Genomic DNA, 121,896 nt, shown 5'->3' with positions numbered 1-121,896 from the left:
ACTTCCCCACCTTCTGCACACAAGTGCAGCAAACAAAGTGCTGCCCCATCCAGTCCCTCCTCTTCAGCAATGAACCAGACAACTTTAATTCACTTGCTGCCACCCACTGCAAACCGCCCTCTACACTTATATGTTGTGCTGATGATTAATAAAAATAACTCCATACGGGTGAATCACAGGGGTGGCTTCATTCATTCGTTCAGTTTGTGAATCTGCAATCAAAATAAAAGGTGTTCCCCAAAGGCTCATTCCCAGGCACTGTCTGCATCCTTCCTGCAGGAAACAGCTCACTGACAGGGGGGAATACACATCAGTATTCATGGAGTTCACTTTAATACAGTTAGTATTTGCCAAATTCTGCAAAACCAGTAAAACCCTCATTGCAGCTCTAAAGACAAAGTCCTGTGCACAAAGTTTGGGCTGAGGTTGGGTGGGGTCTGGTTTTCTTGGGTTTTATTTATTTATTTTAGAGTAAAACAAAAGAGTTGAGAAAAAAGTTACCAAAATTTTTAGCCTTTGTTTTATTGAGTTACAACAAATGAGCAACAAGTTAGAAAAGTTGGATTTATTCAAACTCCCTACATCCTGTTTGTGCAGCACACTGAAAGGTGGGCAAGTTCTCCAACCCCAGCTCCTCAGAGGAACTCACTGGGCAGCTCTTGCACCCAGGCTCCTGCTCCCCTCCGCTCCCTCCTCACACATGCACAGACAGACATCCCCACACAAATCCAAATTAGCAGTATTTGAAAAAAAGTGCACTCAGGAACCTAAGAGTGATCTAAAAATTTAGTGGCAAGGGTTAATAAGAAAGTTCTGTTGTGCGCTACAACGTCTAAAGCTGGAGGGCAGCTGCTGGTTATGGTGTCCATCACTGCACCAGCCAAAGAAACACAAATAAATTTGGATTATGAAGCATCTTCATTTCCTCATTCCAACCCCTCTGGGAGTTGGAATGCATGTTTAAACAAAAAGTGCTAAAAAAACCCCAAAACCAAACCAACGATCAAAAAAAGGCATTCTAGCCAAATCTTCAGAGACCCACAGCTGGGGCTGGCTGGTGAAAAGTGAAGTACAGGAGCTGGAGAAGACTTGCCTCGTAGGAGCATGGAAAAGCAGAGATTTAAATATTTCAATCAGTAGCAGGTGGCCATAGAACAAAACAAAAAAGTCAAAACAACAAGAGAAAAAACAAAAACAACAAACCCCATTGCTCCAGAACATGTTTAACTGGTCTGAAATGTAAACTGGAGTGGGGATCTGGGCTCAGGTGTTGATCTGCACCAAGACAACTCCAAAAGATTGCAACTCTTTCTTAAATCACTTCAGGAAAAAAAATCTCCCTCCTCCACAAAAGACACTTCCCTCCCCCCAACCAACCCAAAATTTCTCAATTGCATTATATGCAAGAATAACTTGCACCTATTAAAAAAATTAACAAAATTTTTATGTTGTACAAATCTGTTCCAGTAGAGGAAGAGGCTGGGCAGGAAAGTGGGTGGGAGAGAAACTAAGAGAAAACTATGTACAAGGAGCCTTTCCTCTTTCTTTCCTCTCTTTTGTAATGCAGTAGTAGGACTTTGGCACTATCAACAATTCCATGGTGATGCTCCATGAGAATATTTCTTCCCACTGTGCCTCCACAAGCGTGGTTTGAGACTCAGAGTCACAACACACTCTCTCACCCAGGCAGGAAAATAGAGTTGTCTTCTATTTTCAGAGAGCATTTCCCCTTCAACATCAGGACAGTGCAGCTGAGGAGTACCCCTGCAAAAATCACAACAGCAGCAGATTATTTTTTAAAGCACTATGAACTGTTTGAGCTGTTAACTATGATGAGACCTGGTTCACATCCTGGCATACGTGGTAACCCTGTTTTGTGTTAACTGCACCCAAGGCCTTATCACAGCCTCACCTGGTAGGGTGCTGCATTTTTGCTGCATGTAATATCCAGCTAACAATCCCCTAGAGACTTCCAACAGGGATATATGGTCCAGCCTTGGCTCAGGCAGATTCTCACACTGACTCAAATGATGCCTGCACATGTTTGGAGCAACCACTTTGCAACCACAGGACAGACAGTGAACCAAGAAGACTTCAGGTCTTTCTCCCCCAGTAAATCCCCTCATAACACTTCATGTTTTACATGATTTTAGAAAATTATACAAACTAAAAGACAATGGAAAAAGTTGGATGTGCCTGTGCTCTGCAGAGCAGCTTCCTGGTTCTGCTGTCACTCCTGTACCTACATAAAGGCTGCACAATTGGACCAGAGATTAAAAGATGACCCCTCAAAACCCAACCTTCAAACAGGCACCAATTCACACCTATCCCCAGTTCCTAGCAAAAAGCAAGGGCTCTCTGACAGGGATTATGCTCAGTTTTGCCACACTGAGGTGTGAACGTGCAAGAAGTGCAAACATCCTCTTCAGCCACCCTGCAGCAGTGCTCACTGAAACCTGAGCTGACTGGTTATCTCACACCTCTCAGGGATGTTGCTACCTGCTCTGTTATTTCCCACAAAAGCAGTGGGCTCTCTCTATCTGGCATCTGCAATGCAGACAAGCCCAGGGACAGCCACAGGCTTGCACCAACATCAAGGGGAAAAGTCCTTTCCCCACCCTTGAGACCTTCCCACACAGGCCCCTGTTCATCCTGACTCACTGGAAAATTTTAATTGCTGCACTGGGTTTTGCTTCTCCCTCTGAAATCCTTCATTATATTAGAGCTTGAGTCTCTAATGCATCTCACTCATTTCAGGGGAAAAACCATGTCCTCCCTACTTCGGCCTCATTCCCTCCAAGTTTTAGGGTGACCTGAATTTTGCAAAAAACACTGGTCAAGGTCAATCCCTTGCTGAGTTACTTCAGGATGCTGACTTGGAGCCCAGCACCAGTGGCAGACACTACTGTGAGCTTTCTAAATGAAACCCTAAACCCCAAGAAAAGTGAGAACTTGGGCAGGAAGTGAGAAACCCCAGTGATGTTCACTATTGGTGGTTTTGAACACTGAGGAACACACTGGGTCCCTGGCCAGCAGGTCATCTGAGCTCCTGCAGCAGGGCAGAGGGGGCTGGAGGTGCCAGGAGGACCCAGACCAGCTCTGATGCTCAGTCATTGATGATCATGCATTCAGCAGATGCAATGGATCACTGCCTTCAGACTTTTTTTTTTCCTACTGTGCAACCTTCACACATGGTTTGACTTTGGCAAATCTCCACAGAGCAGTGGTCACAGCCACCAAGATCTGGGGTGTTCAGCCACCTCATTGCCACCATGAGCTACAGGCTCTGGTGCCCACATCTTGCAGGGCTTATGCTTAAAAAAGGAGGTCATGAAATAACTCCAAAAAAAGTTTACTGTGGAAAGGTGGTGATGGGGAAAAAACCAGATCATTCTGAGAAAAAACAAAAGCTCTGATCTTGGGAAAACCCCACAGGGAGACAACACTAAAGAAAGCCAACAGAACTGGCCCTCTCTGGTCCTGCTCTGCTGTCTGAGCTGTAGTTTGCTGTGTTTAACTCAGAACAGTTTCTGTTTGTCAGTTTGTGCACAGCAGGAGGACAAGGGACCCAGTTCTGACCTGCGCTGTGGGAAGGGAAGGCAGGAACCTCTCTGCTGCTGGAAAGGGAGCTACAGCTCTCTCTTGACAGAGCAGCTGGGCCTCACTACAGGAGGGACACAAAGCTTCAAGACAGTCTCAGGACACTTTCAGAGATGGCTTTAGTGCACCCTACAGCAGCCCCTCAGCATCTGGGAGGCCTGGTACCCTATGGGCACAGGTCTCCCAGCCTCACTGTTCAAGAAAGCTGACCTGCTCCATGGAATAAATTCAATTCTGCCAAAAGCTTCAGATACAGACTTAGGAACAGATCCTCTCCTTAGTCCCGGGATGGCATTGCAGAGCCTGGCATGCATCTTTCTCTCACAAAGGCCCAGTCCCTTGTGAAATTCCCTCTAGCTGCAGCAGCAGCAGAATCTGTCAAACATGGATCAGTTTGGGAAAATCTCAGTTTTTTAAGGCATAAGGTCTGTGTAGGCTGTGACACAAATGCTCTCTAACAGTTCCAAAATCTCCTAAAGCTCCACGCTGGAAAAGAGTGACTGAGATGGTCTGGAAGAGCTGAGGTTTTACAAAAGCCACACATGAATTCAGTCAAGAAGGGTATGGAGGTCAATTGTCAAAAACCATTCATTTTAGACTACGTAGATCAAGCTGGCAAAGCAGCAACCCCAGGAGTATGCAAGGAGCAGCTCCTGCCTGGTGCATGGCTCAGCACTGAGAGACTCACCCAGCAAGTGTGGCTGAGTGAGAGACAAGAGCAACCCCCTGTCAGCTCCTCATTCCACCTCTTACACGTGGTACCTGAGGAGCCTGTTAGGAAAAATCAAGCTTTTATGACAACTGACAGAAACAAGCTCTCTGTCAGGTCAGACAAAAGTCTCTGCTTTTGAGTCATATCCTGGATGTCACTCGGGATAACACCTTGTTAATTTAACACCAAAATTTTAGCTGAAAATTATTAAGATTGACTGCCCAATGAAAGCTTAGAAAAAGTAGTTGAGATTATTCCCCGAGTCCCATCAGTGTGGGGTATAAAGATTCCAAATTTTGTGTCACAATGGCTGTGGCAATGCCTCCATGTGTGCACCACAGAGCAGCACTTGCACTCCTCAGCTGAGACTTACAGGCAGAATACAGGAAAATTAAAGACTTTTTTAAGTCCCCAGACCAGCACACTGAGAAAGTGGCATGAAGCAGAGGACAAAAGGGCCCTCTGACCATTACTGCACACTCTGCAGCAGAACTCCTGCTCCAGTGCACCTTTTCTCAGCAGGTGTATTGAACACACAACAACCTGAAAGCTCCTCATGAAAATGATCACTCAGCAACCATTTAACTGAGATCAAAGTTCTTATAAGAATTCCTCTCTGATAACACTTGAGCACTTCCAGAGCCCTGAAGTTTTATAGTCAACACCTGTACCAGGGCACAGAGGCAGGAGGGTCACTCCATCCCTGGCACTGCTCACAAGCACAAAACCCAGGCACCAAACCCAGGCTGCTGCAAGGAGCTGGTGCAGATCTTGGTTTCATAGTACAAGAGGTTTGTAAGGAACAGGGGTTTCAGGCAACTCCCCCTGCTCCTGCCTTCTTTTCCACTGCCCCTCTAAGACCCTGATCTGATCCCTCTCCTCAGAATCAAAATTTGTAGCTGGAAGGGGGGAAAGTTCTGGAATAACAACCCAGAGAAAAAGAATCCCACAATGCATTTATTCCTCACACATTTGACTTTAAAAGGCAGATCAGATCCTGGCTCTCCCCTCTTATGTGGCTGCACAACAGTGGCACCCCAGTGTGCCTCTGGCTGATGTTCCAACATTCTTCCTTTAATCCCTGCCTTTGACACACAGGTAACACCTGCTCCTCACATCCCTAATTACCAACTTTTCCAAGGATAATGCAGGACAGTGCCTTGCAATGCAGTCTGAATCTGTAAGATTTTGTTATAAAGGTGCTGTCATAACATTTCTCAAGATTAGCTAACAGAATTCACAGGTAAAAAAATACCAGGGTTGTTTTTTTTTCCTGAACTCAGAGAATGTCCAGGAGACTTTGGCACAATACTGCACAGGGAGAAAGTGGTGTGCTAGCCAGCAAGGCTCACTGCCAAAAACTGCACTTCTGCAACAGGTGCTTCAATCCAAGTACTGGTAGCTACAATAGCAGAAGTCTTAAAGACAAGTGTGCAGGCACTTCTATCAGTCCTGGCTTTTGTATTTATTTATTTATTTAAATTCTTATTTTTTAAAGAAATGCTAAAGTATATTTTACTCATTAGATGCCAGAAAATTAGCAATTTTCTCAAACAGGTTTCTCTCACTACAGTTTTTAATGCAGGATGCTGAGTTTTCTGTAGGATAAGCTCTAAAGTTGTGGTTTAAGGGAACTTCAGATTCAGGTATACTGAGCACAAAATGTTACAGGTTCCAGTGAACTCAATTCAATATGCAGGAATTACTGACAGTGCTTGTTCCAGATTTACACCTGTGCAGCTGTGATCAGAAACAGGTTCAGCTCTCCAAATGACAAGTCCTTTTGCATTGGGAAAGATCATATAACCCCCCCATCCCCCCCTTAAAGCCAGGCCTTGCAGCTTGCTTTTAAATTCAAGATCCTGTGAAGAAGAGCTGCTAAACACCCACACAGCTTAGTCTGGGGCATTTCCTAAGCCTCTAGTGAGAGCAAGCAGAACAAAGCTAGACTGAAGAGAGTTCTCACTTGCAAGAGGAAGAAAACACATTTGCATGAGCCACTTCAGTCCCACTTTTTTTTTTTTTTGCTCACTTTTGCATAAAGAGGCATCTGTGTCCTAGGCCCTTCCCCCAGTGACCTTTTGTTTTCAGCATGGCAGGATGCTGCAAAGGAAGGACCTGAGATGCAAAAACAGGCACAGCCTCTGGTCAGTGATCTCTCAGCAAGGGGGTATTAGCAGCTAGTGTTACCTACTATTTCTTCGTGTGGCTCAGTTAGCATGCTTATTATGTAAAGTACATATAGGTTGTTTAAAGACAAAGTTTTAAGTTTTAATCACTTATTGAAAAAAAAAAAAAGAATTTTGAAAACCTCCCTTATCCAGGACTTGACCCATAAGGAGACAAATAACAAGGCAAATGGCACTAACCCCTCCTCTATCATGCAGTTGGCTTTAATTTACAAGCAGAATGGGTCTCCCTTTTGTTCAGGCAAAAAAGCATCCGGCAGGGATGGGCTCCAGGGATTTACACTGAATGGGGGCTACAGAATGCTGGAAGCACACCCTGCCAAAGGCAGGCTCAGAGCACCAGGGCACCCTCAGCATTACCTGTCTATACGTGGGAATTGTCTCCAGATATACTTTCAGAGTCCAAGTCTGGCAGCTCTGTGTGGCCCTCTGTGGGGGCTGTTTGGCTCCAGCTGTCCGTACAGTCCGAGGCAGCGTCGTCCTCGCCCACCGTCACCTCCACCCAGTTCACCTCTGCGGGCTCCTCGTTCTCCTCGCTGCCGGGGCCCTCGTGGCTGTTGCTGCACTCCAGCCTCTCCACCCCCTCTGCCTGATTCCCCAGCAAGGAGTCCTTCAGTGGCTCACAGTCTCTTTTTGCTCTCACCACTGGTTTCCCCCCATTCTCTTCATTCAGCTTTTTATGCTCCTGGTAATGCTGCCGAGACACCTCATTACCATTCTTTGGACTCTCAATGTGTTTTGAGCTCTTTTTCTGGCTTTGCTTGTTGTGACCATCACCAGCACACTGCTGCTGATACTGGTCAATCCATTTAAGTGACCCTGTTCTCAGTGAAGACCGGTTTTCCTTGAACCAGCGAACGATTTCAGTTCTCGTGAGCCCAGTCTGAGATGCCAGCTGGTCATACTCCTGGGGTGATGGCCACTGGGTCCTTGCAAATGTGCTTTTCAACAGATGAATTTGCTCTTGTGTTTTCTTCAATGTGGTGGAAGACCCAGATAAAGCACCAGGGAGCTGAGAGCTGGTCAGAAGTTCTGCCTGACTTATTGCACCATTGGGAGTTCCCTGATCCTTAATTTTTCTGTATGATCCCATCGAGTCCAGGACAGCTTGCTCCATGCTGTCCCTTATCTTTCTCCTCTCAGAGAACCATGAATCTATCTCCCTCCTACTCAGCTTGGTCTCCACTCGAAGCCTGTCCAATTCTCCCTGGGTAGGAAAAGAGCATTTTAGGAAACTCTCCTCAAGGGCCCTAAGCTGCTCTTGAGTTTTCTCTTTGAATCTCTGGGGAGGAAGATCTGTGTAGGGGTGAAATGACCGGCCATGTCGACCAGCTGAAGGTGCTATTTGATCTTTCCCTAAAGCATCACCAGGAATTTGCACAATGCCCCTCTGACTTCTGTACCTGTGGTCACTGAACCACTTCTTGATCTCACTCCTGGAAAGCCCTGTTGCCTCTATAAGCCGGTAGACTTCTGCATCATCAGGAAACTGGCTTGCCATGAAACTGGCCTTCAGCTCTGCTATCTGCTCCTTGGTCTTTTTCCTCTCACTGGCTGGGGTCACTGGAACAGCAGTCACCTTGGCAGGAATCTCAGGCACCTGGACTACATGAGGACGCTTGGCCTCTGGGGCACTTGATAAGGTCTGTATTGTCCTCTTTTGGCCCTGGTTTGGGGCAACAGCAAGGGTAATTGGTGAACAGGAAACAGTTGAACCATTTGACACGGGAGTCAAAACCAGGCCAGTCTGGCCCAGTATCTGACAAGGCAAAGCTGTCTGGATGATGGGCTGTGGCATTTTTGCAGTTGCCAAAGGAGCTGGCAGGACGGTGATGGTCTGGGGAACTGCCTGGATAGTGCCATTGAACATCTTCTTCCTTGCTTCCTCCACTTCTTCAGGAGACCAACTTATACCGTGCTTCAAGCGCTGCGTAGCAAACCAGATTCGAATTTGTTCTTCAGGATGTTTGGATGCTGCCGTCAACCACGACAGCTCTGCTTGTGTTGGGTAAGGAAACTTATTAAAGGAGTTGATCATGGTTGCATTAGTGTCCAGTGCAGAGTTGTATTTGGTACTGTTCAGAGGGACCGGGACCTTGGGGACAAGGTTGATATTTGGTGGCAGCTGTACAGAGGGCATTACATGGGCTAACACATCATGGAGCAGGTCTCCATTTATACAGGCAATCGCTTCAGTGGCATCAGTGATGATGCGGGGCAGAGCGCCATCCACGTGGTTTTCTGTAACTCCCTCCTCTGGCTTTTTAGATCCCTTCTTGGCTTCCCCTTTAGGCTTTCCCAGCTTCATCACAGGTGGTTTATTTGCACTGACTCCCCCATGAAGTGAATCGTCACACTCTGGGTTCTCCAGCCCACTGCTGGTGACAGTGACATCGCTAGTGGCAGCCTCGATAGACTGCTCCAGGACAGTCTGATTATTGCGTTTAATTAACTTCAGTTTAAAGTTGGTCTCTCCCGGGTGGTACTTCGCGTTGTGGTCAGATAAAGAATCGTATTTTTTGGTTGTGAAGTTGCATTCAGCACAGACATACAGGGGGTTGAGAATGACATTTGGATGCTGGGTGTCAACGTGCTCTGTGAATTCATTCAGGTTTTGTGTCGAGTAAGGGCAGTACTTACACTCATAACCACCCTGGGGTTTCTTAGACTGATTTTCACCCGTGGGCTTCGCCTCCACCACCTCGCAGTCTTTGACTGAGTTTTCTGAAGGCCAGGTTTTTTTGGAGTCCTGCTGTGCTGCTCCGGTCCCTTTGTCTTTGGGAGCCTCTGCACCCTCGGCACCTTCCTGCTCCACGACCTCAGAGGTTCGCACCATACAGGGAGTTGTGGACTTTCTCTTGCTGGCCATGGCAGCTGCTGGCAGGGTGCTGCTGTCCCAGATGGTGGCTTCTTTTGACAGGGGGAGCAACCAACTCAGCAGATCTTGCAAACAGCTCCAAACTTCCCTGATTATTTGACTCTGTTTTGTTTAAAGACTTTCCATCCTGGCTGTGACCCTCAGCTTCGCCAGCAGACCCGTCAGCTGCATGACACCTGTGAAACAAAGCACATGTTGTTAGCCACTGATCAATAAAACACAGATTTAGCAGAAAGCCACAGCTCAAGGTGTGTGCATTTGCAAGGCATGTGCGTCAACATGCAACATTGAGTGCAACACTGTCAAACTCTTCTTCCTCCACGTCATCATTTTAAGAGTCAACAATCACCCCAAAAATGAGAAAAGTCATGGGTAATTTGCAATGAAGTGCACCACAGGAGGAAAATGACTGGAACAAATAAGATGAACAGACATAGAATTTTAATTTCCACTAGACTCAATGTGTTTAGTTAGGAAAAGAAGAAGATAGTCCTATAAATACTGCATCTTTTTATAGAAGCTGCAATTCTATTAATTACTATTTTGAAGCCTGCAGATTTGAAATTGAGTGTGATTTATATTAAACTTAATTACTTCCCACTGTCACTTACCTTGTAAATATGACTACTAAATGATTATGGTTACTAATGATGGGTGATTTCTAAATAAAGCTATAGGATCTGCCTTGGTTGTAAAAGTAGTGGCAGAAAGAAGAGTTAATGTAAATCAACACTTGCAAAGGTCTGTGTTTTGAGAAAAGGTAGGCTCAAAGAAACTGCAGCAGGAAACTACAACAGATTTGTGGAGGCCTATCAAGTCTTTTCCAGATGAGAAGTTCCCTTAAAACACCACTTCTCACTCAACATTGACAGAAACAGCTATCAAAGGCCACAGAAGCCCTCAGATTCCTTTTAAACAGGGTCCCTTTCTGTGACCCCAGATAATGTCCCAACTTGTGCATGTCACTCCCTACAGAATTAAAAAAAAACCAAACCAAAACATTTTAAAGCTTTTTTTTTTAATGCTGAAGCACTTCTGAAAGTTCCCAAATGCACAATTTCTGAAGGATAGGAGAGTCATCAGTCAGAACAAGCAAAAAAAAATTACACTAGCTTTTTTAGGATCTACACACACTCATCAGGACTGGATGAAGGGAAAAAGAACAATTTACTTGTCAAAAGAACTTAATTAATAAATTAAAAAAAAAAGATAAAAAAGGTCACTTCCCTATTTGACAAGATGCTTTTTAAAATTTATCACAAATTCAAATTTGTTATTCTTCCTGGTCAGATGGTCTCTGGTTTCATAATACGTCTACAGATGTAGAAAGTATTGATGGAAAACTCAGATTTAACAATCAAGAAGCTCTTGGAACACTGGTGTTCACAAACTGGAGGAGGATGGAAAGGGGAGATTTGCAGAGTGGGTCAGGCCTGCACTGAGTTCTGCAGAAGTGCTCTAAATGGATAATTTGAACTAGAGAGCCAATGTATCCCTATCCCTACTCCTTGCAGGGGGGACAGACTGGATGATCTTTAAAGATAATTTCCAAACCAAACCATGACCTCATGTCTAACCAAATGCACGTTTGCTTATTGTGAATATTGTAAATTATAAGCTGAATCCTGAAACAAAGACATGGAGATCTAACAGAATAAAATATCACTGCAGTCACATCTGGACACAGCCAACATCAGCAGAGACTTTATAACCAGCTGAGTGCTGTCCCTGTATCTGCTCCTCTCACTGGAGCCTTGGCTTCATGACAGAACCTGTGAAAGCAGCCACAGCTCCTTGCTTGTGTTTGCAGCTCAGGAACTCTGCAGCTCTCCAGAGCACAGTGCTGCTGCTCTGCCTGTCACAGAGCATCCCATTCCTGTACACATGGAAACTCTAACCATACCCTGCCAGGGGAAGCAGCCCCAGCTGGGGATAAGAGCAGGGATGGCAGTTCCCAGCTCTACAAACTCAAAATCCAGCAGGAAGCAATTCCCCGTACAGGGAATGCTCGGTGTCTGGATTCACCACGCAGCGCCTTTGGGTAAGGCTCTGGTGACACTCAGGCTGGGAGACAGCACACACACCCTGGAGAAGATCCCATGCATGTTTCCTACAGTGCAGGTGCCTCTGCATAGCTGCCCACTGCCTTGTGCTCACAGCCACCGCCCCCCTGCAGCTCCCAGCCCTGCCACGCCCAGGCACGCTCCCGCACACCTGGGGAAGCACCAGAGCACCTGGCTGACCTTCGAGGGTGCATCTGAGCTCCAGGAGCTTCCCTGGGAAACAGAGCACATCTGCTGAGCTCTGTGAAACAGGCATGGGGCTGCCCACAGGCTTGCTTATGGCTCTGCCTTGGTCAGGGTGACCCAGTGCCACTCTCCCTAACCTAGGACCACCAACATTGTCACCACCATTCCTCAAAGCATTTGCCTCTGAGCTAACATTTCCTTTTCTGCTTCCTTTTTTTTCCCTTTCTGCCTTTGAATGATAAACAAACAGAAGAACAGTGAAAGCAATGATGCCTGGTTTTCTGTACATTTGTGCCTATTTACCCTTGAACTGGATCACACTGATCATTCTCTATCATTTCCACATATTCCTTCAAAATTCCCCTTCTACTTTGCCTCACAACTGTCCTTCCACAGATATTCTGGCTGTGATCTGTGACTTGCTGTGTCCCACTGCAGGTGGGATCCCAAGCTAGAGACAAACACACGCCTGTCCAGTGCCCATCTTCCCGATCACTTATTTTCAACTGTGCTTGCAGAAAATTAATTTGCTTTGAGGCTTCTTCCCTTACACCAAATTTGGCTGAAACAGACCAAAAGATGAGAGAGACAGGGCCAGAATGGGCTCTGCAAGCCCAGCTGGTGCTGTGAACAGGGTGAAGGTGATCAGGTCATCTCACTCTCCTCTGTAGATCCCACATTTGTGATACTGACTTTCCGAGAGGAGGGAAGGGAGGTGCAAGGCAGTGTCCTGGCCAGGGTAATGAAGATGGAGCCTGGCTCCTGAGATGCTCCTCTGAGTCTTGCTCTGCCTCCCAGGCCACAGCTGCACCTAATGGTCTGCTCCTGATTTAATGCATGACCTCGTGCAAAATTCATGTGGCAACATCAGCAAAAGGAAGAAAATTCAAAGGACATCAAAGACAGAGCAAGGCTTATTTATATTTCACTGAACTCCCCCCACCTCCACAGGAAGAAAAAGCTAGGAACATAAAGGAATGTGATGGAAGACAAAGAGTGGAGAAGGAGAAACATCTAGGTTACAGCTTTGAATCAATCAAAGGTTTCTTAAAAGTCAGACTAAATGTTTTGAATTCCTCAGTCTCTGGAAGCTCAGCAAACTCTCTGCTGCACCAAGCTCTCAACTCTCATGAGGACAGGAGAACTGTCCTCAAACAAGGATGCTCTGATACAGAGGAAGGGCCAAGGTCCCTTCAAAACATATCTAAGTGCGTGGAAAGATGAAAAAATCAGTCTTCTACAGTTTTTCCAGAAAATTTCACAGATTATTTCTTCTCTTCCTTCTTCCTTTCCACAGAGTGGTTTTCTGCATGTCTAATTGCTGGCTTTCTAACCCTACACTTTGGGTAGGTTTTTCTGCCACATGAGAATCATGCTGCACCACAGAAATCAAGCACAAGTCAAATGCTTCTTTTGAGAGGTCAATAAAATAAACAAATGACTTTTAGTCTACAATGTGTAGTCTTGGGCACTCATAACTAGCTACAGTCTTTGTCCCTTTCACCCACACCCTGAATGATGGGGAGGAGGAGAAGATCAACAGGTCAGGTCTCCTTTCCTGAGCAAGGAGAGTTCATTGGCATCTCCAAGCAGTAGCTCCTGCAGGACCTCAGTAAGGATGTCATTTGGGATAAAGCAAGAGGAAGCTCCAAAAGAGGACTGGACCCCCACACCCAAAGCCACATCCTTAGGAGATGCATCATGTACATTTGCAGGCACTGCCACAGCACATCCCAGAATGTTAGAGAAAGCAGCAAGAGCATCTCACAGCTTTCAAACATGAGCCACTTGCCAGAAAATCAAAGGCCCAGCACACAGCTTTAAATATGCAGTGTGGCTCCTGACAAAACTGGTAAAGGATGCCACCTCAGCTCCTCCAATGCAAGGCTCAGCCACTGGCACAGCCTGGTGGCAACCTGAGCTGCAGCTCACTCCCTGAGCCCTGTCCTCAGGAATGCATCCTCCCAGGGCCAAACCCACATCTGATATTCATGGTGCAGGGCTGCACCATGGCCAGGTCAATCTCCATCCCTAAAGCTGGCCCTGTTCTCCTTATATTTTGTTATGGACAGGACTGTGGACAAGTAACCTGTATTTTTGGGCTGCTGCCACTGTGGAGAGCCCGCAGCAGTGAGGGGCAGGGCCATGTCAGCAGCTGCCTTGGGAGCTCACTGTGTCCTCAGGGGGCATGGGGAGGGAAGAGTCGTCATCCCTCCAGCTCACCTGCCACATCTCTTGTCTCCCCATACTGCAGGGTGTTGGAAGAAAAAAAAAAAATCTCATTTTTTGAATTTTCTTTTTAAATTAACAAATGCACAAAGCAGCAAAAGGCAACTAGGTGAAAAAACAAAAGTGCTTGGCTCCAAGTAGAATCTGTCATTGTGAATGAGGTTTAAACCAAACCACAGCGAACCTGTGTGCAGGAACAAAACCTTTCAATCTGCTCTGCTTCAGCAAAGCCATCCAGGACAGGAGCACACAAGTTCGAAGCAATGCCTTCTTTTAAACTTATCTCTCCACAAAGTGTGTCACAGCACTTATGACTGAGGGCCTAACCTGTCTTCTTTTAATTTCTGAAATTTGTTTAAATAATGAAATAATCCAGCCAGAGTCCTCTGATCAATGGAACTCCTGTTAAAACAGCTACAGAGCATTTGACAAGAGAATGAAGTGAGATCGTAATGGCAACTCTGTGCTTGACTGAGGAAATGCCAGATTTCCTATCCTGGCCCCAGACTGGGGAAACTGCAGAGAATCACACAGGAAAAACAAACAGGGTTTTTAGGCCTGGCTGGCACTGGAAAATGCTTGCCTCTGTAGCAAAGCCACCTTCCATCAGCATAAGGGAACTGTACAGTGCAAGCTAAGGGATGATAAAAACAAATCCAAAAGGTTTCTCTTGCTGAATATTGAAATGTTCTCACTTTCTCACATCTTTACCTGGTGCACATAGCTAAATTTTACACCCGACTTCCACCACAACAAAAGGCAAATATTTGGGTAGAAACTGAACTCCTTTATCTGCACTGCTGTTCCCACAGGCTCCTCCAAGGTGGTGGCAGAGCAGGAATTTTCCATGGCACCTGGACACAGCTCAGTTGTAGAAAGCATCATTTAAAACCCTGTGAGCTCGAGAAGTGGTAGGGCAGGGGGGAGATAGGCAGAGATGCTGCTTGTTTTCCCTTACACCACAAAACATGAATGAGTCTGGAAAAGGCTGTCTAAAGAGAACCAGATTTGAAAGTATGTCTAATTCAAAAGCATGAAAAACTTTAATTTTCGCAGAAAGGAAAAAGCACATCAGAATTATCACTGCTTTGTGCTGCACCTTGCTTTCAGCCAAGGGCTGGAGTAAAGAAAGAGGTTGAACCTCCCAGGCAGTGCAAATGGATCTTTACTTTTCACAGATAAACCTCACTTTTAAGAACAAACAAACAGAAAAAACCCAAACACTTTAGGGACACTTGTGTAATTTGCCAATAAAATCTTTCTTTGTTTTTTCATCTTGCTGCGTTGTTTGCTCTGCCCTGTGCTGGCAGAGAGTTCCCAGCACCTGGCCTCATTTGAAAATGAACAGTGGGAAAACCACCAGCATGAGGATAACTGCAAATAAGCACACAAATATATAGCAGAGCTCATTTGCAAGGGCTGGCTGATGTTTGAAGAGGGTGGAAACATTTTATTTTACTGCTCAGGAGCTCAGTCTCCACAATCAGCATCCTCTCTGCTACACAGGACAAGCAATAGCAAATTACACCCTTGTAATTTAACACCCACACCCCCCTTGTCTGAAGATGACATTTTATATCACAAAGGTAAAAACTCCTCCTTGGAGCTTTCCCACACCCCTTCCCCAGCTTGAGGACACAGCAGCAGTAGGAGAGGAGGAGCACAGAGCTCACCAGCCAGGACTTGTTGGGCACAAACTGTTCAGTCCCTGGCTTCTTGTGGAATACCACCCCACTTCATTTCACAGCAAGCGGATCTCAGCAAAGCTCAACAGAGATGCCAGGCTGTGGCCTGGGACAGCAGGCAGTGTCCACCTGCTGATCCCCACCTTGCAAACACTGCAGGCTGCTTTGAAGGCACAGACACCTTGCAAACACTGCAGGCTGCTTTGAAGGCACACACACCACCTGCACCATCCTTTTTCCTGAGCTGAAGGATTTGCCACCCCTTCCAGGACGTGTGACCAACCACACCATGAGGGACCCCAGTGACTCTGCTCCTTCCTGGATACCTTCAGCCATCTCCTCTCACAACTTTCCAAACCTGGGGGTCCTTGGATGCAAATGGTGTGTCCCTCTGTGTGCCTCAGACTTTAACACTGTGTGGCTGCCCAGAACTCATACTCAAGTTCAGAGCAGAACAGAAACTACCTGATATTACCTGACAGCACCATGAATCCCCCTTGACCACCTGCTCTTTGTCCAGGAAGGGGCTGCAGCAATGCAAACAGAGGCAGCACAGGACAGAGCTGCCATCCTGCTCCCCCCCGAGATGCTGAGCTCACGTTCATTAAATCTGTGGTAACGTTTTTCTCCTACAAGCACAAGAATGAGAGGGGAGATTCACATTTCACAGTGCAAAAAAAGAAACATGCCTAGGGTGATGTTCCTCCTTCCTTACAACTGCTTTCAGCATGCAGCTGCTACAGTAATATCAAAAAGCACATCAGCAAGCACAGCAAAAAACATGCTGTTGCTCTCCTCTGTGATAAAACACTTAAGAACATTGCTTAATTACATACAGAAGAATAAGTGGAAGCAAACCAGGGCAAATAATTCCTGCATGATTGTGACTGTAATGATTCACAAAAAAACCCAACAAACCCACACAGAAAGAAAGGCAGGGTTTGTGAATTAGGGTAGAGCTTTTAAAACAGCATTTAAGTCAGGCCAGATAGAGCTCCAACATCTCTACAGGTTTTTGTAAGCTGAATAAATCCCCATTAAAGGGGAGGTATGCAGACTGTTATAGTAATAATTTTTGCAGACATGAATAAATAAAATTGAAAGTTTGCATATGTTGGTGTAGACATCTCTAATTATAAAAAAAATCCCACATAGATATCTGTGGGATGCTGTGACCACGAATATTTTTCTACAGGAAAGCAGCAATGGATAATTTTTGTTTCTTTAAAGGATCAGAGACTCACACCTTCCAAAGGTGATCAGGAAACCAAAGTGCCTTTGGGATTCCTGACTTCCCCAGCAACAAGTTCTGTGAAACTGGATGTCAACACATGAATGGGAGCAGGAACAAACCCAGTGCACATCCCACCTCTGCCCTGCATCCCCCTACAGCACAGTCACTGAGAGACTCTGCGAAAACACAAAGATAAAACAAGAATAAAAAGTTTTGGTGGGCTGAGGGTAGAATGAAAGGGTTTTTGAAAGGCACCAACAGCTGTAGAAAATCCCAGAGAACTGCATGATGAAATTACTCACATAAAAGCTGCCTCTTAACATTAACAGCTCAGCTGTGACATGACCACTATGTAGAGATAGAAAAACTCACTCTGAAAAACACAGGTATTTTGGGGGGAAAAAACGTCTTTGTAGGCTTCACCAGAATAGGATGTGTGGCAGCACCATGAAATAGGCTTATTTCAGTGTACACTGCTAACAGGCTGTTCTTTTGAAATAAAATGTTCTCATTCAAGCTGCTGTTAAGCCGAAGATGTGGGGAAAATGGTGGTATGAACACAAGAGGCCAACCCGTCCCCAGAAAAGGGGAAGTTGAATATTGCATGCTTTGAATTTTCTATTATAAGTACCAATCTGCAATCACTGGCTTGTACTTTTTTTGCCTTTTTTTAAATGCAGGCTTAATTCAGTTGCTAAAAACTAGATTAGGTCTGACCAGCTTTTTTGCTTTCTGAAAAAAATCTACCCATGATTAGAAACTGCACTTTACAAACTGATTCATGCCCTGAAAAAATACTTATATTGTAGCAACAGTCACTTATTCCACCTAAAACACGGTCATAATCTCAGTGAAGGGCAGGAGATGGTCCTTCTCCAGGAGGGCACACACCAGAGCAGGAGGGAGAGCACTGGAGTGGGGACAAAATCCACATTTCCCTCCTTCCCAGCCACTGCTTTCTCCTCCAGAAAAGGGGCTGGCAACCCACAGCTTGCACACAAAAAGGGACATGTGGGTAACTGTGGTCACTGCAGCTCCCATTTCTTTGTGAGGTTGGTGCAGTCTGGGAAAAGCTTTTATTCCTTGCACTGTGAGCTCCTGCCAGAGGCACCCAGACCTGCTGGACCCCTGGCTTGGCTGCTGCCCTGCTCTGGAATCACAGATGCTCAGGGACACAAAAGGAGCCCAAATCCCAGCGGCACCTGGCTGTGCCCTCCACACCCAGAGGGTGATGGTGGAAGCCCTGCTGAGGCCTTGCTCTCTCCTTTGGGAAGGATGAAAACAAACTGAGCTGTTCCAAGCAAGATGATGAACAAACAACCCGTGCAAGATACAGCCAGACACATCAGCAAATGTTCTCAACACCCACAGAGGGGCTGATCCTCTGTCCAACACCCTCCACTGGCGGCTTCCAGGGGCAGAAAGCATCAAAATAGCAATCATGTACCTTGTCAAAATTATCTCCTTTGATCAGTGGCGTGTTCAGTGGTTACTCCTAGGGTGGGTACTTGCATGTTCAGAAGAGAGAAATAAAAACCAACAGACTTCTTACAAGAAAAACAGAAAAGCTATAAAAACATTCATTCTAATAAGTTTAATTACTTGTCTGTGCAACTCATTGAGTTCTCATCATTGGACTAAATTAAAGTCACTGGATATAAATAATTTTTCATACTGAGTTTTCATCCAGCATGATGTGCTAGGAGGACAAGAGACTCACAGACACAAAGTAAAAATTATCTGTTCTGCTTAGTGGGTTAATGTATCTGTCTTTTACTTTACGCAGAAAAAAATAGTTTATCCTGTTAGAATGTTCAGCTGAACTTATTTTCAGATACACTTTAAAGAGCAATATTTTTTCTAGGAAATGGTGGATATGTTAAAATAAGTATTCTTTGCTTAAAACAGTTTTTATTAATAATTTCTTATTTGTTTAGATCAAATATCTAAACAGCAACATCTGGTCCACTTTCTCCTTCATGTCATCTGTCATTCCATAACACTTACACCTAGACAAGGAACAGCTGTACACATTTCCAATTTAACTATATATTTTATATATTATCATATATTTTTTCTCCTCAGATTTTATTGTTACTATAGAGACACTCTAAGTTAAATTCTTCCAAAGCAGAAAGAACACGAGCTGTGACAGAATCAAGACATTCAGTTTTTTTACTTTGCTTACAAAACTTAAGCAACAGTGCAAAGTTTTCCTGCTTTAGTAGTTCTTACACTACTTGGCTCTCTTCTCAAATTTTTCTGCTCTGGGAACCACAGCACCCTGCCTTTAGTCAGATGAGTGTCAACTTCTTCCAAAATAAAATTATCAAGGCACTCAAACAGGTAAATTGCAATGGGGAAAACAAAATAAAAATCACATGCACATTCTAGATGTCCTTCTTGCAAGGCTGCAAGGTTGAAATGAGCTCTAAATTTCTCCAAAAACACCCCAAGAGCTCTCACTTCTCAAGAAGTAGCCCCTAGAGCCCTGCATGCCTTGGCTCTGACACATACATGGCACACACCACAGCAGAAAATGGGAAAAAGCCCCCAGAGGACCTGATGGAGGGGAAGGAGACAAGGCTGAGGCCACAAGACTGTTTTGGTGACCACTCCTAAGAAGAGTTTAGATTTGAAGGTAAAAGAGAAGAAACTTGTGCCCCCAGCATGTCATGTCTCAGCAAGACAAGCAGCACACGCACCTCTGGGAGGTTTGGGCCAACTCTTTTTGTCCAATATGGGAAGCAGCCTTTCCATCAGCCTCATGCACCGCAACTGCAGCACTGAAAGAGTCTATGGAACTCCCAGGAGACAAGAAGGAGCTCAGTAATTAACAGAAAACATTAGTAACCTGCGTGTCTATAGCTGCACAGCTCCCTGTTTGACTCACTCACCATGTATTAGAAAAGGCAGATGGTTTGTGATTTGTGCAGCTGATGAATCACTGCACCTCTTTCCTCCCTCCCAGTGGCTTCTCTCTGTATCTTCCCATTCCCCAGTGAGACCTACAGATTGGAGGATAACACACTACAAGCAGAGCAGCATAATGTCTCCTGCCACAGGATGGTTTTACCTGTGGCCCACAAGCACTGCTGCTCTCTCCTGTCCCATTTCCCTACCCACTCACCTACACACTGGTGAACTCAACAGCTATTGCTTCAAATTGTCTTCACTGACACTGCTTACACAGTCTGAACCTCTGCACTACTGGGAAAAGCTTTGGTACATGGTAATTTTGCCTTTTAAAACATCAAGTCTGGCTGATAAACTGTAACAACCAAAAATACCAATTTCCTGAATGGAAACTCTTGAGCTACAGTACCAGATGCTATTGAAGGAAGAAGCCCAAAAGCTGGGTTTGGGGTACAAAGATGTGTCTTGAAGCCCACCACACTGAGCACTTGCACAGCAATGAAAGGGAAATGTTCCACCTCAACACTTCCACAAGCAGGAGTTCAGACACACCTCTTTTAAAACAGGACCACTCCTGGAAACTGCCACACGCCTTTTCTCAGGACCTGAGCACCCAGTGACCTCCAAACTCAGCCAGGGGGTACCAAACAAATCTGATGTCCAAGGCACTTCAGGGCAGCTCCAATTTTAAGCACAGAGAGTCAGCTGCTGGCCTAACTCACACAATTCAGTGACCTGCTCTATTAGGAGACAGACACCGATGGTACAGATGAACCCCAATATTTCTAGGAAGACATTTCCTTTCTCAAACCTGACTCAATTTTGTCACTACTATAAACAGACCCCAAGCTCCTAGCCAAGACAGAGACAAAAATCAGCACATGGGAAAGTTGGCTGCTGCTGCTGCTGGTTAAGAGTGAGATGCTTGGGAGAATTCCATAGGCAGTGCTTCGTATCAGTCTGATCTCCTCAGCTTCCTGGTGATGAGCAGATTTGGTTCAACTGAAGGGCACTGCAAATATCTTGCTGTAAATAATTTTCACTCAGTCTCATCTTGCTGCATTTTACATCACCTTTTGTTGTGCTCTGCTTGCTTAAAGAAAAGGCTGTTTTAAAAGTGGCCTGGTGAAAAGCCTAAGTTCCACATTTAGAGGCTTTTCTTCTCTAAAAGCAGTGACATGACTTCTACCCACCATGTAAAACAAGTATTTTTTAGGTCCTATCCCCTCATGTAGGAGCCTGCCTTAGATAGTTAATGACCCATGGTGATCAGAGGATCCCACTGGTCCAATATTTGGAGGTTTTACAGCTGTTAAGATACCCATCCTCACAGCAGGATTGTGAGTTAAGGCACTGCTGTTATTCCCATTGCTCAAATGGGCAATTAAGGCATGAAGAGAACATGGCAGAGGCTTTGCTAAATGGCCAAGTCAATTTACAGCTTGCTGCCACCCAAACTGGGTATCAGAGTGCAAAAATCATGCCTTACCCAAGGTCTTCAGCAGGGCTGGAAAATGCATCGAGGTTTTTGGTTACTGCTCCAATCTCCAGTAAATTCAGGTTACTCTCCCAGCTCACAAGTGGAAAACATTTAACAGCTCCTGCAAAAGCAGCTGGTTCTCTTAGATTTGGTGCTTTTTTGCTGGGACCTAAGTCACAAAACCACCACAACTTTCATCAGGAGGCTCATGGGAGGAAGCAAAAGTCTAAAGATAAAAGGTCTGAACTTTTCTGTTTTCTCTCAGAAATCACTCATTGGGCCAGGTGCACATACACAAGAGAGAAGCTTCTCAGCCAAGGCTGCTAAACCTCCCCCTGTCCTTACACAAAAGAAAAGCTCCTTTCCTCTGCAGCTGCTGCAAAGCAGATCATTAGCAAACCACACCAACTCCTCCTGCTCTTCCTCTGCTTGAATCTTGAGTTCAAGAACTCTTCCCCTTTATACTTCTTCCCAAAATTCTGGAAAAAACAAGTATTTTAGGGAGGGTTCCCATGTGAAAGGGATCTTCTTGTGACAATCCCATCTCACACAGAGTCTGTGGGCACCATCAATACACTTGTTCCCTTCTCTCTGGAGGCCCTGCATGAGTTGACCCACACCATTTGCAGTCAAGAGCACACGTTTTTTTCTGCTTGTTGGTGATACAAGCTGACCATTCCTAGCATGAATCACATTATTCCATGGTCAGTTCCTCAGTCAGCTCTGAGGTCAAATGCTGAAAAAGTGACCATCTAAAAGATGCTTAGTTACATTGCTTTCTGTCATTTGAATCACATGCTGTGCTTGCGTTCGCTGAAGTTGTTTTACTACATCTGCTGTACTTCATCTCTTGCAATTCCCACTCAGACCACCCCTACATATAATGTCCCCCTCATTACCTTCAAGTTTTATCTCAGCACTTTGTTTTCAAAGTGTATTTCATTATTTCTCCTTCTCTTAGTAAGCACCCAGTCCTGATACGCATACAAAGCGCTTTGTTTTAGTGTAACCCTAGGGTAACTGTGTGACAGAGAACCTACCACATGTTCCACAGAAGAGGCTGAGAGACAATAAATAAGGAGTCCAGTAAGATCCTTTTGAAACACTTGCATGCTTTCTCTTCCCTGCAGATTACATAACACTTTCCTTACTGGGCATTTGAGGCATCTAAGACAAGACCAGGACACCAATTTCTGTCTGCCATCAGAAACCAGAAGCCAGCTGAAGCATCACTGATGTTCCAGATGTCTACACCCTATGAAATGTGAAATCAAAAGCTGTTTGAAGTTATTCACCAAGTGACACTTTCTAATTTCTCCACTCATCCAAACACTCTCCCAATCAAATGTTTAATTTCCTTAGGAAAATCGCTGATTATAAGTAAAACTTTTAATTTATCCCACCCCAAAAGCCAAACAAAACCCCCAGAGTTAGAAAGCCTTTCAAAACTGTGCTTACTTATGGGGAAAAGGCCTGTCTGGCCCCACAGGACGCTGAGGTTTCGGGTGGCTAGGAACATTTCAGTGTCCCTACAGGCAGGCAGGCACACAAACGCCATTTTCCCCGCAGGTCACGAGACCAAATGAGCTTCCTCTTCCTCCCTGCACACCCTGGCTGCTGCAGTTTGTCACAGGGCAGAGCCAGTGCCCTCTGTGCACAGTAACAGCTCTGCTGCCGGGAGGATTTGGCAGGGCCACAAAGGACCTTTGTCCGTGCCAGAAGTTGAGTGCACAATGCAATCCTTCCCCCTTGTCACACAGAGCTGGCCTTCCCTGCCTGGGCTGGAAACACTCCCCCAGTGACTGCACCCCACAAACCCAAACATGTCCCCTTCCCCAGCACGGGATCCTTCTGCCCCTACCCAGGGCTGCAGGCCAGTGGGGAGCAGCCACTGCTTTTGGGAGCCTTTAATTCTGGTGAATTCTACCCAGACCTGCTGCGAGGATGAGTCTGAGTGAGTGCCAGAGCTCTGCCCTCAGCCTCTCTATACAGCTTTTCCACCTAGATACTACAACACCACCTGAATATAAGGGTCTCCAATTTCCAGGTATATTCTTGTCTTCAAGAGGCCAGAAACTTGGCAGACTGATGTCATCTCATCTCACCTAACAGTATGTGATTCCTTTGTGCAACATTCCTCTGTTTGTGTTGGATCTCCCAGCCTGTGTGTGCATGTATATGTAACTTTTTTGTCAATGCAGCAGCTCTGAATTCAGCCTGTCCCACCTTTCCCTCAACTGGCCCTTGAAATGGGGATCCCTAGGCCAGGACAGGAGCTGCAGCACCTTGGAGCTCTGGGAAAGGATGCCAACATGGGATGTGGGGGACAGAGGATGAGCACACCCTTACACTATTCTGCTGGAAAAAAGTGGGATTTAGCAGGATGTAAATGTCTCTGCATTTTTGTTTCACTCCAGAAATACAAAGAGGAAATGATTGCTGAATCATTCACAAACTATTTAATATCCCAATTCAAAAGAACCAGGGATTCTTCTGTAAATATACAGTGAAAGAGGGTGAAAAGGATCTTTGGAAGACCTGATATGTATTAAAAAATATTAGGAATTGACACAGTTGTAAATACAGTGAGATTAGCACAATCCAAGCCTTTGGAGACCTTCCACAGTACATGATACAAAGGACATATTTTGTTTCTTCTACTTCTCATTTCAAGCATCAAGGGATACTGATCAAACCAGTTCCTACTTTCATAACTGAGCTTGATCTGGACCATCCATATCCTAGATGCTTTGGCACAAGATGCCCCTTATAATCCCAAACCCCAAAAGGAATCATGTTTCACATAGAGAAATTGAGGAATTCCGCCTATATTGAGGAATAAAATGCCAAGGAAAACAATGAGAGAAGAACTGGCTAAATCTCCCATTCATTTATTTCTAACCAGTGAAGGGTTTGCCATCAGAACACCTAAATGTGACCAAGTACTTGGCAGTTGCCTCCTCCCATCTCCTCCCACAGGTTTTAATCCCAGTGTGCTCACTGTTCCCAGCTCTGGCATCGCCTCTCTGTCTCCCTGGTGCTGGGATTTCCCTGAGGGCTACTTCATACTCCTCCAGATGAAGAAACTGTAACAATGATGCTTGAGCAATACTTGAGAAATGCAGCAGAGCAGGAGAACTGCTCCATAAAACAGTTTCTCACTGAAGCATATTTTTAAAATATTTTTTAAAGAATTTTTTAAAACTCTGTTTCTTCTCCTCCTGTTTCTGGGATGCCAGGACCAGGCCTGCAGCAGCATGCCCAGGGCTTATGCTCACCCCACAATCTGCAGCAAACCCTCCTCCTTCCTGCTCTCTCCCCAGAGCTGCAAAACAGGCTCCAACCATCCAGTCAGGCTCCAAAATCCAGTGTGACACTAATATTCAGTATTTGTTGGCCAAAACACGTGTGCTCCTTCCAAGGGAAGGAACAAAAATAAACAAAACCCCCCCTTAATGATATAATTTCAAAAGACATTGATTCTGTGACCAGCTTGTGTTAATTTAGATGGTCACCTGGTTTTATAATGTTTGTGAAAATTCTTCTGTCAAAAAGAAACAGCCACCTAACACTCCAGGATGAACTCTGTGCAACGTGGCAGCTCTTTCCATGGCAACCCACCAGCACCAAGCCTGCTTTTCTCCACAGACTTTGCTGCACAGAAAAGGAGGGCAGGGAAAGAGCTGCTGCAAAGCTCTGGCTGTTGCTGCCACCCTGGCAATCCTGCCACCCCCGGGAACCAAAACTTTGGGGAAAGGCAGCACTTCCACAGCCTCACTGCTGAAACGTGGCTTAGCCCCAGCTGCTGGGTCATTTGCAGGTTGCTTGGTTTGCTTGCTTTGTAAAGCCCAATCGATCTATTTTGTTTCCCAAACAGCATGAAATATTACCTTGGTAGTCCCCAAATCATTCTCCAAGCAGAAGGGAGTGGAATTAAGGCAACTAGGCCATGCTCTCAGATGGTCTCCACATGCAACAGCAGGATGCTTACTGAGGGCATCTCCTTCTGGAGAACAGATAGACAGACAGACCTGCCACTGCCCTGGGCAGCCTGGCCAGTGTGGAGGGCAGGCAGGACACCCATGAGCTCCCTGATGTTCTGCTGGGACCAACTGGAAAACAGCAAGGCTCCCAAGCTTGTCTCTGCCACTACACATTTCCCTTCTAAACACAGCCCCTGCCCAATTCAGCACCCTCACACACATGGGAGCTAAGATCTTGTCTTTGGCTAGTCTTGAAGGCAGCCATGCAGCCAAACCTCTTGTGTCACTACAGGCAACCCAAAACTGAGCCACAAGCTCCCCAGACTTCCCCCCCTCCTCCTCCTCTCCGAAGCACTCCCTCCCTCCCTGTCTCATCACCTGCAAGGACGCCTCAAGCACTGTGACAGCCCACACTGGAGTGGTCCTGGGTTATTTCTCCTGAAGCTTTATGAGAAGATTTAATTACACAGCAGTTTCTGAAGTTTAGGAAAAACCACATTCCACACCAAGAGCTGATGCTATTATTTGAAGTGACCTGACCCCAAAATCCAAATAAGAAGCAGGGAAGGGGACAAACAACAGTGCCATCAGTAAGGCTGGAGATGGCAGAGACTTGAAACCAGATCTCAGAGGAGCATTCATCAGCCATGACCTCTCATATCTACTGTGGATTTTAGACATCTTTCCCACAAAAGCATTGACAAAACAGACACTTATGTGGGAGCTCATTTCCAGCAGATCAGCTGCCTTCTGCCAGGGAAACATTCACCCATGAACATTTCCTGAAGCAATTCCTACCTCAACACTTCTGTGATATTCAGGGAACTAGGTCAAGACTTACTGCAGGCTTCTCACCTGAAAGAGGATCCTGAGGAAAAAAAAAATTACTGAATTACTTTTGTCTTTTTTCCCCAAAGTTCCTCTTCTCTTCATGATTTCTTTGCCTTGTGGAAGAGATCTACTCCTCCTCCAACACCTTTTGTCTTCTCCACCCCCATCAAATAATTCACAGAGTGAAGGAAGCTTAGGCAGAAGAAAGCAGACAAACTGTTCACACAGTTCCTGGCTTGTGTGGTCTCCTGAAATGCTCCAGAGAGGCAGTCCCTGCAGAGCAGGGCTGCTTTGGGCTTGCAGGGGAATTGGGCTGTATGTGATCCAGTTCATTCTGCTTCCCTGGTATGTCCTGTGGACTCACAACACTAAATTAAAGGATAAAATCAGAGGGGAGAAAAAGGGAACAAACAAGAAATCCTTAAAATCCCACCCTGCTCATGCAGACCATGGGCCTCTGCTGCCTTTTTGAAAAAATATAATTTCTAAAGCAAAGTTGTCCCATGCGTGGTACTGCAAGAGGAGGAAAGAGAGCCAGGAAGCAGGAAAAGACTGCAGAGCCTGCAATGGAAAATCCTCACTCTGTCACTGAGCAGTTCTCCTGTAACACTTATTTTAATAAAGTGAATATGATGAAACACAGCCCAGTTGTACACAAGACTGCTGAGAAATTGGATCCGGCTGCTGAAATCAGCTCTGGAACCCCTCCTCTCCCAACCCTGCCAGTTCACATCAGCTAATTCCATCCAAAGCACCCCCAGCCAAGAAGGGACAGGAGAAATGAGACAGGATGGGTCAACCCCACATTTGATTCATCTTCAGAGCAGGGTCAGCGTGTAAATCTTTACTGGTGTCTTTTGTCACTCGCCAAGGTTCAGATGTGGCATCTCTGGCTGTCCCCTAATGATGAAAGGTGACACTGACAGACTTCAAGGGCAATGTCCATGGAACTTGGCCTTAGCTCTTGCATGAGCAAGTGAGAAAATAGCCTTAATATTAGGTATAAGAAAGCAAATTTAAAAAGGGCCTCTTGTTTTTTTTGTCATAATTTGCTTTTAATTCTAGATTTTATTCTTTTAAAACTGAATTCAAACAAGAATAGACAGATTCTCCTCCTTTTGTGGAATAAATCAGCCCAGCTGCTGAGGTCAGTGTTTTCAGACCAACACATGAAAGCAGAAGATGTGTCTGAGGAAATTCAGTGCTGGCTGATTCATCCTTTAGAAAGGATGAAGAACAACCATCCTGGCACATCAGGTTTGTTCCTTTGAAGCTGAAACAATTCAGTGTTGGTATCAAGATGGCAGGAACTGGAGGGGAAAAAAAAAGGCAACCCTATCCAGACTGCCCTGAAATATCTTTTCAGGCTTTAGATGCTGAACAATAAAAGAGCCTCCATGGTCCATCAAGTTTGCACTGAACACAAGTGAGGTGAAGGGCATCCTTCCTCGTTCACTTCTTGCATGGTGGCTGAGCACTGCTGCCCTCCTCATGTCCCCTGCCACAGACATGCACACAGAGACAGGGCAGCAAAGGAAGAGAAACACAATTATATGACCCACTGAAATGTTTCCAGATGGAATCCACACCTCAGGATTTCACAGGAAACAAAGCATAGCCTGAAACTTGTGAAAACAAAACTGCACAGCAAAAATTCACCAAAAGCAGAGTAGGAGAGGAAGAGTGAAGACAAGTGCACTCAGATTTAATTCAGATTTGGAGAAATCAAGAGGGTGTTGGTGGAGAAAAAATAAAAAGTCTTTTTTCCTTGGACAGCCCCATTTCAAGATGCAGGTACACATTCACACAATGTGTATCTAGCTATATAAAACCAGCACATACCATCTCTGTTTCCTTAGAGTGTAAATAGCATCAGGAAAAAAAACACCTTTCAACCTGTCCCTCTGCTTGCTTTCAGTCCCAAGTGACTCGTAAGAAGGGCTGTCTGAAGATGCTCAGTAGCAGGTCAATCTTTCCCAGCAGGTAGGAAAGCTATAAATCAATTGCTTTAAAACTAAAAAAAAGACAAGAAAAAAAAAACCCAAACCAAAAAACCCCTGAGGCTTGCTGGGAAGAAGTAAAATTGGGGGGAAAAAGAGGTAAGATGAAAAGAACCTGTAATCCCTTTAATGCAGCACTGAACTTCTTCTGAAGAGAAAGCACAGTAATGATAAGAAAAGGAAAGAAAAGCAAAGAAGAAAGCAGCCCATTGACACTAGGTACAGATATTTTTTTTTAATGGGCATTAGGTCAGCAGGGCATTTTCCATCTGCCCTGCTTAAACCACAGCTTGATGATGTTACATGTGTGATTTTAATACATTTATCCTGGTGGGACTGTAAGTTTGTTCTGTGTGTGTGTGCACATGGGTATTTTGATGGGCTCTCCTGAGGGGAAGGGCAATTTGTAAGCAGATGATGAAAACAGCAGATTTTGGGTTGCACTTCTACTGATTCTGGGGTTGCTTGGAAGGGAGAGAGAAATAACTCATCAGCAACAAAGGACTATGAGGACTTGGAGAGGAAGGGAAGAGGAGAATGAAGAAGAAACAACTTTGCCCTCAGCCTCCCGCAGTCCTTCTGGGTTTAGCTCACATGGCAAAGGGCGGCCCTGCTGCTCTGGAATCCCACAGCCCTGCTGCTCTGGATTCCCCCTGGGCAGGGGCAGCTCCCCTTCACCAGCAGGGCCCTGCTCAGGACCCCAGGCTCTGCTCCCCTGCCAAATGCACAGGAGCTGCCCTGACCCTCACTCCTGCCCAGTTCTTAGCCCAACCTCCAGGCCTGCCCATCTCAGCTCAGAATCCTGGTCAAGGCAGCAATGATAAAATACATTTTTCCTATATTTTTGTTAGTCATCTGATGATTCACATGGATAAAGAGATCACAGTCTTCCTCCTTCACAAAGTCTACATTAAAAGGAAAGATCACAATCCACAATCTCCTTTTCTTTCAAATTCCACAGTGCTTTTCCAATTTAATTCAATGAGGACTATGCAAACTAACTGGAGCCTGCAAGAGTTCCCAGATAGCTGCTTGACTAACACAGTGCAAGTTAAGGAAGATTAGTTAGAAGCTGAAGTCAATGTTTAAAACACAGATTAGAGACAGGTTTGGAAGTTAACTCAGAAAACAATACCCTACAACCTCAGTAATCTCTTCAGTTTAATTACCACAGTTTTAGGATAGGTTGCCATAATTAGATCATACATTCTCTAAAGGTGTAAAAGATCCCTGGAGAACATCACCATCAGTGCCAGCACCAGATCCTTACACACTTAACTACATGCAATGCCTTCTAGTTGCACATATCCTAAATAAGCCCAAAACAAGCCTAGACTCTTTTTCTGCCCATTGATAGGCAGCAGTGGTACTACCATGAATGGTCACTGTTTCAGGAAACCTGAAGACTTGAAAAACATCTGTTAGACCTGAAGAACAAAGCAGAAAACATCCACATCTCTATATGGAACCTCAATCATGTGCACTACAAGTGTTGCTACCATGGATGGTGCAAGGATTCATTTTCTCCTTGGCATGTGAAGCTGGAGTAGGAAAAAGAGACCCAACAAGAAGTTTAATCTTCACAAGCTGCTGTAAGAACCACCAAGGAGTTAACAGTTTCCAGTGGTTTTACTTTACAAGGGGCAAGACAGAAATAGGGATACATTTTCAAATTTAATTTTACAATCCCTGAGGATTATATTCCAGGAAATTACTCTCTTATATGACCATGGTTACTGCATGACATTTTGGTCACATTATCTCAGACTCCTTTTTGGCACATCTGTCAGATGGGATTCACCATATATTTAATGGCATGCAACACTGGTTCAAATATAATTTGCTAAAAATATAATTTACTACAGCAAGTTAAGAAAACCTTTTTCTTATGCTTCAGGTTACAGCTTAACTCAGAAATGCCTTCACACAATACTCATCCAATTTTAAGATCTCCCATGTAGATTTCTGGAACTTTAAATGAGAAAAGAACACACACCCCCCAAGACAGATAAAACTGCTTTACATAAATTAGAGAAAAACAAGATACAGTTTGACTGCACTACATCATCTCAATCCCAATACCTTCTCCAGCATTTTTGAGTTATTCATGTAAAGCCATTTCTCTGTATGATTCATAAGCAGGATTTCTGTGGCAAGAAGGTTTACCCAGATCAACAGTTTTTCTCCAATCACAATGTCACTGCTACAAACCCAAACAAGCCCCACTCCTTGTCCCAAAGAGTTTCCACACTATGTCCCTGCTAATGTGGGAGTCAGGAGGACTATTGGATGTAATTTGCTTTGAAGGTAAAACAAAAATGGTGTTAAAATATTGCTGTCTTCACCAGTCAATATACTTCAAAACTCTCTGCTAACACTATGATAAAAATAGCAATTTTGAGCAACAAGCTACATGTTCTACAATTGGTGGCTCAGGAGTACCAAGCAAAACCAAGTATTACTGTCTCTGACAACAGCCCCACACAGTCAAATTTGTTTTAGGGATAAACTGAACAAATTTCAGCTCATGCAGACAGACAGATTTTGCTCAAACCCTTCAGGCAATGAGCTGGGTGTGCTTGTACCCTGCAGAGGGCAAGGAGCAAGTGGGATCCACCAGAATGATACCAACCTTGCAAAGGGAGGAGCACCCTCCTGGACCTCCAGTGAAACAAGGCTCACCTGGGGTCAGTGGTTGCTGTGCTGAAGGAGCACAGAGCAATGTGGCACCACCCTCTGATGAGGAGGGTCTTGGAGAAGGGGATAAGGAGCAGCAGAGGAGCACCAGGCACCTGCAGTAACCCACCCAGGGAAGGATGCCCAGACTGGCAGCATGCATGGATCTAGCCATGCTGTCAGCCACCATTCTAATCAAGTAAAAAACCCAACAAGCCAACAAAAAACCAACTCACCAAATTCACCCACAGGAATACAAAGCCCTCCCACCCCCAGCTTCCAACTGTCTGGAAAAAAATCCAGCCTTTGTAAAGCAGACGCAACCTAATTTCCTTTGTCTTCTTTACTCAAATCTCCAATGTTCTGGGTCTGTGCTGCCATCCCAGCTGAGGCTCCCACCAGCAGGAAGACAGGGAAAGCCCCAAGACACACAATGAGATCCTTACAGAATGCTCTGGCCAGCAAACAGGACAGCTGGCTCCTTGGCTCAAGCAGATTTGGGAATCTAAGAAGGAAAGTGCAACTAATTACATGAACTCTTTGAATATCTTGGTTTCCTGTGAGGTGACCCAGGGCTGTCCTGCCTTTCAGAGCTCTCAAGGCTGAGTGTTTGAGGAAGAGCAGAGGCACAGAGTGCTGCCAAGGTTAATCCTGCTAGAGTTCTCTGGAAAGCAAACCAACAGCAACCTGGGAGGCTGCACAGAAGAGGGTGGCTCCTTCTGGAAAAAGACCTGGTGCCCCACAGTTGTGGAGATGACACAAAATGTGAGCAAGTCAATGAAGAGCCCAGGAGCCTCTACCTGAGCAGACATTACACCAGGACCAGCTGAGGCCACAAACCTGCACTGCATGGGGAAAGAGCTGATGCATTTGAAATTTCATTTCTTGCAGAATTCATAGCATTTGAAAGCAATACAAAACAGCACATGTTAAAGGAGCGGTTCAGTCAGCAGCCAGGTTTTGTAACATCACCTTGGTGCTCAGGGTGTTGAGAAGGGGTCCTGTAAGGAAAAACTTGTGGAAAATTGCAGAGTTGTGCTGTTGGTGCTCATTATGATGATGTTGCCACCACTAAATTTACTGGTGTGTTTCAGCAGCCAGGGCAGAGCACACAACACCTGAGCCCAGTGCTCCATTCCCCTGACACATCCCAACGCACAGCACAGAGTGAGGAGGAGAAGCCACAGTTAACAGGGATCTACCCATGAGCAGCCTCAGACACCTGATGGGCACAGCTCTGTGTTTGCTGGCAGGCAAGTGGTGTGTGGCAGAAGCAGGGACTGTGATTTGCAGGGGTAATTCACAGCTATACCTTCCAGTTCCTTTGTTGCATGTTTTTTCAATTTTTTATTTCATATCTGCCAAGTGGGAAGCCCCAGTCACTGGCAGTGGCACAATAAGGCTCCTCTCAAAGACCCAGCACTTTTGAGCAAGGAGAGCAGGGATGCACAAGAAGAGGGAGGTGAGACATGTATGAAACTAAGCCTGCATGGGCCTGAAGCAAACTAAGATACTGGAATGATCACATGGCTCTCCTAACCCTGGGATGCTGCTGAGAGATGCAGCCTTGAAACTCTCTGCCCTTATAAATTAGATTTTTTCAAGTTTATTACTTTTGCAACCAGTTTATGAAACCCTCAAAATACCTTCTACTTGTTTTGCTATTTAAATGTTCTCTGAAGTCACTCACCCCTCTACCAAGAAGAGCTAAATCACTGCTTCCTTCCCCTCTGCCACCACTGCAGCTTTTTGGAGGTCACCATCTCCCTTCTCTCCATTTATCCTGTCCCTGAGTGCACAGCTTGGTGGGTACCAGATCTATCACAACTGCACAGTGCTGCTGGGGCCATCTCAGGGGCTGAGCACAGGGTTGTTTTCTTTTTCCTGGTTAGCTTCAGGCTTAAAGAACACACTGGAGCTGTGCTCTGCTGGGAAAGGAGATGAGCACCACCATCCCCTCGAGCTTGCCAATGCCGCCACCAGGGTGAAACACCATAGCACATGCCAGGGGATGCACACCTGACCCCCAGCCTACCCTATGCTTGAAACCACTCTTAGGAATCCCCAAAGGTTATGGCAGGCTCTGGAAGCTTTACACTACTTCTAACACACAGGGTGTACCTCTGATTTCACTGCCACCTCTGGCAGTCAGGGCTAGCACAAGGCTGATGTATGCATCAGGAGTTTGTCCAAATGACACAATCACTCATCCAGACTCAGCTGGAAAGAGATGCTCAGAGATCCTCATGAATGCACAAAATGCACCCTTCAGATTTTCACACACAGCAAAGGAAGGTGCTTTTGGATCTTCTCTTACAAAAAACAGGCAGAATTTCTATAGTAAGAGATCAAGACTTACTGCTGCCACAGGCAGCCCTACATGTTACACTACCAGTGCAGAGATTTCTTTATGAAACATATTCAAAAAGAAGCAACACTTACTAATAAGGGTGTGCTCCCTTCCACCCCATAGGCACATAAGGGCTGCTTCTCCCCTACTCACAAGGGCTTTCCCCAGTGCCTTGGGAGTATTTTTAGAGGGCTGATCCTGGCTCATTGAAGTCCTCTGAAATTTTGCTACTGACTCTAGCAGTAGCAAGATCAAAGAAGAAAGCTGCTTCTCCTCTGCACTCCTCCAGTATCAGAGGGATGGCCTGTCCACGGCCACTCAGAGGGTTCTTTTACTGAAGGTAAAACCATTGGAGATGTTGAGGAATACAATCAGTGGAGGGAGCCCGAGGCAAGAGCTGGCAGTGACCCTTTGCACAACAAAAGGCACAGAGGACCCCTGTGCAGGAGCCAAAAACTCAGCAGGAAGAGCCCAGACTTTCATGCACATAAGACTGTGGGGATGTAAAAGCCCAAGGATTCCTTTGTTTGATGTCCCACCTCCAGAGGCACCAGTTCATTCTGTTATTGCACCATGATTATTTTAAGGATCCAGACATCTGAGACTCTGCTGTGGGAAAGCCAGGGTTGAGCTGGTAAGGAAGCCTGGAGTGACTGTCTGAGTGTGGGGAGGCAAGGGGAGCATCCCTCTGCCACTGGAACCACCTGTGGTGAAAGGGCTTTGGTGCTGTAGGTGCAGCTGCCAAAGCAAATCCTGCATGGTCAGACAGGAAAACTTCCTCAACAGGACAGCAAGGTCACATCAAGTTGGGAATCTACTGAATGCTTTATGGAAGAGCTAAAAAACCCCCAACCAGTTTCTTTTTGCATTCACATATATAATAGTTAATACACACTCACTAGGTAAAATTACATGTATACTGTAAGTAACATAAACCACATTTTAATCCAATATTAATAACAAGGCCATTCCCTGTCCTGCTAGAGCTCCAGTCTCCTCCTGTAGCAGGTGCTCTTTCCAAGCATTGCATCCCCCTTGCCCTTTCCTACACACGCTCACAGCAGCATCTGAAATGCAGCTGCTCCAAGCACAGCAGGGTTTGATTCACTGCTGCAAGCCTGCCTGGGTTTCAGAGCATGGCAAACACAGAAATATCTGGTTTGAGGCACGCAAGAGGAGTGGACTTGGAGAATGCAGACAGGAAAATGTGCCAGATTGTTTATACCTGAGTCATAACTAATGCTGACAATGAAAACTGAGTCAACTCAGAGACCACCACTGTGCTCAGTGCCTATGGGATGCTCCAGCCTAATGCCACTAACAGGGAAATTGGCACAAGTGACCCATACAAAAACATCACAGTTGTTTCTGTGAAACTGTTGGTGATGTGATACCCCCACTGTATTTGCTGCCTTAGGAGACAGAAGCACATTCACACAGCAGATTCACAGGTCCAGGTGCTCCTGCTATCAAGACCTTGGGCTCCTGATTTCCAAGAGACATCTCCATGAGTGAGCAGCCACTGAGAAAAAAACACTACCAAAAACTACTGATGGTAGCAAAAAGAAGGAAACATCTGAAACAGGGGGAGATGGAAAGCTTCAGGAAAGTTCATTGCCATTTTTGTCACTTCCAATCTCTCTCCTTCAATTCACTGAACTCTATTCTATCCCTTGATGTTCTTGCTTATCAGGCAGACATGGAAGCAGCAGTGCACCTTTGAAATCCACTGGGAGCAGTGAAGAGGAAAGCTGGCAAAGCCTGGTTTAGCTTTAAGGGGAGGGGATGAGGGTTTAAGTGAGGGGAGAAGATCCCAGGCTTGGTTACACAGGGATTTGTGACAGACCACAGACTTGCAATGCAAGGTGTGTACATGGATCCCAAATTACATGAAAAAAACCCCAAAATAAAACTCCACAAGCCTTGGGCTTATTTTGGTGGAGTCCTTTTTACTGCTGTATCTATGAGCACTCACTTGGGCAAGATGTGCCCTTTGCTCCCACACAGGGCTTTCTGCACCTTGGATCCACCCTTATCCTCAGGGCAGGGAAAGTCAGACCTGCCTGAGTGCCTGTCACACCTCTCCAGACTACATGCAAGTCCCAAATTACTGTAAATTGAAAATCTGTGCAGCACATTGCACCCATACAGGGAGGCTGAGTAGTTGATGCTGAGCTGAGGACCTGACAGGCAAACTCTCTCACAGCAGTCTGTGTTCACTGCAGAGCATTTATTTCCCCTCATAAATGACATTTCAGCTTTTCCATACAATTCCTTTGCACATCTACCCAAACAGAAATACAGGCTCCCACCTTCTTTTTCCCCCTCCTGATGATCAATCCTGATTTCCCTCCTGGGGAACATCTTTCCAGACCTGCCACCCATCCCAGCACCCAGGAGCATTGACCATCAAGGACTCCCCCAAATCTCTCAGCACCAGGCCTGCTCCACCACACTGACTCCTGGCAGAGCCATCCCTCCCCAACAACCCACTGGTCCCCTCTGCTCAGGGACAGAGACAGCAGAGCCGGCCTGACCTTCCTGGCTCCCCCATCTGCTGCCCTGTCAGTATTTTCACTATCAGCCACCCATAACCATTTCTCTTAGCATGCAGCTCAAGCAGGACTGCTATTCTGGAGCACTTGTCTCTGTATCCTTTGCAAAATTGGGCCATTTGATGAAAATTTCAGGTAGAAATGTTATTTCTGTACCTTCTTGCAACAAGTCCTATTTCAGGTACTTAACCCACTGCCTTTTAATACTCAAAAGCATCACTGCTCAGACCTCTACCCTTGCTAGTCACCCTCAACCAAACCCTTCCCAGCTCCTCCCAAGGAACAGTTCCACAAGTTCCCTTTGGTCAGGGCATTTGGTTCAAAGCTCTCAGTCCCCCTTGTCCCCTGAGGCAGCCTGATCACATCTGCTAACAGAGCAGTACTCACCTCCTCCACTCCCCTGGCAATGCCAGCTTCATCCATCTGCTTGTCAGCTTCCCCCACAACAGCCCCTGCCTGTCCCCACCCCATGCTGCCCCTCCAGCATGGCAGGAGCTCCCACCTTCCCACTGCAAAGCCTGTCCTGGCTGCTGCCTTGCAAGCCCAATGGAGACCCACATTTGCTATGAAAGCATGAAAATTTGGGTTTTGCAGTGTGTCAGGTGCTTGGTGGTAGAAAATGAAAAGGATTCCTTCCCAGACCTCTCAGGAAGCAGCAGCTGAGACAGGTGGCTGCAAGCATGTGCTGCTCTGTGGCTGTCACCATCCAGAGACCCTGCCTCCATCACAGCTCCGGCCATATCCTGGGATCACCTTTGGATTAGATGAGTTTGCTATCAGCTAGTAGAGGGATTTAAAAAGACATCAAAGAACTTAGCAAGAAGTATGGGATGCAACTCAGAAGGTTTTTTTTAAAGAACTGCCTAACATACTCATAGTACTTGCTGTATTACTGCAGCAGTAATATTCTCACACTTGTTTTGGTCATGACAACACACCTCCAGTGTAAACAGGAAGGAAAGCCTTAATTCTCTTCCTGACTTGCTGGAACAGTTTAGACAAATCTTTAGCACCTTAGTTTACATGCCTGGGGACTGCTTTTGCATATCCTTCTGAGCTGTTAAATCCCAGCTGCCCAGCTGTGAGCAATGAGTAGCAGAGATTAGCTGTGCTGCCTTGGAAGGGCCACCTGACACTGTGTGACCAGAGCAGTGTGAAGAGCAAGGTCATCCTGCAGCCTGGAACACTGTTATGGACCACTACAGAAACTGGATAGGTCATCTTTGGTCAGGGTGGCATTCCTCTTGGTTTCTTTTTCCCCATCTAGTTTATGGCTCAGAGTTGAATGGGGAGAGATAGACAAGTGTGAGGGCTATGCCTGTGACCTGCCTCAAACATCTGTCCTAAAGCAGGTGAAACATCTCTGCAAATGGTGCAGTCTTCCAACTGATGCTGGAAGTGGTTAGACAGCTACTATAGAATAACTGCTTAACTTGTAGGCAGCTGGGGTGAAACACATCCTAATCCATCTCTCCAGGTTTACTTTCACTCATTTATAAAATGGGGTAACAGCACCATCCCAGACTCTCAGAGTGAGAGGCTGAGCTCATGGATGCCCAGGCCTGGGCCAGCCACCACAAATGGTACACGATGGAGGTACACATAGCCTCACACCCACCTGCACAAGTCACAACCCTCAACACCCTTCCCCTGCCCTCAGGAAATAAAGGTGTTACCTTCCAAATAAGGTTTCAGTACAATATTAAGGAATGTGATGTGAATAGAGACAAAGTGTGCAATGCAATACTGAAGTTAATCACAGGAAATAGGGGCTGGAAGGGAATCCCATGAGAGCGACACATTTATTTCATTATTATATCACAGACGACATTAAGCATCCACTGAGTCCCTCAAGGCAGAATTCTTGCATAAAAAGCATCCCCATTTACCAAGTATGATAGAACCTGCAACTGTTCTATAAATAAAGGTTATTTACAAAGAGCTGTTAAATATTTATTTTTCTCTGGAGACTGAGTTCTCTGTTCATTTGTCTCTGCTGCAGAATCATTTGGTATCAGGGAGCAGAGGAGCTCACCTAAAAAAAGACTAGGAATCTGTCCAGAGCCTGATCCGGACACAGCACCAGCCTCCTCCACAAGCTGGCAAGGAAAAGCATCCAACCTGACACAGAGGGAACACGAAGCAAACAAAACAGGAATGAGCTCATTGGGGAGGCAGAGGTAGAAGAAGGAACACCAGTGATACAGCAGTGATTAATAAATGCTATCACACTGCTTCGTCCTCACAGAGCTGCCTTGGCACTGCACAGTGAAAGAAGTGACAACCTTCAATTGTGAAGAGTAACTGCAGATTTGCATTACATTTGCTTTGTGTCTTAGGAACAAGAATACATCTCTCACAACCAATAAATTAGTGATTTTTTACTTGGGTGTTTTTATTTTTTTAATTTTTTGAAGCTGACAGATCAGGGTGGGGGACACATGACACAGGCTCAACCAAAAAACCCCCATGGCTCTGAAATACACTTCTCTGCTAACCCTTTGTAGTAGTAATTGTAATAGTTCTTACTCCAGCTTGCCAAAAGCTGTTTTAATTAAATATTAAAAAGCTATTTGTTAAAATAACGTTTCCATAGCAACTAGAGAAAGCTAAAATACCCTGGTGCTTCTGACTCACAGCATATTAATCAACCAGCAGCTATTATATAATGAGCACCTCCCTGCAAGCACCAGCAGGAGCCACGGCAGCGAGTGCCTGAATGCAGAGCCGGACTCTGTTCTGTGTTTGCTGCCTGCTCCCAGCACAGACCTGGGGGGTTACCCGGGCTCAGCCCAGCAATCACATGCCCAGACATTCTGGGGAAGCCATGCTGGAGTCCCCAGGGTCAGTATGTTCCTGTGGGGAACACAGGGGGTGGCACTGGGCAAGGGAAAGCTCTGGTGATGGTCACACAGACAATGGCTCCCCACAGGCCTGCAGCAGTGAGGGGCTGAGGGGGCTCCTCCCCAGCAAGCCCCAACCACCCACCTCCAGTGCTTGTCTTGCAAAGGCAGTGTTCATACCACATCTATTTCTGTCATTTATTTAAATGTTTTTTACATTATTTGCATTATTTTTTGTAGCAAGCACCTTCCTACTATTAGGCCAACTGTGCAAAACTGAGTAAGTGATTAAATCTTGCAGGGACAAACAAGCTCTGCTGCTCAACCACAAAAGCTTATTTCACAGATTCAAGAAACAAAACAAAACAAAGAACAGCAAACAACCACTCCCCCCTCACATCTGATGCCCCCAAAAGATAAAAAAACCCTTCTGTACTCTATGCATGCATCACAACAATGGCAGCCTCAGCCATCCAGAAGGTAAAGCTGCCTGACCTGGCCCTCCCTCCCTGGCAGCCTTTGGGAGGCTTTGCCCCAGGACACAGCTTGTGTTAGAGCAGTGCAGAGTCTCCCATTGCCTTGTCCATAGGAGCATCACCTCACGGTCTGAAGGGATGGCAACAACTGCAAAGGGAGTTGAGCAGTTGAGGCCAGAGCAATATTACCTCAGGGGAAGAGGTAATAGAAGAGGTAATATAAGAGGTACTGGGATGGAGAAGTGCAGCTACACTGGTCAGATGGAGTTGGAAACCACGTTCCTCCTCCTCAGTGACTCAAGTTTTTGCTTTTAAGCCCCCTTCCTCCTTTCTTTCCAATGGAAAAGAAATACCTAACCACGCAGTTATTAACCAAAGGGAATGTAATGAATATTACAGCATCTGTATGCCAGCTTTGGTTTCCTGCTGCTTTGTTTGGGTGTCACAGACTGTGGCTATGACAACCACAAGCAGTTATTGGACTGATGTCATTTGTGACATCATACTTAATGGAAAAGAAAAGGAAGAAGAGACAGTATCAAAAATAAGAAGAATGGAGCAAGATCCCAAAGGACCACCACACTGGGGCTGCTGGAGAGCCAGGGAGAAGCAATGCCAACCTTACCAAAGCCCAGACAGCACTCAGCTCTGGGGAAAACCTGCCCTGGGCTGTGATAGGAACTGCAGATTTGCAGTTACTTGAATGAAATCCTCTCACCCCTTCTCATCTTGGAGCTGTAATGGAGGCTTTTGGCTAAGCCTCATCTCCCCTGACTAAATTTCTCCTGCTCTCCAACCAACTTCTCCTCCACGTCTTTATCCTTCAGTTACAACAGTATTCCCTTCCTTTTAAAAAATAAAACAGTCTGTCCAAAATTTCCAGACAGTTGCCTGATCAAGCACTGGAGAATAAGCGCTGGTTTTGTGAGGAGGGCACTGCTTGGAGAGGTGGCTTTGCTGGTGACAAGTACAAGTGACAATTTCAGGGCTGCCACAGCTACAGCCCCATCTCTTGCCCCATGTAAGAGCAAAGAGATAACACCACTGTTGCATTTGGCAAAGCAGTTTCTGTACACAATTCTGGCAACTCTAACACACTGTTGTCATTTTATCTGCAGAAAATACTTCCAAATTCACTGCTCAAGCTCCAAGAAACAAAAATAACCCCAAATTCATCTAAATCTCATCTGATAAGAGAACAGTTTACTGCAACAAGTATGTATTTTTTCAAAGTTATACATCCAGAAGTCTCAACATAAGTGAGTTAATTTCTCCAAGCTACTACTGCCCAAAGGACACTTTCTCTGTCCTCCTGCTCCCCCACCAGACCTGCTGTGCCTTTGTAGTCCAACACTGCAGCCTGCCCTGGGCATTCTGTGATCTGCAGCCACCTCACCAACCTGTCCTGACACAGGGCATCCTGGGGAGGGAGAGCAGCCACACAACCACCTGAGGATGCTTCCCCCAAGCACCCACAGCCTGGAGGAACCCTCCCCTGAATCCTCCCAGGGCTTGGCTCTCCACCAAGGGATGACTCTGCCATCTCTGCAGAGAACCAAACTCCATCAGCTGAATTCTGCCCATAATAAAGTGGGTATTGCTTTTAAACAGCAGGACAGAGATGCTGCCTCACAAAGGGATGGTGAATTAAAACCTCATGGGTGAAGCAACCACCACTCATAGCTTGTTCATAACTGTCCCCAGACCCACTGGAAGTGGCAGGAGCTTCCCAAACCTTCCCTAACAGCTCATAACACAGCTCTAGGTCAAGGCCTCTCTGCAAGGATGTCAGTCAGAGCCACCCCAAACCTCTGTTGACACCCACACTGCCACCCCTCACAGAGGACAGGCACCTCTGGGAGCAGCCTCTGGCAAGATCTACCTCCAGCTGCTGGCAGCCAAACAGAGAAAGGGAAATGACAAGAAAGCCTCTTTTTCCTTCTCTCCATCAGTTCCCTCATAGAGCAACTGAAACATTTTTCAGGGCAATACTGCAAGAGGACAGAGAGAGCAGACACAGAGGAGCCAAGTTCTTCTAGCTCTGGGTTTCTTGAGCTTCTAAGCAGGAGGGAAGTTTCTCAGTCAGCACTGTGCCACTGCAGCCACCTCAGGCTCCCCAGGTCCTGTCATGCAGCCAGAACAGAAGACAGGCAAGTGGGAACTTCCAGTCTCCTTTCACTGCTGAGCTGTGACTGTGCCTTGCTGCAGTAACTTCAGAGCCATCTGAGACCCTACACCAGCTGCCTGGGGAGCTTCCAAGGCGGCCACTCTTGGCTTTCCCTCTCATCCTCTTAACACAGCTATAATGTATCAGAGGCACCTGTGGATTACATGCCTGTATCAGCACTACTGTTTTGCTTTGATTTAATGACACAGACAGCATCTATGTGGGACCAGCAAGTCCTTTTTTCAGGAGCAGAAGCAGGTCCCCATGCTCAATCCCTTTGTGGAGCCAACCACCACAGGGGTGCATTGGGATGTAGATTCATTAGGAACTGAGAAAATGATTCCCAGATTTCAACACTGCCTACCTAAAGTTTTGGTTCTGAGATGAGCAAAGAGCTTTTCTAAGATGTGGATATACTTTGAGAGTATATATATACAATGCACACTTCCGATTTTTTTTTCACTTAAATTGGTATCTATTTATCACTCTGAAGCCAACACAGCTGTAAAAAACAGAGGCCAGAGCCCACCCTGTGCAATGCTTTGTAAGTGACTCACAAAAAATAAGCCCCACAGCTCAATTAGCAGGTTTTGTGTGGCAGTCTAAACACCAAGGAGTTAGAAGAAAACATTTGTGATTCAAAGGAAGAATATGAACCATGAACCTTCCTGAGGGAGATCAATACAAAACACTGTCATCATTTCACATCCCTTTTTTCTCCAGTTACTGCACTCATTGCCAGTAACCTTCATAAAGGGCTGAAAGAAGGATTCAATTTTTTTTGCTTACCAGTTTCTGAATGCCTGATAGGTGTTTATTAGGGAATTTTCACCACACCTTTACCAAACATGGATGGACTCAGTTTTTCTCCTTTAACAAAACCAGCCCTTTCTTTTTCAAACTGATCTGAATTTGGGGTTTTATTCTGCTCTAGCCCAAATAGATTTTTGTTGTTGTAACAGAAAACAGGCTTAAGCCACTGAAATGAAAATAAAATCAAAAGTCTGCTGATGTCCAAGTAACCACAGATTGCCATTATCATAGAACAGGCTAAAAACAGGAGTTGAGCTGATTATAAAAGCCTCAAAAACCCCCTTATTCTCCCCCTCTGCTAATAAAATTTACTTACAGAAAGCAATGAAGCCCAGAACAACAGCATCCAAATTTCAGCCCTGTTATCAAAGCTCAGAGCAGCTGCCCCAGGAGCCCACACTGTGCCAGGCACACAGCCAAAGGCTCCAACCAGGATTTCCTGAGGTTCCTTTAGACCAGCACTGGCTGGCCCACCTGGAGAGCTGCAGAGGAGCCACAGCTGCTGGGAAATCCCAACCCACACCCTCCAGCAATGCACAGGGAAAGGCTGTAGGGCAGCTGCTCTTCAAATATATATATTCAGGGTTTTTTTTGTTTTTTTTTAAATATATACAGAAGCTCCTGGCTAAGGTGCTTTGAAGCAAGTGTGCAGGTGTCTCTTGTAATATAGAATTTCCTTCAAAGCTATTTTATCACATCAGGGAAGACACAAATAAGTTTCCTATTGTGATGACAAGGCTGTAGTGCTGTCCATACACACAAAAACAACATCACAGCCAATCTGGGCTGTTTTTCCATTGCAAAAGATGCAAGCTCACTTCCCAAGGAATGCCTCAACTCTTCAGCAAGATTCTGTCTTTCCATAGCTGCTAAAGCTTGAAAAGAACAAACAAGCTTCAGATGGTGCTAATGGTTCATTCTGCTAACCATATTCTGAGTTAAATGCATTCATGTGGTTTATATCTGTAGTGAGATAATTATTCAGCCTATGTGGTAATACAATGCTGACTTTATTTTGTGGGCTGCAAAGAGGTGCCAAAGGCACTCAACTAGTTCCAACAGACTGGATTTGCTTGCTGTAAACATTTCTTGAAATGTCCTTAAAAGAAAAAAAAAGTAGAAGATTCTCCTTCTGTTTGGGCAAGTTTGGATTTCTCATGTAAAGGAAAATGGAAAGAAAAAGCTACTCACTCACAGCACTTGATTTCTTACATCCTGGGACTCTCTCTGAAGATGAACAGTACTTCTGATACCTACAAAAGTGGAAAAAATCATGTAAGTCATGAAGAAAAATAAAAGAGCATAGCAGCCATCCCCTCTCCTTTACAACTGGTGATTTAGTTTTTTCACCAGCACCAGGAATTCCAGCAATTCCCTTTTCCACTGACCACCACTGACAAGCAATTTGAAAGATTTGGTTCTCCAGCCCTTCTACAGTAACATAATGAACCTTGGGACCCTGTCAGGAGAAAAAAAATCCACATTTCTTAGGCCAAGCAGACAGTGCAGAGCACTCACACTGATATCCTGAGATGCCACCACTGTGGTTTGCACTGGAAATACCCACAAAACATCTGCTGCAGCTGCCATGCTCCAGAACAAACTCTTTGGCTATTGGGAACTTCTACAAAATGCCATCAAAATTGTCCTTCTCCTCATTAAAGGGAAAATCTGCTGAACCTGCTGAATCCCAAAGCTAAAGTAGGCTTTCCTCATTTTTGCTTTATTTTTTTTACCCCTAAGAAAACAGGAGAGGAAGGTTTTGCTTCAGCAGCTGCAAGAGCAGAACTGAACAGAAAAATATTCCCCTTTGGCAGTGCCTTGTATACACACCTAAGAAACACAGTGCCTGCAGGTCTGCAAGAATGGCTAAAGACATAATAAACAGCCAAGGGACTGCTCTGAGTAAAAGAAATACAAACAGAAAACCACCTCACAAGCCCCCCAGGAAAAGAGGCAGCAGCTTATTGATTGCCTCAGTAGGACTGTGAGCACAAGCTGCACTTTCAGCTCAAGCTGAAATATTTGGGTTTGAAACTCCAGCCTCCTGTTATCTGGCCTGAGGAAGCTTGGCTGACAAACCCAAAAGAAACCACTTGGAGTCTTTCGCTGCTTCCCAGCAGGTTAGGTTGGTATTTTTTGGATCTTTTGATTTCCTGAAAGCGCACACTGGCTACTGGAGGAGCTGGGGAGCCAGAAGCTATTACACAACCATCACCATATTTTAGGAGCTTAGGCTAGAAAAAGCTGCATGTTTATTCACAGATAAAAGGGAAACTGCTTCCCGCTCTGCTCCATCTAAGAGTAAGGCAAAACCTGCTAGTTTCACTGAATTGTAAAAGAGAAATAAAACACATGGGATAGCTGCAGATTTTGTGCTATTTATACCTCCAACACTTTGGGACCCAGCAGGCCACCTTCTGCTGCTCTTCCTCCCTCTTTTGGGTCAAATTCTCCATTCTCACACGGTAAGCTTAGGATGAAGCTGTTTCTCTATTTAATGGGTTTAGTCCAGTCATATTTTACTAAAACTGCTATCTGAAATCCTGCTTTTTCAGTGCTGTGTCCAACACACAAAAGTGACCCTACAGCTTGCCAACAGAACTAAATCCAAACCTATGAATAAAACACTTCTAAATAACAAGGAAAACACCTACAGTCCAACACAGTCCTGTCTTTCCTTGATCTCAAACCTCTGCTTAGAATGTTAAATAAAATAAATATGTATGTGTATGGTTCTGTTGCTTGTTGGGACTGTATATTGACCCTCACAATTTTTGGTACTGCTCCTAAAGACCCAGCTGGTGAAGCTTCTCCAAGGATCTTCTTCACTTTTGGAAAAATAAAGCAGAAAGAAATCTTCAGGGTTATTCCATCCAATCCCTTGATGTTGTAATCATCCTGCACATTCCTCTTCAGAAAGTATACAAAAAGTTTCTGCCCCTCATGGCTATGAGAATATGATTTGGGTTTAATGTAACAGCCCAGAAACAAGTTGGTAATATATGTGTGTATATATATACACACATACATATTTCAGATCTTTCAAAGTATTTCACACTTCTGGGAGATCTGCTACTGCTTTTGAACGCTTGGAGTCAGGCAACAGTGAAATGAAGGAGTCACAAACATGTTTGATATAGAAACACCAACTTTTTCAACAGGTAGGTAATTACTATTGAAAACTCTTGCCTGAGTTTGCTTGTCTTGAGCATCCCTGCTGTGGGCAGCTCTTGAGCAGCCTCCCTTGGGGATGTGCTTACTCCAAGGCAGCACAAGGCAGGAGAAGCAGCTTTCCTTGCCATGAAAACACCACTTTCCTGGAATGCATCACAATGCTGGGATCAGGCAGATTCAGACCAGACCTCCCCTCTGCACAGGAGGCATTCACACAGCCATCACCATTTCACCCACATGAGCTGTGCCACACCAACACCCACCGAGCAATGGACAAGAGCTGGGGAGATCTGTATCTGCTGGCTCCCTGTGTTGTCATGGTGAGTACATGTACAGAACAGTAAATGGTGCTTTCTGAGTTACCACACACTCCTGGTTGACAGGAATTGCCTGTTTGTGTGTTTACGTGGCCCACAGCATGCAGTGAGTAACTCCAGCTATCCCAGCCAATCTTCATTCTCTGCACACTGAGCAGGAGACTCAGCCACCAGCTGCTTCATCATTCTACATTCTTTCCAAAAAAACACCTCATAGCAAAACAAAAGAAAATAAACAAAACAGCTTTTACATACTTTATAAACAGCAGCACTCCACATGGTTTCTGCAACCCAAACACTACAGCACAAACCACCTGAAAATGGGATTATTTTGCTTTATTCACCATGGAGTTTTTTATAAAAAAGAGATTGTCGAGATATCTTCAGAGAGCTAAAAGGCAAATCTTGAGCTGCTGTTAGACAGGGAAGAGAAATAATGGTACTTTTTAGATGCTTGACAGAAAAGTTCCTTTGAGACTCTCTCAACCTACAGAAATTATCAATTTTGCAAAAGCGTATTTTACAGAGAGAAACTGAATTGGAAGCCCTGTAAGCACTTGCTTTCCCAAGCTTGAGATGAAGGGAAATAAACCCCACACTCCTCTCAGTTTCTCTTCCTGAAGATGCAGTTGGGTGGTTTAAATCCTGGGGTCAGCCCAAAGCATGCCCATGGAGCAGGTGTGCCAACTCTGCACAGCTCCACCAGCTCTGGTGTTCTCCCCACAGCACTGCTGATCCATCAAATGGCCTGACTGCCTCAAAGCCCCCAGCTGGTGGTACAGGCAATAGGTCAGGAAAAACCTCCTTCACCAAGCTAATGTGCCCAGGATGCTGCTTTCCTTTGCTGCTGGCTCAGCCAGGCAGGAATACAGCAAGGATGCATTCCCAGGATGCAGGGTGGGGCACTGGCAGCCACCCACCATGTCCCTGCTCCTCATCCCTGGTGTTTGTACCACACTAGGCATTTATTAACTTTTCAGTGTAGCTTACACCTCTATTTCCCTAAAAAACACCATGATCAAAATTACCACCTTAGCAATGTGAATTACTCCTAACAGCAGCCTAGCAATGCTGCTATGGAATTAAACATGCACAGCTGTGCTGGAAATGGGGGGTTTGCAGCCTCTCGACTGCAGACTGTTATTACAGCATGATTAGCAGATACAAATGTTCCTGAAAGTCATCTCTCTCACACACTGAAAATCACAGTTATCCCAGCAGATCCCCAACAGCTCCTGGTTGCTGGTTCAGTCCTTGTTAAGCATTCACCAAACCTGGCACAGCACAGCACCATGGACTAACATGCTCATGAGCCTCCTTGCCTTCAAAACCTCTTCCTAAAGCTATTAAAATTAACCCATCCCTGCCCCCATCCCTACAACAGACAAAATCCAACTGAAAGTCTACATCAAAACCCTAAATATGCAGTGAAAAAGCCACTAAAAAAGCCCCAAAGTGCTCTGAGGTCTCTGAGTAAGTGCACACACAGTGCAGACAGTGATGCTTGGACAAACCACAGAGTACCTCCCACAGCACTCCATCCCCAGAGGTCTTGTTCCTGTCCCACCTGGCACTCAGCTGTCCTTCTCCAGCCTTTTGAACAAAGTTTAAGAAGAGGGGAGTATTTCCACCCCACACCAGCTGCTGCTGGCAGCCCCTGAGCTCCCCTGGAAAACCACCAGTGCTGACCTGGAACACACAGAGCAGGAGGCCCCTCCCAAGAGTCATCTTCTCCACCTCATCAGTGTGATGACCACTCACACAAGGTTCTTATCCACACTGCACAATTTTCAGGGATCTGTGAGCAGAAGCTCTCCCAGCCAGTCAATCCAAGGCTGCACCACGCTGCAGCTCTCCAGCCTTAGCTTCCTCCAGGACAATTTCTATAAACTACAGGAATAGACCAAACCCCTCTTTGCAATGCCTTCTGATATTATCAGCTGCTTTTGAAAATATTAGAAAGCATAAAAATAAGGAAAGAGAAAACAACAGCAAAATAAAGAGTAAATAAGATCAAAACCCAAATTAGCTGTCTTAAAAAAAAAAAAAAAAAAAAAAAAAAAAAAGAAGGAAAAATTTCATCGTTTTAGGCACATTTCCACTGTGCAGCACTGTCCCAGAAACTATTCCTCCCCTCTGAGAGATTTAGTAGATTTCAGAAAACATGTTCTTCTCTGCCAGCTTGAAACTGATCTCACATTCCTCTAGAGAGAAGCAGATGGCCGAGCCAGGCAGCCTGGGCAGCCATGGAGGCCACCTTTGCCTGGCTGCCACCCCAGGGACTGCTCAGGGCCAGGCTGTGCCCATCCCCAGTTCTGCTGAAGCTGGTGGGAAGTGCTGTGGCTGCTGGCACCAGCTGCAGCTGGCCTTGGCTACAAGGTGAGACAGGGGCTGGCAAGGGTCCTGGCCTGGCTTCCCTGGCACTGAATGGACAGACAGACAGATAGACAGTGATCCTGCCACTTCTCATCTCAGCACCCTGAAAAATCTGCACATGAACAAGAACATTAACCCCACAGCCCAGCATGGGGAGGTGACCACCCACTTCCACCCTGAGCTCCTACAGCCTTTCTGCACCTCCCTGTCCAATGCTAAGTCTGGTTCATGGAGAACCAGAGCCCTGAACCAAAATGAAAGAGAATGGGAAAGCACTGCTCAAAGCAGATTGTATTTGCTTTTCAACACATCCCCCAGTTGCAGATGTCAGCACAGAGAAAGGTAGATAGAAAGGCTTTCTTTCCTCTCTCTTTAACTGTTCCTAACTTCCTTCAACAAATCAAAGTGTTTTCTTGAAGGGTGAGAAATCACAGTCTCATACTATTTTAAATTGGCAGCAAGGGGTTTAGAGCACGGAGAAGAATGTTTGATTGCATAAGACAATTCAGCCAGATAGAGAAAGTGATGTCCTGTAGGGTTCTGGCTACAAAAAAGTTAATTATTACTACATTTGGCTTTCAGTGAGATTAAACTATTTCACATTATTCCTCTTAACCTTGCATTTCAGACTGTCACCCTCTGGTTAGGTACCCGCAGGCCCATAGTAATGAAGGTGTTGGAAAACACTCTCAGACCCCTCTTCTGCCAGGGCCATGACTGAGAACTGTTTTCCAACACAGTGGTTGCTGCTCTGCTGTTGGACACTTTTTCTGCCCAACATATGTACAGCAGTAACTTTTTACTTTTAAACAACAAATCTGTGGGCTGTTAACCTGCTAATTAATTTTCAACACTATGGGATGTCCCCTTATACAGTCACAGAATAATTTATGTTGGAAAGAACCTTTATACCAAGTCAACCACTAATCCATTTCCCTAAGTACCACATCTGCATGTCTTTTAAATACCTCCAGGCATGGTGACTTCCCTGGACAGCCTGTTCCAGTGCCTGACCACCCTTTCTGTGCAAAAACTGTTTGCTAATATCCAATCCAAATCTCCCCTGGTGCAACTTGAGGCCACTTCCTCTCATCCTGTCACTGTTCCCTGGGAGAAGAGGCCAACCCCACCTGGCTGCAGCCTCCTTTCAGGGAGCTGTAGGGAGTGACAAGGTCTCCCCTGAGCCTCCTTTTCTCCAGGCTGAACACCCCCAGCTCCCTCAGCTCTCCTCATCTGACGTGTGCTCCAGACCCTTCCTCAGCTCCATTGCCCTTCTCTGGACAATCTCCAGCACCTCACTGTCTGTCAAGCTGAGGGGCCCAGAACTGGACACAGCACTCAAGGAGTGGCCTCACCAGTGCTGAGTACAGGGGATAATCCCTGCTCTGGTCCTGCTGGCCACACTGTTTGTGATCCAGGCCAGGATGCCACTGGCCTTTTTGGCCACCTGGGCACACACTGGCTCATGTTCAGCCACTGTCTATCAGCACCTCCAGGTCCTTTTCCTCTGGGCAACCTTCCAGCCACTCTTCTTGCAGTGTCGCAGTCCCTGTGTTCAGATCCATCCAGGTGCCACACATGGAGATATTTCCATTTGATGGAGATACATGGTGTAAGTTGTATATTGGGGACAGAGCCAAAAATCACTGACTCCTTCCACTACCCACCAAATATCCAAGCTCATAACAACAGCAGTGTTCAGAGCAGGAAAAACCTGCCCTGAAGCCCTCTCTGAAAGAGAGAACTGAAGCAAACACAATAGAAAAACATGCTACCTCACATCAGTCCCCATGGTCTAAATGCATGTGCCAACTTGGGAAGGACAGGGGTCATCATTTGAGGCTGCCTGGAAGAGCAGCCAGGTGGGGAAAGTGTTGTGAGCAGCAACCCATCAGCACAACTTCCCATGTGGATAATGCCAGACTGCAGCCAGAAACTTCACCAGCTATTGTCACTGCTCAGATCCACTGTCAGAGTGACACAATTCAAGGCCTCCCAGTATGACTGTCAGGTCTGGCCCGGTCTCTCCAGTTTCAGCCTGATTTCCTCACCACATGACAGAGCCCAGCAGCAATCACTCTTTTCCCTTGCCCTTTATTCATTCCCTCTTTTGTTTCCCTCAACCCTCCAGCTGAAAAGAAAAAAAAAGGAAAAAACCAAGACTGATCAAGACCAGACAGTGACTAGATTTTGTTGCCATAAAAATAAATACAAGAGGAAGGGGTTTCCCTTTTCCAGCTGTTTAGACCATTCCTACTTTTGGCTGTAAAGCACCAATGTGTTTGTAAATTCCTGCCAAACACAGCAGCCATTGGTGCAAAAGTGGTGCAAGAAATTACATGAGCACAGGATATAAGCATAAAGCAAAAGATCACTTTGCTCCTCTCAAATAATTGTGTTTGGGCTTCATTTGCTCATGAAGACCAGCACTGTTAGGTGTTATTGAGTCTCTTGTTTTTAGTAAGAGCGTCCATGTCTCTCTACCTGCAAAGTTCAGCAAGAGGTACCTGGGTCAGCTACAAGTAATCACAGAGCCACAAACAGACCACAGGAAAGGTTGCCCAGGGTCCCTTATACTCCTTCTAGGAATATAGGTTCCTGCTAGGTCCTGAGCTTCAGCTGCTCTCCTCACTGCAAACTCCTGGAGGTCCTGTTTGATGGGAGCATCTCCCAGGGCATGTTCCTGCCCGCTGCACTTCTCCCAGCTGCTCAGCCCCAGCCCTGTCTCTTCAGTATCCCCATGCTCCAGTAAACGGAGCCACAAGGGGAAAGTCTGCAGACACTGACACGTTAAAAAAAGTGACTGATCTTGTGGAAATCCCCACAAAGCAGCTGCCTTTGTGGCCTTTTCTCCCTATCCTGGGGATAGGCAACACAGCCCAGGCAATGTGTCTGCTTATTCTGTTAAGAATCAGTAACTCTGGGCCCATCCTTCCCCTCCAGCTAGACTTTAACTTTTAAGGCCAAGAATACAAAGGGATGGAATGAAAGTCTCCTACAGCCTGTCAGTCTTGCTGTCCCACAAATTTATCCTATCAATTTATCACCTTCACTGCTCTGATGACTGTATTGAACATTAATTTGTTTTGTGTCTGGGTACACAGCCCTGAACAGCCTGGGATGTTTCTGGAAACCAAAGCAAGAGGTTCAGTGAATGTGTGATTCCTCCAGATCTGTGCTGCATTGGAATAAAATGAAGGTTTGGATCTGCCTTAGTTTGAGAAGTGGGCCCATGGGAATCTCATGAGGTTTAACCAGACCAAGTGCAAGATGCTGCATCTGGGTCAGGGTGACCCCTGGTACCAATCCAGGCTGGGGAGGACCAGACGCAGAGCAGCCTGCTGAGACCTGGGGGTGCTGTGGATGAGAGCTGGGCATGACCCAGCAATGCAGCCCAGAAAGACAAACACGCTGGGTTGCATCAAAACCTCATGGGCAGCAGGTTGAGGGGAGGGATTCTGCCTCTCTGCTCTGCTCTGGTGAGACCCCACCTGCAGGGCTGTGCCCAGCTCTGGGGCCCTCAACACAGGAAGGACATTAACCTGTTGGAGCAAGTCCAGAGGATGTCACAAGGATGATTAGAAGGATGGAGCACCTCCTCTATGAGGAAAGGATGAGCGAATTGGGATTGTTCAGCCTGGAGAAGAGAAGGCTTCAGGATGACCTAATTGCAGCCTTCCAGTACCTGAAGAGAACTTACAGGAAAGATGGGTCAAGAATATTTACAAGGGCATGCAATGCCACGACAAGGGATAATGTGTTCAAATTGAAGGAGAATAGGTATATTATGAAGAAATTCTTTACTATGAGGGTGGTGAGATACTGCCACAGGTTGCTCAGAGAAGCTGTGGTTGCCTTGTCTGGGAAGCATTCAAGGTCAGGCTGCACAGGGCTGTGAGCACCCTGCTCCACTGGGAGCTGACCCTGTCCATGGCAGAGGAGCTGGAATGAGACAATCTTTAAGGTCCTTTCCAACCCAAACCCTTCTGTGATTCTACTGAAATACATCTGGAGCACCAGATATTTCTTACAGCTTTCTACCCCACTCAGGATTGAGGATATATTCACATTTCTGAGAGAGAACCCTGCTACTACTTGGATACAATTTTCCCACTCACTCCAGCAGAAGCAGGTATGAATCAAGGAGGTAAAGTGCAATTCACATCCTGCTGTTCAGGAAAAATGCACTTTCATCTTTTAAAAATCAGACAAAATCAGATTTAATACAAAATGTATCTTATCCTTCCACATAACCAGCAACATGACATTAAATTTCTTCTGTCTCATGATATATTTAATGAGGGGGAGAAAACCAGACAAGTGCACTCCCCCTTCTCCAGTACTCCTTGTTATTCTTCCAGAACAATTCTTCAAAGGTACTGAGATCACTGTATGTTACCTCCTTTTTGAAGGATCAGATACATTGCATCAAAAAGCATGCAGGAAAAGTTCTAGGGCATGAAACCAATTTTTGCACACTTTTATCTGGGTCAGCTTTTCTATTGATTCTGCAAATACTGTATCATTTTTTTAAAGTTAAGGGTTTTTTTAGTTTAAAAAGAAGAAAAAGAGAACGTCAGAACTCAAGTCAAACATCCATCTCAGCCAAGGACTGGTTTTGTTGGGTGACTCCAAATCAAAAAGGCAGATTTTTTAATAATAAAATCCATCTAACGGTGAAAGGGATCTGGATTGACTTCTAAATTCAGTAAATGCCCTCTTCCCATACTGGGTCTATTTTCATTAATACCACTAATACCATCTTTGCTGTTAGGTGTACAAAACGTAGCAACGGCTGACAACATCTAAGAAAGCTAACATGAAACAAACACATCAAAACCACTCAGACACATGTTTTAGCATTAATTCCTCCCTTCCTTTCTCTGCTCCTCTGCCAAGTTTTCCTCCATGGTTATGAACTATTTGGCACAGCCTCCAGCTTTGCTTTGTGTTGTTTCATGAACCAATGTGTGTCTTGAGGTGCTCTGAAATAGAAATAATAAGTAAGAATTGGCCTCAGGTGATATTCTGTATTAGGAAGAGATGACTTATTGCAGATATCCTGAAGATCTGAATAAACTTCATCTGTACACACACATGGCAGATGGAGGAACGACCCCTCCCAGAGGACTCCTACCAATGGGTGACAGTTCCTAGTACGGATAACTCAGAAATTTTGCTTACAATTTCAGATGACAGCAGAATATAATAAATAAAGTAGTGGGGAATTTCAATTAGGTTGGTGAAAATAAAGAGCTAATGAACTGTCTCTCAAGTGCTTTTCCAGAATGGAATGTTTTTACTTCTGAGATACTTTTTGCATATTTTCATGGTGGTGTGATGCTGGGAACTCCACCACATTGTCCAAGAGCCTGATTATCAAATGTGCTTCTGCTGGAAGCTGAGCGCCTGCTTTGACAAAATCTTGTTTCACAGGGATCTGGGCACATGGGAAGAGAGCCTGTGCACTTCCAAGTCAGAGCTCAAGAGGGGTCTAACTAAGATAAGCATTTATTCCCTGGCTCTGAGACACTTGGCTGGCATGCTCAAGATCCAGAGGATTGTCTGCACAGATCCATCAACCATTTATACTCACTTTTCCCAGTCTGGAGAGTTCAGATGGAAAGATGAGTAATCATTTCCATCACACCCACTGTGTGACCCATACAAAACCCCCAGCCTAACTGATTTCTGACACACAAATTATGAAACTCCAACACTTTCTAGCCATGATTTTACCCCATTAAGCCTTGTCCTCATTAGGAACCTTGCCAGTCCTGCATGAGGCTGCTGGATGCTGCCTCCAGCATTGCACACCAATAACCAAAGAGCTGCAGACCAGTGAGCTGCCCTCTCTGCAGCAGGGCTGGAGGTGCCTTTGCCCAAGGATGGCCCTGCTTCCAGAACCCCACCCTGCTGTACTCCATCCATGGCCCAAGTGCAGTTATTAATATACTTCTAATTGCAGGAATTATTGCTCTGTTACACTATGTCTTCTCTCTTCCCCCCATTAACTGGTTGCTTGGAGCTTTGCAATCCTTCAAAGAAAATGCTTTGAAAAATAAGACTGAGGAGGCTCACGTTAAATTGGGAAATGAGCACGCCTTGCTGGCTACCCTGAGAAACTAGGACAGGCTTCTCTCCACCGAATCTCCAGGTATCTCTGAGGCAGCAACAGTCGGCACAATTCTTAAAATACGCACAGGCTGATTAAAGGCTGGCTTGCAGCACTCACCAGACCTGCAGCATTAGTGCAGACTTTTAAAATCAAATAGACAGGACAATTTATGAAAGAAACCTTCTCCAAATGCAGGACTGTTTCGTGGACCTCCTTACTTGCTCTCCCACCTCACAACACACCTAAAGCTCCCCTTGGGAAAGCCTGAGGTACCGAAGTGGGCATGAGCAGAGGTACCCACACCTCAGATGTCAGTCCACATTCAAACCAGCAGCTGCTTCAGTGTTAAAGTTGGGTTGTAATCCACACTTTTCCAGGGCTCCTGACAACCAGCCTCCATCCTGCTCCATCCCTTGCTGGAAGATGCAGTGCAGATGTCTGAGGGGAAAGCGGAGGGCTGAGCTGGGACAGCGGGCCAATGGATCTCCAAAATGTCACAGGAGACAGCTGCAGAGCAGACTTTAAAACAAATACCCCTTCCCAACAGGCCCCTTTCCCTGGTGGAAAGGTTTTCCCCTGTGTGTCACACCCCAGGCCCTCTCATTCATGTGAGGGCCTCACACTGCAAAGGCTTCATGAGCGGAGAGGGGCCGAGCGCTGCCGGGCCCTGCCCTGTGCTCCCCTCAGGGATGGAGAAATCCAGACTGAGCAACAGCAACATCCCATTCCCTCACAACAGGGGAACAAGGGCTGCTGCCCTTCCACTGACTGCCCCACCTTCCTCTCACGTATCAGAGCACCCCCATGCCAAAATGAATTTAATATGGTGCTGTCATCCTGCCTCTGTGGATGAAGCAAAGCAATACTAATAGTTTGGATTTACTTATGTCAGTTTGAATTCAGGCAAGGTTGCAAGTCTGAGCCCAGCACACCCCAGCAGTGCCAAGTGCAGACCCCAGCAGTGGCAGAAGGTGCCCTGGCAGGTGTCACCCTGGCCATCACTGCTGGCTGCCCTTTCTGTGCCAGGCTCAGGCAGTGGGACTCCAATGCCATGGGAGGAGGAGGGCTCCAGCTTCCCTCAGCACCATCACCCTGCACTGACACTCACCCCACAACCTCAACCCTGCAATCCAGCCAGCTCAGCTTACTAACACCTTGTCATTTAAATATTTAGGGCACTTTGCCACAAATGCAGGTGCTTTTGTTCCTCTGCTCTTTCACGTGGACTTCACTAAACAGCTTTTGGCCACCTGTGAACTGTCACAGGGGACAGTTCAGCATCTTGAACAGAGCTACCAGGCACACAGGTTAAAGGATGAATGTTAATGTACAAATATGCTGAACCTAAATGGACTCTCTCAAATGAGATTCAGAAATAACTACAGAAAATATGGTCAGAGGTCACCAGAGAAACCTACTGGTAATGCAAATTCAAATTTATACAGAATCATAGAATAGTATGGGTTGAAAAGGACCTTTAATTATGTACTCATTACAATTAAAATAGATTTTACTCCAGTCCTCTGCATATACACTTCTCAGTGAAGGAAACATTGGCTCTAAAGGATCTCCTATAAAGCAAATTAAGTAAACACCTTTAAACAACCTCAGCAACCCTCCAAATCCAGGCAAGGTAGTTACAGCTCTTTAGCCTGTACTTCATGGATCTTCACAGCAGTCTGTGGAATCAGTCATAACTTTCCCATTTGTCCTTTGCAACATTATGACAACTTCTGAATAACTGTGAAGCATCGCAGCTTCCTCAACTGGAACCTCCTCCACTGTCCCAAGGCAAACTGCACTGTTTGGATTTAATTTCTATTTATATGGCTGTGTTTTCCAGATGAAATGTGTGGTCTGAGCAAAAAACACACCCAGAGTCTTCACTGCCTTCATCCAAACTCAGCCACGCGCTCTCACATGTCCCACTGAAACAACCAGGGTCCCACCTGGTACCCCAAAATCCCTTAGAGCACTCTGCCCTTCAGGAAGCTCTGTAGTGCTCTGTTGAAAGATGAACAGTACTCAAAAATTTTATACTTCATGGAGGCTGCATTTAAAAAGATTTTCTACTGTCCTCATTGGAGTTACACATTTTGGATGTGTGACAAAGCAGACATAGTGTGCAAAGAAATATAAATTCTGACTGCACAAAACTACCCTAAAGCTAGAACTTCAGCATTGGATATAGACTGAATTTGACCCCTTGAATCAAATTGCTCAGATCTTCTCTGCTGCTAAAATAAAGGCAGAATTTTGTCCTGCAAGATTCCTGGTGCTCCTCAGTTTGCAGCACAGTTTAACTAGAGACCTGTCTAGTTTCTAGTCCCCATCTCAAATAGCCTTGTCAAGTCACACAGTCAGCAAAAAGCAGCCAGGACAGGGTTTTATTGTCAGGGAATGTAAACAAGTAACAGGCAGTGCTGTTCATATATCTCAGGTTGGTGCACATAATTTCAATTAAAGCATTTATGTAAATACAGATGCAAATCAGGTTCAGCATAGCATCTGACAAATTACTATCAAAGACCTGAGGCTACTGGCAAATTATCAGCATGAGCTCTCATGATGTGAAGGTATGAAATCCAATCTTGGTCCAGACACTGTATATTTTATTTGGCTTAAATTGACAGTAAAACACCATACTGATGCATACGAAAGAAGTTAAATAGTCTTCAATTTGAAAAAAGAGCACTGAGGAGGTAAACCAACCTCCTTATAATTTGTCCTTTAGACAGCCTGTGTCTAGCCAGAAAAAACCCTTTCTGCAACACCTACCAAAGAAACTCAAAGCATCTCTGAAATGTTAATTAATCCATACTCTCCTCAAGGGATATCTATTTTAAAGATGGTTATATGGAGCCTGCATTCATCTCTCATTTGCCAAAGTCTCCCAGGGGAAAAGCTACAGAGATCAAATCTGGACCTTGGCTGTGCTCCTCCACATTCTCATCACAAGACTTCCCCTTCACAAAAATCACAAGAACTCACTCACACCAGAGAGGTGTGAACCTCTCTGGCCTAGATATCGCTGCCTCAAAGTAGTGTTAACTTCAAAACCTTGTTTAACTTGCAAAGATGATTACAAGCCAAGAAAAATAAAGGAAAACAAATCACAAGAGAAAAAACACCCACTCCCAACATTTGAAAATTGAAGCAATCTTTAGATCATACTGAAAGAATCTTATCTTTGTAAAATGTAAAGGTATGACCAAGGTAATCTTCACAGCAGTATCAGCTGCAACTTCTGCTACTTCTTCCCTCCAGGTTCAATTTCCATCTTTGGGGCCTTGCAAGGGAAGAGCAATTCTGCTTCATTCAGAACCACCCAGCAATACAATGCTTGGAAAGAGGCAATAGCTCCTAAGGTTTTAAAGCAGACTTAACTTGATTAACATCAATGATGTTTAGGTACATGCTTAACATTTTGTCTGCAATAGCCTCACACATTTCCCAAGGTATGAAATTCCCACTGGCACTGACAGAAATGTAATCACATTTCCAATTTATTTGGAACAGATGCATCAAGTTCCTTGGAAACAATTGTTATTACTGGTGATGAAGAAGGAGAAGAAAGCACAGTAAGGTCTGGAGTTACACAGGTACATTCACAGCGTGACAAAATGTGACATATCCATGTCATAGCATTACTATGACAACAGTGTTTGGAAGACGTGTAACCAGCATTTTGTAAGCATATGGTCACATACTGGCCCCTTCCTGTGCTCAAAATGAAAAGCAAAACAGAAGGACAGGAGCTAAAGGCATGAAGCCACAGACTGGACAGTTTGCATTCCTTTGTCCTGATATCAGTTATAATGACTGCACAGTCATTCAAATACTTTGCTTATAGATGTGTTCATTTGTCTTTAGCATCTTGCTTCCAAAAAACCCCAACAAACTCCAAGAAACATATAGAAATAGCAAGTGTTGGTTTTGAACATTGGGACACCAACGTGAATTCCTACAGTAACTGTGATTTCATGGCTGCAGGGAGTGTGTGGAAGAGGGGAACAAGAAATGCTGCTGTAATTAAGGAAATGATACTGAGGTTGCACCTCCTGTCATCTGTTGGAACAGGCTAAATGTGAGAGCTTTATGCTCCTGGAAATTGGACATCCCTACTTTCCATGGCTGTTAAAGAGAACTGGTGCACATATATATATACACACGTGTGTGTGTGTGTGTGTGTATGTATATGTATATGAAACTTGCTGGAGAGCAGTTAATACTGCAAGTTCTGCTTCTCCACAGCACATCTCCATCTTTAATGGAGTACCTGCTTCAGCAAAATAATTTTCTGGGTCTCCTTTTCAAGAAGAAAAAGTGGCAAGTTTCACTGAAGAGGGAGGAGGGGTCAAGACTGTTACAAAGGATGAGACACCCCCCTACTTATTTTGGGAGAAAACCAAGCCAAAACCACAGCCTTACCATGTACTGGTTCTAAGTCAGAGCCCAAATACCTAAAAGAGGCCAAGTTTGCCATCTTGACAATTTCTTGACGATAATCACATCTCAGTAGACTTTTTCCTTATCCGATGACTTAATCAGGCAATTTCAACAGATTGAATGATTGCACTAGTTCTGCCAAAAGCAGTAAGTGACTTGCAACATACAAGCAAACGGATAAATAAGAGACTTGCAGGTCTGATGTGGCCCCAGCTGGCATATCCTTAGGGAATTGTTTGGAAATCAGTGGTCCCATACTGTACTGAGAAGCTGAGCCACTCAGGCAGCAACTCATTACCAGGGACATGGGTGCACCAGAGGAAAAGGAGAGGGCAGGAGGGTATAACTCCAGCCAGGCTGTGGGAGAGATTTTAATTCCCTGCCTGACCTTGTATAAACCATTTTTACAATCCAGAGCTTCTTCACTTAATTCTTGTAACAAAACTTTTCTGTATCACAAATACTGGTATGGTAAATACCCAAGAGGATACAAGGTGCTTGTATTTTAAAAATATGAGATCAAATAAGCACCAATAAACCACTCACTCATCTGCTTCTCCAGTGAGGCTTGGAATAACCCTGAAGGCCTGAATAACCCTGTTCTTCTTGAGCAAAGAAATGTGTAACTAAAATGCTGGGGAGGAAGAGCAGTATTTCATCAAAGGACCTGTACTAACAGTAGCAGTCTAGCAACATAATCTCTTGAAGGGAGCCAAGGATTAAAAGTTGGTGTGGAAAGACACAGTAGATAGTAAAAATACAACAGTATCCATCTTTCAAAACTCAAGGGGTCTTGAAAGAGGGTGCCAGGAAGCAGGAAGGGAGTTGCTCTGCCCAAGAGGTGAAGTTGTGCCTTGTTTCCTCTGTCTGCATATTTTTCCACCTTTTATTTTTGGATCTCGCAACACTATCCAGCATAGATGGCACATAGCTGGAATAACAGCCACGGTGCCCTGCTCCAGAGCACAGCAGCAACACTGGGACCACCCTGCAAAGAAGGAAGGGAAGAGAGAACATGGAACATTCAAATGCATCTCTCACCTCTTTTTTACTTAGGAGGATTTGAAAACACACCTTTAGGAACTTACAGGAACTGATTTCCCAGAAGTGCTGCAGCAGCAGAGGAGCCCTTGTGTGACCCAGAGGCTGTGCAATGGGCAGGGCAGTGGTGCAGAGCCCAGCACCAGTCCCTGGCTGGCCGCAGAGAGGGCGGCTTCCCCAGCACAGGCACGCCTGCCTCGCTCAGGAATCACACCTCTGGCAGGCTTGGCCAGGACAGCTCTGCTGGCAGGAGTCTGTAGTGTAGGCACGGCTTAACCCCGAGCTATTTTCAGCAGGAGGCGGGATGGGATGCGAGCTAACTTCCCAGTATACAGCACAGCCTGTGTCACAATACAAAATGCAGCCTCTGTGCCTTGCCACACAGAGCTGCTCCGTGCACTGCAGGTGGGGACCATCAGATGCTGTCAAGTAAGAGCCAAGATGCTGATGCCATGAAGTAAATGGTTTTATAAACCCCTCAACAGGACAGTTTCATTGATACACAAACTGTAGATGAGCACTGTTGTAAGCTCCATCACATCAGGTCAGTGCAGAAGGACACACCTGTACAAGCAGGGCACTCAAAAGGCCAATTTAGAGTTCTTAAGCCCAGGCAAGCACAATGCATAAACTGCATCACTAAAAAAAATGTGGAACTAAAACATCTCCAAGGAGATTAAACTCTTCTGAAAAGGCCAGGTGCAGCAGGTGTCCCATGACAGCCTGATAGCAGACTCAACCAGAGCCATTTTATTTGGCTGGTTGACCTGTTCCCCTATTTCTGCCCAGGTTCTGGTTCTGCCCTTTTGTCTCTTTATTTTAGGCCTGGATAACATTTTCTTGTGTCAGAATTTACTGTGACCCAAAGCAGCTAGTGGCTGGAGTAGGCACCAATCTAAACACACATGAAAACTTGAAGTAACACTTCCAACCCTGAGTATCACCCCTGAGGACACAGGCAAACACAGTTATAGCTAATCAACAGCTGTTTTCTGCTAAAAATGCTAGAGACCTGCAAGTTCCAATGAACTCCCAGTACCCCATGGACCACTTAGATGCCAAGATATCACTTCAAAGGCTGGACTTTGGAAACCACTTTTCATAAATCTGTACAATCATTTTTATCTTGACATGACTACATTGCCAGAAGCAGAAAAGGAATTATGATTTGTAGCATTTTCTAAAGCACAGTCCAGTTCTCAGTCTGAAAGTGCTGAAATGAGGAATTTGCCCAACTCTACAAATGCATGCTTTCTCCTTGGAGACGTAGTTCACAGGCAGAGGATACATCTGGAATTCCTCTGCTGCCAGCCACTGGTTTACTTCATGTTATGATACCAAGAACTGAAAGTTGTTTCTGCTGAGAACCCCTCCTTCTTCCAATTGTTTCATAGGATAGGAGTTCCTATGTTAATGGAAGTGTTAATTATCACTGTGTTTTCCCACATAATTGATACCTGATAACTAATGCCTTTGGCAGTGGTAAGACATGGCCCCTAACATTCTGAATTACACTGATATTTTCTCTCCTCAAGAAAAGAGATTTTACATTTCTCACCTGTGCTTCAGCCTCAGAGCTGAAGGAATCATGTCTGTTTTGGATGGCAGACTCCTTCTAATTACCAAGGAAAAGGTGAGGAAAAGGCTCCCAAAACTCAGGTTTTAATAAAACCTTTAACCTTTGTGCCCATGCTGAGAGGCATACCTTTGTTGAGGAAGGGAGCAGCTCTACAAAAGGAGAGGTAATGGCACTCAATGGTAACTAAAAACCAACAATGATCTGCTCTGCAGTCTCCACTGCAGCTTTTTCTAGAAAAGCTGCACCAGCCAACAGCCAGAGATTCAATTCTTGCATCTACCCATTTTCCAAATTTTGGAGGAATTACATCAGTGAAGAGTCACAAAAGAAGCTTAAGATCTGGGTGTTATTCTTGTAGCAGGAGAATCCCAGAAATCTTCCCCAAAGACACTTATGCTACTTTTGGGGGCAAAAGCAGATGGCATTCAGTATGCTGCTGGAATATTCCAGGAGATCAGCATGACAAGGGAGTCCCACCAGCACCTACTGAAATCATACAGGATGCAGCAGGACCACCAAGTTGTGCCACCACATTCACCTTGCCAGAGCTGTGTGAAATAAACATTAACTTAAACATTGTTTCAGTGAAGAGCTTTGAATCTCTACCCTGGGTCTGCCCTAACTTTGCTCCAGCAATTGAAAGGAATGGCTCCAGGAGACATACCAAGCATCTGTTGCAACTTAATATGATGCGGGATTAAATATTCACTGTAAAAAATAACAAGAAAGTTGTACCAGAGAATGTTTCTGATATGGATTTATTTTGCCACCCGGTTCCACTTCGCACTACCTGCAACCCCAGAAGATCCAAGAGTATTGAAGGCTGGCCATTCCTGACACACCCTGCATCTTCCAGACACAGAGGACCTTTTTCACTCTGAAGGCCAGCTGGATGTGGGAAAGATCTTAAACACTGTACAAACTGGTCCTCATTCCTGGAGTCATACCTGCTCTCTTTAAAGCATATCTGCCTGCTTTACCAAAAATGCCTCCCACATGTATTTACACCAGTGCTCACTCTGCAGATGGCTGTGGGAAAGAAACAGAGATTTTAACCTGCCTGGTGCACCACCAGCTGAGCTGCAGTTGGGATTCAGTGGACAGACTCCTTATTGCTGGTAGACTTAAGCGATGAGGTGAACACAGTTTTATCTCCAAAATCTGGATGGAGGGGTAAAATAGCTTCCCTGCTGTTTCTTGGTACCAGAGAGAACTAAAACAACTGGCTCCTTCCCAGGGAATTCACTGCTCACTGCTCATCTCTGTGATGATGCAGGAGCTCTGTCTGGAAGGGACATGACTTGTAGCAATGGCTTCAGATGAGGCTCAGTGAGTGTCCCCTTCTTTCACACTAGCCAGACTTCAATTAAAAGTATCATTATAGTTTTGGGCAAAACATTTCCATCCTCTGCTGGCTGCTTTCTATTGCTTGGCTCCTGGCAAAATGTTCAACTTTTGCGCCTCAGTTTCCCCACCACTTAAACAAGAGTAATAAAACCTCCTGTGGAGGTATCAATTCCACCTTGGTGCTTGTATAGGAGGAGGATGCAAAGGAAAGCACTACAAGAACCCGAGATCATCAATAAAGCATCCAACACTGCCACTGATGCTTCAGCAAACCACCAGCCCACTCGACCCCTAGGAGTGGGCCAGATGTGAGCAGTACAGCCAGATGTGCAGCACTAGCTCAGAAAGCCAAAACACAGTAAGAAGTTGCCAGGTTCTTCATATTCATGAGCTTTTTAATAAAGCTCCGCAAAACTTGGAGGCATGTTCTCTGCTGTTGCTCTTGCCCTTTTGCACAGCAAGGAAGTCATAAATATTTCAGGGGAAGAGTCCAGAAAATTTGCAAGATTGGTCCTAGCCTTTTACAGCATTAATGAGCAGACCATTAATAGTTAATGAAGCAGCTGCTGGTGATCTCAGAGGTAAAGGCAAGATGAGAACAGTAGCGTTTGCCCATTCACTACAATGTGATAATGTGAAGGAATGGCTTGATCCTTCTATCAAATTCTCCCCATCACAGCAAGACCCAGAAGCTGATCACAGGACTTCCAGCAGAACCACACACAACCCCTTGCCCCACTGCTGTCACCCAGCATGGATGGAGGCTGCTGGAAGTGGTCTGAACCAAGTGTCCTGATGCTCTGTGCACATCTGAAGGACTGCAAAGGCTTCAGTGCTGTGTCTTAAACACAAGACTAATGCTCCAAACAATCAGGCAGGACCATGCAATGCCTATGTGCAGGTGTGTGTGCACCCCATAGCCACACATATGTAAAAATGCCAATAAAAAGAGTGGGTGTTGACGCCTTTTTAAAGTCTCAACTGTTTGTTCAAAGCTGCACTTTGAAAACCAAACTCACAATACAACTGGGCAGCCAATTTCAAAGAACAATTTCTGTGATTTCAGCCTCAGATGCAGCGAGGACTTTGGTGAAAAGGTACTCTTGCTGTACTTACTCTTTTTGTATATCTGAACTGACATCCCCTGGCTGTATCTCTGCAGACAGGAAAGCACCTTGCAGACAAGAAGTCACCTTCTGGCAACTCTGCTAGCCAGGAGCTTTACCAAGGAAGGGCATCACTGGCCAGGCTGTTGGTGCAACTGCAGTCCTGCAGCCCCTTTGTTTTGAGAATTGGGTAAAAGTTTGGACAATGCCAAACTCAAATTTCCTTCATTTTACTACTGCCAGTATCACTGATTTTTAAAGGATTAATGAGGTTTGTTTCCATCTTCCTCCACATTCCTGTGTATGTGGGTCCATCAATCCCAGCACAGTAACTTCCTACTGGTCTAATGAAAACAGGGAAGTTGTGGAGAGACCCTCCACCACCTGTGCTCTGGAGGGTGGCCAGTGTGACCCAGTGCACGCAGGAATTCAGCACCACAAATCAAACACACTAAAAGCAGTTTGCGTCAGTCCTTGGCCCCGGGAATAATCAGCCTCCTGGATTTCAGCTCACATCACATATGGTTTGTCAGTTTAAGCCTTTTCTGTGGTTTTCTACTAGGGGTCTGCAGAGAAAGCAAGGATTGATAGCAGAGAGGCTCCCTGAAGACCCCCAGATGGATAGGGACAGCCAGACCCACCTCCTTCAACAGCAAGCTAAGCTGGGCTTGGATGCAATCTGAGTATCTCCCTTTTATGTAAGTGTCCTTAGCACAGAGTGCAAAAGTTCATCTGTTCCAGCCGTTCAGGACTGGCAGTCAAGAGCTTTGCATTCAAAGGGAATAGAAAAAGGAAAAGAAAAGCTTAATCTCAAAGTTACAGTCTTAATTCCACCCTGCAAACCAGAGATGTTTTAGTAGTGCAGGAGTCAAAGGCAACGGCAGCACTGGGCCCTTTGTTAAATAATTAACTACGATTGGCCTAATCCATCCATCCCAGGTTCTCACTGAAGAGACAAAAACCATCCCCATCAACCCCCCACTCTCACCCAAGCAATGAGCTTCCTACAGCACCTCCTCGATAATCCTCTAGTTTTTAACAAAACTGCTCCTTGACTTTTCTCACCTTCAAACATGATTCTGCCTGCTGCTCTCAATGCAGATCAAAGGTGACCTTAGTCGATCCTTACTGTGCTAAGACATAAATTTATTAAGTTAAATTTCAAGTAATTATGTTATTCTGTAATTTTATTAAAAGCTATCATTTGCCAAACATGCTCTGGAAAATAATTACTACTCAGACTTAATAATAAAGTACATAATTGGCAATGAATGTATACTGCCTCTTTTAAAAATCCATAGTATGTAATGTTCCTTCATGCTTTGAGTGGGGGGTGTTTTAAAGTGATCCTAAACATTGGTTTAAAGACTTTAATACCTTAAACTAATTTAAATCGCACTAAGGATGAAATGTTACAAAGGAAGAACCCTGCCAGATTCAGATGTGTGTTGGGCTGTTTCTCACTCACACACTCTATTTTGCATAATTTAAGAACAAATATTTTAAAACAGCAGACAAGTGAAAAAAAAATCTTTAATGATCAGAACAACCTACCCAACCTCACATGTTTCTTAATCAACTTCCTATTATCTGCCTGTTTCATTTAAAAAAGAAGGAAAAAAAAAGTTGACATTTTACCTTCTCGTCCAGCAAAACTGTGATGTTAAGTGCGTGTTACATTTTTGTTTCCAACCCTTTGAGAACTTATTTTTTACTGATTTTACAAGACAGCAAAGGGACACGAGCCATTCATGCACTAGCCAAAAATTATCAAGCTGCAACCCCAAACAAGCCAAGGGGCCACAGCAGAAGCTGAATGTTCCACAATGAGTATCTGTCAGCTGCAGAGAACAACACTAAAGGGTTGCAAATCACAGTCCCTTTCCACTGCTGTGCAGAGCAGCAATCAGGAATTCGAGCAGGAGAAGGGTGTCTCAGCCAACCTGTGCCAGAAGCTCAGCATGGAACACATTTGGGAGATGCTGAAGCAGGGCCCAGATGCACAAACCAAGCAGTGACCTTGCAACACACAGAGCAGCCTCCACCCTGAGACTCAGTAAAAGGATCAGGACAAGAGAGAAGCAACAAATAAAATCCCTATCTACATAGGAATGAACAAAATACAGGCAGATTAAAAAAAATTAAAATAACTAAAGCATGTTAGATGAAAACATGAACCAGTCTAAGTGGTCCTACTGCTTGTGCCAGGGAAAGGCAAATAGGAAAGGATGCCTTGACTGCAAGGCAGATAACTGAAAAATACAATCAAATTCCCACCTTGGCCATAGAAATCAATACAGAGAGGAAACTCAGGTATGAATTCAGGTTTCCTGTGCAAATACACCATTCAAAATGCATCAAGCTACAACTCACACCACTCCACACAACATACCTCAAAGCTAAAAGTGTGGCAGAGCCCAGGTGATAATTCCCATCCCTCTTGCTGTCTGCTACCATCTGTAAGTAAAGCAGCCACAAATCCTTTGCCACACAGTACTGCATACCATTTACACCACCACAAATTTTGGGATGCAGCTTGTGTTAAATACCCAGAATCTCCTCACACACTTTTCCCATTCAACAGCACAGTTCAAAGCAGATCCCTGTCTCCATCAAGCACCACAATAGGCTTTGCCCACAGATGGAAAGGTGCTCTCCTTGTCCTGTGAGCACCCTGCCACAGCAAGCTCCTTGTTGGGATGCAAATTGAGCCCTCCAAAAAAATGTCACGGTGGGAATAGACTGGTAGGGGGAGAGGTGAAGGAAGAGGGTACCACAAAGAAATTAAAAATACAAACCATGTGCTCAACAATGATCTTCCTTCTGAACTGAGCATGGGGCACAGACAGGGATTTGTACATATTTTTTTTTTTGTGTGTACATTTTCTTTAATTTAGAAGGACCTTATATTTAAGTCCCCCAGAATTTTTGTGGGAGAGTAAGCAGCAGAGGGCTCAGCAGAGAACTGGAGCCAGCTGGTAAAGGCTGTCTGGTGCCTGCTCACCCCTTGCACCCTAGGGCAGTAAACTCTGAAGTTGAAAGCACTCACCCTTGAGCACTTCGTGGTGAGAACAAGACCATTCACTACTCACCAAGGGGCAAGAACAGAGCAAGGAAAAAGCAGTTCAGGTTTCAGGAGATTAACTTTAAATCCACCAACTCAGTGCTCTGATTTGCTGCTGGAGAAGAGATGGGGCTGGAGCTAAGATCATTCCTATGTACAAGCTCTTTTCAGCATAAATAATATATTGTGACACTCCTCTCCTGACTTGGACATGTACGGAGTGTTCGCACGCTCTCCTGGACCATCACACAGAGGGTAAACACATAAAAATAAGTTGATAAGGCTAAGATCCAGGATAACAGGACAAACAAACAGAATCTAAGGCACTCAAGTATATTTATGGTTGAAAGCAAAATCCTTCGGAGAGCTAAGATTTTTTTTCCGTTATCTGATTAAGTGTGGATCTTGAAACTTGTGTTTGCCTTGAGCAGCATTTCCCAAACCACATCACCCCCTCGACATCACCAAGGCACACAGACAAGATGCCCACAGATACACAGAGGAGGGATATCCTGAGAAAACTATTTTAGCAATAGTGAAATTGTAAGGATGCTCTCAAGAGATGCCAATTTAAAAGTAGTAAAGAAAACAGTTCACTCCAAACACATAATTCTTTCTTGTCACTCCAATTGTTTTAAAACACATGTAGAGCCAACTCCTCTCTTATGCTGAAGAATCCTAGACAGGCAGAGAGAAGTAGAGGCTTCTTTAGACAGCACTTTGAATTTTTCATCACCATGTACACCTGGAAGCTTCCTACCTGCAGTAGTTGGGCAAAATCCTGCAGGTCCTTAGAGGCCACCAGCCCCTGTCCTTGGCACCCTGGCATGGGCACAATGCATTTGCCAACTCTTCCACACAGCACTGGCACTTTCTCCTCCAACCCCTGGCACTTTCTCTGGTTTGAAAACCCCACGTGAAGATTTTCAACATCATCAGCCAGCTTTTTCAGCTGGTTTCTCAAAGAAAACTAAACCTAGCTCTCAAAAAAGTCCCACAGTTGAGCTGGTAGCTTCCTGGCAAAATACTTTACCTGAGCACAGGTTGGAAGGACCTGTGCCTTAGGTTAAAGCTCAGGTAAAAGGGCTACTGTCTCTCAAAAAAAAAAAAAAAAAAAAAAAGAAAAAAAAGGAAAAAAAAAAGGATGTAAAGCCCCGAGACAAGAAAAACAGATCCCAAAAATCTGCAACTGCAGGGTCATGACTGCTGGTACTGAATATTACTTGATGGTTATGAAAAGCAGCATCATAATGGTGACAGGCTGCAAGACATGATGTAGGGATGCCAGATAATAAATAGATAGTAAATACATGAGTGATAAAGGACTCTGTAAACACCTTTGGCTGAGCAAAAGGAGGGCACTGGTGTACTGGTCCCAGGGGTGGGAGCAGTGACAGTCATGTGGACTCCCAGCCAGGCAGCCAAGTGCTCTCCCTGGGAGGGAGCTGAGCACTCAAACAACTTCCTCGCCTTTCAATCACATGGAAATGAACAACACTCCTCACAGAAGGCCAGGAAGGGGAATCTATTTGGAAAAATGCAAAAAAAACCAGCTTCAGGGGAAACTAGGATTGTTTGGGATAACCCCATCTTCCACAATTTTCAAGAAAGCTGTACCAAAGCCTGGAAGACAACAAGCACCAAAGCCTTTAACAGCAGTGTGCTCCCAGCATATCATTTAAATAAATCAGTTTCTGGAGAGACAAAAGACAAGGAAAAACTCCCTGTGGTGCCTGACAGTTTGTGCTCAAGAGGATGCTGAAAAAAAAAACCCAAAACCCACAACAAGACATATTTGCTTTTGAGGTGGGTGGTAGGAGGAGGGGAGGGGAAGGAATATCCCCAGAAACACTCCAGGCCAGAACCATCAGGACTTTCCTTCATTTTGTGTGAAAGTGAATCAGCAGTGCTCTGCCAGCCCGGCAGCAAAGCCTGGAGATGCTGCTGCTGTCTGCTTCATACTGGCTCTCACTGGCATGAGAGGAGGCAAAAACCTCCCTGCACCAATTCCCAGGCCACCACCCAGCACACTCCGAAACCCTACAAAACTTAACAGCTTCCAACTGGTGTATCCTCTTGGATTTTTGTCCTGCTAGTAGGATTTAAGAAGAAGAACAAGTATTTTCCCACTTCTGCTATCTAAGTAAAGTGCAACATAAAGTAACTGAAACTAATAAGCATGAAATTAGGTTGAGAAATGTAAAAAATAAATGTCCAAAACTTAGAGTGAGAAAAGTGAACACACACAAGAAAGGCAGCAGGAGGGATACAGAGATCTTGAGACATACTGATATTTTATTAAATTTCTCTGAGAGTGCCTTCAGCAGCAGCTCAGAACCTGCTTTTTTTTTTTTTTGGGTGATATTCAAAAAAAAAAAACAAAAAAACCCCAAAAAAACAACAACCCAAACAAACCACAAATAACAAGATTCTGCTTAAAATGAAAGGAATCACATTCTTCCCTATACAGTTTTGCTCAAAGGGCTTCTTCCTCCACTTCCTCCATCAAACTGGACAAGAGGTTAAGTAACACTGAATCTGAAGCTTTCTTAGTTATGGCCACTGACTCAAAAGGAGCAAGAAAATCTCTCTCTATTTGTTTGTTGGTGGAGGGTTTTTTGTTTGTTTTACGTTCCAGTGAATGAAATAAGCAGTTTTAACACTTATTAAAAATTGTGGGAACAACATACAATAAACTACAAAAGAGAAGCCAAAATAAACAGGTAATTTGAGGTTGCAAGTTAAAAAAAAAAATTTAGTATTTAGGAGGGGAAATAAGGTCAGGACAGGAAGAATTGGGGGGGGGGGGGGGGGCAAGAAGGAAAATCCAAGACTTCAGACTTCTCATAGGCTCAATAAATAAATGAAAAGCAGTGCAAGACATTCCCATCCTACCCAACCCACTGCTCACACAAAATTAATTGTCCCCTCCATCAGTGCCAACTGAGACCACACTGCAGATCACAGCATCAAAATGCTACAGATTAAAAGCTAACACTGAAGATTTATGTCTCTAAATGTCACTTCATAAAGGAGGGAGAGAAGTAGAGGGCTGTTTCTCTGCAAACCCAAAGCTACGAGTTTTCTAAGTGGCAAGGCAAGCAGCTTTGCTTTTCATCTTGCAACATTTTTCCAGGAAAGAAGATGAATTTCAAGCTGAGGAAGAATTTACCAAGTGAATTGAAAGCCACGGTGGGCAGGTAATATTGCTCTTGAGGAAACTCTGTGACTTGCACAGAACAATTTGCATTTGCCAGGATGTGCCCATCCCTGTAATCCAGAGCCTCCCCTGCCTGCAGCTGCAGGAGGGGCTGCACTGAACGGGGGCTGCACTCCAGCAGTGAGGCTGGAGGTTTCCCAGAGCACAGGGTGGATGTGCAGACACAAGAGCTGAACAAGCCCATGAGAGCAGGCATGTCTGCATGGGCACATCCCACACCAGGCCTGGACCACCACCACTTGCCATGCATTGCACCAGCCCAGGGCGGGACATGCACTGAAGCAGCTGTGCTGGCAAACCCAGGCGTGAGTGAAAGGGCTGTTACACCAGCAAAGGGACATTACTGCCAGTGTCACCTACTGAGACAGGGCTGGCATGATAAACCCATTATCAGCACACTCACCCAAGGAGAAAGTCCTTGATGTGCTTGTGGGATGCTGACCAGACCAAAGCACCTAGTACCCTGCCTAATGAGGTATTAAACATATACAGCCTCACTTTGTACCAAAGCCTGTAGAGATGGGACAAGGGGCAATGGTTTTAAACTGTAAGAGTGTAGGCTTAGATTGGACATCAGGAAACAATTTAAAGATCCCTCTCAACCCTCAGGCTGGGCAATCCCAGACAAAGGCAGAGGCCTACAGGCTTTCAGAGCTTTTGAACCATGCAGATGGAAACTGCATCCAAGGCTGAGCTGGGACTGCATGGTACTGTTCACCCTGCAGTCTGTGTGGGTGGGAGCTGTGGAGATCTGTAAATTCCTCTCAATAAACCTGTAGTAGTTTGAGAGGTAGGCAAGTGGTGAGCAGGCTCCAGTTTGCTACATCAGGTCCCCACTGGACAACAGTGTGGAGAAGACACAAACTGCAGCTGGTGCTGGGGAGGCTTGTTCTCAGAACAAAGCTGAATTCCCTACCCCTGCCCTGCTTTCAGCACCCAGCATTGTGCCCTTGCCTCCAGCCAATTTGCCAAAGGTTGTCAAAACTCACTGCAAGCTCACCCCCTCCACTCCTGACGTGTGACTTCTAACCATGCAGGTGTTCTAGATCCCCTTCTTCCCCATTTGCTTCCCAACCCTTCCTCCCCTGTCTCCCCTCGGGATGGCAAATGCTCCCCTCTGTCCAGCACTGACAGAGCCTTCCCACCAGAGCCCCACTGGGGCACTGCCCACTGCAGGCCACCTGCAGTCTCATCCAAGAATTCAAGGAGATGTTGCACCATAATCCACCTCCTCAGCTAGCAGAATCTCCCAGGATGACTTTTTTGAAGTCCCCTCCTCGCTGCCAACACCTAAACCTTCCCTCCTTGCCTGTGTGTTCTCTCTCTGTTCACTAACAAAACCAGGCCATCTGAGCCTTCTGCAGTGCTAAATACACAAAATCATTTCACACCTCTCCCTCAGTTTCACCAGCAGACTCACAATCCCAGTCATTCTACATAAACTGAGCTTATGGACATTCAGTTTTCACTGTAGGAACTGGTTTGGGGTCCCACGATTCCGAAAAGATCTTGCCAAATGCACTGTCTTATTTTCCAACTCACAACATTTCTACGACAACCCCCAGTGCTACTTTTTAAAACCAAAACAACCAACCAAACAACCCTTCTGCCTTGCTCAAGGCATGGTGGTTTTGGGGAGAGGGCTGGCTTGGTGATTTCTGAACTGTTTCTGGAAGGCAAGGCTGGAATTTAACACTGCTCCCTTCATCTTCCAAGCACCCAACTAATTTTATTTCCATTTTTATACACCTTCACAAACCAAACTCTCAAATATTACTCCATATGAAAAGTATTTGAATCATTTTGGAAATCAACAGCTCTTTCAGCTTTTCAGAAAAAAAAAAAACTTACTGCTACCCTGGGACTGAACTGTATCATTACATCCCGTAAACTTCAGATCCATTTTTGAAGGGTTGATAAAATAAACTAACCACAAATATTAGTTCTAGCTGATGTGACACATGTAAACACACCCTGACAGAAGACCAGCAATAATCATAATGGCTTTAACTTAAAGCTTTTTAGATTATTTTAATGCCAACTTTTGTTTATTACTTACTTTCAGTATGAACAAATAGCATCATACTTGCTGAATTACCCTCACACCTGAAAGAAAGTCAAACTACAATTACACTCCATGCAAAATGTAAATGCAGATTTACCTGACAGCCATGCTGAAATCTCAGGGAATTCAGCTGTGACACTGCATGTTTCTGAACAAATTCTAATTAAAATACTTTCTCTATTATTTTCAGAGGATGTTTCCATTCCTTAAGAGGACACAAAGAAAACTAATTTAGACATAGATCAAAACATCCCAACCAGAATAGCATTTCTGAGAACCATCCAAGTTAGGGTAAAACAAAAAGAAACAAAACCTGAAGATGTCACACATGCAAATACAGTGATGTCACGTCTGGCATTAAAATCTTTGTCTTTTATGAGGATCAGCAAAACCTGCTGTGTTCTCATTCCAGCCTGGAGCAGTTTGAAACTGGTTTTAAAATGCAAAAAGAAGCCAGTAACTTTACTGTATGTAATGTTGGCTTTTTTCGACTTTTAATAAAAACGCAATAAAACTTTACCCTCCCCACAAGAAAAAACACTACAAACTTGGGCTGATTCATATAATGGGTTACTCATTTTACAGATATTGACAAGAAATTTCTGATTGTAACTAGAGTAAAAAGGAAAAAAGCAAGTGGAATTTTGAGAGAAAGTGACTGGAAGGAGCATGCTACTTTCAGACACTGACAGCAGGAAATGTCCTGTGTGACAAAACTCTGACAGCTGAACTCTTGGGTGGACAGGCAGGAAAAACGTCATTTTACAGAGGTGAGCAATCACAAGGTCTTTGGGCTGATGACGGAGCTATAAACACCTATCCACTTTTTGGCACTGAGTTTATCACGGATACAAGAAGAGAGGACAAACATGGGACAGCTCTTGGCCATTGCTTTCTGTAGAAGCCTGGGAGGATAAACATGCATATGAGGGAAAAGTAAAATAATGACCAGCCAATTCTTAGCATTTATATTCTTCCCAATTGCTGGCCAGTACCTTGCTTTTCCTCATCCAGAAATCAATCTGCAATTCTGTTTCAAAGAGCTGCTGAGTTCATACAACATACTGAAGCCACATCTACATTAGAAAGGCTTCACCGCTACAGAAATGTATTACCCTGGCAAAGCACTCTGGACACAGATACCTCTTAAACAATAATATTGCTCATCTACTGCTCTAATAAAACCACAGCAGCACACACCACTTCTAACACACACGCCATTTCCCAGTAAGGCTGCCTGAATGAGCTTTCTGCTAGAGACATCAGACCTCCTCTAGTTACATCCGTGCCTCCACGACCCAGCCGCGGCCAGGAGGGAAACACCGCTCACAAAGTTTCACCAGTAGTTTAAAAATAAAAGGCACCTCGCTGACAGCCTTGTGCCGTGTCCCTGAGCTGTCAGACGTGCAGCTTCCCAAGGCAATGCACACTGTGGCACTCTGCCCGCTGCTCCCCGAGCTGCGGGACCCGGCAGGCAGGAGCGGCCGATGCCCAGCCATCCTCATCACCCTTCGCACCCAGCCAGGAGTCCTACTCTTCCCTCCCATTCCTACTTCTGCGGATGTTTTCTCCCCTTGTGCTCTCCACCTTCCAATCCAAAACTTTTGCTGTGTTCCCCTGCGCGGCAGGACGTTCGCAAGTTCGCAGGGTTTCCAAGGAGCACCTGCCCCAAGAAAGGATGGGGAGCCGCCGGCGGAGAGAGGTGCTCGGGCAGCCAAGGGGGAGGAAATCAGAGCCATGCCCCGCCTCCCGGCCGTCTCCCTCCGGAGGGATTCCCAGGCTCAGAACTAACCGGAGTGCTCAGGGAAGAGCTGGGTACAGGGATCCCCCAAAGTCAGACAGGTACTTCCCTGCGTCATTTCCAAGTTATAGTCCTAGCAAAGAGGGGGGGAAATCAGTATCCTTCCCTGTCACCTTCATCGCAGAGGGAGAGAAGGGAAAAAAAAAAAAAAAAGAAGACAGGTCTATGATGTCTTTGGAAACCGGCTAAAACAAACGGGAAAGTCACCTCTCATTAAAAAAAAAAAAAAAAGAAAAGTGGATATAGCGTGCCAAAGCCTGCATAAACCTCCCCATTCCGGAGAAAATAAAATGCCACGGGAAGGCAGAGCCTTTCGCTGGGTGGAGGAGGGATGGAGCGGGGCGCCCGGCTCTGCCTCGCCGCGGTCCCGGCTCGGTGCCGCCGCTCCCCGCAGTTACCGGCAGCGAGACCCGCGCCACGACCGCGGCGTCACGGGTGGGAGGGGGGCTGCCAAAGAGGGGAGGGAGGGCAGGAGGAAGGAAAAAACACCAAAAATTAAACCAGAAGAAACCGCTGCCAAGTGCGGCCGCGGGCGCGGAGCCACGCGCGGCGGCGGCGCCGGGCCCCTCCCGCGCCCCGGGGCGGCTCTGCCCCCCCGGCCCGGGAGCCCGCGGCTCCTCGTCAGGGACCGCGCTGACAAAATCCCCTGCTCGCCTCTACGTAACGCCCTGTCGAAAGCGGACGCCATATTTTGTGTTGCTGATGTCGACATAGACAAACGTAGACATGTTTCCCCCCCACTCCTGCTTTTCCCCCTTCGCCCAAACTTGCGATCGGGAGGCGGCGGGGAGCGGAAAAAGGGCGAGGGGAGGGAGGCTGTACGGCCAAAAATGAAAAACGTAGCCAAAATAATTACCAGCCCACCCCGAACAGCCCTCCCGGCTCCCACCCCCGGCGGTCTCCCCCGCCCTCCCCCCCACCTCCCGGCCCCCGCCGAAGTCCAGGGAACCGGACAGTTTCTGCAGGAGGAAAAGTTGGGTGCGAGCGGTCGGGGCGGGAGCGCCGGCGAGCGTCCGTGCGCAGGGAGGGGGCGGCTGGGGAGCGCCGCGCACCAGGGGAGGGGGCCCCGCCTGGGAAGTTTCCTACCTGCGCCCAGGGCGGCGGCACCGACTGTCCCGGGCGGAGCGGCACCGGGGCTCCGCTCCGCGCCGCTCCGCTCCGTGCGCCGCCCGCGGCCGCGGGACCCCGCGCCCCCCGCCCCCGCCGCGCCGGCCCGCGGGGAACACGCGCGCCCCGCCACGCGCGCACGCACCGGCCCTGCCCCGCCGCGGAAAAAAAAAAAAAAAAAAAAAAAAAAAAAGAGGGGGAGAAAAAAAAAAAAGGAAAAAAAAAAGGAGAAAAAAAAAAAGAGCCCTCGATCGGCGGGGATCTACGCCAAACCCCACATGATCTCTGACGTCAGCCTGCGTATTTGCATACGATACCACCGCCGGCGCGGCCGCCGGGGTCCCTCGGCGCGGCGGAAAGTTGCGCGCGGGGCCGCGCCCCCCCCATGGCCCGCCCGGTCCGGGCGCGCCTCCCGCGGCTCAGCCCCTCCAGCCCTCCCGGCACGCACCCCCTGCCCCGAGCGGGGGCTCCGCCGGGCGCTCCGCTCCCTGCGGTGACACCGCCGGCCCGTGGCCGGCCCGGCCCGTGGCATCGCCGGTCCCCGCCGCGCTCCCCTGCCCGCTCCGCGAACGCAACCGCGCGGACCCTCCCGATCGTTCAGGCGGAGCCGGGGGGCGCAGCGGGGGACCCCGGCCCCGGGCGGTTCGAGCGGTGGCGGCGCCGAGCGGGATATGGACCCATGATAGAGGGGCAGGGAGTGAGGAGCCTCGGACCAGCATCCCGTGGGCTGGAGCTCCCCGTGTAGGGAGGGCAGCGGCTGGACCCTCGTTCCAGGACGTGGGGACGGGACCAGCATCTCTGCATCGCATCCCTGCTGTAGAGGCGGCGGGGGCTGACCCCGCGGTGGGCACGGCGACGGCAGCCCCAGGGTCTGATGAGGCTGTGCCATTGCCGTGGGACTGCCCCTCGGAAGCGGGACAGGTTACCTGGGGAGGTGGGACGCACTTCTTCATCTTCGGCTTGCGATACAGGCTTTCCAAGCCACAGTCTTTCGGGTGGGCTTCAGGCGGTGGGGTTTTTTTTTGTGTTGCTTTGAAGAAGGTGGTGTGTATTTCCAATGGATACTACCGCAATCTCTGCTCCTCTGCTGCAACGCAGGAATCCTTTCCCCAATTTAAAACTGCCGTTGAACTCTTTGCCTTTCTTCCAAAGAGATGCAGACAGATAGGATCCAGGCTATTTTCTGTTTACTTCAATGAATTAATTAAAAGAAATAATTTACCGATTGTATCTTGCTACTAGATAGCACACCTTCCAACAAGTCGTGGCTAATAAGACTTAAGAGTAGCATAATCTCACTGTAACTTCAGGGATGTGCTATCTAGACGTGGTATCTTTGATTAGATCTCATTAGATTAATCTTTTAATTCTATTCTTTGTGCTCTACAGGCTTTAATTCTCGGCTTGCTTCGGCTCTCACCCTGCCCCATGACCCAGCAGGTCGGCCGGGCTGCAGCCCTTTGCCTGGCTGAGGGACTTCACTGGGCATGGTTTTGTTTCCCTTCCCCGTGTCGGGCTGGGGACTGGCTCGTGTTCGAGTGTCAGACGAGGAGCTCTAAGTTATTGCAACTGAATAATCGCAGAAGAACGTAAATATGTCAAAGCAGTGTCAAGAGATTTCTTTGCAGGGATACCCTTATCTGAGTAGGCGTGTTTCTGACTGCCTGACTGAGTATAGTCTCTCTCTGTAAGTACTTGATAACAGGATGGATTCCTTCCTTGCTGCCACCAGCCCCGAGATTCCTGCTAACTTCGCTTTCCAGAGGGAGGCTGTTGGGCAGGGACAAGCTTGGGTATAATCTCCGCACTTGGGGCACAGAAGGTGCCCCTTAAATCTTGCTGATACTCATCAAACTCTGGTGTTCGTCCCGAAAGCTGTTGGTGGTTTTGATATTTTTTAATGGAAATTTCTTTGTCTTTTAAATATTTCTGGATATATTGTGTTTAACTCTTCAGTAGCTGTCCACCCCTGAAAATGTTTCTGAATTTTGAATACTTGGGTGCAAAAAAAAGAAAAGTTATTTTAGAGCACAAAGATTTTCCTCCAGGATACACATTTTTTTTACTGTCTTAAATTCCTTTTCTACGATCTAGAAAAGAGACAAGCCTAAGTGTTTTAGTAAGACTACTATACTTTTGAGTATAAAATGTTCTTGAAAGGGTAGATCAATAGAAAAGCAGGTGACAAATCATCTGTTTGCTGTTGTCCTAAGTGACACGTCCTTTGAGGCCTGTTTAGCTTTTCTTGCATTTCCAAATGCAGAAGGTTCTTTGACTAATTAGGTGATTCAAGTGCAAAAAAGGGCTGTCGGTGGGAGCCAGGTGTGGGATTTCAGACCTTAAGCCCGGGTTGTAACAAAGGCAGTTTTAACCTGTGGCCAAAGAGATCTCTGCACCAAGTAAGGCCCACAGTGAGGCTTAGCCCGCCTTCCCCAGAATTGTGGATGGTGCCACACAAATTAGGATCTGGAAGGTCATTAAAAATGAGGCATAATTCACTGTATTTAAGATGAAGAGGATGTGGGTTTAAAATTGGAGCAATTGTTATTACTATCCTATATGAATAAACTACTGACAACTATTTGAGCAGGTGTGTGTTCGATGTTCCTGCTAGAGAAGCTGCTCACACTCTGTCATCTAACTCCAAGAATACCTGCTTGTGTCTGACTTGGCATTTCCCACACAGAGGCACAAAATACAGTGCACAGAGATTGGTTTTGTGAATGTTTTTTGACCTGGTCATCACATTCCTCCTCTGAATCTTGGGCAGTGGGACAAGCAGGCTTTGTGGCATCTCTACCTGGATGCTGTCGTTCAGGAGACTTGTAGTTGGTTGGTTAGCTCTGATTCTGTCAATTTATTTGGAGTTAAGTGAAATGATCGAAGATTTACTGAGAGATGGCAGAATGGTGTTTAAGATTAGAGTTTATAATTACAAAAGCCTCGATTCCTTGGGAAGTCATGCAATTAAAAAAGTATCAGTGATGAATGCAATTGGAATACTCTTACAAAGTCTCAGTATTCATTTATAAAAACCTAACATTAACATGACGCGGGGTAACATAGCAAAATGGAAATTGCTTTTGCAGAATATGCAAAAGGAAATTTGCAATTTTAAATTTCTTTTGCATAAGGCTTCTCTTTTTAATTAATAGCACAATGAAAGCCACACTGATTACAAAGCACAGTGAACATGCATGCACAATTTCCCAGCAAAGTGAGGGCAGAGTACTTGCTTGCTTTAAATCTAGTGCCCTCTCTGTTCCTTCGTGCACCGTCTCTGGGTTTAAGGTGACATCTGCTCCACAAAGTCCTCAGATGAAGTTGCAGTCTTGTCTGTGAAATAATGCCTTGGTCAGACATAATGAACTGTGTACTGATGGGTAGTTTTCTTACAGTGTGGATATGAGTGTCTGACATATGTATTGTCACATACATTTCAGTCTTTTTCAGTTTAATGGTTTTTTTCTGACTGTTTAATCCTGTGAAATTGCAGGCTGAATCAGCATTACAGATCTAATTCCTTGTCTTGGAGGTACAGCTCTGACTTTTGCTCTGAAGGTACTGCATAAATATCTTAAAAGGGAATGCACATCCTCTAAGCACTACAACGGGCATGCAAATAAAAGAAGTCTTTTCTGTTGAGTGCATGGCTACATGTTTCTCATTTTTATGCTGGCCTAACTCTGTGAGATAAGTGGAGTTTTGCCTACAGGACGTAGCAGCAAACAGGTAGGCTGTGAGCTTTGGAATGGATGTGTTTGCTTCTCCCAGGGCAGTGAACCAGCCCTTGGCTGCTGGACCAAGTTACTGCCTTGGAGCTGGTTTTGGGAAGAACCAAACTCAGCTTCTGTTGTTAATTTTACACCTTGCTCCCATCTCCTCTTCCACCCAGTTCTCCTAACCCTGCATGGGCATAGAGATTTACTGGCTCTCTGTTTTTAATGCCACCTCAGTAATGGAATCAGGCTTATTATACAATCAGAAGGAGAAATTAAGGTAAAAACAAATAAAAAAGAAGTCAGCAGACGAACACTGCTACCGTTTTCCCGTCTCTTGCGGAGACCTTGATCCTGCTGAGCGCAGGAAGTGGTGCTCGACCGGTGGTGTGCACATCAATGGCTGAGAAACAAAGCTATTTAGCCTGATGGGGTTTTTTCACCAGCCCAGCAAAACAGCTTCCCAAAGCAAGCTTTCTCCTTTGCTAAAAGGCTTTGTCGCTCCTATCAGTGTTCTCAATCACCGGCGTGTGCAAATGCAAGCTGAAGTAGTAAGCACCGATCAGATGTGCTGTCTGCAAAATGAGATGTTAACATGAATGCACAGAAAAGGAAAACAATATCAAGGTCTGATCCAATTATAAGGGCTGATCTTATGATTTGTAGTGTCCTTAAGCTGGGGGAAGCTGTCACAAGGCAAGATGCCTCCTCTCCTGGAAGAAGGGCCGATGGGGAGGATTAGTTGCTAAGCCTGGATGGAGAGAATCCCCTGAACACAACCTCCCCAAGCATTTGCACTCATCGCCTGAGCTTAAGATGGGTCCTGGCAAGAGGCACGCAGGCATCTGTCTTTTTCTGTTTCAAAAACTCCAGGAGAGCTGATCACTTATCACGGGAACCATCTGGCTTATTCTTACAGAGATCAACAGTTAGTCACTGAATGAACAAGGAACAAGCTGCATTGAAGTCTGCTCTCCCCATTAAATATGAGGACTCAGCCCAAGGTCTCTGAAGCACCACGTGCTTTGCCTGCTGCAGGCAGAAGGGAGAGAGATTTAATTCTGCCTTGAGGTTGCTGGGCTGCTGTCATGTGTTAGAGAGCTTCTGTGGGGAGCTGGGATGTTGGCGTCTCTGCAGTGAGCTGTGGTGGCCACGAGGATGGGACCCGAGGCCTTGCTGCCTCAAGGTCACCTCTGCTAGGGATGGAGAAGCCCGAGGAGGGAGCAGGGCTGCACCATGGCTGTCTGGAAAGCTCGACACCGTCTGCTCTGCCTCCCGTGCTCACTGTTGATCTCAGTTCCCAAGTGCCAGGGCAAGAGTGGGGATGGGTTACTGTTCTGGGACAGTTGTGAGGATGCAGGACCAGGCCAGCATAGGCTGCTGAGGGTCAGTGCTGCTGGGCTGTGAAACCTAGGGAGCCAAGGTGTTTCACTCTTACCTTTGAGGAGTAAAACTCCACCTTGTCCCTGAAAGGATGCAAGCACATCTGTGTGCTCTTTGTGCTTCATTAAGAAGGTCCATAGAAATAACAGAGGCAGCTCCTTGCTAAAAACTTCTGAAGTCAGGCTGTCACTGCACTGACTTGTGTTGGGCAGTCAGTGTTTTAATGGAGCCTTTGGCAGCCTCTGCCTGCCCTCTGCCACTCCTGTCAGGTCCCTGTGAGGGGTGGCTGGCTTTGAAATGCACTGAAAGCACCAGGGGGGCTTTGCTCAGCCACCGCTGCTCTGGGCCTCCTGTAGCCAAGCAGGCTCCAGACTTTTTTGGACTTATCAGTGACCTGACAAGCTCAGTGAACTTGGAGCAGCAGCTTGGCCTTTCTTGTGGATGGCCTGCAGATCTCACGTGAGTGCTATAACCTTAGCTGAGAGTGACAGTTTGGGGATTTTTCTTCTCTTTTCAATGTTTTTTAATTTTTTTCTATTGCTCTTGCTAATTACTAAAGCAATTTTTAAAATTTAAATGAGGGCTTCCTCCCTCACAGCCCATCTGCTGTGAAATCACAGCGCACATCCTTTGTGACAGTTCAAGCATTGCCATGGCAACGTGCTGTGATGTGATCAGCCCTGAGTTATGACCTCACTGCGGGACCAGGCAGGCCAGGTTGCTTTGGCAGAAGGAATAAAAACCAACTTCTGTATTAACAAAAGTGGTATCTCAGTTATGAGCTAGTGAGATTTGTCCTGGACTAAAAGCCAGGCTAAATCCCTTTCTGGAGCTTTTTACAGGACTTCAGTGCTAGGGCTTGGCAGGGGCATCCACTTGAGAAATCATCTATTTGTTTCCATAGAGAAAGTTACTTTCTTTGAGAAGTCTTTCCCACCAGTTTATGGCACTGATTCAGTAGAAATTCTTTGAATTTTTAAGACTTTTTTGTATTTTTTTCCCTCCCTGTTTATCCATAGTGCTGGAGACTGAACTCTCTTTTTCCTATTTGGAGGCAGGTGCTGCCATGGCCAGTGGCAATGCATACTTCACCTGTGCTCCCCCGTGGCTTTGTCCCGACCCCATCCAGAAGATAACAGGGCTGGGGTGAGTAGTTTGACTTTCTGAGGCATTCATCTCTCACCTCCCTGCTGAGCCTGGCGTGAAGGGTGACAGGGCTGCAAGCCTTTGTGGACAACTGGAGTGGATTAGTGACCAAAGACTGCCCAGCAGGTGTCATATCCAGTGTTATCCATTTCCAATTAACCAAAGACCTGGTTCAGAGCCCCTGGTTCAAAGTAGGGGATTATTTAAATTTTTTTTTTTTCTTGTGTGACTCCTGCTGATTTTGGATCAGACTTTAACTGTCAAACTGAGCCTGCTCTTCAGGAAGCTATTTACACATGAAACTAATTCACCAAGACAGCTTGTATATTTATCTCTACTGTAGAATGTGTTTCACAATGTGTCTTTATCTGTCCATTATATAGAATACAGCATCTTTAGACCGATGGTGCAAACAGAATTGATGGGGCTCTTTGGTAATTCTAGAGGGACTGGTGATGCAATTTGCCACCTCTCTGGAGACCTGGATGCTTTGCAGGCAGCCTAGTTTCTCTATTTTATTTCATGCTGTTTATGAGGATTTAAACAATACATGGCTATTAAATTACATGTATTAGCTGAGTGAAGGGAGGGAGGGACTCTGGGGAAAAGGATGTAGTTCCAAGTGGCACACTCTGCACAGAAGTATTTCACAGTATTAGACTTTCAAGTGTTAAGATTTTGTGGTCAATTTATCTGATGGTATTATCTAGGGGACCACAGTGGGTCTGCCATGCCAAGGTCTGTGGGGTGATGGAAGAGCACACAGCCCTTGGTTGCTGTAGGACTCCTGTCCCTTAGGGCAGAGCTGGTACATAAGGCTACAATCCTCACACATCTGTTCCTCCCCTGTCCCTTTCTGAACAATCAGTGTAGCCCCAGTGCATTATTGATCAGGCCATTTAACTTTGCACTGATGACTCTGCTTTACCTGTTGAGTCAGAGAGCTGACAAATGGTTGCTGTAGTTTTGTCTTTAAGCCATTTTGGAAAGACAGCCTTGAAGATCTCCATAATTTTTAGGCTCATAACCAAAAGGGGAACAGAGGGGGAAGGACTCAAGTGTCCTTCCAATAATTGTCTCCCTCCAAAACTGTCCTTAAAAATACTCCCTGGTTTAGCCTCTTTATGCCATTTTACAGCCTCCAGCAAGTTTTTACAGCTGAGCTACTTTCCAGCCCCAGAAATTGTGGCACAGCCCCTGAACTATTGAAGTGCAAATGACTTGACCGTAATCTAGGAAGATTCAGGAGAAACAGGTCAGATGTTACACTAAACACTTATGGCAACATATTTCAACAGCAGGAGGACAGAAGCAAGTTTTACCCTGGTCAGGTTTAATGTGAAAAGATAAAAATCTATTTTCTGAAGGTGAATGCCATCAGGTCTTTGGCTGTGCAGGCTCAAAAATAACAATTCTTCTGTAACTCTGTGTAAACCAGAGCCTTAAGATACTTATAATATTAACTTCATAAGCTTCACAGCACACTCATAGTATCAGCCCCTATGGTTATCTCAATTTATTGGTGGGAAAGCAGAGCTTGAGAAAACTGGAGACAAGGTCTCCAGCAGCTTTGCCTATGGCCAAACATTTATAAAAACCAGTGCCAGCATTGGGGCTCCTGGGACTTTTGGCAACCCCATGCAAGGGACTCATGGCACAGCCAGATCCCTGGAGGCTAAAGCCACTGGCTTGGCTGTGCTTCACGTTGTTCACCCATTGCTGACACCACGAGGAAGGCTTGGCTGGGTTGCTGCAGGTTGAGGTAAATATTTATGAGATTGACCTGGATCTCAGCAGCGGCAGTAGGAATTTTCCTGCTTTCACAGAAAAGTGCTTCTATACCACTCTCAGAAATATAACAGCAGTATCACAGTGCTACAGAAACAATTTGGAGTCTTTATCCTACTGGGGCTCAGCCAAGAGTTTGTATCATTTTCTTAGTGAGACACCTGCCCTTAGGTCCTCAGCACACAGATTTCCCCTGCATGCTGGGTTAGCTCCAGGATTTTGTTTTGCTGCAAGGTCATGCTAGTAAAAGCTTCTCGAAGTTTTGGAAAGCTAGATTTGCAAAGCTAGCTCCTGGATAACATGGTAAATTGCAGGTTAGGCTGTGTGTATTTACTGCAACTAAAGGGAAATGTTTTTTTCTGATCTTGAAAATCCCAAAAAGGCAGCTTTATCGGGGAAAAATATTTTGTCACAGTATCCACCTTAAATGGCACCCTAGACCAGTGACAAATTTATGGTGACATTTTTCAACTGAGATGGTTAACTCATGTGCTCCCTGTAAAATACTGATTTTCCTGCACTTTGAGAGTGTCTGGAGGAAAAAAAATACTGTATATAAAACCTGATTTGTAAAAACAATGTGCCTATTGCTTCAGTCTCTGGGTGCATTTACATTAAAAGACACAAATTAAATTAACATGATGCTGCCAACAACTGTGTTTTATCCAGGACTGAGCAGACAGGACAGGATTTAGCTTTTTAATGGATGGGTGGCATTTTAGGGGGAAGCTTGGAAAAGGTGGGGGGGACACACTAACAGAGTAAGAGATAAAGGTGTATACCTTTATGAAGGCATGTTCATGCATTTTGCTGCCTATGAACTGTAAATTATCATTTGGTTTCAGAAAGACTCTTTCCAATATTAGGGGACGAAGATAAGAGAACCCTTTGTCCCAATACAATGAATTTATTTGCAAGAGTTTTTGGAATTCAGTAATAGAAGGAAAAATAAATGTAGATTTTCTATATGTTTTTCTTAATGCTCTAATATTGGTTTCAGAGAAATGCTGGGATCTGTTGCCTGGAGGGGAGGTGGGAGAGGGATTAATTCCTGTCCAGGTCCTATTCACTGCTTTTACTTTTGTCTTAACACATTAATGAAGTACATTTAAAAATAATTAGTATGCTAAGGAGGGTGTGATGGATACCAAATTTGATGCATAGTGGTACAAATGAAGATTAATATTAGTCATATCTGTATGATTTAATGAAGGATATAATGCCACCTGCTGTGTGGTGGAATCAAATTACTTTTTTTTTGGTTGTTTTTGACTAGTTCTGGAAAGAAAATTAATTTGAACTAAGCTAATTTCCCTTTAATGTCTTGGATTTGTAATTAAAGATTCACATGTAGCAGTTAAGCATAAATAGTGTGTAAAATCACACATAGGAGAGGCCTATGATGTTAACCCACCATTCCCCAGAGGATACAGCACCCAGCATCTTCTAGCTGAGATTAGTAGTAATTTCATTTTCTTCTCTGTGGACTTGCAAGACATCCCCATGCATTTCCCTGATTTTTTACAGGTACAAGAGAACATCCCTTGGCGGCCAAGTCTTGGGCTGGTACTCACAGAGCAGTGCCAGAAGGAGATGTACATCCATACACTTGGTGTGTGGCCCTTGCTGGAGCCAGTGCAGGGCCAGGCTGGGCTGGGACTCCTCTTTGGTGGCTGCTGCCCCAGCATCTCCCAAGCCAGGGGTGGCATCTGAATCCCAAGAGAAGCAGTGATGCTTGGAGAGGAGTCTCTGCTGGAAGCAGACCACAAGTGGCATCAAAAGGAGCCATTAAAGCCCAAGCTGTGGCTTGGATCTGTTGCCCCTGTGGGCCTTTCTGGGGACCTGGAGTTTTTGGCTGATGGGTTGCTTTGCAGCTCAGGATGGCCAGTGCAGCCAGAGCTGCTGTGCTGGAGTGTGCTGTGCCTCCTTTCTGTGTCTAAAGGCTGCGTGGCCTAACTGCTGGATGGCATATTGCACATGGCAGACTGGCAAGCAGTGGTAACAAAATGATTTTGTCCCCCAACAAAGTTAATTGAATGAGATTTAGTGTTGCTAAGAGATTTGGACTGCATCCCTCCAACTTCAGGAGATTAGGCTGCCAAGCAGGAGGCACTGCAGAGGGGCTGGCCCCATGCCAGTAAACAAAGCTTTATCAGGATGATATGTTAATATTTGTGTGTACTGTAAAATTAAAAAAAAAATAAAAAGGGAGGGGCAGAGTGGTGGACTGCCTCATCTGCTACTCTGGCATAGAAAGTCCCATTGAAGCTGATGGTAACACGCTAATGCTTCTGCAAAAAATGTTAGTGATTTCAAAACAGCTTGGTTGCAATGGAAAACAGATGCCTAATGCAGTCCACCTTCATCTGTGGTTCAGCAGATCTTACATGGGAAAATATTTGTCTAATGAGAAGGCCTAGAGGCCTCAGTTGACATCAGAGTTGAGTTTGGTGAGGGGCTTCTTTGGGATGCAGCAGTGCTGACTCAGCAGGCTGTGGATGGATACAGGATTTCACTGCCTGGGCACCAAGCTGGCCAGGCCTAAGTTCAACTGGAAAACTCTGTGAGCATGTGAGTGTAAGGCTGCACTTGAGGTGGCAAACCATGATGAAAAGCTCATCATGCAGGGAAAAAAGTGAATAAACTGATCAGAAATGCAGGCAGTGGTGAGACTCTTGGTTTCTTTCACCTGACACAATATGGACAGGGAAAATGCCAGGAGCACCGCAGGGGATCTTGCAGACTGAGAAGGTGCTCCTGAATTTCATCTGGACTTTGGACAATTAAAACATCAAAGCTGGTGCCAAAATGTATTTTTCTGAATTAATTGCTGGAAGGAAGTTAATGGGAGAAGATAATGGAGTAGATGCTGAAAGTAAGAAACAACAGGATGGTCAGGAGGGAATTCCCTGTTGGCTTAGCTGGTGATGTGTGCCGTGGTTAGAAGAAATATTTTCTGGATGTGGATGTGTGTGAGATGTTTGAGAAGGCCCCTGGCAGTACTCCTGACTTGCTTACAGGTGTTCACCCTGGGGATTTGGGGGAAGTGGATCTGAGTGTGCTGGGTGCTGGAAGGACACATGGATGGGTGTGGAGTGTCACCACTTCAGTGACAGCTGACCTGAATCTTATCAGAATCTATAGTGATATTTTCATCTGAGGACCACTGCAAATGTGGCACATCTGGTGACCACAGCATCAAAGTGTAGCATGGACTTCTTTCACCATATGAATCCTTCAGGACCTGCACAGATGTTGGGAGAAAGGGGAAGACCTTGGGGTTTCGTGAGATAAAGGACAGCACAGCCCACAGAGCTTAACAGTTTTAGCTGCAGCTGTAACACAGGAGCTACAGCTTTCCTTTTTTGCCAATAGACAGGTAAGGCCTGGGCTGTCCAGATCACACCTTTCCTTCTCTTCCAGCTTACTGCCTGCCTTCTTAAGCCCTTTGCCTAAAATCCTGGTCCCAGTGAGGCAGAATGGCAAACATCCCATTGGCTCTGGTGGGACAGGTGCTATTTCTCAGCTACAGTGACACACTTGCCCTCTTCACTGGCTAAACTCTGAACCTACACATCCACAAGTCACATGAAGACACACTGAGGTCACAGGAAATCCTTATTTTTGGTATAAAGAACAATCTATAGGCTGACTCAGCTAATCTTTAGATCACTGATAGGAAGAGTAAGGCTTGGGAACCTCAGCCCAGAGACAAGTTCAAGTCCAGCCTGATTAACTGCTGTCCTCTGTCTCTAAAGCACAGATCAGATGTGTTTGCATGGGTTTTAGTAGACAAGTTTTACACCTACAAGATGTTTCCTCTTTGCCACCCCTGATCTGCCAGCACTGGGGTGAGGTACACGTGTGACATTTGTGCTGTTTTATAGCCTGCAGGCCTGCTCAATCCCTGAAAGACCCAGACTCCAGGAGAGGGGATGAGGAATGCATCAAGCATTTATTGGCTTGGCAGCTGATAGCTGGGTGAACATAGGTGCTTGTGTATGTCCCATTATCTGGCTCTGGGAATAAGGAGATGATTCACTCCAAGTGCTTTGTCACAGCTCCACGTCAGAAGGGAACTATAGAAAAAACTTATCTCAGGACTGTCTTGACTTTTTCAGATTTGAATAATTATGTGGATCCAATTGGTTGTAAGTTTCACATTCCTTTAATGAGGCTTTTCCATCTCAATAGTCAGTTGTTTGCACAGAAAAACTCCCACTTCATATTATTTTTTATTGCCCTAGGCTGCATGTGTCTAATTTTTCCTGTATCCCAGAAATGCTCTCTCCAGCATTTTGGGAGGATTCAGCTTGAGTGCTGCCCTGCCTTCTTGAGTGCTCAGGAAACACAGAGCAGCACTCTGTGCTGGCATACAACAACAGGAGCTAAGAAGCCTAAAGCTAAACTCAAATTCATCCTGGTGGAAACTTTATTATAGTGGATGAACTATATCACTGAAGAAAAGCTGGATTTATCTCCAAACACCACATCTCCCAACTCCATAGGAGTTCAAATGAGCTAATCCTAACAACTTTAAATGATGTAAGGCAACTTTCAGTCCAAAAGCCTTTTCTCCTGTCAATTTTCTCCTGTGACTTTTCTCCGTTTGTGTATCTTTCCATGGTCAACTGGCATCAGTAGCAGAGAGGGAGGAAAATAATAACTACAGCAGTCACTGCCAGAGCAAAAAGGGAAGTGTGCAACATTTTTTTTGTAATGTTCAGAGAGGGAAAAACCATGAGCACAAAACTTGTGTGCTGAGTTTAATCTTAACATTCCTTCTAGTAAGGACTGATGTTGTATTTAAAAAGTTAATTGTTAAAAACAGACCTTATATTAAAAGTATTAAAATAATATTGAAATTATTTTCTCTGGCTTAAGAAACACCAGCAGAAGGTTCTTTGTTCATATTTTTCTTTTTTCTCTGGGTTGCAAGGATTGATTTATCCGTTCCAGTAAAATGCTGGTACTGAGACCATCACCAGGGCTGGCCCCTTGCAATAACAGCTCTTCATTTCTCTCCTCTGTCTTTAGCTGGAAAGGGGCTCCTTGGCTGCACAGGGAGCTCCTCACTGACACCCTCCTTCTGCTGGGGCTTCAGGAGCTGATGGAATGAGGGGGAATGGAGGAGCTAAACCTCCTTCTCCTCTGGTTTTGATGTCATTTACGAAGAAGGTATCAGAAGTTCTTCGTTTCACATTTTGATCTCATTTCCCATTCGGCAGCTCAGTACAGATGTGGATTTTCCAAGCCATCTGATATGTTTGGATAATAAAAGCCTGTTAGGTCTTTTGGGAAAAAGCTGATATACATTTGCCAACATTTTTGTAGATGTTTTCCAAGCACAGTTTTCCAGCTGAACCCCAGAGGATGGGCAGGCTGGGAGCTGCTGGAGGGCTCTGTGCTTATTTCCATCCATTTTTAATGTGCTTAAAAAAAGAAAGAAAACAATGCCCTTTCTTTGTGACCAACATCTCTAAAATGATACAGTTCTGGGGGGTTTTGTACTGAAGACTTTCTAATAAAATCTTAATTCACATATTTTAACCTAATTTTCTGTTTTTCTGCCAAAACATTGAAAAAGTTGCACTCTCTTCCCCATGCATGAAGTGATGAGATTTTCACATGCTCTGAATCAGGAAAAGCAAATTAAAATCCTATACTGTGTTTTTTGGAAAGCCCTTAGAGCTGTCAGCTCCCTTGGGGAACTCCCAGGACATGATCTACAGTGCATTTTGGGCCATCTTGCAGACCTATTGTGAGATGGTTATTTCTCCAAGGAGATGTACCCTGGTCCTCTGTGCTGCACGTTCACTTCCCACTCCCTTCTGCCATTCTGAGTACCTCTACTCTTTCTCTGAGAAATATCCTTTCCTTCTGAAACTGATCTTTATCCTTTCAAGTTTCTTCTCTTCCTTTGTTGTCAGTAGTTGTACAGAATAAAATAGAGGAATGTAAATTCCTCCTTCATCTTTTCTACTTTCTTTCTTATGATATGTCCTCCCACTGAAAGTCAAACACAGTCTTTAGAACTGCTCTTCATGAGCTGGAGAACTTGCACTCCAGGCTTTGCATGGATCCAGTGCATGTGGATCTAGAAATCAGCATGTCCAAATGAATCCAGGGTCAGCACACACTGATTTTTCAAGACTGAAGACACCATTGCTTTATAAAGCTGTGTGCAGTGAGACCCTCCTGAGAAGTCTCATTGGCCTCAGATGTCAATTGTAAACTTCAGCCTCGTCACAATAGACAAATTGACATAAAAGAAGTTATCTCTTCCCCAAAAAGTGGTTTTGTTTTGCTGTTATGTGTGAGCTGAAAAGCCTCCTGTGCCTACAGGAGGAAGGAAGATTTTTTCTTAGAACTCTTATATCATTAGAAGATTATTCTCCTAGAACCTAAAAACAACAAAGAAAGTTCAAACACTAGGCAAGAAGACTGTTACAGGTGACATAGCTGTAATTTGCTGACATTTTAATCAGCACAAAAACACTGAAGATCATGATGCTCTGGCCCCTTTATTCTTTCCTCAGCTGTTCAGTTAATGATGGATTAATTGGTAGCTGTCAAGCTTGAGCTGAATGTACTGAAGGTTTTTGCAACACTGCTCTGTCCACTTGAAGGCAAGTGGTATGGTTCAGAAAAATGTCACTTAGAAAGCAATTTCCATGTATTCACAGCTTACTCAAAGTGTTATCATTTTAACCCGATGCTTTCTATGCTGCTTGCTCTTTCAATGCTCATCTATTTATTTCTGTTATCTACTTTATTGTAAAGTCCCAGAGAACAGACTGTCTCCTTTATTGTGTCCATGCAAAGTGCCCACTGCAGTCTGGCTTTCCTTCTTGCAGGAGCTCACTGCAAGGTGCTGCTGCAATTAATGTGAGCATGGAAAGTTTGAGTAACCTCCTTGTAGCTGCTCTGAGTGATGAATGTGTGTGAGGAAGTCTCTGAGGATTTTTCCTATAATAAAGTATTATTTTTCACATTAACAATTCCAAGATAACTGAACTTTGAATTGCACTTTTCAGTCCATGTTTCCCAGAGTTTGTGTTCACTAAGCTGTTCTGCTGCTGAGAGTGAAAATCTGGCCCCTGTGAGCCTTGCACAGTCCCTGGAAACAGTGGCCAACCCAAGCTGGCTTTTGCTGCTAGATTTTGAGGAGCAGATTTATTTTTTTGTTTACACCTCTATGAACTTCCAGATCACACTATAGCTTGAGCACATCTCTTCAAAAAGCATGTAAAAATATTTCAAATAAATGAAGATGCATTTTACAAATAGATATTTTTAGCTGGTCAAGGACAAACTGCTTATCAAAGGACAATACTCCTTTTACAGATGTATCACAGTGGTGGGGACAGGCATGGATGTGGTAAAGGTTAGTGGCTTTTTTGCTTAATTTGCAGCCTAACACTTAAGATAAAGTGTTGAACCTTGGAGAATTGGACTCTGAAAATAATAACCCCACTCCATACTGGTTTTGGTAAGTCACTCATAATCTCTTGCTACGTGAGAACCTTGTGTGTGCAGTGAGGACAGCAGGTAGGAGTGGGAGAGGTCTGTGCCATCCTGCTGCCACTGGAACTGCTGTGCCACCCTGCCCTGGGCGCTCCCTGTCAGGAGGAGGGAGAGGTTCTGAACATCCCTCAGGCAGCTCCTAAGGCTCAGCTCCTTATCTGGTGGGCAGGGCTATGTCCTGTATCTGACAAGGTCTCTGCTAACACTCTTGTTTTGCAACTTATCTTACCTGCACAGTGAAGCAGCTGATTTCAGCAGGTTTTGATGCTTCACTAAAACATTAATAGTGCAGTGTCACAATGCAATATGTTGGATGATTCTTGCAATGATTATTCTCTCAGAACTTCTCTCTGAAAGCATTTAACAAGGGCAGAAGAGCATGGTGGAAAGGCAGTGACATTTGAGAGCTGTGGTTGTCTGTAGGATTTGGTCTTGACACCCATTTAATGTCCCTAAACTGTGTGTGGATCTCTGTATGACCATGGTAAGGTGTTGGTGATGTTTGTGCCCAACATCCAGGAGGAATGATGCATCTGCCTCCATGGATATCAGAAGGCTAATTAATTACTTTATTATATTACACTATATTATATTACACTATATTACATTCCATCTAAACTGAATCTGCACAAGCACCCAACTCAACTCAGCTGCCCAGAATCTCGTGACTGTCTGCTGACCAAGAGTTTGGACACGTGCTTGGCCCTGATAGGCCAAGGAGACAAAACACCACCACTTTGGGTAAACAATATGGAGATATTGCATTCTACTTTGGCACAACAGAGGAGCAGCAAATGAGATAAGAATGGTTTTGATCATTCTTTTCATTGCTTCTCTGAGGTTCAGAGAATGTGAATCCCAGAATAAGGGATCCAGCAGAACCACATCACTTTTAGCCATTTCTCATTGAAAGGCTGAGACAAGCTGAGATGAGAAAGCCCATGGTGATGCAAGCAGTGGATATGGTTGAGTGAAGCCCACTTGGATGTCCAGTAGTACAGAAAGTTTGAGAAACTTTGGATTAGGCCATCACAAGGATATGGCCCAAATCACTGGCTGTGAGGAATCCCAAGTGATATGTTGTGATTGCTTCCTCAGTGTTTGATTTACCCCACAGAATTTCAAAGGAAACTGTATGTGTTGCAGAGAAGACAAATCTGAGTTACTGGAGAAAGGGATTAGCTGTTTCTAGGGCCTCAGGCCAGGGCTCTTCATCCAGATTATCCCAGACAGGTTTTTTTCTTGGGTCTAGAATAAAGATTATACTATAAAAAATCCAACAGATGCTTAACTGTCATATTGTGAATGGCATCACTGTAATTAAATGTCTCAGCTTCTTGCCTTAAACAAGTAGTTTCTATGAGAATTCATCACTGAAAAAAACAATTTTAAAACGCAAATGGTGTGATATGGAAAGGGCAAAGAGGAAGACTGTGCTTTTCTTCCTCCTAATGTTGATTCAGCACCTAAAACTCCCCCTAGCAGTACCTGCTGCCTCATATGTCTCATATGTGGGGATGATGTGGGCAGCTTTCCCTGGTCTCAAGTCCCATGTCCTCTCAGGAGCTTTATGGTGGGGTGTGAATACCTTAGCCTCGCTTTGCAGAGGGATGCATCAAGACAGAAACCTTAAACTTCAATGCCATGGCTCAAGTGCTGCATCACTGTGTACCTGCGAGCCTTGTGTTTAGGTGACCTGCTGTCCTGTGCACTCAGACCTCCCTTGGGAATTCACAGTGGGAGTGGGAGCCTAAGGGTGGGATTTGCAGACATTTTAACAAGCACAATAATTTGCTGACATTTTAGTCAGCAGATGATTCCCCAGGCATAGGGAAATGCCCACGTGTCATGTTCTTGTGTGAAGCCTCTTTCTTCTAGTAGTTCCTAGCTGTGAGTGGGGAAAGGCTCAGCTCTTTTCTGATGTTCATAAAGTGCTCTTTGAAGGCACAAAGGCTGTGGTCCCTGTTTATTCTTGTCTGCCCATGCACATCTCCAAGGCAGGCACTGATCCTTGGGTCTTCAGAGCAGCCTTGGTTTTCTTGCTGAAACTGGATGTTCCCAAGCTCTCCATCTTCTTGCACATGGGTGTTTTGTCTCTTGCTGAAACACACCTTGAAAATACAAAAAGCATGGACAGCTTCTGGTCTGAAAATCCCCTATGGAGCTACATCCCCATTTTGGGACTATTAAAGGGCTGAGTGTTACAGTTGAGGCAAAATATAAGTGCCAGGAATACCTGGATGTTAGATGCTGCTGCTAGAAAAAGTAGGTTAGAAGCTCTCATTTCCTGCAAATCTGTATCTAAAATGACTTTCCAAGGTGAGGAAAAACCGGTCAGGCTCAGTTCCTTGTAGGTGCCTCTTGATTTCCTTCTTCACAGTGGTTTTTTCCTCTCCTTTCTTTCTGTCACTATTCAATTAGATCCAAATCCTTCCAGCTTCCCCAGAGAGGCTATCCCAGGTCTAACACTCATGCCTCCTCTGGTTCAGTTAGAAACAAAGGGCCTCAGGCCAAGCATCTCAGCTTGAGACCCTCAAAGTTCTTTGGGTTCCCAGTGCCCAGGGTGAAGCATGGCTTCCTATCAGTGCCACCTTCCTATCAGTGCCACCTTCCTATCAGTGCTTAGGAGGGAAGGGCTTTGGCACACAAAACAGTTAAAACTTTGGGTGAGAAGTGTTTAAACACTTGGGCAGGATCTTTGGGATCGCATGCAAACTTGCAAACTGGGGAAAGGCCCCTGACCTGTAAATCTCAAATTCAGCCCAATTTCCAGCCTCTCCAGGTCTTTCTGAGCAGCAGCCTGCCCTCCAGTGTATCACTATGCTGGTTTGGTGACTGCATCCTTGCAAAGAATGCCTCCAGTCCCACCAGTCAACCCATTAGGGGAGACAAGAAGCAATACTGGTCCCACCACTGGTGTGAGGGATGTGTCCAGCTCCTGGCTGCCAGCTGAACTTTGCAGTGCTGCTTACACCCCCCTCAGCCTGGTGGCACAGCCCATTTTCCACCCACCTTATTGTTCTCTTATCCAACCCACATTCCACCACTCTGATGGTGAAGACACAATGGGAGACTGTGTCAGAAGTTCAGGGGTGCAACAACACTGTCTTCTCCTTCTCCTTCTCCTTCTCCTTCTCCTTCTCCTTCTCCTTCTCCTTCTCCTTCTCCTTCTCCTTCTCCTTCTCCTTCTCCTTCTCCTTCTCCTTCTCCTTCTCCTTTTTCTCCCGCTGGTTGCCTCATCACAGAAAGCAGATCTCTACTAGCTTAGGCATGGTTTGGCTTGTACCTGAATTCAATCAGCTTTGCACACTGCCTCCACCCTCCAGGATGTGGTTCCATCCCCTTGCCTCCCCTGGAGCTGACATCCCTCCAACATCTCCTCATGCTGCTGTAAAAGTAGTTGAACCTGGTACTGAGAAACTGACTCTGAGACATTCCCTACAATTATCCATACCACTTGTATTCTGGAGAAATACAGATGATGACATTCAAGATGGAATAATTACGTAGTGGAGTCTTGCAATATTTATGTGAAAGGTTATTACAGCAGAGCTTGAAACGTTAGCAAAATCACCTCAGGAACACAGGATGCAGGGCTTGCATGTCAGTCTCCTGCTCTCATAATGCTCACTCATGTTTATGTGCAGACTTATATGGGTTTTTATTGCTAATATCCTTCTCATTATTAGCCCTTTTGAGTTTTATGGTATATCTTTTTGGCGCAAAATCAATTGAGAGTTTCCAATTACATTTGCAGAGAGAAGATGCTGTTTACATGTTGCTGTGTAAATATTGGACAGAGAGATCTATGTGGGAGCATCAGGCATGGTGCTGGGTCAGAGACACCAGAGGGTTATTTGCAGGACTCCTGTGGCCAAGAGGACAGAGTTTGCTGCCAGTTACATCATCTCTCAACTGGATGGAACAGCAGGACTGTAGCTGTGGGAGGGACAGGAACTTCAAACACAGTTTTCCCTGAGGCACTGTGGGCTGGGAGATGCAGGAGCTCCTATCCAGTATTTAGCTGAAGAAGGGGAGAAACACTACAGGCAGTGCTGTGGGTCTGTCCTTGGTGAGGTGGGACCCGCCTTGTGCAGAGCTCTCCCTGTGCACTTGTGAGACCTCGTTGGGCACACAGTGCAGTGTTAGGCAACATGCCACATGAATCACTGTGCAGAGGCTGGAAAAATGTAACAACATATGGAGCTGAGTTTGAGGAAGGAATTGAAAACAAACGTCATAACTTGAGCATTTTCCTCCCATTACAGCTATTCACATGTGCCACTGATGCTTGATATGGGCCTCCCTGCTCACTGGGGAGATATCTGGAAGTTGTCACTGGAGCCCTTGCTCTCCAGAAGCCTTTCACCAACTCTGTTTGCAGCTGCTTTGGATGAGGAGTGAATTCTGTGCTGACCTGAGTAAAACACAGTTTCTGCTTCTCTTCACAAGCTTCATGAACTTCTCTCACATCTTCATACACTCTGAGCTAGATTACATCTAACCCCAGCAGCTAAATAATCTACACTGAGGGTGTTCAGCATGACTTGACAAAGGACCCCATAACCAGGCATGGACCCTCTAGAAACCAGGTTCTGGTGGGCAAGGACAGGCACATGCACATCTGGTTAAAACACCATCAAGACTCCAATGTAGTCCAAGCAGGCAACACAGCTCCAACCAGATCTGGAGATCCCATTCTTTCCCCCAGGAAGCACAAAACTGTGCAAGCCAAGCAGAAACCAAGCAGGTGGCAATACTTGCTCTGGTTAAGAGGACACAGGTCAGGGGGAATATGTTGTGCCTGCTGGTACAGACTTCACGTGTGGCACTGGCTAAGTGTTCTCTTCGGGCCCTGGGTCTCCAGCTGTAAGAGGAGAGAGGCATAGTGCCCTCTGCCTTAGCTGTTTGCACTTTGACTTTTACAATGGGCATGTTACTGTACCTGAGGAGATTCAAGACTTACTCTGGGAACAGAAGCTGCAAGTAAGTTAAATCATCTTAGAAAAAAACAACTTCAATACAGAAAGGTAAAACACAACAGTTAGAATAGAGTAAATTCACCTGAAAGCAGGAACTCAGCAAGAGGCTGGAAGGACTAAACCCACAGCATTGCCAGCATTACAGATATGTCTGTCAAACAATTCCTGTTGGGGTGTCTCCATTGGTCAAGCTGCCACCCAAGCTGAGAACAGGCACATCTGGCTCACTTGTCTCCAGCCTGGAGCCCTGGCAATCACAGAAGCAATCCTTGTGATGTAGGAAGACCATGGCTAAACTCTTCATTTCCTGGCTGTTTTTTGCATCCTCTCTCAGGGCATTCATTGCATTCAGCACTGCATTCCACTCATGAATGGGGCATTGACCTCTCTCAGGGGTTGGTTTTAGGTGTGGGACTCCTTGGGAGTAATTCACTAATTTCATCATTAAAATTGTGCTCAATACTCTTGTGATGTCCGTTCTCTGTCTCCTGAATGTGAAGTTGGTTATACAAAGCCAGCCAAGACCCTTCTCAGTATGTGAACCTCAAAATGCAGCTCTGTGCCACATGGTGACATCATTTAATCAGTGTCTGTCAGATGGCACAAGTGGGGACAGTGTCTGGGACTGCCGCGGGGCCCAGGGCTGGGGAAGGGAGCAGGAGGGGGCTCCCAGCTTGGCTCTGGGTGGGCAGTGCAGGGCCAGAGGTGTTTGCCAGGCTCTGCTGGTGCCTGGGGCCCTCTTGTGGAGCAGCTGCCTCGCTCATCCAGGGTCAGCATTAGCTCCTGTTTGGAACAGGGCTCACTGGCTTCTTATGAGTGTCAGAGTGGCTTTTTTTGAGAGACAGAGATTTCCACTTAGGTTGCTCCCCAGACAATGGTGTGGCAGCTCCAGTTTTACTGGGCCCAGCCAGGTTTCCTCATTGACCCTCACAACTGGGCTGGGTCTCAGCTCCTCTGAAGGACCTGGGGGATGGACAGTCCTTTTTGCAGATAGGTGGAAAGATTCATTCTCTAAAGAGAACTTATTTGTCTGAAGCTGGCCTTTTTAAAAATGCTACTCAGCAGGTGTATGATGAATCCCCTGGAGAGATCCTACAGTGATCAGACGAGGAACAAGAACACATTATTTCTCTCCACTTCCTATAAAAGGAGTTGGAGGTGATGAGGTGATGCCAACACCTGTGTTGGAACTATCTGCCACTGGGTGAACTGAATCCCAGCATTGTGCCTGGTAGCTTGGTGGGATCTGAGCAAACTCTGCCACTCATCTCACTCTGAAGAAGAGCCCTTCAGGCTGGAGGCCCTGCTGCAAAGAATTAGGTGTTGTTCTTTCAACTACTGCTGTATCCATGAGTATTCTTACTTACTATGGGCTCTGAGCCAGCATAACTTAAGTGTTAGTTTAATGCCTAAATGGGAGTGGGATGTACTTAAAGTTATTTAGTAAATGCTCTGATGGAGCTAGAGGTGCACAAGAATTAGCTGCAAAGTTGGTTGCAGTAAATAGAAGCCAAGGTGGAATCTGGCCAGGGATTCTCTCACTCATTTCCTTATCCCAGAGCACTTCACTGATCTTAATGGGCAAAATGTGGCCAAGATTATTCTTTCCATAGTCTAAGTTTTCAACTAAAAATATCTGTAATCCAAGCTCATTTTCCTTTAACACAGATAGGCTTTGGCTTCTGCCATCTGGGACATGTACAGACCTGGTAACTCTGATCATGGTTGTTGCATATTTTCCTTTGTTTCCCAATATAAATCTCTGATTTTTCCTCCCCCAATCACCTTCTGTGTCACCTTGTGCAGGGAGATGTACCATCTTGCCTTTTTGGAATAGGGCAATATTGACTTTTCTGGTGTCCAGCTTATTTTCAAACAGTTGGAAAGACTCCCAACACTTTTTGCAGAGATGGCTCAGCCATCCGTGCAGCAGCAGCTGAACTGCCATGAATTATAGCCAGATATACTAAAGATTCCTGAAACTGAAGCCATTTTACCCGGTGCCTTGTGTTGCAAACGATGGTAATTCATGCTCAACAGCTTGTGAAGCAGCTGCTGGAGTCTGACGTTTGGGCTGTGGTCTGCCAGCAGGAGAGGTGGTCCTGCTTCTTCCCCACCTCCCCAGTGCAGCTGCCTGCACGTGCCATAGCTGCAGGAGGGAGAAAGCTGACTGGCACAGAGAGCCCTGGCCCACCAGAACTGCAGGGATCACTTTCCTGATGAGTGGGCAAACATCTCATCTAGAACAGAGGGATCCTGTCTGATAAATGGGGGGCTCTGGTTTAATTCTTGTGAGAGCAAACCTGGCTTTCACAGAGCTGTCTCTGCTCCTTGCCTGGCTGTGCTAGCCTCAGGTGTCAAGGCTCTGCTGGTACAAAATGAATGGTTATTGCACCAGAGGCCTTCAATCTGCACAGGCAAATGTGATATAAATGGGTCTAATGAGCATGGGGCTTGTAATGGGTGACAGCTTAAGAGCTGCACTATGAAAATATGGTCCTCTGTGTCCCATTTTCTTTACTTGGCTTTCATTTACTTTCTCATACATGTGAGGGAGATTAAGAACAGAGCACTTACTACTCTCCAGCATTTGTGCACAGCTGATGCCTTCCCTTTCTACACTACAAAAGAAGCAGGGGCTACCTCAGAGCTCCACTGTGGATTAGCCAGTAGGCTACAAGAATGACAAGGAGATTCCTGGTGTTCTGCAGTGCTGCAAGTCAGATCAGATGATTTTTATCATAATCTTAAATCTGTGCATCTCCAAAATAACCAGGGCAGACTGTGAACAGTTTTGAATGGTACTCTGCATATACAGCGTGTCTCCCTTCCTAATGACTTGTGAGCATCAACAAAGGGAGCACTGACTCAAAAGGACCAAATACCAAAATGTAAGATTTTCTGAAGGCTGGAAACTCCCTTTGCTTTCTGCTTCACATCTTGCAGCAGGCACATGAGAACGTTGTGCTTTAATGTGTATCTGGAGACATTTCACATAGGGAAGGACAAAGTGAAGTGTATTTCACTGAGCACTTTGCGGGTGTGAATGAGGCAAGAGCAGTGTTTAATTGCTCTCATGCCACATACTTGCAGTTACTTTTCCCTTTCAAAGACATGATTTCAAGCTGCCACTAGGTCTCTTTCCTAGAAAGGCCAATTTGGGGAAAAGACTGAAGCTATGTGATGCCTTCCCACCAATGCCAGAGCAGCTGTTCCTCTGATTGCCAGTCATTCCCCTGCCTTTTCTTCCAAAGAAACACAAACACAAATATTACGAGCTCATATTACTTGCAACTGTTCAGACAAATGCCTTAAGATGAGTGGTATTGCTTTTACCTCTGTGTATGCTAGTTTAGGGAGGTTGTTGATACAAAAAGTTGCCACCATCTTTTCCAGTAATGAGGGAAATCTGGATCTATCAATGGAGATTTTTCTTTCAGATACCCTGCTCCTATCCCTGTGGGCCCCAGTCAGCCTGTGAGCTGGGCAGATCAGACTGGAAGAATGGTCTGGCTGTGCAGCCATTAAAGCAGGGCATCCCAGCAAATTTTAAGGCATGAAGTTCTGGGAGTCTGAAGCCCAAGCTCCTGCTCAAAGCAGGACAACTTTAGTCCAGGTCTGCTGTGATTTGGCTGTCTGAGTATTGAAACATCCAAGTACAAAACCTTTCTGGGTAGTATTCTCCACTCTGCCCACACAGTCCAGCCTCAGCCTCCCATAGCTGTCCCCTTGTAACTCCCCATGCAGCTGCTGACCTCTGTTAGATCATCCCTTAGACTCCTTTTGATCAAACGGAATAAGCTCATCTCTTCCTGGAGTTTTCTTTACCATGATAAGTCTTCTTCTTTCTGGTTTAGAAGTTTATAAAGAATCCCTCTCTCTATATTTTGTTGCTATTCTGCTCATTAATGTCAATGTTATTAATTACATTTAAACAATGGTAACTTGTCATTCTTGTTGGTAATTATGTCATGACCCCTAGTAGTACATTCAAATACACATTTGCAGTGTATAAAGGCCCTTGCCAAATTTACAAGGCAAGTAAGAGAAGCATAGTATGAACTGCTTTTGTGATCCCCTTAATGACCACAAAACTTTTCCTCTTAAAATGCCTCCCACTTGCAAAAACATTAAAAGTGGGTTTTCCATTAGGTGTTAAGTATTTATGTTGAATTCACTTCCTGGAATGTAGACTTTGTTAAAGTGTCTTAAATTTTTTCTTTACAGATTTCAGTTCAATATTGAGATGCCCATTTTAATGACTTAGTAATGAGATGTCATTAGTTGATCCATTGCCAACCTTCCATTCAATAATTACCCCCCCCCACCGCCATAACATTTTTGCTTGATCCTATCAAGCTTGGATTCACTTTGATTGGATAGAATGTTCATTGGCAGATGCTAAGAGGAGGCCCATAATTCTATTTATGTTCATCCCTTAAACTATTTTTGCCTTTTAAGGGATCTAATAATTTCAGTTCTCTTTCACCCATGGTTCTAGCTTAATTTAGTAAATTTTTATGCTGCATTTTGTGAAAAAATTGAAGACCTTCACTCCTGAAATGAGCTGCTCTATTTTTACTGGTAAGAAAACATTCTGCAGATTGAAAGGTATTCACAACTTTTTTATGATTGAGAATATTAAAGTTTGAACCAGCCATGCAAAAATAACCATTTTTTGTTTTATAGAGTAAGAACAAAATCTCCCAGGAAACCCCTGCAATATGAGGAACTGTGCTCCTTGCAGTATTTCTCATCTGATCAGGTGAGGATTGTGCATTGCAGTAATATCTGCATCTGAGCTCATCAGACCCTCTTCATACCCAACAAATAGCAACAGACATGTCTGTGATGCAATTCTTGTAATCACAAAGAACCTGTCTAAAGTAGCTGGTGTGAGCTGTTATCTTCTCTCCAGTGACATAAAGGGATGTCATTTGCCCCCATACCTGCACCAAGTGCCATCTGAGATGCTGTGCTGCATTTGACAACACCTGCAGGCGGTGGCAGATATGGTGTGGGACCCAAAGGAAACCTGCAGACTTCTGGAACTGCAGCTGGACACAGGCACTTTAGGTGGCACCTAAAGGTGTGAGGGGACTGGATCAGCACAGCCTGCATCCATCAGTGTGGTCCATGCTGCTCTGGGATATCAGCCTTGGAGATCATGCTTGGCCTCTCACGCTGCTCCTGGAGGAACTGGACATCTCATGGGTGCAGTGTCATGTCATCCAGCCCTGTGCAGATCTCCTGGGTGTCCTGGAGCACATCAAACATGGGGCAGTTACATTTGCTCAAAAAAATCAACTCCTGGAGCAGACTGCTAGGTGAGTGCAGTACTAGTGCACATGTGGAGAGCTAAACTTCTGCCAATGAATCTGGAGGTGAATTCCACTCCAAAAGTCAGGTACCTCTAATTTCCAATCTTTGTCACCAATGGTTATTATTTAGAGTCAGGTAGGATTGACATCCTCACACTGGTCTTGTTTCAGAAGGTGTCTGTCTGCTGGTAGAGCTCAGTGCAATGCAGCAGTGCTGACATATCCATTCCACTGGAGAGATGCCTGCAGTCATTCTTGGGTGGTGACTCACTGAAAAACTCCCACAGTCGAGACTATTTGTCCGTTCTAAATTAAACATCTTACAGTAAGAGCAGAAATCCTCCCTTAGGATCTGCTGGAGGCTCTTACATGGAAAGGTATGTCTGACTAGTCAGCTTCATACCTGGGAAGGGCTCTCAGTGAAGACAGAAGGACTATTTGTAGCCCTGGTTGAGCAGGAGTGTTGGACTGATGACCCTTCCAACCTCAGCTGTCCTGTGACTCTGGGATGCAGTTGTTAAACAGAACTGGACTCTGCCAGCCTGCAGTGGGGTCAGTACAGCTGAGGTTTAAAATTGGGTATCCACATGAATAGTCTCTGAATCAAGATTCATAAAAGCCCAAGTGGAAGAACATAAGGCTTACATGAACTGGTACAGAAGGAGCAAGACTGTGCTGGCTTCCACTTGGGTGCTGAGATCCTGCTGGTTTCACTGAGTCTTCCATCTCTACAGAGCAGTTAGTAATGCAAATGCTTGTTTGGATCTGGATCTGAAATCAGAAAAGATGACGGCTGGAGCCTACCTATCTCTTGCTAATACTGTTTTTATCCATCACTACTAAATTAGTTTCTACATTAAAGCTGTTTTTACATTTTTTTCTCTCTCAGATTTTAGCGGATCATTACTAAATCTTGCTCTTTTGGGATAATCCAGTCATTAAAATTAGGTTTAAAACTGAGATTTAGCACGGAGCTTAGTGCAATCCATATCTGACTATTGTGTGATATTTAAAAAGGTTTCTTCTGAAGTGCATGGGACTTGCTGTGCTAAAAAAGCCAGGAGAGTGAGTGTAGAAGCCTAAAGATAAGGGAGCTAATGTGCATGTCTCACACACCGATAGCTGAATGGCTGTGGGCACAGCCAAGGGCTGCTGGTATTAACAAACAGGGGGTGTAGGTAATACCACACTGTGAGAAAGAGCAGGATGTGGCCGGAGATAGGGCAGCACTCTTCTGGGACCAGAGTCCTTGATCTGGCTCCTGGAGATAAGCACAACACAGTACAGCACAAGTGCAGAATGAGGTTGAGAAAAGGGCATGGACTGTAGCGGGGGATGGAGAACACCCAAAGCCTGCCAACCCACTTCCAGAAAGGTCTGGAAAAACAGGCTGCACATGGGAACTATTTTGCACAGAAATTGAAAATCTTATTTCCAGGGTGGGGAAAACTTGTGTCTACAAGGGTACTCCCAGAAACCCCAGTGCACTAGGTCCATGTGTGTGCCCCAGGACCCTGGACACCCCACCTGGATCGAGCTGGAGCCACAAGTGGTGATCTCTTTTCCCTCTTTCTTTTCTTTGTCTCTCCCCCTTTATAATCCCTTTCTCTCTCTCTCTCTCTCGCTCTCTCTCTCTCTCCCCTTTCACCCTACCCCATTTTCCAAAACCTACTGCTGTCTGCTTAGATAGATCACAGACTAACATATCCATGCCAAGTGTGTAAATCCAATAATGGAACTTTGTAAACTTATGTGGATCCTCTGAGTTTTGTTGCTCCTTTTGACCACATATGAGCATCTATGAATCTTGCATGCTTAAAAGTGGGATGTCACAGTGAGCTAAAGGACCACTGCTCTGAGCCAGGATAGTAGCTCTAGGACAATTTCTGACCAGCTCACTGAGATCCTTTACATATACAATTATAGCTTAATATAAAAATGTGATTTGTGTGTGGCCCTGTAGTCTGTTTGTCATTTTGGCTTGCACACAGCTGACAGAAAAGACCAATATAATCTGCATTTGATCCACAGCAGTTTGCCTGGGCTCTAACAGTGGTCTGGAACCCTGGAAGAAAGGTGTGGTTTAGTAGAGAGACTCCAATGAAACAAACACTGCAGACATAGAAATAAGAAAGCAAGTTAATAAATTAATTCTGATAAATTGATAAATGTTTGTCTCCAGACAAAACTTCCAAATTAACAGGTACCAGTATTAATAGACAAATAAGCAATGACTTCTTAAATAAAAGGATGTGGAAAACAAAGCTAATGCAATTGGAATATTGACACAGTTTCACCTGGTAAGTTTTTCATGTTAACTTTTATAACATTAATAATAAAATCTCTAGCCAAAATTCATGTTTAACCAAGTCATGACACACTGCAACTGGTGTGGGGTGCTGCAAAGCTGCAATATCAGTTGGTTTGGATGAAACACCCCTGCATGAACAGTGAAACTGTCTGCCTGGGGAGCTTCCTTCTTTGGGGAATTTCACAAATAGGTCAGCGAAAGATGAGCTGGGAGGCTTCTTATGCAGGATTGCTTCTGCTTCAGTGTTGAGTCTCCTGGGTTCCTGAAGCCTCTCTGGGAAAGTCATTCTCTGCAGTCTGCAGGAGTTTTTGAGCTGTGGTATTTCTTTGAATTGAGGTATTCAGTGGTGCTGGAGCCCCCAGACTGATAACCCAATGAAGGCCAACGCGGTTGGTTTATAAGTCCTGTCACAGTCTTGATATTTAATGAAAAAAATTGAGTTAAAAATTAAATTTTCTTTCATTTTACTGCCACTAGACTTGAAGATTTTCAGTAGCATGCTGTTCTCATAATTTTTTCCAGTAATTGCTTGTATACTCCAGTGTACTTTAGTTCTTATGCTTGTATACTTTCAGTATACTTCAGTTCTCCTTTCTTACACCACTTTCTCCATATTATGCTTCTGTAATCATAATACCACACTGATGATATTGGTTTTGATTAGTCAGATTAGGATGTGAGCATGCAACATGCAGAGGAGCTGTGAGCAAGAGTACAAATATGAGCAGTGCAATGGAATTCAGCAGGGCTCTTTCACATTAAATACCTTGGAAGCTGTCAGGAGTCTAATGCTAAGCCTGAAAACACTTTGACCCCATGGTCTGAGCTTTTCCTAAGGACTCTACAGCCTTGGGTCACACTGGATTCAGGGGACCTGCCTGGACACTGGGATCTCCAGGCAGTGGCAGTGGGCTCTCATGGAGAGGAGAAACTGAGGAAGGAGTGTAATTCTCTGTTTAGACAGGGCTACTTCTAAGTAACATGCAAAATCCATTTTGTCTGAGCTTGGTGTGCTTATGGCAAGGGAGTTGCAGCTAGATGATCTTTAAGGTTCCTTCCAAGTCATTCTATGGTTCATTCTGATTCATTTTATGATTCTGTGATTCAATGACAAGAGATTTTTCTGCAAGATGTGTACCCTTTCCCTGGCACTTCTGCTTTCTCTTTTACCTTGTCATGCTGGTGATGTTTTTTCAAGTTGCATCCATTGCACTTCTGTTTTCTTTGATCTCTCTTTTTGTTGCTTAAATATGCAAGCTTACAGAAGAATAGCAAGTAAAACTCTTTTGTATGTGCTTCTCTTTTGGGTGATGGCATGTGCTTTTATTGGGCTGGCAGTGGCTTTCATTTCAGCTATCCTGTCATATAGAAGTCTAGCTTTTTTTCTTACAACCCCTAGAAGATCACTAAATTGTTTCCACAGGCTTTTCATCTAACACATAATACCGAGGTTAAAATAATCAGTATTGGCTGTTTTATTGAAATATAGAACAATATAAAAATTTATTAAATTTTTCCTTTTGTAAATTCTTTACTGGATTACAGCTCTTGTGGAAGTTATATATACCTAACAGGCCTATTACAGCTTATAAATTCTAAAGCTTGTGTAAGTAGTATAATAAAATATAATAATACTGATAATATCTTGGAATTTGCAACAAAACCCCTTCAACACATTCAGTTTAAGAAGTGGTCACAATTCTTAGATTTATTGTAGGTGTTTATAGCTCTTTGTGAATTTCTGTGGAGGGAAGGATGGTTATTCCTGCTTTGCTGATACTACAAAATGCAAAAGTTTCTCAGGGTTGAGGTTCCACTTCATTTTTTACATAATTCCTAATTTGTGCTGGATCTAAAACTGAATATTTTGTTTTATTATATTATTGCTTGGGACTCTCACTTTGCTCTGATTGATATTGCTGGAATTTCCAAAGTCCAAATTATAAAGTAGAGAGAAATATTCACAGTGCTGAAGGGATGATGGATTTTGCTCTGACTCATTTGAAACAATTTTCTTTGCCCTGAAATCTTTGACAGATTAAGAATGGTGATCTAGCTAATTCTCCTCAGGAACTGAAGTTATAAAGTTGTCCTGATTTGTGCTTGTGAAAGAGCTGCCTTGAGCCCTTGCAATGAGCAAGAGGAAGGTCCCACCATCCAAGATGAGTTCAAAAGCAGACTGCAGTAGTGAGGGGATTTGGCATCATGTAGTTCCAGAGACCTTTTGCAGGTCTTCCCAGGCACATTAATTTTAATCTATTAAAATTCTGGAATAGGAAAATTATTCTTGAAATTATCCAGAGAGAAAGTCACTGTCCCTCCAGTCTAATAAGAGAAATCACCAACTGCAGAGGGAGGATCCAGCAGTCACTGATAGCACAGATAGATCCTAGGGAAATCCTAGAGACATCTTCCTTTTCCTTTTCCTCATCAGGATGGCATGACTGATTTTCTTGCTCTGGACTTACCACGTGGTGGTTTCTGTCCTGTGTTGCCTCCTATCCCCATGAACTGCAGGAAAAGAGAGAGCTGGAGGCTGCTGCTTCTGGTTCCCTCTTTCTGGACCCATTTTGAGTGATTGTGTCCAGAGAAACTCAAGAGAATTTTGATGTGGCAGTTTTCTCCTGCTTGGTAGTTTGTCTGCTGCTGGAAAAGATTAATGAAGGCAAAGCAGATTTGAAGAGTGTGCAGCACTACCTGGGCTGTGCATGGAACAGGACACTCAGCTGGGCACGGCAGCACGCAGTCTGCCATCAGATGGGACAGACTCTGGAGTCTGGGGAAGGGGAAGGTCTGTCCCCAGGGGACCTCAGGAGGCTGTGTCTGCATCATGGCATGGCAGTGGCACAGCAGGTCCTGGCTTGATGCCAGCCAGCGTGGTCTGGGTGGCCCAAACCCCTCTGTCAGTGACAGGCTGCAACAGGAGCTGTGGGATGGGGTCTTGAGGTCTTGTCTCTGAGGGATTCCCAACCCAGCTCCATTTCACCCACCAGGGAGCTGAAGGATGTCAGATTTGTGTGAGCTGAAAAATGACTGTCAGCTAACTGCATGGCCAGTGGTTAAGTTTTCACATGTCCCTGCAGGGAAAGAGCTATTAAGTAGATGAAAGGAGACTCTTTCATGGGATGTCTGTGTATCCATCTACATTGCTTCTCTCTGGTTTTGTTGGCAAACTGCCTTCTCTTCAGTGCTAGTTCTACTCCTCCATTTATTATTTTATGCTTGACTCAATATATATTGTTCTTTGAGAATGAACACTATTCCTCATTTGTCTTTCAAAATGCAGTTGGAGGCCTGAGGGACAGTCACAGTGTGCTTGTAAGCCCTGGAGGAGAAACAGTCCCAAGCCAAGGAAATGGTAGCTGCAGAGACCCCTCAAGTCCTTGAGGGAATAGAAACTGCTCCATCTCACTGGAGCTACCAAGGGAGAATTACTGTGCTCCTGCTTCAGTGAAAAGCTGGCACACTCCAGTATTTCGATGTACATCAAGTCACAAGTGGTTCTGCTTGGTCTCTATTTTTAATTGCTTGAGTAGAAATAAGCTTCCCTCTGGTTTAGGAGGATCCCCAGCTGGATAGAAGCCCCCCTCTCCCAGGCAAAGAACCACCAAAGGCCTTTTCTCACTGAGCCACTCTGCCAGGGTTGGGAGCAGGCAGACACACACCTGGTTAGCAAAAGTCTGCAAAAAGCTCCTTTTATCCAGGCTGCTGTTCAGCTTTGTTAGTCCCAGCCTTGGCTGTCTGCAGTAATGCATTATTGATTTTCCCCATGCATGCAGTTAGAATTTATTATTGCAACTGCTACCTTGCTGACTTGTCCATTTGTAGTGTCACACATGACAAGGATTTTGAAGGACAGCAACAGCCCAGCTGGGAACACATGAGAGCTGCATTCACAGCAGTACAGCTGACATAGCAGGAGTGACACTGCCAAAATTAAATCACCACTCCAGGAATACTTGGCAGCCCAAGCCCAGATTGGAAATACCCAACAAGTTTGCTGACATCACAGGTACCTTTTTGTTGTCCTAAAAAAACTCCAGAAGGATGTGGAATCTCATGTCATAAAATGTGACATTCTTCAAAGTGTTGTTCTGTGATTCATTTGTTTTGGATGTGGTAGCATCTCTCTCAGTATACTACACACTAATTAATTTTCTCACAGTGGAGAATTCCATCTTCTTTATAATTATTTTGAGATGGAAAAAAAAATTCCAGTTCTGTCATTTAGTAGGGCAACTATTAGGGAAGGCTGATACCACGGGGTTTTAGCACAGTGTGATCTGAAGGCTATCAGTGTCAGTGAGTTCATTGGCTTATTTGTGCAACAATTCAACCTGCTATCCTTTAGTTTTAGAAGTGATATCCCTAGTAAATATACTTCAGGACTATGGTAAAAGTGACTTTCAGAAGTGTGTCCTTCTGAGACAGATTTGTTTCATCACATAACAGAAGCTGCTACCCTGTTCTGCCACTGCTGGGTGTTCAACCTTTCCATGCCTAACTCTGTGCAAGTTGGGTGTTATTTTCTGACATGTTGGTTAATTTTGGAGTCTTCTAATGGGGCAAGGCACCAGGAGAGAGCTGGCACTGGGATCCATGTGCTCCTGTGTGGACTCTGCCCATCACAGTGACTACAACATTGTTTCCTCTGCGTAACACAAGTGAACTTCTGAGCATTTAAAGTTGGTTTTTATAATTTGAAAATCCTTTCCCAGCATTTATAAACATATTTGATGGCAAGTAGTATGGGTGGAGATTAGGTCTTGTGTTGCAAGGAAACTCTGATTTTCCTTTCTGAACTGGAAAGGAAAAACTACCCTTCCCAAGTGAAATTCCAGGAAAGCAGATAAATGAGAAAAAGTTGTTGGTCTGAATTTAAGTATTTTTTAACTTTTGTAACTGAATTTTGTTCAAAAGTCCATTTCAGGGGAAAGAAAATAAAAACTGCCATCCCAAAAGGACCGAATAGAATACATGAACTTCACAATGTGTTCAATTTCTTTCTAGGGCAAATGCTATCAGAATAAACAGATTTTGGAAAATGCATAAATTATGACAAACCCTGATTTTTTGACCCCAAAATTTTTTCGTTGAGATCTTGTTAACCAGCTAGTACTGTCAGTGTACCTGGGGCTGAATATCCTGACAGACCTTCTGGAATGTGGTGGCCAAATGCACCTGTAGAGCCTAATCCTGAAGTCAAAGCAAGAAAACAGTAGCAGAGTTATATCAGACTGGCACACTTTGGAAAAAAACCCTGTTTATTGTTTTAAAGGAGAGTTTAAAGCTGTTTTCAGCTGCTATGAAGGCTGGTTCCTCCTTTTCAAATTTTTTTGGGACTGTCATTCTCCATTTCCCTCTTGTAACTTCCTGAACCAACTTAAATGGCTGCAGTAGAGCAGGGATTCTATAACAATTTCATTTTTATTGAAGAACAGAGATGGAAAATTTAAGCAAGAGAATGAATAATTCCATTTCTAGTGGAGTATGCTGTATCTGTTATTGTCGTGTTGCATGTGATACATGATGAACTCATGTAACTTACAGGGATTTTAGTACAGGTACCTCAGCCTGCCCGAGAGAAGCCAGTTTGAGTCTGAGACAGGAAAATGGAGTTTAAATCAGCTGGATAAACATGGTCAGGACTCTGTCCTATCTGCTGCTTTGGGTAGGTTGAAGTTGTGGGATGGAAACTGCAACTTGACTGCTTCTTTTTGTGAACAGACTGGATTTCTGCTGCAAGTATGAACATAGCCTTAGGAGTATGTAAAATTCAACAGTATTTAATTCTGAAATCCCATGGGTTTTGTTTCTTAGTGTCAAACTTTTCTTACTTTTCTTAATGTTTGTGCATGTGTATGTTTGTGGACTACAAATAGAATGTCAACAGCAGCAAGCCCAGATTTTAGCTTTGGTAATCAATTCTGAAAATGATTATTTATTTTGTAGCACCTGAAAATAAATTAGGTTTTTGAAAAGAAATTGTATAGAAAAGGAGATTACAGTGCAATGAAGGATTTGACAGTTCAGGGAGAAGAGAGGGGAAGAAAATGGGTTATGGAAATTGGAATATGTGGTTACTGAAGCTAGTGTGGGTGGCTAGAAATAATTTTGCATGTGAAGTGTATGTACAACCCTTTTCTGAAAAGCATGCGAAAAGAGTGAATTTTTATTTTAAGTGTAAAGGCTTCTCTCAGAAATGGTATTTGAGATCTGTAGATGAACAAGAACTCAGAATTATTTACTGAGGAAAAGAGTTTTGGAAAAAGTGAAGCAAAATGCACTCTTCATGAGCAGTCCTCTTTGTCTGACTCTGGAGCTTTTGTGTCTTGCAGTGACATTTCTCCTTTTCTTTATTGGACAAATATGTGAGTTGCTGAAGCCAGTTGGAATATTCCTTTGGAAATACTGCTTGAAAAGAAATCACTTCATTTTCAAAATAAAAAATGAGGAGAAAAATTTCTGGTTTTAGTCAAATAAATAAACAAACAAAATCATGTAAAGGCCAAATAATTATTTCTTTATGGTTTATGATAAGTGTAGGCCTGGATGCTTTTGTCTGTGAATTGGGTTGAGAGCCAAAGATTTCTTGCTTCAGTGGATGAAACCTGGATCTTATTGTGTAAAACAACAACAAAAAAAATCTTTCTCTGGACTATTTTTGAGAGTACAAATATTTGGATTTCCTGATAATGCAAATTCTTATGCATTCTCTAATGAAATGGGTGGACATGGTCATGCAAACAACCTAGCAACAATTGTGAGTTCAGTGTTTGCCTGACATCATTAATTGCTAATCAGACAAATTCCTTTACTTTATTGCAAGATGTGACTTGGATGCCATGAAGACCATAAAATGTGGTGCAAAACCTCTCAGCTGTTTCTTTTTCATTTTGGACATGTTGAGATGGCTTTTGAATGTCAGTGGGCTGGAGTAAAGGAGAATTTTATGTGCAGAGCTCTTGTGTATCTCTGGTCTGCCTAAGCAGGCAATATTAATTGTATGGGAGGAAATTGAGATTCTTTGCCCATTTAGAGATCATCCATCATTTTCAGAATGAAGCATCCCAGCAGTTCTCACATGAAAGTTAAGAAGGGAAGGAGACTCAGCTTAATAGTATGTGATTGCAAGATAATGAAAGGTGCTGGGGCTCACTTAATTACCAGAGGTTTATCTGCCTGCCTGGGAAGGAATGTCTGCCATGCAGGGTGTTGAGATGGATGGCCAGCAGTGTGCTGGGAGTGAGTGCCATTCCCATGGGAATGCTGGACTGATGGAGCTCACTGATGCAAGGAGCAGGGCTGTGTGTGCCTGCGGCTGGGCTTGGCAGGTTTGAGCCAGTCTGGGCAGGGGTTTAGCTGTGCATGCCCCTGGAGGAGATGGAGCTCCTGAGCCCTGGGAGCGTGCTGTGGCCCTCCCTGTGTGCATTCCAGTGCATCCAGAGCAGGAGGCAGCAGCAGATGCAGGCTCACCAGCACCACTGTGGGGCTGAGGTGCAGGGACAGCCAGGCTATCTCAGCTTGCAGAGGTGCACCTCACTCTTTGGTACCCCTCTGCTCACACTGAGGGGTCAGTGCAAGGCTGAGCTCACCCCACACCCTTGGGGCAGAACCTGTGACTCAGCCTCCCTGGAAGAATAAAAGTTTTATTTCTATGGCTCTTATATCTCAACACATGTATAGCTGAAAGGTTGAAGCTTCTGTTTCAGATGTTCTTCTCTTGATTAATTATACAGCCTTGTAATGACTGATGAAGCAATGGAGCCATTTGACACATCTGGCCAGACTTGCTGAGGTGCAGCTCTTAGCTGTGTCCCCAGTACAGCTGTCCCATGTTTGAAGGTGCAAGGGCCACATTTCCTCTTAGGAGACTTCCAGAACTTTGGTGCCAGACTTCACCTCTGTGCTCTGGGCATGCAGAGCAGCCAGCCTACTCCAGGAGGGGAGGTTTTGGTCAAAGTGCCTTTCCAGGGTCCTCTGTTTTGGGCTCTCCTGCTTGACAGTGTGAGCTCTGCATTGCCCCTTACAATCAGGCTTGTACCCTTTAAATTTTGGTGGCAATCAGTGTCCTTTCTATCACTTAGTAAATGTTTTGAGAATAGATACAGGGAATCTGCACACTGAGTCCAAAACACAGTGTGCTGAGTGTTGCACTTTGGGAAAGGGCAATGCTAAGATGAAACCAAATCAGAACCTTTTTTGTCATTGTTATCCACAGTGAAGAGGTTTTTGCTGTTTCTTGATGCATGTTGCTGACAGTGGTTTAACAGGTGTGATCCACCCCCATTTGGCTGTATTTGAAAAGTGCACACTGGCACTGCAGGTTGTGGGATGTAAAATAAATCTTAAATGATGATGGTCCCTGTATGCAGAGCTGGGTCAGGCTCTGGAAAGAACTTGTGACCCATTTTATAGCTTCTTAATGTCTATCAACACACAACTGGCTAGCTGTTGGGGGAAAAAGATTTTGAATTATAGAAAAAAGTGTGTTACAATTTGTAATATCTAGACATGAAGAATCTTGACCATTGAACAGTGCTGAAACCTCCCAGTAACTGTAAAAGGCATTACTGCTCCCCATGTTGGCTATAACGGAGGTATCTGAATAAATAGAATAATAATGAACAGCAGTTATTAAAAGATAATAACTATTAAACTATATTAAAAGATAATAAGAATCACAGCTGCTGTCATTCAAGAGCTGTGAGGTTCTTGAAAGTTACAGTCCCCCCACACCACCTCATCTGGAGATCCACAACTCATATCAGGGTGAAATCTCCTAGCCCTTAGCAATGTGCAAAACACAGATTTCTACAGCCAGCTGCTGGAAGGAGCAGAAATGTGCACCCCACATCTGGGTGAGATAAGGCCTCTCTTCTGGAGCCTGGAAACTGCTTTTCTTCCTGACTGATGCTGCAATGACCAGGATATTCCATCTATTAAAACACCTTGATGGATGCAAAGGGACTAAATTAAGTATTTCAAATTTTCAGACATAGACAAGTAAAATTTCTTCTGCAGACAATGAATATAGAACTAACAGGGGCAAGTAAGATATCCCGAGTTCTTGAATTTTTACACTGTGCTTAATCCTTCATAGGACAAACCCATTCTTTTTAATCCAAACAAGAACAAATTTTATAAACAGGTAGCCATGAACCTCATCTCTGTGCTGGAAAGAAGCTGTGCCTATTCACTGTGCCTATTCATTGTGAGCCACAGTTTTATTACTGACTTGGGACTGATATTACTGGCATTTGACATGACCACATGGCAATACTGGGTGCCAGGCCCTCTTCTGATTTGCTTTTGCAGCACATATTCAGCTTCCCTCTGGTTAGCTCAGGCCCAGTTTGTGGCAGTTTCCAGTCCTGTGGTGCTGTCAAGGTATTAAAACATCACTGCAAGAAGCAGCTTCTCACTGGTGCTTAGCAGTGGAGCACATGCCCGAGATTCATGTGAATCGTGAGGAAATGGTTCCCACTACTGAGTATATTAAGTTAAAGGAGAAAGTGATTTCCATAGTAACCACATATGGTAGGTCAGATGGTGACTTTCCAGATTTACCACCAGTGGTTTTGATCCTGAATTATTTATACAGTGAATTTAGCTTCTTCAGTCTTCTTGGCATGTTGCCTGTGGATCTCCATGTTAACATGTGGGAGAAAATGCAAGTGTTGTATGTGGTGCCAGAAAGGCTTAGACTTGATGTTTTTATTCACAGATGAAACATTGCTATTCTCATGGTAAGTATCAATGCAAATAATAATGGAAAGTCTCTAATCTGCTTTTTACTAGGGACTCTGCAGTACACACTAATTTGAACATGTTATAGGTGGAGCTGGTAGCAGTTGTATGCGTGTATTGCCAAAGAGTTTTCCACCCTAGGGCCTGCTTTTCTTACTGAAACTCCTTGAAACTTAAAACCCTTTGGCTGAAATTCATCAGTTCTCCTGTTTCTATGGATTGTGATTTTTGGAAGGAAATTTCATTCAGTTGTAGTCTAAATTTGGGGGTTAAATATTGCTTTATTCACATCAAAGTTTTTATTAAATTGTTTTCTGAAACTGGGCTACTTCTAACATTGGGAACAAGCACCCAAAAGCACAAAAAAATGATTTTAAGATAATGATTTACCTAATTTGTTCTCAGAAATTATAGCCAAATTGGGTGAAATGGTAATTTTTTTCTTAATTTAATTATTTATTGCTTTACCAGCCCTCTGAGGTTGTTATGTAGCCCAGCCTTTCAGGTTTTACTAAAAACAGACCTGTAGTAATGAGGGATATATATTTTATAACCTTGTGGGCACCCCTTGTAGAACCTGGTGTAAGACAGTCCTGAATCCCTTACTGTTGGTAATTATTTCCAAAACTCACTGTAGCAGAGAGCTCTGCATGGAACAGTTTCCTGCTAATGTGGTTGAAGTCCTAGCCAAGCTAAGGCATTTCTACAGCTCTCCAGTATGGCATTTTGGTTTTTTCTGGCTGGGATGGGGTATTTTGGTCAGTAAGGGGTGGCTGAGAGCAGGTCAAGGTGCTTGGCACAGCATCAGCACCCTGGCCTGAGACTTCCTTTGTCAGAATTTGGCACTGATAAACGTGAATATCCTTTATCATATTTATTTATCATACTTTGTCATATCAGACACCATCCCTGGGCCACAAGGACTCGCTGCACAGCTCCAGCATGCCAGTTCTCTCCTTTGCCCAGGAGTTTTCAGCCAGGGACACTCCCAGCCAGGCTCTTGTACACAGGGAAGAGTGGGTAAGTAATTCCCTCGAAGGAGCAGAGGCTGCTGAGCTTTTCTGGATCACTCACCACCACAGGAAAAAGCAGTGCCACCATGGAGATCCCACAGGGATGGGCAGTGGCAGAGGTGAGGGATGGACAGGTTTCTGCCAGACAGCAAAGCCTTGGCCTGGGGAATCCTGCCAAGGAAGGTACCCAGGATGAGAATGCAAAGTTCACAGTCCCAACCACAGTGAGCCTGATTCATGGTTCAGCTGTGGGCAGGAGGTGAGCAAGGAGACAGCACTGTGGAGTGGGTGTGCTGGGACCCTGTCAGAAGCCAGGACATTCCTCTGGCTGCCCTGAACTCAAGACTCTGGCAGGGAGCTCAGAGACCTTGGCACAGAGTCAAAGACACCTGTGCCTTCAACTTTAACCCATGGAAACAATTACCAACTTTGTGTGAAGAGTTACAACCCACAAGGGTTTGAGTAGAATGATAGTGAATTTATCACAGGGTGAAAAAGTAGAATTTTGGGGTTTTTAGCATGGGGGTTCAAGAGGCAAGATGGAGGAATCCGGGCATGTCCTATCTTTCTCCTTCTTCTCCTTCTTTTTCACCATCACATCTTCTGCTGTGATGGTGACACTTTTGGATTGGTTTAGAGTAGAGACAGACTGTCTAACATAGGTGGTAGATATTGGAAAATTATTGTAAATAAAGTACATGTAGTTTTTAGTATAAAAAGATAACACTGCCCTTAGGGTGGTCAGTGTGCCTCAACCTGACCTGCCAGACAGATCTCAACAGGTCAGAGAAAGGATGTTATAGATAAGAGAAAATAAACAATCTTGAAAAGCAGAACCAATGAATCTCAACTTCTTCTTCAAGTGCAGGGCTGGGAAAAAAGACTTTTAATACCTCGGGAGCCATTCCAACAACAACAAACCTGAGAGGACCCAGCTGTGGGGAACTATCACAAGGGAAAGCAGCTGCTGAGAAATCAGGGATGAACATCATCTAATTGTGCTTCTCTCCTTAACTGAGGCTCACAACAATGTTTGAAGCCAATAACCAAATTGGAATCAAAAACCAGCAAGGTCTATATGCTGCCTTCCACCCCTTACCATGAAGCTGAAGGAATCAGAGCCACATGACAAGTTTTCAGTGTGCAAAATTAGCTTAAGACACAAATTACATGATCTTTAAGGTTTCTTCATACCCAATCCATTCTATGTGTCTGAAGAGTGACATGCTTTGATTTGAAGCACATAAGAATTGTTCTGCAGAGCTGCTGAATTGCTGATGAAAATGTGTCACTGAACTCTTCTGTGCTTCAGCTTCTTTCTTCAGTGATGGAGAGATAGAAGGTTGATCCATAATGGGTTGAGAGAGGATGACCATACTCCTAATCCAGGTATCTGAAGCTAGGCAGGATGGATGCAGACTCACACTTGTTTTTCAGATACCCTTTCTGTTCCACAGTCTCATGTGTTGGGTTACTCTTTTTGACTATTTTCTCTTATAGTCACCACTCCTTTTCAAAATAATCTCCACCAAAGCCAGGGTCCAGATGAGTTATTCAGTGGGAGGAATACAAACAGAATAATTTGGATTGGGAGAAACCTGTAGATTTCACCTGGCCCAATATCTTCTTCAAGCAGAGTTGAATTTGAAATCAGAGCATGTTGCTCAGGGCCTTGTCCAACCAAGTCTTCAATATTCCCAGTGGTAGAGATTCCCCACCCTCTCTGGATACTTTCTCCACTGCTGAACAGTGCTCACAGTGAAATATTTCCCCTTTGCGTCTCTTTAGAATTTCTCTTGTTCTGGCTCGAGCCTTGTGTCTATCGCCTTGTGTCTTTTCACTGTCCACCTCTGTGGAGAGATGGACTTCACCTTCTGTCCCTTAGACAGCTGTGGGCAGCAGTAACATCTTCCCTGAGCTGCTGCCTCTGGCTGAGCAGGGCTGTCTCACTCAGCTTCTCCTCCTGTGAGGAGGGGCAGTGTGCCTCAGTCCCCAACCATCCTGGTGAGCACTGTGGGACTTCACCTGGTCTGTCAACATCTGCATCGTGTTTGGAAGCCCAAAGCGGGCCACTGTGGCTACAGCAGTGCTGGAGAGAGGGGAAGGATCTCCCTCAGCCTGCAGGCTCCAGCCTTGCAGCAGCTCTGGATGAAGCTGGGAGAGTGCCCTGCTGAGTCAGGGTCACTTTGTGTTCACCAGCTCCTGTGTCCTTTCCTGCAGAGCTGCTCCCGAGCCAGCTGTGCTCCGGTCTGCACAGCTGTGTGGGGCTGCCCCAAGCCAGCACACCTGAATGCTGTAGAAGTGGAATAAATATCCTGGCATGTCCTGGAGGCTCGGAGGAGAAACGCCCCCCAGAGCATGGAGGGCTGATATTTGGCTTCTGCCACCACAACAGCTTAATGTGACCAAGGCTTAATGTGACCCTGTGTTAAATGCTGAAGCAAACGTGCAGAATCGCTGCTGGTTGCATATGGGGAGGCTCTGTAATACAGCACTGTGAGGTTCTGTAATGCAGCACGTCCCGTCCAAGCTCGGCAGCCGTCCTCGGGCTTCTTCCTTTTCTCCACTAGAGGGACCCAAATGCAAATAAAAGCTCCAATTTATCAGCTGGGGAAAAATGTCTGGGGTCAAGTATACCAGCATTTAATGGAAAGCAGTGTTTTCTCCTTGCTAGTGTTTGTATGAAGGACTCGAACCATTCATTGTATTAAGGAATTGAGTAACCATTCATTCATTCTCGCAGAGAATTCCAGCTAACATCTGAGATTCCATTCCAGAACCGGACTTTTAGGCTTGAATATCTCAAAAATAATAGCTAAAGTAGCTGCAGGCCAAAGAAAAACCTTTGCCATTGCTCAGAGTGTGTCCTTTTCTGGGCAGTGCATATTTCATTTTCCAGGTGCATTTTATCAGCGACCTCTCTGCTGTGGCTCCCTGACATTGCTCCTTTCTGCCAGATGACAGGAGAACATGGTTTCTGATTCAGCTGACAGAGGGGATGGGAATGAAAAATCACTGCTCTTCACTGAATGTTTGCAACCTATTAGAAAAACGCTCAGAGGGATGGGGATGTGGATATTCTATCCCAGACCTTTGGAAAAAAAGGCAAAGGGGAAAAAATGCTGAAGGGACAAAGACAGTAACTGATGTTTTTTGGTCTCATAATGGAAAAAGCATAGGATTAACTCTTCCTCCCTCCCAAACAAGATTGACTAACAAAAGCTGCTTTAACTTCAAAACACTGCTGATTAGCTTCAAGTCAACGGAATAAATTTTCTTCCTGAGGAACTACATACTAAGGAAGGATGAGACAAAACCTATATTAAAAAGCTGAGTTTCTCTTTTTCTTCTTCCCTCCCTAACTTGGGAAAAAAACCAAAAAAGCTAAGCACATTAGTGTGGTTTAACTTTGTGCACCACTGGCTCTACAAAAACCCTGCCTTGAACATCTTCTAACTACACATGTATTTAGTAAAGGAACAAAGTTTTATCACTGCCTGGGCTGCACAACCAATTTGGCTGCAAAAAGCTGTGACCGTTTGTCCTGGTCCTCCAGGACTGCTCAGGGCTTTCCCTTAGCACATGATCATGTTTGGAAACAGTTTCATGTAGGAGGCTCTGAACAAAACCCTCTGGGTTTAATGAGCGGCCACCTGAGCAAGCAGGGTGGGAGGGGAGCAGGCAGCTGGACTTTAAAGCAGCAGCTGTTTGTGCTGGTGTTCGTTGTGTCTCTCTTGATGTGCTTTTCTGAATTGCCAGGCTCAAATCTGTCCCTTTCTCACTCTTCTGTCACTGGAAGTTTCTTCCTGCATTCCTCCAGCAAAGGCTTCTCTGCACAGCCGCTTACTCCTCTTGTTCTCCTTCTTACCCAGGTTAAAAGGGGAAGGTGTCAAAGGTTGCCAGAAATAATCCTCTGGGCAGTGTCCTTCCTGTCTGCCATGTTATTGAAACCAAACCTCCTTTCTGTCCATCCTGGCAAGGCAGGGAAATGATGTCAGCAGGGAAATACAACCGCAGAAGAGGAGGAGGGTGCTCTGGGCAGCGGCACAGGGGCTGTGAAGGGACAGAGGGAGGGAGGCTCCAGCACATCCACCCTGTGCTCAGGCACAGATCCACCACAGCCCTTCTCACCTGCCATGCCCTCAGCCACAGACAGACCCAGGCTGAGCATGCTGGAGGGTTCTGAGGCAGGACTTTGGGCAGTGCCTTCACACAGGTCCTGCTCTTCTCCCTGCTGGCATTCAGACCCCACCACTGCATCAGAGAAGGACTGGTGGGGTGGCTGATTCAGTACACTCTGGATTTAGAGACAGATTCAGTCAACAAAACAGGTATTCAGGGTTTGTGCAGTTTTTATAAATTTCTGGAGCAAATAAATATATATTTGATGCTGGTAAGATTGCTTTTGCCAAAAGAAAATGCTGTAAAAGTGTGATATCCAGTTATGTGATTAAACTGGCAAAAATGCCAGGCCTCAGTACCCAGACTCACTGCTTCTTCTTTTGTTTTCCTGCAGGTCTTTGTATTTCTCTTCTGCCTTATCATTACCTGTCCCACACACTTCTCTCATAATCTGCTGCTGACAGTTTTCTATTAGGCATAATTTCCTGACCATCTTGTGTATAACTTAGACATGCTGTAAATTTTGAGATTTATGTGGAGTTGTATGAACTGTGCTCTTGAGACACTTGAAAGGAAAACATTGAAATGAACAAACTTGGCAGAAGAAGTGCAGTTGGAGAGCTGTGAGGTCAATCCATACGAGGTAGTTAAAGCCAGTCAGTGTGAGTTGGTTAAGATGAAACAGGCCCTGAGCTCTGTCACTGCTTGGGACTGAGCCATTAGTGACTGTAAGCGCTGTGAGGTGGATTTGGGTGGATGCTCGATAAGAAAACTCCCTGATTTGCAGCATTCTTGCTTGAAATTCACCAGTGTCTGGAGGCCAGGTGAGCTTGGAGAATCTTTAGCAGCCAGTACTTTGCAAAAAACTGGCAGAGTTGGAACACTTTCAGGCAACAAGAATGAACTCTTCTTTGGAGGCATGCCTGCCTTAAAACTGGTTCCTGTCTCTGTTCAGTTTTGGTTTTTTGGGGGATTTTTTGGCCCTTCCCTTCCCTTCCCTTCCCTTCCCTTCCCTTCCCTTCCCTTCCCTTCCCTTCCCTTCCCTTCCCTTCCCTTCCCTTCCCTTCCCTTCCCTTCCCTTCCCTTCCCTTCCCTTCCCTTCCCTTCCCTTCCCTTCCCTTCCCTTCCCTTCCCTTCCCTTCCCTTCCCTTCCCTTCCCTTCCCTTCCCTTCCCTTCCCTTCCCTTCCCTTCCCTTCCCTTCCCTTCCCTTCCCTTCCCTTCCCTTCCCTTCCCTTCCCTTCCCTTCCCTTCCCTTCCCTTCCCTTCCCTGAAATGTGCTGGTTTGCAGAAGAATTTGGACTTAGCAGTCACAGATGTACAGACAGACTGATTCTTCACCAGTAAAAACAAGCAAGTCATTAGTGGTTTTGGGATGGGGCTTGTAATCCTAACAACCCCCTAGATCTGCAGAGCCTCTTGGCATTGGTACAGGTTGGTACTGACACAGTCCTGGTTCCTGTGCTAGGACTGGTCTTGCCTGATTTTACAGCAAAACACTTCCCTTGCAGTGGGACTGTCTCAGTTCTGTAGGTCCCTGGTGCCACTTTGCTGACCTGGGCAGGAGAGAGTGAAATGCTAGTGACTGTCTCTGTCTGTGGAGTCCTTTTAGATGCTAAAATGGGAGGGTTTTTAGTCTCTAAAATGGAAGGGTTAAAAATGATCCATTTTAAAATAACAAAAATTATTAAAATCAGGGTCTTCTCAAGAGCCATGGCCATGCTGAAGCCTTAGTTTCAGGTAGATGAACACGTGTTCATGTACATCCCTGTGCATCTCTGCCCTTGCTGGGTCAGCAGAAACTCAAGGGGGGTTGTGGAAAGAGTCTGCACTTAAGTAATTGATCATCCATCACAGATCCTTGCTAAAACAGCTGACAGACCTGCAAGAAAGACAATGTGAAGAACTCTCTTGGTGTGTCCTGTGGGTCAGCTCTTACAGATGGAAGTGTGGTTGGAGGCTGCTGGAGGCCCTGGGTGTAGGGTGAAAGCTGAGCTTGTGGCCTTCTGAGTAATGCAGTGTAATTTGACAAGGCAGGGCTCTCTCTCACTTTCCTGGGGCCTATCCTCCACCCTGCACAAAATATCTCAGGCACTAAATTTCTAGTCTTCTGTAGCATCTCAGAAGTGGAGCTGAAAATATTTATCACTGATCCATTCAAAGGTTTTTGCTGAAAAAAGAGTTTATTGAGATGTTTAAAGACTTGGAACGCTTGCGATGAGTTATTCCTACTTAGGTTCATGCCATGAGTTAAATCTTTGGAGCAATTTTCATGGTGGAATAGTCATGCTGCTTTTTCATTTGCAGGCTGCAGTGTGAGGTTTTCCAAGATTTTAGGGCAGTTTGCCTTTGTATCAAAACTCTAGATCTTTGAAGGTTTTGTACAGAAACTTCAACATACCTGTGACTGGTTTATCACTATGAAGTGCTTTTGTCATGGCCAGGGGTTTCACTGGGTTTTTTTTGAAAAAAATTAGCCTGCATCAGACATCTCCTTTTCAGGAAAGGTTCAAAACAATCAGACCATGGAAAGAGCAGCAACTCAAGACACTCTCATGACAAAGACTTCAACATTAAAACAGCCAGTTAGTAACACAAGCTCTGTTGTCAAGTGGTTTTATTTCTAAAACTGTATATCCAGTGATAAACATCACTCTCAGAATGGATGATATCTCACAGAGAACAGCAAGATCACTTCTTGGGGGGAGACAGACAGACACAAAGGAAGCAAGCAAGCAAGAATCATTCTGTTTAGATTGTTTAGATTTTCTGATGTTCATCAAAATGAAACATATTTATCATGTTGTTGATTGCCAAGTAGTTATGTTGGCTTTCATTTAATGTGGTTACTAGGATTGTCTCCTTTTCAAGGGTCAGCAAATGAAAAAGGAATCTTTAATTTCTCCTTTGCTGTAATCAATTTAGAGCTTTCTCTTGATCTTACTGAGAATAGGGTGAGGCCAATATTAATTCCATGTGATAAATAAGTAAAAGAAGAGTTCTTTGAAAATGGATTTTGAGCTGGCATTGTTTTGAAGCTCTGACAGAAAATAGTTAATGGTGACTGATGTGCTGAGGCCAGAACCATTGTATGTGCTGTCCATTATATTCCTTATTGCCAACTGAAAGCACAATAGTATTCCTGGTTTTGAGATCCTTTTTACCTACTGCTATTCATAGACAAGGAAAAATCATTGCAGCTTCTCATAACTGAATGCCAGGAGAGATATCAAAAATGTTCATTTTGTTGCTGCTTTAGATTACAGAATGAAATTAGTTGCATATGTATTAAGGCTACTGGTGCCATGAGAAAATGATTTGTGACTCATGAGAAAACTTCTTAGCCAAAAATATACAAAGATAATTGGGAAATGATTTTTCCCCCTATGTGGCAAGACATGTCAGCCATATATTTCTCACCACATAATTGGCAGGAAAATAAAGCAGTTTTATAATCTTGTATTGTGCTAGAATATGTTGGTTACTGTAAACCTTTGCAATCACTCAATTACAAGGTACCAAAAAGAAATGAGATTCAACAACAATAGTTCACGACTTTACTCAGCTCATAAGTATCTCCAAAGTTCTGAAAGTATCCCAGAACTTTTCATATCCACTCATCTATTACTTTTCCCCTGAAAATGGTGAGGCTAAAAGAAGTTGGCTCAGCCCAAATGTTTAGGTCTGTGTGCTTAGATCAATTAAGCATTATACATGTACTGCCTGTTTGTCCAGAGATTTCCACAGATTAAAACATGGTCATTAAATAATTTTAAAAGTACTAATCTTCCAACTCAGACATTGTCAGAGGCATTTCCCATATTTTAGTAGAGTAAGAACAGTCTAATTTCCTCTTTGAGAGAGGCAGCCTCTTAAATGTGTAGCTCAGTGCTAATATTGCCAGCCTTTGGATGATGCAGGAGACATTCTCCTAGGAAGGATGTTTGGACTGATGGAGTTTTGTTTGGCATTGCAATGCTTTGTTACCTGGAATAACAGCATGTGCCTTCATCAGGAGGATATTGTCATGATTAGCCCATAGAAATGTGACTAACAAGTAAACAAGATCTGTAAACGCATGTGGCACAGTGAAAGCTCAGAACTTAATGAGATTTTAGTAATTTAGATTTATAATAAAACTAGTCAGTTTGAGAATTATGGCCAACTGCAGCGACATAGCAGGCTTGAAGTCCACAAGATCAT

The 121,896-nt window shown here is 45.0% G+C and overlaps 1 protein-coding gene across 2 annotated transcripts; it reads right to left on the bottom strand.

Annotated features, from left to right (window-relative positions):
* Positions 1 to 493: 493 nt before the first annotated feature.
* On the bottom strand, positions 494 to 74,696 carry ZHX2 (zinc fingers and homeoboxes 2). 2 transcript variants are annotated; one of them, XM_058034731.1, is made up of 4 exons: positions 74,613 to 74,696; positions 43,062 to 43,119; positions 6,862 to 9,555; positions 494 to 1,764 (listed from the first exon to the last, which is right to left on the bottom strand). In XM_058034731.1, exon 3 carries the CDS (start codon positions 9,368 to 9,370, stop codon positions 6,866 to 6,868), a length of 2,505 nt encoding a protein of 834 aa, XP_057890714.1. In that variant the 5' UTR covers positions 9,371 to 9,555; positions 43,062 to 43,119; positions 74,613 to 74,696; the 3' UTR covers positions 494 to 1,764; positions 6,862 to 6,865. The 2 variants fall into 2 exon arrangements, with proteins under 2 accessions (XP_057890714.1, XP_057890706.1); XM_058034723.1 differs by having other exon boundaries at positions 43,058 to 43,119; positions 74,613 to 74,637.
* Positions 74,697 to 121,896: the final 47,200 nt, after the last annotated feature.

Source organism: Melospiza georgiana, chromosome 1 (genome assembly GCF_028018845.1).
Source record: "Melospiza georgiana isolate bMelGeo1 chromosome 1, bMelGeo1.pri, whole genome shotgun sequence".
Taxonomy (NCBI): domain Eukaryota; kingdom Metazoa; phylum Chordata; class Aves; order Passeriformes; family Passerellidae; genus Melospiza; species Melospiza georgiana.
The sequence above is the reverse complement of the archived record's forward strand: the minus strand, read 5'-3'. Positions and strand labels throughout refer to the sequence as shown.

Bases quoted from the DNA above. Each gene is read 5' to 3' on its own strand.
- ZHX2 (XM_058034731.1), bottom strand. From the start codon at position 9,370: ATGGCCAGCAAGAGAAAGTCCACAACTCCCTGTATGGTGCGAACCTCT.